Source organism: Ascaphus truei, chromosome 6 (genome assembly GCF_040206685.1).
Source record: "Ascaphus truei isolate aAscTru1 chromosome 6, aAscTru1.hap1, whole genome shotgun sequence".
Classification (NCBI taxonomy): Eukaryota; Metazoa; Chordata; class Amphibia; order Anura; family Ascaphidae; genus Ascaphus; species Ascaphus truei.
The window spans coordinates 16232716-16376894 of NC_134488.1; the positions used below are offsets into that span (position 1 = coordinate 16232716).

General features: G+C 45.9%; 1 protein-coding gene across 2 annotated transcripts; it reads right to left on the reverse strand.

Annotated features, from left to right (window-relative positions):
• Window positions 1-3261: 3261 nt before the first annotated feature.
• On the reverse strand, window positions 3262-69909 carry LOC142496677 (uncharacterized). Of its 2 annotated transcripts, none has more exons than XM_075603425.1 (2): window positions 69275-69909; window positions 3262-3624 (listed from the first exon to the last, which is right to left on the reverse strand). In XM_075603425.1, exons 1-2 carry the CDS (start codon window positions 69652-69654, stop codon window positions 3384-3386), a joined length of 621 nt encoding a protein of 206 aa, XP_075459540.1. In that variant the 5' UTR covers window positions 69655-69909; the 3' UTR covers window positions 3262-3383. The 2 variants fall into 2 exon arrangements, with proteins under 2 accessions (XP_075459540.1, XP_075459541.1); XM_075603426.1 differs by lacking the exon at window positions 3262-3624 and adding an exon at window positions 65245-66339 and having other exon boundaries at window positions 69275-69908.
• Window positions 69910-144179: the final 74270 nt, after the last annotated feature.

Below are 144179 nucleotides of genomic sequence, written 5' to 3' on the forward strand. Positions count from 1 at the left end.
AACAAATTACATCACGTGACGCACCCCGTTGCCATGACAACGAGACACTAACGTCAGGCGGTGACATGTTGCTATGACAATGTGGCATCACGTGATGCCTCGGCACCATAATGCGTCCCGTTGGTGGGGGCTGCAGTGTGTGTCTGTGTGTATATAAATAATGAAGACATTAATTAAAATTAAAATAATTAACAAATTAGAATTAAATAAATATCTAATTGACAAATTAAAATTAAATAAAAAAATGTAGGCATTAATTAAAATTAAGACTTTTAAAAATGTGACCTTCCTGACCTTACACTTTGCAAAATAGGGTCTCTTGCTCTCCTCGTTGCAGTCAGTAACATCACTGCCATGCAGGGCTGCAGACAGCTTTCCAGGGGCCCAGGAAGAACGTTTTCCCCATACCTTCCCCTCGGCTCCTCATATCTCCCCCTCATACCTTCCCCTCCCCTCCTCATACCTTCCCCTCCCCTCCTCATACCTTCCCCTCCCCTCCTCATACCTTCCCCTCCCCTTCTCATACCTTCCCCATCCCTCCTCATACCTTCCCCTCCCCTCCTCATACCTTCCCCTCCCCTCCTCATACCTTCCCCTCCCCTTCTCATACCTCCCCATACCTTCCCCTCAGCTCCTCATATCTCCCCCTCCTCATACCTTCCCCTCAGCTCCTCATATCTCCCCCTCCTCATACCTTCCCCTCAGCTCCTCCTATGACACACACAGACAGACAGGACACACACATAGACAGACAGACAGCACACACACACACAGACAGACAGAACACACACAGACAGGATACAGACGGTACAGGATACAGACAGGACACACACAGACAGAGTGCAAACACACACACCTTTCTCTCTCACTGAGAAGCAGCTCACTGAGAAGCAGCGCACTCCATCCGGCCCGGTAATAAGCCCCGCCCGAGATCCTCTGACCTCCAACCAATCCCCTGATTCTACTCTCTAAGCCCAGCCCCCCCGGCATTCTAACATGAAAAAAATACTACCCGGCTGCCGCATCCTCCTCCTCGGCGCCGCCGCTCGCTCCCCCCGTGCACCCCCTCGCGCATCGTCACCGACTCCCCGCGAACCAGGGAGAAAAACCGGGACATTCCCAGGACGGACGAGCAACCGGGACAGCCCAGCAAAAACCGGGACTGTCCCGGCAAAAATGGGACGAATGGTCACCCTACTTATAGTGTAAGAGACGGCGACCAGAGGGTGTGGCACTGACGACACGCGGAGGTCGTCGGAAAAAAATCCATTTCCATTGACTTCAGCGATTTTAGTCGCTGTGTTGCCCCTTCGCGGTTTCGCACACTATAGGCACACGGGAAGAATTAAAACAACTTGTTTTGACGCGACGTGCCGTCACCAGGACTATAAGTGCGGCCTTATATGTATGTGCACAACAGAGTAACGTTTCAAGGCCTCCTGGACCCTTCGTCAGGATTTTCCAAATTGTTATAGCCCGCAAACTTAGGCCAGACAGTTGCTCACTATTGGAGTTAACCTGAACGCTTAAGTGTTCGATGTTGCTGCCAATTTTTCTAAAAGCAACTTACTGCTACCGCAGAAGTAAATCATTTTCTTGCTTTGCTTTCATTGATTTTCTACACAGAATAGATTCCGGTTTGAATTTGAGATGCTTTTTAAAACTTTCTTCCATGTTAGCTTTCGTGCGCAAACTCCCACTGTTGTCCAGTGAAGTTATGTCCTAGTGTAGGATGGTCAGCTTACTCATGAGAGAAACGGATGTGTCTGTGTGGTTGTGATGCTGGAATTGATTCTCTGGGTTGTGTGTCCATATGTGGTGACGGTGATCGCGCACAGGAAGATGGGCTCAGTGGCCTAGTTATGCGCCGTGTTGGACGCCACAATAGACCTAAAATAAGGTAACATACAGTACGATGTATCACTGAAAGCTTCACCAGACAATGTTATGTGCGATGCTTTGACGTATTCACATGTGCTGTCTTATAAAGACATTTATAGACATTTATAGACATTTATAGACAAGTAAGGTGTTATTCTGTTATCTCAAAAAGAATTAAACGTGTGAATGGACCTGTATGAATTTAAGGATCCCAATTAGTGTTGTCATGCTGTCATATATTGATATTGACTTATAAATACAGTGATACAGGTGAGCTGCTATTGCTGTTTCGGATAATTAAATCCATGTTATTTTTATGGAAAGTAACATGTACTTCAGCGTGACATAACATTTACTGATAATTTATATATTGCGTCATCCCAGTGTATTATAAATATTTGCGTATAAGTCTGACTTGGGTATTGAGCACTATTTACAGTTGTGAATCATTTTCTCCCCAAAAAATTGCTGGCCCCAAAAAAATATGTTGCTCGAGACTATGGCCTACTCAGCTAATGGGAAATCACTGGTTCCAAGTATGTGACTATAGAACAATAGACTTTATGGTTTTTTTAACTGTTACATATTATTACGGTAGCTTACCTGGTGGAGACGGCCTCTGAAAGCTAATCGGAGGACATAGGGTACGCTGGATTGTTCCTCTGGATGGATAACTGTCTTTACACCCTGTTTGTAGGAGGTGTATAGGGCGTTCAGCGCTGGTCCTCTAACAATTCCTCTGGCAGGCTTTAGTTCCAGTGCCATTTTTGCTTTGATTGTGCATTTCATGTCCGCTAATCTTTTCTTGCTGTTTTGCATAATATGTTATCTGCGCTAACACTGTTAACAGCATCATTGATAGCTTTCCATTTCGCATTATTAATGGCAGTGGGTGTTTGTGCTGACATGTGACCAAGCATTATGTCATAGCCGGCTGCTAGGCCTACTTCTATTTTTGATCTGCCTGTGGCTCCTCATCTAGCGGGACCATTGCTGTTGTGCAACCGTGGCGATTTGCAATAAAAATGAGTGACAATAGCGCTAAAGCTTATAAACTAATTAGTGTTTGCCAATATACAGTGATATGTGACACAAAATAAACCCATAAATGTGGGTCAGGGTGCCAGGAAACACTGACTAATCCCAGCCAGACAGCACATAAAACAAATATACCCGGCGCCAAAGACAATAAATAACAGCGATACTCTGACCATATATAATATCCAGTTAGATAGTCCAGTAGTCTTCAATTAAGCCACATGGACATGTAAAAGAAAAAGAGAGATATAACATATACCTGTTGGATACTAGAGGCAAAAGACATAACCAACACTAACACACTGACATACTAACGCTAACAACACATATGAACAACACCTATTGGAAAGCTGGGAAATTATTTATTAAAATATATATAAAAAATGACCATGTGGATAATGAACAGGACAGCTGGTCATCCAATGTTTGGAAAAATTGAAATCCTACTTACAGAAAGCAGGATTTTAGCAGGTATGTAGGATTGTCTCTATCCAAGTGGCAACAAAGGAACACTCCGCCAGAGAAGATGTGCTTGGCGCCGTTGGCGCACACAACTGAGTTCTCCTCGCATCCGTCACGTGGTTTGCTGCGGTAGTAGGAAGAGTCTCACCGGAGTACGGAGTACTGACAATATCAGCTGTCAGGTTATGTAGGGACTTCATTTTTATTAAACTGCTTTGAATTGGCACTGAGCGGCATTTCCCTCTGGGGTAAAGGAAAACAGTAACATTTCAGGCACCTCAAAAATGAACAGTAAATATTCTATGATCTTGGTTCATCTTCTATCTAGAAAGAGGGACAATTATAAAGAAGTAAATCGCATTGACCCCAAGTCACCCCCAAAATTAGGACAAACAGAGCATTGATCCCCATGATGTTGCAAAAAGCTTTTAATAGTGTCATTCAATTGCTGTTCCCACGCTACCCAGCGTATGTATGTATATATATTAAAAAAACACGTGTGCTGCTTGGGCGGCCATAAGGATTATGGAGGTCGCCACGAGGTCAAATCCACCACTCGCTGGGCCGTGTGGGGGAATAGCTTTGTCGAACACTGTATATATATATATATATATATATATATTGGTAGCATTCTTTTAGCAGCTTTTTAACCATTTGCACATTCAGCAATTAATCACTATCACATTGTGTGTAACTTTATTAGTGTGAGTCAATCAGCCATTTTTATTGATATATTAGCCACTGCCAAATCCATATTGTTCACTTAAATATAATACATCCATTTTTGTATGTAAGTGTTAGATACACCTAAGGAGCGCAGTCTTTTTCTTTTGTGTATATATATATATACTGTATATATATATATATATATATAATGCAAAGCAACAACCAGCACCCTTTAGTAATGAAGAATCCAGATGCTAATCCCATAGGTAAGAATAGTGTAGATATTACCAGATTGAAGTCCAGTAATGAGGAGACAGCACACCAGGAATGATGTTCAAAATGATTCTGTATTGTAGAAAAATACAGGCACCCCAGCCAACGTTTCGGTCTGCAGAGAGCGACCTTCTTCAGGGATGCAATGGTCAAATGTGTGTATATATATATAAACCATAATACTGAGTTAAGTTATGGTGAGTAAAAAAAGTGACAAAAACCCTCCACAGGAAAGCAAATATGCAAATATAGCTGTATGCTCATCTGCATGTCTTAGGCAGGTCTGCAACCCCGCCTTTACCCATCATCGCCCTGCAGACAGCACTACCACTGCAGCAAGGGATTCTGGGCGGGGTTGCAGACCTGCCTAAGACATGCAGATGAACATACAGCTATATTTGCATATTTGCTTTCCTGTGGAGGGTTTTTGTCACTTTTTTTACTCACCATAACTTAACTCAGTATTATGGTTTAGCCTATCCCATAGCCTCTCTTGCATTCCCAGTAAAATCAACCCCACACTGATGAGACCCATCAAGGTCGAAACAGCTGTCTGTGGGTAGTTTTCTGGGTATGCACCTTAACCCTGGCTGTGCTCAAAGCTGTGACCATGCAGCAAGCTTAAGCCTATAGGGAACCATGTTAAAAATGGTTATTGAGGCAAAAAGTGACACTGTGTGCTCATTTGCATGTCATTTCCCAGAATCCCTTGCTGCAGTGGAAGTGCTGTATGCTGGGTGATGATGGGGAAAGGCGGGGTTGCAGACCTGCCTAAGACATGCAGATGAGCATACAGCTATATTTGCATATATATGTGTGTGTGTGTGTGTGTGTGTGTGTGTGTGTGTGTGTGTGTGTGTGTGTGTGTGTGTGTGTGTGTGTGTGTGTGTGTGTGTGTGTGTGTGTGTGTGTGTGTGTGTGTGTGTATTGAGAAAATGTAAAAGACAGCGCCTTTCTCAGACAACACCCAAATTGCTGCAACCCTGATCCAGCAAAGCAAGATGACACACCCAGCACAGATGCTTAATAAAAATAAAAAGTATAAAAATACTGGTGATTAGGAACAGGTGATTGTATAACACCTCATGTATTGAGTAAAAAATGTGCCAAAAAGAATGTTAAAAATGGTGAAAAAGTGTGTGTGTGACAAAAAATATATATTAAAAATGAAAAAAGAAGAAAGAAGAATCTGGGGGCTGGCCTGGTGTTCTATGGCCGTTACATAGACAACATTATTCTAATTTGGGATGGACATTTGGAACATTTGGAGAGTAAATTAAATTCTTTCAACGATAATGATATGGATCTAAAATTCACATTCAATCTCAACAAAAAAAGTATAGTGTTTCTGGATTTAGATTTGGAGGCTAGTGACAATGGTGAGATCATCACCAAAACTCATTTCAAAACGGTCGCAACAAACAGTTATTTGCACAAAAGAAGTAACCATTACAAAAGATGGCTGGACAATATCCCCAGGGGCCAATTTCTCAGAATCAGGAGAAATTGTTCTCTTGATTCTGACTTTTTGGCCCAGGGGGAATTATTGGTCAAACGGTTTTTAGCCAAAGGTTATAACATTCATATCATTTTGGAGACATTCAGACAAGTGAGTGCTTTGGATCGTGTGGCTTTGCTCAACAAATCTAAGAAAAACTATTTGAAAGATAGACCAGCCAATGTTGACACAATAGGCAGATCTGTCAATTCACCCTTATTCATTACTACATATAACAACTCAGCGAAGGGTATTGCATCCATTTTAAACAAACATTGGAGCATTATGTTAAGGGATCCTATTATTGGTCAGAAGTTACCACCTAATATTCCTATCATCTACAAGAAAGCTAGAAATCTAAAAACTCTGTTGGCCCCCAGTCGCCTAAAGCAGACTATTGGTTTTCCCACAACTAGGATAACAGAAAAGGGCAATTCTACCTGTGGACGCAATAGTTGCCTAACATGTAGACATATAAGTAAGGGTGACCAAGTTATCTCATACCATAACAAATCCATTCATACAATAAAAGGTCAGATCAATTGTTTATCTACATTTGTCATCTATATCATCACATGTCCATGTGGTTATCAGTATGTGGGGAGAACTACACGGACTTTGAGCACAAGGTTTTTGGAGCACAGACGAAATATCATTCATGGAATCACTACTCATAACCTGTCTCGACACTTTTTGGAAAAGCACAACAAGGATCCATCTTCCCTGGTGGTGATGGGTCTAGAAATAGTACCTTCAACATTACTCAGTGGTGATAGAGTCAAGAGACTGAATTTAAGAGAGACCTACTGGATATACATGTTGGATACATTGAGTCCGGGTGGTCTCAATGACTGTATCAATACTAGTACTATTGTGTAGCATTCTCTTTCTAGCACACCGGTGGGATCTCAGAGGTCTGGGTTAAACGTGTGTAGCATGTTCCCTCTGTTTCCCAGGTGGTGGACTTAGTGAGGGACCCCTGGTCGGGATTGCATTTAAATTATTTGAGTATTTCATAAAAATTATAATACACACTTCATGCATATGCAATACATATGTATTTACACAACATTTATTTTGATTTATAACATCACATATTTATATTCACAACATATTTGTTTGATTGACACACAGTGTCAACATACACACTAGTCATCCTTTCACATAACATTTAATTTACATTTTTACATTTAGTTAAACATAATTTTTGCACAACCAAACAATCACTTTAATTATAACACACATTTTGTGATATACACACTAGCACATCATTATTAATAATAATCTCACAATCATGGATTGCTGGCTCTCTGACATTACGTCTCAAGATACAAACCCTTTCTCTTTAGGGTTGCTCGCTGTATTTATCTCTCCCTTCACTGTGGAGTTTGTATCTATCATTTACCCTCAATATGTATACTATATACATTATTCTATCCTATCTTTTTGGGATATGTCCTCACATGGTATTCTCATTATTTTTTGAGATAGGTCCTCACATGGTACTTTCATTCATTCATTTTTTCCTCACGCAATTTTTTCCTCATATAATTTTGATCATTTTTGTATTTCTTATTCATTTCAACTTTTTTTGTTATAAACATTTAGGTGTTTATGGTACACTTAATACATATCATCAATTCATGATGAGTAGTATGATGTTTTTCATCTGTCTCTACATCATTTCCATCTTGAAGAAAAGGTACTATTTATCTGTGTAATTTATTCAAGATGGTATATACAAGTAATTATAATTATATTGTATCATTTTATATCCCTATTCAGCATTGTCAGCCTATTTAGGATTTGATTCTCCAAACACACTATGATGGATCATAGTCTCATCCCTTCCTTTTAATCACACAGAGCGCAATTCAATTTTGGACTCTGTGTGATTACTTCAAGCTTGTTATATTCATAATTTATTTTTAATTCCATATATTTGATATTTGATTTATTGGTGTAATTGTAATATCTAGTTAGATCCATTGCATTCATTATCATAGATACATTGATATAGTTAATTGTTAACATTGATGATTTTTAAAATATGAAGCATTGATATTGAATAGAGGTACTGTATCATGTTAACTTATGTTCAAAATCTATTTTATTTTACTAGCCACAGGTGGTACAGCTTTGTAATTATCTGTATGTGATCAAGCATCTACAAATGCAATGAAATTCCATTTATTTACCATTTATTTATAGTGCTAATTATGTATTTATTGTTTTCTGTTTATTTATTTGTTTTAAAAAAAATTTACATTTATTTCAAATGTTCATTACACAATTACTGCTAATCCCAATACTGTTCTTTTATTCTTAATTATTTATTTATTCATTAAATCAATCAATCACATCTAGCACAGATGACCTTTAGGACTCTAATTGAATTGAACCCATTTTTGTATCGCATGATCTATTCGACTATGGGACTATAAATTACAAGTCAATCCAATTGGAGTACATCCCCTGATGAAATCCGCTGAGACAGATGAAACGCGTAGGGTCACGTGGCATAGGAACTACGGTGGTCGAGCAGTCCAGACACCAGAGTGAGGACGTCAGTGAAGGATTTCCCTGGTCCATGAGTTGTGAGAGGCTAATGGCGGCCGCACTGAACAGAGGTGTTCGGGTTTGAAAGGGAAAAGCCCTTTTCGGTGACTACAGCAGCAGCAACATCTATTTGCAGTTACTTCCACCGCATTCAAACGGAGGACGGCTGTGAATTCTCACGTCCATCTGGTGGATGGGCTGGTCCCATAACATGCCTTTAATTTATTGACAAAGTGTGAGTGTACATTTCTCTGTCCATGGAATATTAAACCTTTTATATCTGATTTTATACAAGGATCGGGCGCTTTTTCTTTATCTTTTCTATATGTGTGTATATGTATATATTATACATATTGGTGTGTGTGTGTGTGTGTGTGTGTGTGTGTGTGTGTGTGTGTGTGTGTGTGTGTGTGTGTGTGTGTGTGTGTGTGTGTGTGTGTGTGTGTGTGTGTGTGTATATATATATATATATATATATATAACTGAAATAATGTTTGTGTGTGTATTTGTGCCCCCTGTGATTGGCCGGCGGACAGCCACAGCTAATTGGCCTGCGGGGTGGTCTGACGTCACAGCAGGGCATGACAGTCGCACCACCCACACCCGGACGCAGCGCTTAACCTCAACCCGCCGCCGCTCATACCCTCTAGCATGAGCGGCACGCCACCTCACCTCAATCCGCAGCCCCTCACACCCTACACCCTCCCGCCTCACATCACCCGCTGCCTCCCGCCTCACCCGCGGGAGGACCGGGGTAGGGGGGAGAACAATCGCCGGGGTTGGGAGGGGGAGGGGTAAAGAGTGTCGGCTCCCGCATCACCCACCGCCGCACTGCCTCCCGACTCACCGCCTCACGCGTGGGAGCGCCGGGGACCGGGTATGGGGGGGGAGCATAAGCGCCGGGAGGGGGGGGGGGAACGAGCGCCGGCTCCCGCATCACCCATCGCCTCACACATAGCCGCTGCACTGCCTACCGACTAACCTTACCCACGGGAGCGCTGGGGAGAAGGGGGGGAGAACGAGCGCCGGGGACAGGGGGGGGGGGGGAATGAACACCGTGGGGAACGAACACCGGGGAATGGAGGAGATGGAGATGAGCGCCAGGAACAGGAATGAGGACCGGGGGGTTATGCAGGGGGGGGACTGTGATGTCAGGTACAGGTAGGCCCGCCGCCGGCCCCCCGCATCACCGCCACTCCCCCGCCTCCCCTCCAGCCGCACCGCACTCAGTCCCTCACCCCGCCACCTCAGGGGCAGGGGGGGAAGCGTCTGGTGGCAGGAAGCAACACCCACCCGGTGAAGGTAAGTCACCCATGTAGAGGGAGAAAGGGGGTGGCCTGGGATTAAAGGGGTTACACCCCATTTGGCCATCCCCTGACCTCCCCCGGGAGTCAAAGGGTTAACTGGGCTAAGACCCAGAACGGTGATTTAACCCCTGTAATGACATGTACATGTGTATTCCCCTGTTTTTTCCTGTTTTATTGTAACATCTGGTCTGCAGCACACACACTGGCACCATTTTGCAGGTTCCCATAGGCCGCCATTAGGGCTCAATGCTTCTTAATGGTGAATCTTGCTGGGGAGTCCGATTCCTGAGAAGACAAGCAGATGGCGTCCGAGAGGGAGAGCGGCGATTTCCCATTGAAAGTCAATGGGCTCATTGACTTCAATGGAGAAACCCTCGAGACAGCTTCCAGGAACAAGTTGGCTGCCGTCCAAACCGCTTAACCGCAAAGCGGATACAATTTCAATAGAAGAGCTTTGATCACTTACAAGTCAAGTTCAACGACAAGTGGCGTGGGAATAAACAATTCTATGGCCCCTAGGAATAAAATTCGTTCTGTCCTTAGTTCCTAGACTTCCCCCCACTCGACCACAACCGGGTCCCCGTATCCTGGATTTTTCCCATAGACTTCAATGGCGGCAAAACCCCATTGACCGGCTACGGTGGAAAACCCCCATTGACTTCAACGGCGGCATCGCCCCGTTGAAAGTCTATGGCGGGGATTCCCGTAGCCGCCAATGGCAGCGGTTTGCCATTGAGAGTCTATGGTGGCGGAACCCGTTGTTTTCAATGGGGATTTAGTGAAAAACCGTGATTTCTTTTAGTGGAGACTTTTGTATTAAAATGTAAAACGGTTTTAAGTGTATTTGTGTATCTCCGGTTTTCCAGGTCGTAGCAGGTCGCAAATTGGACCATAGGGTGTCCCAGTTCCGGCATTGAGAACTGGGAAGTTTGGACCTGCTGGACCCAAAGGAACCGGATATTTTAATATGTTCATGTTTTATCCAACATACTGTATTCCAAGATGTGGGTAAAACTCAGAGGAAATTCCTTTGCATACCAGAGTCGCATATGGCCAGAAAGGCGACCCCATGTCTAGGACCTGAGTATGTTTCAAAGGATTTTGTCACCTCCACTGTTTGCATGAGGGTGGAGACTCCTCAAACCAGAGTAGTCTTCAAGTGCTCCATTTCACACCTCACAACAAAGGATTTCCTGCCCTGTACTCCATTTGGTAGACTAGCTAGCATTCCTGATATAGAGGAGGGGTTATAGAAATGGGACCCCAGAGCTCTACTGCGCATATCCCAACTAGCCAGGGGGCATGGGTCAAAAAGTGTTCCCACGTTAACCACTGGCTGGAGTTAATTGAAAACCAATCCCCGGTACTCAAGGTTAAGGATAGGGCACAAAAGGTTTATAAACTGATGTTCACCCTGTATCCTTGGTCTTCAATTTATCATCTGATGGCTACCTGATTGCGAGAGAATTGCTATGCTATATACTTCTCATTCCCCAACCCCATAGTAAGTGTACTTCTTGTCTGTTACTGTATTATTCGTGTGTTCACCTATCCAAAGGAATAAATATACTTTATTATATCTAAGACTCGTTTCAGTTCAGACCCAGTGATAAATATATATCATCTGTTATATATATTTATGTGACCTTATACAGCCTGCCATACTCTCACCGTGACAGGCTTATAAATTAACTGGTGGCAGCGGCGGGATTGAACTGGACCTAGATTACAGTATTGTGCGGGGTACTGTGATCTAGTGGGGACTCGATGGTAATTGCGAGTTCCTGGGTCTAAAGATATTGAACACACGTTAGTGCAACAAGTAACGCAAGTTGTCACACCACCTCACCTGCTGCGATCCAGAACCATGAGTTACGCGGAGAATGACTAATACCTGAAAACTAGAAATCAGCTAAAAGACAAGTGCCGTGCCTATGGACTGGAATATGTGGACCAGGATGTCGAGGACATGGTTGCGGCAATAACAGCGCATGAAGCCGAGCTTGCAGAGTCTCAGGATACGACTCAGCTCGCCCTTTTACAGCCGCCCGGAGATCAGGGACTGAACCCTGTGCCGGAGCGGCAGGATCCCGGGGAGGGAACAAGTGGACCTCCCGGGCCAAGTGCGACAAGAGGGGCACTGTTGGCTGCAGCCACCAGTCCGTTTATCCCTGAAAAGATGGCACTGATCACCAAGTGGGGAGACCGAGGGACAGCGGAGGAGCGGCTGACGTTTCTCTCAATGGCCGTGAACAGACCCGCTTATTGCCCCCCGGTCCAACCCCGCAAAGATGAACTCCAACTGGACAAGCACAGTCTAACCAAGTACGTGGAAGGCACTGATCGGATTGACATGTTTCTAAGGAACTTTGATATGCAGTGCCGGCGGTACAAGGTGCTTCCCGAGCATAGGGTTACACGCCTGGACCCGCTACACTCCGGCTTGGCCAAACAGACTTTGATGGCACTTACAGATGAGTTTGCTGATGACTATGACCACCTGAAAGAACTTTTGCTATTCCAGCACGGTTTTACCCCCGAAGCTTACCGGGGTAAGTTCCGGCTTGAGGAGAGGCACCCTCAGGAGACCTATGTCACTTATGTGACCCGCATGGCTTTGTACGGGTTACACTGGGTGGAGGGCTCTGAGGCCAGGACTTACCAACGCCTGCTGGACCTCATCTTTCAGGCGCAGCTCATGCAGCAGTGCCCGCCGGCGGTGAGGGCTTTTGTGTATGATAAAAAGCCCAAGACCTACACCGAGGCGGCGAGGATGGCCGATGACTATGTGGTCAGCCGGTCCCAGATGACCGCCAAGGTACCAGCCAAAGCGGTAACCCCCCCGGCGCCGGCCAAGAAAGCTGTGAGTACCCCCCAGTGGACCCAAAAGCCGCCTGCGGGCAGCGGGTCACAGAAGGCGGGAGAGCTCCAGCATGAGCGCCGGTGCTACAATTGCAACAGCACTGGTCACCTCAGACCAGATTGCCCAGAACCCCTGCGTTCCAACAGACCCTATCCCGGTCATGGAAACAACTCCCAGCGAGGCGTCCCATGTCACCCTTATCCCGGGTTCATCGGTGCCTACAGCCAGGAGTGGAGGACATCTCAGCGCAGACCTGCAGCGGACGGACGGCCGTAGCAAATATCTTACCCCGGTCACAGTCGGTGACCGGCAAGCAGTCGGCTTGCTTGATTCAGGAGCTGCAGTGACCCTGGTCCGACCTGATATGGTCCGGCCAGAGGAATTGCTCCCAGGCCCTGGGATGCAGATCACTGTGGCCGACGGAGAACCACGTTTCCTGCAGGTGGCCCGCATCTTTTTGGATTGGGGGGTGGGCAAGGGTGTGCGGGAGGTGGGGGTTTTACCCGGTTTGGATGCCGACATTCTTTTAGGCAACGACCTGAGACCGATGACCTGCACCTACGACCGTGTGCCCCAGCCCGCTGCAGTAGCGGCGGTTACCAGGAGCCAGACTGCGGCAATGCCGGCGGCGGCCACTCCAGTCCCCCAGCCTTTGGGACCAACGTTAGTGGAGGGCACAGAGGAGCCCGGGGAGGTAAGCCAGGATCAGTTGCAACCACAGGCTGACTTACTGTTTCCCCTTACCTTGTCCCCTTCCCCTGACAATGACATGACTGGGGGGTGGCCAGACTTAGGAGCCCAGTTTAGGGAGGCAGTGAAGGCAGACCCTACCCTGGCTGGCGTGAGACTTTGGGCGTCCGAATCTCAGGCAGGGTAGGGCACTGAACGCTGCCTATGGTATAAGGGACTCCTATACAGAGAAGAAGGGAACCCGGGGATAGAGGAGGGATTGACCGGTAAGCGACAGCTAGTAGTGCCCCAGGGGTACAGACAGCAATTGTTACGGGTAGCTCACTCTATTCCGTTAGCGGGACATCAGGGGGTCACTAGGACGCGAGCCCGGATATTGCAGCGTTACTACTGGCCGGGGGCATCCCGAGATGTGAGCAATTTCTGCCGCTCTTGTGATGCCTGTCAGCGAGTAGGTAAGGCGGGCGACCATGTGAAGGCACCCCTGAAACCCCTACCGATAATAGGGGAACCCTTCCAGAAGGTAGCGATGGACCTGATAGGACCCCTCATGATTCCTAGCAGGTCAGGGAAGCGCTACATCCTCACGGTGGTGGATTTTGCCACCCGGTACCCTGAGGCGGTAGCGCTTGGTACGATAAGTGCCAAGACAGTGGCAGCAGCTTTGCTGAACATTTTTGCTAGGGTAGGTTTCCCTAGTGAGATCCTAACCGATCAGGGGTCGCAGTTCATGAGTGAACTGTTACATTGTCTCTGGGATGCCTGCGGTGTACAGCACCGGCGCACTACCCCGTACCATCCCCAGACCAACGGATTATGTGTGAGGTTTAACAGGACCCTGAAGCAGATGCTTCTGACCTTTATAGAGGCGGAGGGGAAGGACTGGGAGATTCACCTGCAGCACTTGCTGTTTGCATACCGAGAGGTACCGCAAGAATCTACAGGCTTCTCCCCCTTCGAGCTACTATATGGCCGCAGGGTACGTGGACCTCTGGACCTATTCCGTGAGGGATGGGAAGGGGAGACTACCGCTACTGATGCTTCAGTGATCCAGTATGTGGTAGATCTCAGAGACCGGTTACAGATGCTCATGGGGGTGGCCCAGGACCACCTCAGGGCTGCTCAGACCAAGCAAAAGCAATGGTATGACCAGCAGGCCCGTAGCAGAGAATTCATCCCCGGACAGCAGGTACTTGTTCTCAAACCCACTCGGAAGAACAAGCTGATGGCTGCCTGGTCGGGACCGTACTCGGTTATCCAAAAGGTGAATGAGTGCAACTATGTTGTACAGGTGGCGCCTGAGAGGCACAAAACATACCACCTCAACATGTTGAAAGAGTACAGAGCACCGAGTATGGGAGCAGTGCTGGCCATTTGTAGCCTGATCTCCTAGGGGAGGCAAGGCAAGGAAACACTGTAGAGCAGGTAGAGACAGGGGCACAGTTGAGTGCTAGGCAGAAGGGAGAAGCCAGGGACATGCTAGCTCAGTATAGCGCCCTCTTCACTGACATGCCAGGGACCACACATCTCACCAAACACCCAGTACACACCGGGGACCTGCAGCCTCTGCATAAGCACGCTTATAGAGTGTCAGCAGAGGTCAAGACCAGTATGGAAAGAGAGATTGAGGAGATGCTGACCCTATGGGTAATTACTCCGTCCCAGAGCCCTTGGGCAAGTCCAGTAGTCCTAGTTCCTAAAAAGGACAAGACCACCAGGTTTTGTGTGGACTACCGGTTGCTCAACGCTGGTACGGTGTCCGATGCTTACCCCATGCCCCGCATGGATGAGTTACTAGATGAACTCGCGGGGGCAAAGTATCTGACCACCATGGATTTGAGCAAAGGCTATTGGCAAATCCCACTGACCCTGGAGGCTAGGGAGAAGTCAGCATTCATCACTCCAAGTGGCCTCTATGAGTTCTTAGTGATGCCATTTGGGATGAAGAATGCCCCGGCTACCTTTCAACGCCTGGTCAATAGGTTACTGGAAGGGATGCAGAGCTATGCCAGGGCTTACTTAGATGACATTGCTGTCTTTAGTAATTCCTGGGAATCCCACATAGGACATGTGGCTGCGGTGCTGGGTAGGATCAGGGAGGCTGGGCTTACCTTAAAACCCACTAAGTGTATGGTAGGGATGGCAGAAGTCCTGTACTTAGGGCACAGGGTGGGTGGAGGGCATCTCAAGCCAGAGCCAGCCAAGGTAGAAGCCATAGTTGAGTGGCCTGTTCCAAAAACCAAGAAACAGGTCATGGCATTTTTGGGCACCACAGGATACTATAGGAAATTTGTCCCACAGTACAGCGCCCTGGCCAAACCCCTGACTGATCTGACCAAGAAGCAACTGCCTGTGCTTATTACTTGGACTCCTGCCTGTGAAACTGCGTTCCAGGCCCTGAAAACTGCGCTTGCTGGAGCCCCTATACTGGCTGCCCCAGACTATACCAAGCATTTTCTTATATAAACTGATGCCTCAGACTTTGGTGTGGGGGCTGTGTTAAGCCAGGTGGGGGACGACGGCAAAGAGCACCCTGTGGTGTATCTAAGTCGCAAACTGCTCCCCAGGGAAGTGGCTTATGACACCATTGAGAAGGAGTGCTTGGCCATTGTGTGGGCACTCAAAAAGCTTCAACCATATGTATATGGGAGGGCTTTCACGGTCCTCACAGACCACAATCCCCTGAGTTGGCTACAGAGGGTATCAGGGGAGAATGCCAAGTTGCTGAGATGGAGCTTGGCTTTGCAAGAATTTGAATTTACCATTCAACACAAAAAGGGCAGTGAAAACAGCAATGCTGATGGACTTTCACGCCAGGACTATCCCTCTGAGACTGAGTTCTATAATGGTGCCAGCAGTGCCCCACTCCCCGTTAGGGCCAGTGGGCCACAGGACACTCATTAAGGGGAGGTGTAGAGGGAGAAAGGGGGTGGCCCGGGATTAAAGGGGTTACACCCCATTTGGCCATCCCCTGACCTCCCCCGGGAGTCAAAGGGTTAACTGGGCTAAGACCCAGAACGGTGATTTAACCCCTGTAATGACATGTACATATGTATTCCCCTGTTTTTTCCTGTTTTATTGTAACATCTGGTCTGCAGCACACACACTGGGATCCATCCGGGAGCACAGGGGTTAATAGTGGTATAGTGATTATAGCCCTTTGTGTAATTTTCCCGCCTTTTCAGGCACCATTTTGCAGGTTCCCATAGGCCGCCATTAGGGCTCAATGCTTCTTATTGGTGAATCTTGCTGGGGAGTCCGATTCCTGAGAAGACCAGCAGATGGCGTCCGAGAGGGAGAGCGGCGATTTCCCATTGAAAGTCAATGGGCTCATTGACTTCAATGGAGAAACCCTCGAGAGAGTTTTCCAGGAACAAGTTGGCTGCTGTCCAAACAGCTTAACCGCAAAGCGGATACAATTTCAATAGAAGAGCTTTGATCACTTACAAGTCAAGTTCAACGACAAGTGGCGTGGGAATAAACAATTCTAGGGCCCCTAGGAATAAAATTCGTTCTGTCCTTAGTTCCTAGACTTCCCCCCACTCGACCACAACCGGGTCCCCGTATCCTGGACCCCCGATAAGGGTCGAACCGAGGAGAGCGGGCCGCGCCATAGGTTCCAATGGCGGCGGCAGAAACAGCTCAGGAAAACGGCTAAGTGTCAAATGCAGAAATGTGGTATTCCATAGCTCCAGTTCCGGAGGGTCCAGAGAGTCAGAATTTGGGGTGTCTGTAGCCACTGCTCCAGCATCACTGCAGAACCATCCTTGACCCTCTGGGACCAACCCGACGGAGTATGGACCCCCTTGAAAGTTCGGGATTTTTCCCATAGAATTCAATGGCGGCCAAACCCCATTGACCGGCTACGGCGGAAAACCCCCATTGACTTCAACGGCGGCATCGCCCCGTTGAAAGTCTATGGCGGGGATTCCCATAGCCGCCAATGGTGGCGGTTTGCCATTGAGAGTCTATGGCGGCGGAACCCGTTGTTTTCAATGGGGATTTAGTGAAAAACCGTGATTTCTTTTAGCGGAGACATTTGTATTAAAATGTAAAACTGTTTTAAGTGTATTTGTGTATCTACGGTTTCCCAGGTCGTAGCAGGTCGCAAATTGGACCATAGGGTGTCCCAGTTCCGGCATTGAGAACTGGGAAGTTTGGACCTGCTGGACCCAAAGGAACCGGATATTTTAATATGTTCATGTTTTATCCAACATACTGTATTCCAAGATGTGGGTAAAACTCAGAGGAAATTCCTTTGCATACCAGAGTCGCATATGGCCAGAAAGGCGACCCCATGTCTAGGACCTGAGTATGTTTCAAAGGATTTTGTCACCTCCACTGTTTGCATGAGGGTGGAGACTCCTCAAACCAGAGTAGTCTTCAAGTGTTCCATTTCACACCTCACAACAAAGGATTTCCTGCCCTGTACTCCATTTGGTAGACTAGCTGGCATTCCTGATATAGAGGAGGGGTTATAGAATATGGGACCCCAGAGCTCTACTGCGCATATCCCAACTAGCCAGGGGGCATGGGTCAAAAAGTGTTCCCACGTTAACCACTGGCTGGAGTTAATTGAAAACCAATCCCCGGTACTCAAGGTTAAGGATAGGGCACAAAAGGTTTATAAACTGATGTTCACCCTGTATCCTTGGTCTTCAATTTATCATCTGATGGCTACCTGATTGCGAGAGAATTGCTATGCTATATACTTCTCATTCCCCAACCCCAAAGTAAGTGTACTTTTTGTCTGTTACTGTATTATTTGTGTGTTCACCTATCCAAAGGAATAAATATACTTTATTATATCTAAGACTCGTTTCAGTTCAGACCCAGTGACAAATATATATCATCTGTTATATATATTTATGTGACCTTATACAGCCTGCCATACTCTCACCGTGACAACCCACCCCACCCAGTCACTGCCTCCCAAAGTCACTGCCAATCCCACTGCCTCCAACCCACTACTTCCCAAACTGCCTCCCACCCACCCAGTCACTGCCTCCCTAACACACCCACCCAGTCACTAAGTCACTGCCTCGCAACCCAGTCACTGCCTCGCACCCACCCACCCAGTCACTGCACCCACCCAGTCACTGCCTCGCAACCCAGTCACTGCCTCGCACCCACCCAGTCACTGCTTCGCTCCCACCCACCCAGTCACTGGCTCCCACCAACCGCCTCCCACCCACCCACTAAACAGTCACTGCCCAACACCCACCCACTGCCTAACACTCACCCAGTCACTGCCACCCACCCAATCACTGCCTCGCACCCACCCACCCAGTCACGGCCCGTGACCAGGGTGGTGAAATTGGACCTGTGAAGGGGGGAGGGGCGAGCTGTAAAAGAGGGGGGGGGAATCGGACATGTGAACGAGGGGGGGGGGTAGGAGCTGTGAAGGGGAGGGAGCAGAGAGAGAGTGGGAGCAGCAAAATTAAATCCCAGGCAACGCCGTGTATATCAACTAGTATATATATATATTTATATAAAATAAAAAACAAATACTCGATACCGTTCTGTCGCTAACTAAATGCTTTTATTTGTGTGAGCTTTCAAGATACTCGGATCTCTTCTTTGGGCAATGTTTTGCTTTGATGAATGCTTTGGTCAAAGGGTTTAACTAAATTACCCTTTTTCAAGAGCTATATAGGTATTTCACTGTGTATTTTTGTCATATTGGATGCAGCTTTGGGCTTCTCTGTTTTTTTGTTATATACATTTAGGCTCGCCCAGTAGCACTCCACCCTTCTCTATCCTGCTCCTGACTGACTTGTGGTGCTCCAACGCGCCAAATGTATTAACCCAGTCATCCGTGCTTCTAGCAGCCCTATTAGCTGTGCTGCGCCATGTGATAGTAGCTCCAGAGGCTCATGGGACATGTAGTCCCTGCGCGGAGCCAGTCTCTCTAAGGCCTCGTCCATGGTTGCTGCTTGCTGGCGGAGGCGCACTGAGGCTCCCGCTCAGCACTGAGCCCCTGAAGCCGCAATTAGAGCGGCTTTAGTAGGGGCTCGCCTACGCTTCCGCGCGCTTGCGGAAGCGTAGGTCTTACCAGAATTTTAGATTTCCCCGCTTGCCGGCACGCAGGGCCGGTCACGTGAGCGGTTCGACCAATGAGGGGCGAACCAGCTCCGTGACATCACTGGCCCGCCCCCGACACACCCCCTGATGGCACGCTGACTAAGGCTAGGGAAAGCACCCGCTTTCCCTGAGCCTCAGCACGCCTCAGCACGCAAGCAGGTAACATGGCCGAGGCCTAATGGCCGCCGCTAGCGACCGTACTGCGCATGCGCGAGTAATCTATGTGCATGCGCAGCAGATCCAAGATGGCAGCGCCCATACCGGCGTCCTGGTCGCCGGAGCTCCGCGGCGGATCGCCAGCCCTCATGCCACAACGTCCCTGCATGTGCCGCTGTAGCCTCCCCCTGCTCCGCTCCCACATCAGAGGTAAGGGAGAGACTGGGGAACCTGGCTACACGTAGATAAGGTGGGGTGAGAAAGGGATGTCTGAAGACATTGGAAGGGTAATAAAACAGTGACAAGGAACAGCATGGAGGGGGAAGGGGATTCTGTGGAGGGGGGGGAAGGTATGGATAAGAATATTGGAGAGGGCAGGCATGATAATTAGAAACAATTGTTAGTGTGTGAGAAACCCCATATCCGCATTAAGTCCTCTTGTTTTGGTGTCAGAGTTATCATTCTGAGTTCAAATGTTTTCTGTTCTCGGTGCATTTAAACATTCCATTGAGGATTTAGATTTTTAAATAATTTATGGAATGATCTGGTTGTGAGAACTGATGTTCCACTGGTGAGCAGTATCTTCCTTCTTCATGGTGTTGTATAGAGTTTTTTTAATTTAATTGTTTTATTTTCTGCCTTCCTAACCTCTGTTTTAGCCATAGATTCCTTTGTAAACCAGTATTGCTGACCTGTGGAAGAGGAGAACTCTCGAAAGCTTGTCCTATGTGTGACAAACGGCTTACTCCGGGGCTCCGTCGTTTGTCCGGGACTGTTTAGAACACGGTCTTTTAGGGTAGGTTAAATGATGAGGCGTCACGTACTGTTCCTTTAAACAGGCTATGCCTGGTTTATTCAGTCCCAGGCACTGAGACTGCCACAGTGCATACAACAGAAAACAGATCAAAACAAAAGCTGCTCACCTGAGCGATAACTTAACTTAGATATCCCTGACTCAGGGTTGGAAGTGGCTTTTCCACTTCCAACATCAAAACACGGTACTTTTGCAGTCTTACACAAATGAACAGAAAGATTGAACCTGTTTGGGGAAGAGGCTTCTCCCCTCTGTAGTTCAGCAGCCTTCCAGCCTCCTGGCTCTTGTGGGGAGACCAGAGCAAACAGGAAATCAGTCTTTCATACCTGATTCTTAATTAGCATGACAGGTGACAGAAATCAGGCAGCAGACAAACTCTGGTCTGGATCTCTCATCCCTCAGTTCCAGCGCTTGCCAAACTGTGGGATGGAGTGTATGTATTATAAGGCTGCACTCCCAGGCCAAACAGGATAGAAACTGTCTAGTATCCTGGGAGCCCTATATACGGAATTTATTACCATCCCCTGGTTTCTGTCACATATCCTCCCCCCCAGCTCAGACCTCGAGGGATGAGCGACCATGGATATTAGGGAGTGCATCCTTGACAACCCGTCAGCATTGCCATGTTTGTGCCCTGACCTGTGTTCCACAGAAAATTTAAAGGGTTGTAGGCTTAGGAACCACCTGGTCACTCTAGCATTCTTTTCCCTGTTTTGACACATCCAGGTAAGGGGTGCATGATCTGTGACCAACCGGAATTTTCTCCCCAACAGGTAGTATTTGAGCGTCTCTACAGCCCACTTTATTGCGAGACACTCTTTCTCTACTATGGAGTAATTTTTCTCCTGGGGATTTAGTTTCCTACTTAAATAAAGGATGGGGTGCTCCTCACCTTGAGACTCCTGGGAGAGTACCGCCCCCAGCCCTACCTCAGATGCGTCGGTTTGGACTACGAACTCTTTGGAGAAGTCAGGTGTGACCAACACTGGTTGGGCACAGAGAGCTTCTTTCAGGCTTCTAAAGGCCTGTTCGGTTTCGGGGGACCACTTTACCATTAGCGGTCCTCTTGCTTTTGTGAGGTCAGTTAGTGGGGTTGCCTTAGTTGCAAAATTGGGAATAAACCTTCTATAGTACCCAATTAACCCCAAAAAGGTCCTTACTTGTTTTTTTGTAACTGGCCTTGGCCAATTTTGTATCGCCTCCACTTTGAGTGTTTGGGGTTTGAGTAAACCTCTGCCAATAGAATATCCCAGATACTTGGCCTCCTCCAGACCAATAGTGCATTTAGCGGGGTTAGCAGTTAGTCCAGCTTACCGGACTGCGTCAAGCACAGCTTGGACCTTTGGAAGGTGGGATTGCCAATCTTCACTATGGATTACCACATCATCCAGGTAGGCGGCAGCATACCGAGCATGTGGTTTTAAAATTTTATCCATCATTCTTTGGAATGTGGCGGGAGCTCCATGTAAGCCAAAAGGCAACACCTTATACTGAAAGAGGCCGTCTGGGGTTGAGAAGGCTGTCTTTTCTTTTGCCCTTTCTGTGAGGGGAACCTGCCAGTACCCTTTTGTTAGGTCTAGGGTTGTGAGATATCGGGCTTTGCCCAGTCTCTCTACAAGTTCATCTACCCTGGGCATAGGATAAGTATCAAATTTTGACACCGCGTTTAGTTTCCGGTAGTCATTACAAAACCTTGTTGTACCATCTGGCTTTGGGACTAAGACTATAGGGCTGTTCCACCCACTTTGGGATTCCTCAATTACACCTAGTTTTAGCATTTTTTTAACCTCTAAACTTATAGCCTTTCTTTTGGCCTCTGGGATTCGGTACGGTTTAAGGTTAACTCGGACCCCCGGTTCAGAGACTAGGTCATGTTCAATTACGCTAGTTCTACCTGGCCGTATAGAGAAGATTTCTTTGTTTCTTCTCACTAAATTCTGAACCTCTCGTTTCTGATGAACAGACAGGGTTTCAGCTATGCTAACCTCTGGGTCAGTTTCTTGATTCTCTGACGGACCTGGGGGTACTAGGGTTAACAAGACTTCTCTATCTTTCCAGGGCTTGAGTAGGTTTATATGGTAAATTTGCTCAGGTTTCCTCCTACCTGGCTGTCTTACCTTATAATTTACTTCTCCCACTCTTTCCAAGACCTCATATGGCCCATGCCATTTAGCAAGGAATTTACTCTCCACGGTGGGAACCAGAACTAGTACCCTATCACCTGGGAAAAAAATTCTGACCCTAGCACCCTTATTATACGTATTCCTCTGTGCTTCTTGAGCTTTCTCCATGTGTTCCCTCACTATGGGTAGGACTGCAGCAATGCGGTCCTGCATCTGGGCAACATGCTCTATTACACTTCTGTAAGGGGTAACCTCGTGTTCCCAAGTCTCTTTGGCTATATCCAGTAAGCCCCTTGGGTGTCGGCCATACAATAGTTCAAACGGGGAGAAGCCTGTGGATGATTGGGGAACTTCCCTAATGGCAAATAACAGGTACGGTAACAAACAATCCCAGTTTTTCCCATCTTTATCAACCGCCCGCCGTAAAATGCTCTTTAAGGTTTTATTGAACCTTTCCACTAAACCATCTGTTTGTGTATGATAGACTGAGGTTCTGAAAAGCTTGATTTTTAGGAGTTTACATAGCTCTTTTGTTACTTGGGACATAAATGGTGTTCCCTGGTCAGATAGAATCTCTTTAGGAATCCCGACCCGGGAAAACAGAACTACTAACTCTTTTGCTATGTTTTTAGCTGAGGTGCTACGTAGGGGAACTGCCTCCGGATATCGGGTGGCATAATCTAATATTACCAATATATGCTGATGTCCCCTAGCAGACTTTATTAGGGGTCCTACTAGATCCATAGCAATCCGGTCAAATGGTACCTCTATTATGGGAAGGGGTACCAATGGGCTGCGGTACGCCTTGAACGGGGCGGTGATCTGACATTCTGGGCATGAGGAACAATAATTCGTAATTTCTGCCAGAACCCCAGGCCAATAGAAGCTTCGGAGAACCTTTTCTTTTGTCTTTTCCACCCCTAGGTGTCCCCCCAATGGATGACTATGTGCGAGGTGTAATACTACGTTACGGAATGTCCGTGGTACCAACAATTGTTTAGTTGTAACTGATTTCCTTTTATCAACCCGATATACTAGGTCGTTCTCTACCTCGAAGTAGGGGTAAGCAAGTGACCTATCTGGTTGGCCAGGAGTACTATTCTGGTCCCGTATATTTCCCCTTGCTACCGCTAATGTGGGGTCCTCCCACTGGGCTTTCTTAAAACTCCCAGGACTGACCTCTAGGTCAGCGAGGGTCTTATCCGGTTCTGGGGTGGTAAGTGTCTGCTCAACATCTTGATTTGGGGTATTCCCTACCAAAGTAGTGATGGGGAAGGGAATTTTACAGCACTCCTCCTTTTCCCCCTTCTTATTTGGGCCCTCGTCAACCTCCATTTCTGAAAAAGGGAAAGGATTTGTTTCTTCTAATACTTCGTTATGGTCCGCTATTGAACTCTGGGCGCTATTCTGAGCGGGGGACCACATTTTTAGAAAATGGGGAAAGTCGGTCCCTATTAACACATCATGTGCCAGTTTGGGTACAATACCCACCTTGAAATCTAAAGAACCAAACTCTGTTTCAAAAAAAACATCAACAGTGGAATATTCATGATTATCCCCATGTATACAACAAATTGCCACTCTTTGTGAACTGTTTCTCTGTTTCTTCTTAATGGGCAAGAGGTATTCGGACACTAGTGTGACCATGCTCCCAGAGTCAAGAAGTGCCCGAACCCTCTTACCATTAACCTTTACAAATGCCCACAGATGGTTATTCAAGGGGTCCTCTGGGCTAGGGCCCATACATTGGGACAACAGCGAATAAGGTTCCACGCTGTTGCATTGCATGGGCTCATCATTTAGTGGGCAGATTTTTGCTGTGTGGCCCCTCTCATGACAATTTACACATTTAGGTACATAGTCTGTGTCCCACTTAGAGCCTTTTCCCGGCTCCCCATGTTGGCTATTGCCCTTATTGTGCGAACCACTGTTGCTTGTGCTGCGTGAAGGGGGTCGCCGCTCTTCAGCGCCCCTTAACCCCGGTACCCTTTTACCGTCTCTGGAAGAGTCCTGGAACCTCGGGTAGTGGGGTTGCTCCACGACTGTGGGTTGCGGGTGCCCTTCTGCTGCATTGTACCTTTCTACGAGGGCCACAAGCTCATCCGCATTGTGGGGGTCACTCCGACTGACCCAACGGCGTAAGGCAGAGGGAAGTTTCCTCAAGAACTGGTCCATGACCAACCGTTCCACGATGTGGCTGGCTGAGTTGATCTCGGGTTGTAGCCACTTCCGGGCGAGGTGGATGAGGTCATACATCTGGCTTCGGGTGGCTTTATCCATCGTGAAGGACCATGCGTGAAACCTTTGGGCGCGAACAGCCGTGGTTACGCCGAGGCGGGCGAGGATCTCGAACTTCAATTTTGCATAGACGTTTGCTTCGGCTGGCTCTAGATCAAAGTAAGCCTTCTGGGGTTCGCCGCTTAGGAAGGGTGCGATTAGACCAGCCCACTCAGCTTCTGGCCATCCCTCTCTCTGTGCCGTGCGTTCAAACGTGAGAAGATAGGCTTCCACATCATCCGAGGGTCCCATCTTCTGAAGGTAGTGGCTTGCCCTGGTCATTTTCGGAACTGGGGCTGCCGCTGCCAGTGGAAGGTTACTGATAGTCCCCCTCAGGATCTCGAGTTCCTGCTGTAAGCCCTGAGCGAACCGCTGTTGCTCCTCTCTCAGCAAGCGGTTTGTCTCTTGCTGGTTTGCATTCGCGTTTTGCAGGGCTTCATTCGTCTGTTGCTGGTTTGCATTCGCCTGTTGCTGGTTGGCATTCGCCTGTTGCTGGTTTGCATTAATCTCTTGCTGGGCTATTAGCAGCTGTTGCTGGGCTGCATTCGTCTGCTGCTGGTTTGCATTATTTCTTGCTGGGCTATTAACAGCTGTTGCTGGGTTTCATTCGCGTCTTTCTGGGCAGCGACATTGCGTACCAGCGCACCCACCACGTCTTCCATCTTGTTTGCAGAGGATGAAAAAAAAACTTTTTTTTTTTTTTTTTTTTCTTTCAAAGTTCTTTAACCCGCAGACCCCCTAGTGCTCTGCCCGCATTCTCCACCATATGTGACAAACGGCTTACTCCGGGGCTCCGTCGTTTGTCCGGGACTGTTTAGAACACGGTCTTTTAGGGTAGGTTAAATGATGAGGCGTCACGTACTGTTCCTTTAAACAGGCTATGCCTGGTTTATTCAGTCCCAGGCACTGAGACTGCCACAGTGCATACAACAGAAAACAGATCAAAACAAAAGCTGCTCACCTGAGCGATAACTTAACTTAGATATCCCTGACTCAGGGTTGGAAGTGGCTTTTCCACTTCCAACATCAAAACACGGTACTTTTGCAGTCTTACACAAATGAACAGAAAGATTGAACCTGTTTGGGGAAGAGGCTTCTCCCCTCTGTAGTTCAGCAGCCTTCCAGCCTCCTGGCTCTTGTGGGGAGACCAGAGCAAACAGGAAATCAGTCTTTCATACCTGATTCTTAATTAGCATGACAGGTGACAGAAATCAGGCAGCAGACAAACTCTGGTCTGGATCTCTCATCCCTCAGTTCCAGCGCTTGCCAAACTGTGGGATGGAGTGTATGTATTATAAGGCTGCACTCCCAGGCCAAACAGGATAGAAACTGTCTAGTATCCTGGGAGCCCTATATACGGAATTTATTACCATCCCCTGGTTTCTGTCACATACAGTATGACATAAATTGTTAGTCCAAATAAAAAAGATATCACCTAATACTGAAGAACTCATTGATTCTGCACTATTGCAACTGGACTAACCCGGATATATATATATATATATTGGTGATGTATTGGACTTTTTTGGACTATACATTCCATGTACAGGGTTTGCAGGCTGTTGGAAGAGCTCGTGTATTTTTTCAGCATTAATTGAACTTACCATTACCATCTTGCATTTGGAATTAGCTTCTCCATTGTATATTCTACTGCTGCTTTTTCTGCATGTTTGATTGTGTTGCATGTTCTTTTTATATTGGCATCCAGGCATTTTGGTATGAACTACGTACTCTGCATGTGCACATATATTTATGTAGTTACCTTTCCCTTCTGTAAGGGAGCGGGGGACACGTTCCTCATGGCGTGTCCCCCCGCCGGCTCTGAGCGCCGCCGCACATGCCGTGCACCCTGCCGCCGGGTCCCTACCTCCTCCGGTCGGGCACCGCTCCGCTCCTCTGCGGCACACGCCATCTCTGCCTGCACGCTGCCGGGTCGCGCGCACAGGAGCCTTACAGGGCGCGCGCGCATCCGATCCTTTCTGCCTGCCCCCCGCACGGCTGGCCCCGCCCCCCGCCTGCCGCAGAAACTAAGGTCACTCCACCACTCACCTAGCTTCTCCCTCCTCTAGGTCCCTGAGCCTATCTCAGGGCCTGCCTGGGCACACCTCCGCTCCACCTCTACCCCCTATTGGTCCACCAAGATATATTACCCCAGTCTGCCCTCTCCTTCCTCGCTCTGCATAGTTTCTTGTGGCTCTAGCTGTTCGGAGTTCTATGCCTGGCTCTCTTCTGTGTTTCAGCTCTCACTCCTGTACCAACCCTCCCCTATACTACCTTTGGACTTGATCTCTGCTTCCATTTTGACTACGTGTACCTCTCTACCCCCGGACCTGGCTTTGGACTATGACTACGCTGTTTTCTCCTATCCTCGACCCACGGCTTCTGGACTTCACTACTCGGACCTCTGGCGCCCCGGACTCGGCAAGTATCTGGCTAACCCTCTCTCACCAGACCCGGCAACACACCCTACCAACCTCTGGGCATGCCCTCACTGCTGTGGGTGCGTGTTATACCCTTACCCACCTCAGTACTGGGGACTGGTCTGGTCTGCGGGCAGTACAGCGTTACATTATGCAGAGCCCACCAAATGCAGACCCCCCAAGGTGTGACCATGGAGCGCTGGCAATTCTTGAGCGACCAATATCCTCCGTGGCACAGCAGCTTTCTAACCTCTCCCTTCGGGAACCACCGGCGGCGCCTCCTCCCCCCGCTCAGGTAGCTGTGGGCGCTTCGGAACCACGTATCCCTCCGCCTAACCGGTATGCCAGAGATCCGCTCACTTGCCGGGGATTCTTAAATCAATGCGAGATCCAGTTTGAGATGTTTCCTTCCCGGTTTCCCACGGACCGCTCTGAGGTAGCCTATATCTACGCCCTGCTGACGGGTGACGCTCTAGCTTGGGCCGCGCCTCTCTGGGAACTCAGACCTGAAGTAACCCAAGATTTTCCTAGATTCCGGCGAGAATTCCAGCAGGAATTTGATACTCCGGCCAGTAAGGAGACCGCCGCTTCATCCCTGTTTTATCTTTCCCAGGGTCGCAGGTCGGCAGCGAGATACGCATTGGAGTTCCGCACGATCGCCGCAGAGACTCGTTGGAATGATGAAGCTCTTTCAGCAGCGTACTGGCAGGGCTTGGCCGAACCGCTCAAGGACGATCTGGCAGCTCAATCTCGTCCCTCTTCGCTAGAGAATCTCATCGCCCTTAGCATTCGAGTGGACCAACGCCTCCAGGAGAGACGCCAGGAGCATCAGCGTCCCCGGTTCATGTTGCCCACTGCAGCCTCTCCTAGACCTCCTCCCCGGGCCCTTCCGGCATTGGATGCCCCAGAACCGATGCAAATTGGCAGTCAACAGCTCCGGTTTACCAAAAGAACTCACCGCAGGAACGAAGGTCTCTGTTTTTACTGCGGCTCCCCGGATCATCAAGTACGTCACTGCCGCTTGAGACCGGGAGACGAGAACGCCCAGTGAGGTTTGTGGGGCTCTCCCTGGGTACCATCTCTTCTTGCCCCTCTCCCCCTGAAGAACCTCCTAAGACAATTCTGTTGCCTATAATCCTCGAGTGTCCCAACGTCCGGGTGTCAGCCTCAGCATTCATCGACTCCGGGTCTGGTGGTAACTTTCTGGATCACGATTACGCACTCAACAACCAGATTCCTTTAATCAAGAAGAGGGTACCAATCGGTCTCGAAGCAATACTGTAGATGGCCGTCCCCTCCAGCCAGCGTTCATCACCTTGGAGTCTGTTCCCCTCACACTTTCCACCGCGGATGGTCACACTGAGGTTATGATCTTTGACGTCTTTCACTCGCCCACAGTCCAGGTCATTCTGGGATTACCCTGGCTCCAGCTGCACAATCTGTGTGTAGATTGGACGGGCAAATCGCCGATTCAGTGGGGTTCTTCAGTGAAGAATTCTGGAAAATCCTCCGTAACCACGCTCGCCGGCCTTGAGACATCCGTACCGACTCCCTCCACGCTTCCTGATGTTTACCGTGATTTCAAGGATGTCTTCAACAAGACCCAGGCTGAGGTTCTACCACCACATCGCTCGTTTGACTGCCCCATACAATTAAGCCACACTCCCCAAGTCTAAATCGTACCCCCTTTCTGTGCCTGAGACCGAGGCTATGTCTACCTACATCCAGGAAAACCTCAAGAGAGGTTTTATCCGGAATTCCACCTCTCCAGCCGGGGCTGGATTCTTTTTCGTGAAAAAAAAGATGGCTCAACAAACTTTCTGTTAAAAACCGGTATCCCCTTCCTTTAATCTCCGAACTTTTTGATCGGCTCCAAGGAGCCTCTATATTCTCCAAACTCGACCTCAGAAGGGCGTACAATCTGATTCATATAAGGGAGGGCAACGAGTGGAAAACCGCTTTCAATACACGCAGCGGCCATTATGAATACCTCGTGATGCCGTTTGGCCTCTGCAACGCCCCAGCCGTATTCCAAGAATTCATTAACTAAATCTTTCAGGACATTCTGGATATCTTCGTCATAGTGTACTTAGATGACATTCTCATTTTCTCCAAAAAACCTAGAGGAGCATATCCACCACACCAGGGTGATTCTTTCTCGTCTCCGCGCAAACAAGCTCTACGCTAAGATGGAGAAATGTCTCTTCCACTAATCTTCCACAGCCTTTCTGGGTTATATCATTTTCGACAAAGGCTTCACTATGGATCCGGAGAAATTGAGGGCTATTCTGGACTGGCCGTTACCTAATTCCCTAAAAGCAATCCAGCGCTTCCTCGGTTTTTCAAATTACTATCGGAAATTAATCCGCAACTTTTCTAATACAGTCCTCCCCATTACCGCCCTTACCAAAAAAGGGGCCGACCCTTTGTTATGGTCCCCTGAAGCCACCAAGGCGTTTGAATTCCTCAAGAGAGCCTTCGTCTCCGCTCCCAACCTTCGTCACCTGGACACGTCTCTTCCCTTTACTCTTGAGGTTGATGCCTCTGATATTGGAGCAGGGGCAGTACTATCACAAAGGTCCACTCCTCAAGACAAACTCCACCCTTGTGGCTTCTTTTCTAGGAAATTTTCTTCGGCCGAGAGAAATTACGACTCGGGAACAGGGAACTCTTGGCGATCAAGCTAGCCTTACAAAAATGGAGACACCTCCTCCAGGGTACCAAGGAGCCGGTAGCCATCCTCACCGACCATAAAAATGTATTGTATATCGAGGGGGCCCGTAGTCTGGGTTCTCACCAAACTCGCTGGGCACTTTTTTTTCCCGTTTCAACAATACGATCTCGTACATTCCAGGCACCAAGAATGTCAAGGCCGACGCACTTTCATGTCAGTTCTCTACAGAAGAGAAATCCGACAAGGTTACGGAAACTATCCTGCCTTCAAATTGCATAATTTCCGCCAATACGTTTGACATCCTGGATAAAATCCCGGAAGCCCAGGCCCATATTCCCAGGAGATTAAAAGTGCCAGAAGGACGCCTGTACGCCGCTCCACATTTTCGCCACAAAATCCTGGATTGGGGGCGTTCATCCAGATCGGCTGGTCACCCTGGTTTTAAAAGGACGCTAGACTTAATTAAACGTACCTTTTGGTGGCCAAAGATGAGCAAGGATATTGAGGACTTCACGAAAGCTTGTCCAGTATGCGCACAGAGTAAGTCCGTCCGACATAAGCCATCGGGTCTCCTTCTGCCTCTTCCCATCCATGAATGCCCTTGGACGCATGTATCCATGGATTTCATAGTGGAACTTCCACCCTCCAAAGGGATGAATACGATCCTTGTAGTAGTGGATATATTTTCCAAGCAGGCACATTTTGTAGTTCAACAAGACTAAAGACAGATGTCAACAGAGCCAGTGCTACAGCAAAAATACTTATTCCACCCTATCAGATGTCCCCCTTTTTAACTCATGTGTGCCTTTATTTAATTAATCAGGTATGCAATCTTATACCTGCCCTGATTATTCCTCCCATGAGGGAGGAGTTAAGAAGTTTTGCTATTTCCAGCTGACTCACTGATCTGATGATGCATACGTCACATTAACAGCGACTACATATACAGCCTCAATTAGTCATCACATCAAGCCCCCGGACGAAGCAGGTGGCGAAACGTGCGCGTCGGGGCTCTCTTGTCTGTCCAGGTTCCAGCGGTGTCCCCAGCTGTTCTACTCCTTCCTTACTGCAGTTTCAAGTTTGGCACCATCACTACTTATGGAGCGTGCACACTATGGCGGCTGAAATCATTTGAATCTACTATCATCCTTGCAGTCACAGACGTTCAGTTACTTCAAACCCCCTTGAACTTGTGCTAAGTATTTTTGTTGTAGCACTGGCTCTGTTGACATCTGTCTTTAGTCTTGTTGCCCTACTGTGTGTGCAAATCTAATGCGCACTGCCACTGTGTTATGCCATTTCATTCATTGTTACATGCACTTTATTCTTAGGACATAAATCAATAGTACTGCTGACCGGCCGGTCCAAGTGTTAGGAAGCATATCATTTGCTTCCACACTACTAGGTTAGGATGTCTGTTTCTCCATTTGGGATTTATCATTGATGCTCATACTGTATGGCTACCCTTTTACATTTTTTTTCCATCTTCCTGTGTCTCTACATGTGATATTTGCTATTATGCTAGTTAGATCAGGTTTTGTATGGTTATTTTGTAGTACTAGTGTAGCCCTTTTGATCTCAAATTTTTTCATTGTTCAGTAATTACAATATTAGCTTTGTAGACACTGCGGACATTTTTATTATTTGTGTAATGTGTTTAAATACGTTTTTATATATTTTTGTATGCTAGAGTGCTATTTTGGGATTCTTTTTGTTCTTTGTTTCTGTTGCCATATATTTGTGTGTGTGTGTGTGTGTGTAGCACTTCACAAAGAAAAGCTGTAACTAGAAGTGGGTATAGGCAAACAGATAACAGGCACACCGGGTCTTTATAGAAAAAATGAAAAATGAACTGACTCATATCCACATTTGGCTAATAGTAGTCTTGAGAAAGGCTTTATTAATTACTTGAACCGTCGATATGAGTTGTGCGTGTGTGGTGTGGGGGAGTCACTATCTATCTATCTATCTATCTATCTATCTATCTATCTATCTATCTATCTATATATAAATCATCTTTCTTTATATACCTATATAGGTATATATATATATATATATATAGCTCAAGCCCGTTATAGCGTGATCCGCTACAACGCAGAACCGCATATAACGTGGTTTGAGCGTGGCTCCGGATTTAGAACATCTCCAAGGGTTTTTTTCTTTTAACATATCTATTCAATGCTTTATTGCTGATGGTCACACACACACACACACACACACACACACACACCTCCTGTGACCTTATCTCCTATTAACGTATTTTGGTCAGAAGTGGAACTGCATCTTTAATATCAGGTTAGCCTGACTCTTGGAAGTTCATCGAGCTCCTCCCCCTTTCCCCCCTTGCCATCCAGCACCACGGCTGTTGGAAGTGAGATTTGTGGTGCGTTTTTTCCATTTGTAAGTTCACTGTGAGTGCTGGGCTGGAGTACGTCCGCTGCTCATGATAGATCTAACCTGTCAGGGCCGAGGCCCTACGAGACTTCTTCTGCTCTGGCAGCGCAAGAGTTCCTGAGGCACACAGCCATTAGTGACAAACAGCCGGGCACTCAGACAGGTATGGGGAGGGAAGGGAGCTGGGGCGAGGGAGTTTGAGAAGGGAGAGAGGTGCACTTGGAGTGGGGAAAAGAGATCAAAGGGGGGCTAGAGAGGGGCAGGAGCCGGCTTTCTAATAGAAACGCTCCTGCTCCGGTCCCATGGCTCCCCGACTCCCACTGGTATCAGCTGTGTGTTGTATTCCTGCTGCACCCTCCGGCTGAACATGGACTTCTGTGGCTGCCACCACCAGGACCTCTGCTGCTGCTCCCAGATGTCGCTGCGGTCTTCCTCACTAATCTTCTTCACCTTCCGTCGCCGGCTGCAGGTAAGTTATGAACTATTTTCATTTACAGTGACATTACCCGGTGCCAGTTCCTACCTAGTCCCGGGCCCAGCCCCTTGCTGCCAGGTCCGGTTAATGTCCGGGTAGCTGAAAAACCCCGGGTAGCGGGTAATTACCCGGTGCTCAGTACATCACTACTTGATAGTAGAAAAAGACATGTGTTTGCCAATTTTCAGGTGCCTATTAAAATGTCATATTTTTCTATGTTAGATGGTGTTTCCATGAATCAGTCTACCATATCTACTTCTTCCTCATCATTATCATCCTGCACTTCCGCTCTCCACTGTGACTTAAAAAGTCAAAGCACAAAAGGAATAGCACATATATTTCCAAGTAATGTCATCAAGATATCCGGTTATGAATCAGTATTTAACTTCAGCAAGTTACAGACAAAGGGTGATATGTCCCGTATCAAGTGTCGCAAAGTGGAACATTCGTCCAAAACAGGTGCAAATTGCATTTTGACAGTGTGTGCTACTTTGTACCAAAGGGTTTTGCAACAATTTTAATCCCCTTGCCAGACAGTATTTTTTTTAAGTCGATATAGGAGTGAGAGCAGTGGTTTCCAACCTTTTTTTGGTTAAGGAACCCTAAGTGAAATTCTGAGGAACACAATTCCCATGTCTAATAGAAACTCTGATCAGATACATTGTCAATTCTTCCATATTTGATACAATTTTCAATTGACCAAAAAATTGCAGGGAACCCTTTAGGGATGCACGGGGGGAACCCAAGATGGCCACGACCAAATGTTCCATTACGGGTTTGAGGTGACGTTAATCTCTGCTCCTAAATGATCAGCCTAATGTAAGAAGCAACGTTAACTAGCTTCATACATATGCTAATGATTCCCACTGAAAAGCTGCCCTCCATTGTTTTGGAGAAAATTGCTTCTTTTGATACCTATCCTCCAAAGTGTACTGAATATAGAAAGAGCACTGCTTAATGACATACACTGGCGACACACTTTATTCGAGCTCGGCTAGTCCCACGAATTCGGGTATACCCGGGTGTATTGAGGTTTGTGACTGTTTTCTGCCCGAGTGCATTGAGGTATTTTCCAAGCAGGGATTGAAGCATTTTATTCCCGCTGGCTGCAATACTGCACAGTATATATATATATACTGCATTACAATTCATGAATTAATGCCATCTGGTAGACACGCGAAGCATTGCAGCCTATTAAATCCTAATCATTATCATTTAACAGATCAGCCGCCCGTCAGCCAGGCATGAACCCAGGCTAGGAAGGCAAATGCAACGGGGCTTGTCAGAGGTGAGGAGTGGCGCATTCCAGGTATCTGCCAGGTACATACCGGGTATTTGCTCGAATAAAGTGTGTCGGTGCAGTAGTCTCTATTTTCCTTCAACGCCACTTCTGACTCATTACATTGGATAGAGCTAATGCTGGAAATAGAGACAAAGGATTATGCAAAGTGAAAGAAAACTGGGAATAGCAGCAGCAAAGTACATATAATGGGATGTTTACTATGAGGAATCACATGAGAATCCACCACAAAAGCCCAATGTGCTAAATATTATACATAAACACACAGTTTCTTCTGCATTGTCTACTATTAGTCCTTTTGTTCTCTGGGGGCAACAGGACAAAAGCAGTGAAATGAGTCGAGTTCCCATGAAATTAGAGCAACAAGAAAATATTTGTTAGAAGTAAGCAAACTCGCCTGATGGTGGTGGGTGTGGTGACAAATAGCAGAATAAGGTCTATGAATACAAAATGACTAGTATAGCATACAAAGTGAAATCCATATGGACAGAGATATACTGTGTGGGATTTGGGGAAACCCAGTTTCAAAACCAACACATCTCCTCTGAAAGCTGCCCCAGGATGAGAGCAGCAGAGGGAGTGGGACCATCAGGGAGTAAAATGGAACAGAAGCCAGAGGAGAGGTTCTGGGTTCCTGGAGATGGTGAGTAAGCTATTGGTGAGGGAGATGAAACGGCTGGAATATCAGTCCAAGTGGAGAGAAAGAAGGAGCAGTAAATGACTGAAAATAAATCACTAGCAGGTGACTCAGTGCGGCAGAGGAATGACATTACGGGAACTAATCTCCCAGTAATCACGTCACAGTAACCATTTGTATTCATGTGCTATATATTAAAGGACTACGTGAATCAAAACGTTTATAAACAGGTATAGCCCTGGTAGGTTTGGGCTATTATTCTGTCCTCCTTCTGTGCAATAATACCTGGTAAGGGCAGGTTTGCCAGGAGTTAAGGTGGGTTCTCCCCACTCACTGCAGATCAGTGAGGCAGAGAATGCAGTGCAGTCAGGCCTGTGTCCAATAAGGGACGGGGGCAGGCTCTTGTTGTATCTGTCTTAATGATCTGCATTTCCTGTATTGAGTCAGTTGCTCCTACCCTGAGAGGAGCTGAGTCTTACATAACCGAGCTGTCAGGGACCTGGCAGACTTGAGGCCCTCCCCCTGGGAGAGGCTGGTAGACTGTTCCCACTACTCTGATAGGGGGTAGTGGAAGAGCTAGGCCTGCTTCCAGGGCCCTGACTGGGAGTGAAAGGCCAGGGTCATTCTGAGAAGTACTGCTGTGTTACTGTGTTCCTGTACTGCTGTGTATGCTGTTCCAGTGAATGCTGTTGGTGCAATAAAGTGTTCCTGATTTATAAAGAAGCGGTTGTGAGACTGGAATCTCTCATCCCTGAGTGGGACGTTCTATTCCAGGGATTCCACCCCATATCCTGGGGCCTGCAATAGATGGAGGCACTGTCACCGTGAGTACGTACTAGGTATGTCCCCAGAAGCCTGTCCTGACCTTCCCCATAATACCATCAAGCGGGAGACTCAGGAGTCCTGTAAGCCAGCAGGTGCGCCACACTATTATGCCTTGTAACCAGAGCAGCATTTCCCCTAGGAGACCCTATTTGCGATTGGGTGGGGGAATACCCGTTACACAGGGTTGTGTGGTTTAATGTTATTGCTTCTGGTTGAACAGTTCAGTTTAAACCTATGCAGGATCATTGCAGGCTGGTGGGAGCACTGCTGAATTTTCATATAAAGGATTAGACAACTGTATGTGGGAATCAGTATTTGTGGTACTTTATTTGGAATATTTCTCCTCTAACTGTTGACCAGCTTTGTCAATTAATAACAATTGCTCTACTCTTTCTTTGACATACAGTACACTGTGGTTGAATCCGTGTTTAAACATACAAGCAAAGGACACACGGTATAAACCTTTCTCAATGTTTTCATTATCAAGTTGTCCTGAAGGATATCATTCAATTGCAGAAATCTAGGAGTTTAGCTGATACATTATCCTATTATATATATATATATATAATCAGGGGGAGTCACGTGATAGTGACATAACTAGTTATGACAAGGTGCTGACGTCAGCACGCATGGCGGTATAGAGGAGGTCTCTGTATCTGACGGATAGCCTGGTTGCAAACGCTGCACATGCGGTCTGTATCCAGAGCATTCAGCTGACCGGAGGACTGGCATTAATGTGCTGAGAGACTGGCTGATCGAGTGTAGCATTGCGGAAGTGCGACAGGAGTTTCCAGCAGCTGTACCATGCCAAGGCAGAGTATTACATTGGACCCCTCCAACCCAGCTGACGTACCCCTTAGAGATTTCTCTCAAATGTTCAGTGTTTTTTTAAATCTTGTAAGTGTGATTCCTAGGGACTGCGTGTCATATTAAATGGACTTTATTTTTATACCGTTAAACACTATGGAGCCTGCACTTCTCTTTGTTTTTTTTTTCTGTAGATTTTATTGTGGGTGGCTATACCACATCAAAGGAGCTGCAACGAGCCAATAGTTATATGGTGGTCTGAATCCTTTCAATTGCATTACATTCTCAGTGGATCCGGATGGACTCTAATGGTGAACTCTAAGGTCCTCATTCAGAGAGGGTTGATCAAAATTATAGCCAGGGCATTTAAAATGATGGTTTTTTGGGTGTTGCTATCACGGTATTCAGAAAGGCTCGATTACCTGTGATAGCAAAATTCCCAAAATGGAAAAGTTGCTGCCAGCGAGAGCATCGAGCCTCTGAAAAGGCCTGCACCAGCGATTCATTTCTGCTGCAGAGAGAGCGGCTCTGAGAGAGCCGCCTCTGCCAGCGAAAATCTCGCCCGCAAATTATTTATTTAAATATACATTTCTTTCATAGTGTATATGTGCAGGGGGTCTCCGGAGCTGAACCACGTTGGTTTTATGTCCGGGGACCCCCTGCTTCCCGAGATACAGGCCTGTTTATGGGGTGCCGGTATCTCCTATGCAAGGAAATGTCCCGGTCACGTGACGCGGGACATTTCAATGCAGAGGGATACCGGCACCCCATAAACAGGCCTGTATCTCGGGAAGCAGGGGGTCCCCGGACATAAAACCAACGTGGTTCAGCTCCGGAGACCCCCTGCACATCTACACTATGAAAGAAATGTATATTAATAAATATTTTAAGAAACATCAATACACGCCCCCCCCCCCCCTCCGCCCAAACCCATACAGTACAGTAATGGGCAAAATAACTATTATCCAGATATGGATAATAGATTATTTGGCCATTATTAAACACTGCATTAGCATACAAAAATAAAGTAAATAAATACAGTTATACTTACCACAACAGCAGGTCCCTCTGTCCTCCATAGCAAGAAAGCATATACAATATACTGTACAGTACATAATAAAGACATTCTAATGGCCCCTAACTTCTTAATCACCTTAGCGGTTACTAACCGCTATAGTCATTAAGGGGTTAACCCACCCTGACCCGAAACAAACCCGGGAGGCCTAAGCACCCACCCCTGACTGACTATACCCACCCTGTACCCATTGAGTAGTATAGTGGTACATCATACCCATATAATAATAATATGGGCATGATAAGCCTCTATAGCACTCAATGGGCACCCTAATTACAATACATTAATACACAAGACACACAATAATAAAACATAACTAAACTCCAAAAAAACACACTTCACTAAATAAAAACAGTAGCCAGCTAATCCAATCAATACAAGCAATAACAACATCAACAATGAATTAATTAAACCATGAACAAATCAAACCAATTCATTCCTAAACCAACTCAAAATGAATAGTAACACTAACCAATCCAAACAATTAATTACTACAACATTAATGAATTTAAACAGTAAAATAGAAAGAAAGAAATTCTAACAATATCTGAAATAACCATAAAACGCATTAGCTAACATAATACAACATTAACTACAAACGAACACCAATCGCAAACATTTTATTACCATTAAGCATGGAAAAACAAACAATCACATCCACATAATAAACTGAAATGAAAAAAAGCAACAGCAATACCAAGCCAGAAATGCCCCCCAAATATTGTCATAATAATGTACTAATCTGTACCCTAAAGTGGTACAGATTAATATATTATCAGTCAATGTGCCTCCCCCAAAAAATCAAAAAACACATCCAATGAATAAACCTGTAAAAAGAGACATTTACAAACATTCAATATATTACTTACCATTAGAAGCGGTGGCCCTCCGACTCCTGGGGTAACAGGAAGCTCACGTACCTTGAAGCCCTCCAACAGCATCCGATGCCATCCGCCATGAAGATCCGGATCAGGTACCCAAATCTTCTTTTTTCTTTCTTTAATCACCTTCTTCTATCTTCATCTGTCACCATTTCTTGACCTTCTTTATCTTCTATCTTTATCTGTCAATCCAAAAAGCCCCATGGTAAATCCCAACCGATGTTGTCTCGTCGTCTTCTTGGGCTCAAATGAGGCGTCAAGGCCTTAAATAGGGCTTGTGACATCACATTTAGCCTCCAAATGGTTAACAGCCACCTGATAGGCTGTTAAAACCATGTTCCGACTTTAAAAAAAAGTTTTTTTACATGTCGTCACTTAAAGGGAATGATTGATGCCAGCCAATCAGAATGGCTGTGCTTCGTTTGCCTTTAAGATGATGTCACGAAGCCGGCGTCACATGGTATTTCAGCCAATCAGATCGTGGGAACCAATTCCACACTAGTGGAATTATTATGCCAGCCAATCAGAATGGCTGTGCTTAATTTGCTTTTTTTCATTTCAGTTTATTATGTGGATGTGATTGCTTGTTTTTTCATGCTTAATGGTAATAAAATGTTTGCGATTGGTGTTCGTTTGTAGTGAATGTTGTATTATGTTAGCTAATGCGTTTTATGGTTATTTCAGATATTGTTAGAATTTCTTTCTTTCTATTTTACTGTTTAAATTCATTAATGTTGGAGTAATTAATTGTTTGGATTGGTTAGTGTTACTATTCATTTTGAGTTGGTTTAGGAATTAATTGGTTTGATTGGTTCATGGTTTAATTAATTCATTGTTGATGTTGTTATTGCTTGTATTGATTGGATTAGCTGGCTACTGTTTTTATTTAGTGAAGTGTGTTTTTTTGGAGTTTAGTTATGTTTTATTATTGTGTGTCTTGTGTATTAATGTATTGTAATTAGGGTGCCCATTGAGTGTTATAGAGGCTTATCATGCCCATATTATTATTATATGGGTATGATGTACCACTATACTACTCAATGGGTACAGGGTGGGTATAGTCAGTCCGGGGTGGGTGCTTAGGCTTCACGGATGGGTGAAGTGAATATTAGCCCTAAGGATGGGTGTCTAAACCTTGCGGGTGGGTAGCGGTTGGGTTAACCCCTTTATTACCTTAGCGGTATTAACCGCTAAGGTAATGAAGGGCGTAAGTCCCCCCGCAAGGCCTAAATAGCCACTAAGGGCCAAATTCCCCCTCACCCACCCTCGCTAGCCACAGAAAGCCTGGCATGGGTGTTTAACCCCTTCATTGCCTTAGCGGTTAGCCGCTAAGGTAATGTAGTTGCTGTAAATGCATTTTTCCTGCATCGGATGCATGCCGGGGGGGTCCTGTGCTGCTATTAATGGCTATCAGCTCCGGAGACCCCCGGCATCAATCCGAGGCAGGAAAAGGGCCTGATTTGTTCTAAGTCCCGACACATAGCAGCTCATCGAGGCATCTCCCCACCAATTTACCTAAATTTTGAGGTGAATTGGATTTGGGGAGTAGATCGCCTTTCAGGGCTACGATAGGCCGCGACAGCCGACTCGCGGGTATCTGAATCGCGCGAGTTTATGATCCTTCCGAAAATGGTCGAAAAGCGGCTGTTCGCCGCTCAATTGGCGATTTTCTTTTGGTGATAAAATTTTGCGGCGATACAGGCCATTATCGAGCACTTATCGAGGCTTACTGAATACGAGTAGCCATTTTGGTTGATAAGTGCTCGATAAGGGCCTTATCGAGGCTTTCTGAAAGAGGCCCTAAGTGTTCTATATATTCATTGGTTTACTAACACTGTATTTTTATATTGGATATATCACATATACAGTCATGTGAAAAAGAAAGTACACCCTCTTTGAATTCCATGGTTTTACATATCAGGACATAATAACAATCATCTGTTCCTTAGCAGGTCTAAAAATTAGGTAAATACAACCTCAGATGAACAACAACACATGACATATTACACTGTGTCATGATTTATTTAACAAAAATAAAGCCAAAATGGAGAAGCCATGTGTGAAAAACTAAGTACACCCTTACTGCTTCCATAGGAATTAAGATGCTAAGTAGCAGACAGGTGCTGCTAATCAAATGCCCTTGATTAACTGATCATCAGCAAGTGTGACCACCTCTATAAAAGCCGGAGTTTTAGCAGTTTGCTGGTCTGGAGCATTCAGGTGTGTGTTAACACAATGCCAAGGAGGAAAGACATCAGCAATGATCTTAGAGAAGCAATTGTTGCTGCCCATCAATCTGGGAAGGGTTATAAGGCCATTTCAAAACAATTTAAAGTCCATCATTCTACAGTGAGAAAGATTATTCAAAAGTGGAAAACATTTAAGACAGTTGCCAATCTTCCCAGGAGTGGACGTCCCAGCAAATTCACCCCAAGGTCAGACCGTGCAATGCTCAGAGAAATTGCAAAAAACCCAAGAGTTACATCTCAGACTCTACAGGCCTCAGTTAGCATGTAAATGTTAAAGTTCATGACAGTACAATTAGAAAAAGACTGAACAAGTATGGTTTGTTTGGAAGGGTTGCCAGGAAAAAGCCTCTTCTCTCTAAAAAGAACATGGCAGCACAGCTTAGGTTTGCAAAGTTGCATCTGAACAAACCACGAGACTTCTGGAACAATGTCCTTTGGACAGGCGAGACCAAAGTGGAGATGTTTGGCCATAATGCACAGCGCCACATTTGGCGAAAACCAAACACAGCATATCAGCACAAATACCTCATAGAAACTGTTAAGCACGGTGGTGGAGGGGTGATGATTTGGGCTTGTTTTTACAGCCACAGGACCTGGGAACCTTGCAGTCATTGAGTCGACCATGAACTCCTCTATATACCAAAGTATTCTAGAGTCAAATGTGAGGCCATCTGTCCGACAGCTAAAGCTTGGCCGAAATTGGGTCATGCAACATGACAATGATCCCAAGCACACCAGCAAATCTACAACAGAATGGCTGAAAAAGAAAAGAATCAAGGTGTTGCAATGGCCCAGTCAATGTCCAGACCTCAACCGGATTGAAATGCTGTGGCTGGACCGTAAGAGAGCTGTGCATAAACAAATGCCCACAAACCTCAATGAACTGAAGCAACATTGTAAAGAAGAGTGGGCCAAAATGCCTCCACAACGATGTGAGAGACTGATAAAGTCATACAGAAAACGATTACTTCACGTTATTGCTGCTAAAGGTGGTTCTACAAGCTATTGAATCATAAGGTGTACTTAGTTTTTCACACATGGCTTCTCCATTTTGGCTTTATTTTTGTTAAATAAATCATGACACAGTGTAATATGTCATGTGTTGTTGTTCATCTGAGGTTGTATTTACCTAATTTTAAGACCTGCTAAGGAACAGATGATTGTTATTATGTCCTGATATGTAAAACCATGGAATTCAAAGAGGGTGTACTTTCTTTTTCACATGACTGTAGATTTAGTACTCAGTTTATGTATCACAATATTATATTTAATTAATATTTCACTTATATTCACTTTAGCCTAACGTTTTTTATTAGTTTCATAGCGCTACTTTGTGTGTGTATATATATATATAAGAAAAAGAAAACAGAGAGCGCACGCCCCATAGTGTAACACTGTAACATTTAATGTGGGGAAGAATAGGTGGGGGGATTAAAAACACTCACAATGTGCAAGTTAAAATATAGCAGTATGTGATATATAATCACCACCAAGGCAGGTACAATCCGCGACACGTAGAGAGTCCAAGAACAGCTGGAATCAGGCTCCCAAACAGCGCTGTCTCTCCGATTTCACTTGAAATCTTCCATTCAGTAAGGTATCAGAGTAAGCCTCACTATAACACCATGTGCTCCCCGGCCGTAAAGGATGCACAACGTGATGACGTAGTGTCGTAAGGTACGTCCCTGACGCGTTTCGTCGCAACAAATGCAACTTTATCAACTTTATTATTCCCTTTGATAAAGTTGCATTTGTTGCGACGAAACGCGTCAGGGACGTACCTTACGACACTACGTCATCACGTTGTGTGCATCCTTTACGGCCGGGGAGCACATGGTGTTATAGTGAAGCTTACTCTGATACCTTACTGAATGGAGGATTTCAAGTGAAATCGGAGAGACAGCGCTGTTTGGGAGCCTGATTCCAGCTGTTCTTGGACTCTCTACGTGTCGCGGATTGTACCTGCCTTGGTGGTGATTATATATCACATACTGCTATATTTTAACTTGCACATTGTGAGTGTTTTTAATCCCCCCACCTATTCTTCCCCACATTAAATGTTACAGTGTTACACTATGGGGCGTGCGCTCTCTGTTTTCTTTTTCTTATAGATTCTGCTGTGGAATTGGTTTTCGATTTGAGAGCTGCCGTGGACCCCTGGATCCTGTACATTGTCCTGTTGTTACCTTTCAGGACTCACCTTAGGGTTTGGACATTGGACTTTGAATTTGTTATGTCAATTATTGTTCATTTGATTGCTTATTCTAGTATGTTACTAATATTATATTATTAATGGTTTAATTATTTTAGGGTATTTTGTATCACTTTTTGCTATTCATATATACTTTTGTTAATATTTTGGCGCTACTATTTCCCTTTTTCTGTCAATATATATATATATATCTCCAAAAAATCACCAAAAAATCACCAAAAAATCTACTCGCCACACAAAAAAATCTACTCGCCACCTAGTACCAAACGTGTGCTGCTTGGGCCAATATTTACTCGCCCGGGGGTTAAATCCACTCGCCGGGGTGAGCAAATGTATAGGTTTGTCGAACACTATATATATATATATATATATATATATATATATATATATATATATATATATATATATATATATATATATATATATATATATATATGTGTGTGTGTCAACACTTCTACCTGTGACAATAGATACTAAAATATTTTAAGCAATGCTACTTTAGATGAGAGCCTCTTTCTCTGGCACTTAATCATAGGGTTGCAAGATATCCGGTATTGTTGGACTGTCCTGTATGTGGACACTGTCCAGTAAAAAATTAGCAGTAATACCTTTCTGGACTTGCTGAGCTGACTGGCTTGGGGGTGTGGGTTTCTCCAAGAAGGGCTATTGCTATCCAAGTGTCGGGAACTATGGGGTGGGGCCAAGGTGGAGGAAATAGCGCAGAGTGGAGAGAGGTGAGGCTGTGAGTCTCTGTGTGTCTTTGTGTCTGTGAGTATGTGTATTTGTTCTGGTGTGTGTGTGTGTGTGTGTTTGTGTGTGTTTTCTGTGGTTCTTTGTTTGTGGTTGTTCTGGGGGAGGAAAGAAAATGAGAGGGATGGGGAGAGATAAAATGAGAGGGGATGGATGGAGAGAGATAAAATGAGAGGGGATGGATGGAGAGAGATAAAATGAGAGGGGATGGATGGGGAGAGAGGATGAGAGGGAGGGTGGGGTTTAGAGGGAGGGAGGGTATGAGAGGGAGGGTGGGGGTGAGAGGATGAGAGGGAGGGTGGGGTGAGAGGGAAGGTGGGTGTGAGAGGATGAGAGGGAGGGGATGAGAGGGAGGGTGGGGGTGAGAGGATGAGAGGGAGGGTGGGGTGAGAGGATGAGAGGGAGGGTGGGGGTGAGAGGATGAGAGAGATGGTGGGGGTGAGAGGGAGGGTGGGGGTGAGAGGGAGGGTGGGGGTGAGAGGGAGGGTGGGGTGAGAGGATGAGAGGGAGGGTGGGGGTGAGAGGATGAGCGGGAGGGTGGGGATGAGTGGGAGGGTGGGGGTGAGAGGGAGGATGGGGGTGAGAGGGAGGGTGGGGTGAGAGGATGAGAGGGAGGGTGGGGTGAGAGGACGAGAGGGAGGGTGGGGGTGAGAGGATGAGGGGGAGGGAGGGTGAGGTGAGAGGATGAGAGGGAGGGTGGGGGTGAGAGGATGAGAGAGAGGGTGGGGGTGAGAGGGAGGGTGGGGGTGAGAGGATGAGAGTGAGGGTGGTGATGAGCAGGAGGGTGGGGGTGAGAGGGAGGGAGGGTGGGGGTGAGAGGGAGGGAGGGTGGGGGTGAGAGGGAGGGAGGGTGGGGGTGAGTGGGAGGGAGTGTGGGTGTGAGAGGGAGGGAGGGTGGGTGTGAGAGGGAGGGAGGGTGGATGGGGGTGAGAGGGAGGGTGGGGGTGAGAGGATGAGAGGGAGGGTGAGAGGATGAGAGGGAGGGTGGGGGTGAGAGGATGAGAGGGAGTGTGGGAGTGAGAGGATGAGAGGGAGGGTGGGTGTGGGGGTGAGAGGGAGGGTGGGGGTGAGAGGATGAGAGGGGGGGGTGAGAGGATGAGAGGGTTGGGGGTGAGAGGATGAGAGGGTGGGGGGTGAGATGATGAGAGGGAGGGTGGGGGATGAGAGGGAGGGAGGGTGGATGGGGGTGAGAGTCAGGGTGGGGTGAGAGGATGAGAGGGAGGGTGGGGGTGAGATGATGAGAGGGAGGGTGGGGGTGAGAGGATGAGAGGGAGTGTGGGGGTGAGAGGATGAGAGGGAGGGTGGGGGTGAGAGGATGAGAGGGAGGGTGGGGGTGAGAGGATGAGAGGGAGTGTGGGGGTGAGAGGATGAGTGGGAGGGTGGGGGTGAGAGGATGAGAGGAGGGTGGGGGTGAGCGGATGAGAGGGAGGGTGGGGGTGAGAGGATGAGAGGGGGTGGGGGTGGGAGGATGAGAGGGGGGTGGGGGTGGGAGGATGAGAGGGAGGGTGGGGTGAGAGAATGAGAGGGAGGGTGGGGTGAGAGGATGAGAGTGAGGGTGGGGATGAGCAGGAGGGTGGGGGTGAGAGGGAGGGTGGGGGTGAGAGGGAGGGAGGGTGGATGGGGGTGAGAGGGAGGGTGAGGGTGAGAGGATGAGAGGGAGGGTGAGAGGATGAGAGGGAGGGTGGGGGTGAGAGGATGAGAGGGAGGATGGGGGTGAGAGGATGAGAGGGAGTGTAGGGGTGAGAGGATGAGAGGGAGTGTGGGGGTGAGAGGATGAGAGGGAGGGTGGGTGTGGGGGTGAGAGGGAGGGTGGGGGTGAGAGGATGAGAGGGGGGGGTGAGAGGATGAGAGGGTTGGGGGTGAGAGGATGAGAGGGTGGGGGGTGAGATGATGAGAGGGAGGGTGGGGGATGAGAGGGAGGGAGGGTGGATGGGGGTGAGAGTCAGGGTGGGGTGAGAGGATGAGAGGGAGGGTGGGGGTGAGATGATGAGAGGGAGGGTGGGGGTGAGAGGATGAGAGGGAGTGTGGGGGTGAGAGGATGAGAGGGAGGGTGGGGGTGAGAGGATGAGAGGGAGGGTGGGGGTGAGAGGATGAGAGGGAGTGTGGGGGTGAGAGGATGAGTGGGAGGGTGGGGGTGAGAGGATGAGAGGAGGGTGGGGGTGAGCGGATGAGAGGGAGGGTGGGGGTGAGAGGATGAGAGGGGGTGGGGGTGGGAGGATGAGAGGGGGGTGGGGGTGGGAGGATGAGAGGGAGGGTGGGGTGAGAGAATGAGAGGGAGGGTGGGGTGAGAGGATGAGAGTGAGGGTGGGGATGAGCAGGAGGGTGGGGGTGAGAGGGAGGGTGGGGGTGAGAGGGAGGGAGGGTGGATGGGGGTGAGAGGGAGGGTGAGGGTGAGAGGATGAGAGGGAGGGTGAGAGGATGAGAGGGAGGGTGGGGGTGAGAGGATGAGAGGGAGGATGGGGGTGAGAGGATGAGAGGGAGTGTAGGGGTGAGAGGATGAGAGGGAGTGTGGGGGTGAGAGGAAGAGAGGGAGGGTGGGGGTGAGAGGGAGGGTGGGGGATGAGAGGGAGGTTGGGGGGTGAGAGGATGAGAGGGTGGGGGGTGAGAGGATGAGAGGGAGGGTGGGGGATGAGAGGGAGGGTGGATGGGGGTGAGAGGGAGGGTGGGGTGAGAGGATGAGAGGGAGGGTGGGGGTGAGATGATGAGAGGGAGGGTGGGGGTGAGAGGATGAGAGGGAGTGTGGGGGTGAGAGGATGAGAGGGAGTGTGGGGGTGAGAGGATGAGAGGGAGTGTAGGGGTGAGAGGATGAGAGGGAGGGTGGGGGTGAGAGGATGAGAGGAGGGTGGGGGTGAGAGGATGAGAGGGGGGTGGGGGTGGGAGGATAAGAGGGAGGGTGGGGGTGAGAGGATGAGAGGGGGGTGGGGGTGAGAGGATGAGAGGGGGATGGGAGGATGTGAAGGGGTGGGGGTGAGAGGATGAGAGGGGGATGGGGGTGGGAGGATGAGAGGGGGGTGGGGTGGGAGGATGAGAGGGAGGGTGGGGGTGAGAGGATGAGAGGGAGGGTGGGGTGAGAAGATGAGAGGGGGGTGGGGGTGAGAGGATGAGAGGGGGGTGGGGGTGAGAGGATGTGAAGGGGTGGGGGTGAGAGGATGAGAGAGGGGTGGGGGTGAGAGGATGAGAGGGGGGTGGGAGTGGGAGGATGAGAGGGGGGTGTGGGTGAGAGGATGACTGCAGGTATATTTAATTAGGATATGGCGTGATAATAAATGCAGATGTTTGCCTCGCATGTCTTCAATACATGGTTTGTTGTGATTCTTTTTACGCTGCTTCTTTGGGAAAGTCCCCAGGTTACTGTTAAGTTTCCACTGCAGGTCTTTCATTTCCAAAAACCCTACATGACAATGGTAAGACATGATCAACTGTATAAAAAGACCGAATGGTTAATGTTCGAGGTACAATGTTCTGTTCTCACAGTACGCTTATACTTGTTCTGTGAGCCTCTTTGATACAGAATTGATATGGATCAAGGTGTCTATATCAGTGTAAGTGTGGCATGGGTATTTGTGACTGTAAGGGAACTGCTCTACAAATTAATGATGTAAATTCCTGCATGAGAATGGAAACTCTGACTGGAAAATGGGCTTTACTGAAATTCTACAATTTGACACTGTAGTCATTATTTTTCACACAAATGTATCATCATTAACTGTTTCCTCCGCGTCTCTTTTTGCCAAATAGTGCAGAACTGGACTGATAGCTACTAGACAGAGCTGAATAATTTCCATATCGGTAGTGTCAAAGAAACCTCTGCTATAATTCATCATACAACACCTCTTTGCTATCACTATAGTCTTCCATGCTGCCAGTAGCAATGAAATACAGATATGTCTAGCTTGAATCCTTCTATCTAATTTTGCCTTTAGCCTCCATAGATTGTAAGCTCTTTGGGGCAGGGACTCCTTTCCTAATGTTACTTTTATGTCTCAAGCGCTTATTCCCATTACGTGTTATATTATTGTGTTTTATTATTATGTCACTGCTGTGAAGCGCTATGCACATTGATGGAGCTATATAAATAAAGATATACATACATATATATACACACATACATACATAAAGGCCCTCCCTGCTACATCAGTGTAATGTGTCATTTATTTTGTGTGGTTACAATAAATGATGGCAAATTAAATAAAATAAAAGCACAGCTTTTGGAGGTTTGACACACTGTACATAATGATACAGCATTCAATGGTGCACTTCATCCCACTGTAGGTTACAACTGAACTAGTGACAGTGATATGTTTAAAAGTAATGTCTTTTTACTACCATTATCTGATTCCTTATTCCATTGCCTTAAACTTTTGGTGTTCAGACAGCTATTAGCGTGAAGAAATGATTATCTCCCTGCCTGTACCCCAGGTGTCAAATCAGTACATTTCAAAAATGATTTCAAATGACTTAATTTTCTCATTTAATATAATAAATGAATGTACCTTAGTTGTGACCTATGAAACAAACCATTGTGATTAGTTCCATTTAATTATATGCAAAGTTGCACCTTTCAATATATTTGCCAACAGTAAGAGGGGGGGTCCGGTAACTGTGAGCAAACATACCACTGAGAGTAATGTAATATATACATTGTGTGGCTGGGTGACATTGGCAATCTCCATGGAGAGCTGGTGCCTACGCCATGCAAATAATGAGTTCTGAGATCCAGTGATAAGTGTCATCACCTCGTATTATTAGAAAGTGGACGCAGCAAAGCAGGAGATGACATGTATCTATGGTAAGGTTCTTGCTTATTATAATGGGCCGGCGTCCTCTCGATCAGCCTGCCATGGTGACTGGAAACAGTGTTGCTCGACCCGGGGAGACTTAACCACACCCTGGGCTGTGGGATCTCGATCTGATGACGTACAAGCACTCAGGAGATGAGGAGTCAGAACTACCCTGTGTGTGCGTCTGTCTCTCCGTCTACCGAGCGCTCGTACGTCATCAGATCGAGATCCAAAAGCATAGGGCGTGGTTAAGTCTCCTCGGGTAGAGCAGCATTGTTTCCAATCACGGCCGGCTGACCGAGGAGGTTCCCGGCCCGTTTTAAGTTTAGGAACCTTTCATTTATCTAGAGCAGCAATGTCAGGTTCAAAAATGTGAGTCAACAATCTCAAAACATGTCACCTCTAACACCCACAGAAAGGAAGACAATCATACCAGTACTTCTTATACACGTACAGTATCTCAGATGTGTTAAAAACTTGATGCACAAAAGCTCACGTGTTGAGTATTGCTCAGGGCTGCTCCTTTGGGCTTATATGGGTGAATTGACCACAGGGTATCATCCGACATCAGACGGTGTACTGTAACTACGGCATAACCCTGCTTAGTAAAATAGGCCTAATTCTACTTACAGTATGCTCCTCCCACTCTGTGAACAGTCACCTGCCACAATATGGCTACATTTACTCACACTGTACCTGTATGTTGTATGACCGCCGTATTAATGAGATACAGTATAGTATCGTGTGTGGAATTGTGATCCCGATATCATATCCGCATTCCTGTGATATATTGCTGTATGTGTTTATTGGAAGCAGGTGCACACATGGTTGCACAATTTGGTTTGTGAAACAATTGTTCCACGCTTACTTTTTTCTTCTTTGTTTTCGTTTCTGATTGAATAGAAAACCCGACTTTGTATTTGATAACTTTACATAACCACTTTTACCACTGGCTGAGATTAAAGGGAAGATCAAGTAATGATTGAAGTAATGGACTACACGTTTTGGTAAATGTAGAAGTCGTTTAGACTGAAGGCTGTGTTGTTTAAAAATGGTATAAAGAAGCCAAATCGCATAGCTGCTAGTAAATGAGCTTAAAATTAAAGGGGTAGTGGGCCAACAATTGTTTTTAAAACAACTTACTGGAGCAGTGATTTATTTTAACCTTTTTTTGGTTAAGGATCCCTATAATTATATTGTGAAATTAAGGAACCCCAACCCTCTCTAATAGCGTCTCTGAGATCAGATGCATTTTAAGGAACCCCAACCCTCTCTAAGAACGCAATTATACACCGTGCTGGCGCGTGTCTGCACGCTGTCATCGCATCGCGGGCGCCTCTCGTCTGAGCGATGTGTGAATTGTGATGGAAGCGATTAGGGAGGCGTGGCGAACGCGTCACGAGGCTGGTGATTGGCTAAACCGCCCACGTGACTCGGTGGTGACGCGGCCGTCGCTTGAAAAGACTAAAAAATTTGTCTTTTCAAAACGTGCTTGCGCCATTGTGCTCCGTCAGGCGTGCGCAGGCACTAGGGGCAGCATCATAGGCATTCAGCAATTTGGGGTTGCCGTGCACGCGCGAGCACAATCATGTGGTGTATAATCGCAGCCTACTACCGTGTCTGAGATCAGATGCATTGTAAGGAACCCCAACCCTCTCTAATAGCGCATCTGAGATCAGATGCATTGTAAGGAACCCCAACCCTCTCTATTAGCGCGTCTGAGATCAGATGCATTGTAAGGAACCCCAACCTTCTCTAATAGCGCGTCTGAGATCAGACGCATTGTAAGGAACCCCATCCCTCTCTAATAGCGCGTCCGAGATCAGATGCATTGTAAGGAACCCCAACCCTCTCTATTAGCGCGTCTGAGATCAGATGCATTGTAAGGAACCCCAACCTTCTCTAATAGCGCGTCTGAGATCAGATGCATTGTAAGGAACCCCCAACCTTCTCTAATAGCGCGTCTGAGATCAGATGCATTGTAAGGAACCCCCAACCCTCTCTAATAGCGTGTCTGAGATCAGCTGCATTGTAAGGAACCCCAACCCTCTCTAATAGCGCGTCTGAGATCAGATGCATTGTAAGGAACCCCAACCCTCTCTAATAGCGTGTCTGAGATCAGATGCATTGTAAGGAACCCCAAACCTCTCTAATAGCGCGTCTGAGATCAGATGCATTATAAGGAACCCCGACCCTCTCTAATAGCGCGTCTGAGATCAGATGCATTGTAAGGAACCCCGACCCTCTCTAATAGCGCGTCTGAGATCAGATGCATTGTAAGGAGCCCCAACCCTCTCTAATAGCGCGTCTGAGATCAGATGCATTGTAAGGAACCCCAACCCTCTCTAATAGTGTGTCTGAGATCGGATGCATTGTAAGGAACCCCAACCCTCTCTAATAGCGCGTCTGAGATCAGATGCATTATAAGGAACCCCAACCCTCTCTAATAGCGCGTCTGAGATCAGATGCATTGTAAGGAACCCCGACCCTCTCTAATAGCGCGTCTGAGATCAGATGCATTGTAAGGAGCCCCAACCCTCTCTAATAGCGTGTCTGAGATCAGATGCATTGTAAAGTCTTCGGTATTTGGGACAATTTTCAAATAACCTGAAAATTGCCGGAAACCCTTTAGGAATGGCCCGGGGAACCCAAGTCTTCCTAGGAACCCAAGTTGAAAAACACTGCTCTAGATAAATATATACGTCTTACCTCAGTGGTTCCCAACTTGTTTTTACATTGCGCACCCACTCCTAGAATTTGTATTTGTTTACGCCAGCCACTAATAGCCTATTATTGCTAACAAAATGGTTAGGCCAATTCCAGGCAGTATAGTGCCCTGAGCTTGCTGGGGGGGAAAGCTTGAAAGTGCCCCAAACTGAACCTCAGGGTGCACAGATAGCATGGGTAGTACAGCTGTGAATTACTGCGGGAGCTTCCATGCCCCACAATGCCTTGCTGCTGATGCAAAATATTGTGGGGAGTGACTTTTGAAGCTCCTGCTGTAACTGACAGCTGTACCACCCACGCTAAGGTACAGTTTGGGGCTTTGTAAGTGTGCAGTCCCCCTTAGGCACCCAATATACTGCCTGGGATCTCTTAATTTAAATGCCTTGGGGGAAGAGCGTGGGACCCCTGCAACCGCCCAAGCCCCCAGTTTGCGCAACGCTGCTCTATTTTCTAAATATAGTGTTTACTCTCTTTCGCCTTCTCGCCTCTCTTTGATGGCTGCAGTTGTCCTTTTCTTTATGTAGTAGGATTCACTGAAATATGTGCTTATAAATGTAAGGTTTGTGGGGGGGTTTATATAATGACCCTCATTTTCTTCAGCACAACATGAATGTGTGATCTTCTCAATAAACATATGTTACCCGATTTCCCAAAAGAAATCAAAGCGGCTAAAAAGAAGTGCTAAATATAATTTTTAAAATGCTCTTGTTTTCAGAGCCTTTTTGATTTTTTTTTTGGGGGGGGGACTGAACCTTTAAAAAGGATATTCTGTGAAGGTGTCTTCCCACGAGCTGGAAAAAACTTCAGCTGCAATTCAATGAATAGGACTAACATCTCCTCCAGCATTAAGCAGACACCTTCTCACCATAATGAATAAGGTAAACAATATTACAGGTTAATGAATTAATTAAAACACGGGTCACTGTTGCCTTAAAATCCCAGGAGTATTCTCTGACTTCGCAGTCTCAGTGTCTCCCACTGCAAGTACCCCTTCTCCCGAATGGTAGCGTAGCTGCCCGTGTCTCTATGTCATCATTATTAAATAGCGGTGGGCAAATTCCTTCTGTATTAGGCTTTATATGGACACTGATGCCAGTCAGGCGTTCTCGCTGGCAGAAGCAAAGATGTATCGTGTTCTATCTATTTTATGATGTTTGTAATGTATAATGAATGTGACTGTAGATGTAGAAGTTCAACCAGTAAAAAAACAAGGACCCTGCTATGTAAATAAAGTATTAAATAGACTGAATATGTAATGTAATGCATTTTTTTTACGTGTTTCTACAATGTGGAAAGGATTCTTATGCCTACAGTATCTGTCGTATACTGTAGGCAGGTTCCAAAGTAGAGGAGGACTCCACAGTGTGCTTGCCTGGTCCCCCACAAAGTCATTGGATCCAACAGAGACTGACACTTTCATCCATTAAACATACTGTAGTTACATAATTACATACAGTAGATGACATTGAAAAAAAGACATGCATCCATCAAGTTCAATTTATGCTAAATTTAGATGACAGATACTTTATCCTATATCGGTACTTACAGTATATTGATCCAGAGGAAGGCAAACAAAAAGCCCCAGTGACATATCATCCAATGATATCTCATAAGGAGAAAAATAAATTCCTTCCTGAATCTAAATATTGGCAATGAGATTACTTCCTGGATCAACATCCTTCCCATGTATATCCCTGTATACCTTTCCTATCAAAGATGTCCAACCTTTTTTTGAATATATCTATTGTATCTGCCATCACAGTGTAACGCGTAGCTCACCACAAACTAAGCGCGACTGCGGTGCTGAGGTAAGGAATTGAGTAACGCCAACCCACAGCCACGCGGGCGCGCCTAGAATGTAGATTGGTCGTGCAAGCCAGGTCAGGAGTACAGATGTGAGAGTAGTAGAGGGTACTTGCTGGATCAGGATTGGAGAGTAGCGGGTCGTCGAGGTACGTAGCCAAGTTCAGGATTGGAGAGTAGCGGATCTTCGGGGTGCGTAGCCAGGTTCAGGAGTAGACAGGAGCGGAGTCCAAGGAATGTAGCAGGGTCAGGCAGTGGCAGGATCAACAGACAAGGCAAGACAGGAGAGACAGGAACCAAATGCAGCAAGGCACGGCGTCACACAAGACTATGCTCAGCAATGAGTGTCTGGAGCAAGAGGGTATATAAAGGAGGATCCTCCAATGGGGAGCCAGGGCGGAACCAGGAAACCGAATCCTAGGGCCTGCTGGTGCAGTCGAATGATGCAGTCGAATCAGGAACGAAAGCGGGACCGAGCGCGCGCCTACCCGCGCGCGTCACAGAGGTTAGGGGGCGGAGACCGGAGAGCACGTCACTCCCACGCCGGTCCTGTCCGTCACCAGGGCGGGGGCGGAGACTGGGGCGTGAGTCAGAGGGGAGGCTGGCTGAGCGCACCCGTCGCGCGCCGGAGCAGGGGGCAGAGATGGAGTCCGCGGACGGGCAGACAGGCCGCACACGCGTAACGGTGCCATGAGACTGCGCCTGCTGAGTGTCCATTGCGGCAGGAGTTTTGGGGTGAGGACACAGTCTCTAGCCGCCAGGATGGAGAATCCTCACACACAGTCTCTATGGGTAATGAATTCCACATTTTAACTGCCCTTACTGTAAAGAACCCTTTCCTATGTTGCTGGTGAAATCTCCTTTCCTCCAACCTTAAGGGATGGCCCAGAGTCCTTTGTGCTGCCCGTGGGATGAATAGTTCTTTTGAAAGCTCCCTGTATTTACCCTGAATATATTTGTATATAGTTATCATATCTCCTCTTAGTTGGCTCTTTTCTAATATAGACAAATCTATTTTAGCTAGCCTCTCCTCATAAATCAGATTATCCATCCTTTTATTAATTTGGTGGCTCTTCTCTTCCCTTTCTCTAGTTCCATAACATCTTTTCTAAGGAGTGGTGCCCAAAATTGTCCTCCATATCAAGGTGTAGTCTTAATAAGGCTTTAATAAAGGGGAATAATTATGTTTACCTCCCTTCCATCCATTGCCCGTTTAATGCAAGTGTAAACAGGGACTTATCACAGAGCGACTGAGGAGTGCTGATCTTAAGCACCTTCTGGAGGAGACACTAATAACATGGAGAAAGGGCTCCAATTCCAGCGGGACTGAGGGTTTTCAAACTCCATCCAACCACATTCGAGCCGCAGAGATATCTCAAGTGAGATTGGAAGGATGGGCTCTGGCCGTGGGAAGCCCGAGCTTCCCACAAGTAGGGGAGGTATGTAACAGAGACTTATCACTGTTGAGAAAAACTGTCTCTAAATCCAGCAGTGGGCTGGTTAATTGCACAGGCAATCAACCAGACTCCACCTGGCTGATTAAGACTGTGTTAGAAAAAGCCTGTTCAGAGAAACAGGAAGAAGATTTTCCTTAGCCCACAACTATGGCTGACCAGAAGAACAGATGCCTTGACCTGCAGGAGGACTGTATGCTGATAGCAAGATAAGGTGACCAGACCTATACCTGGACACAGACATTGCCATAGCACACAAGCGTGCTGACCCAAGAGAGCAGAGAGGCCTTCCCCTACAGCTACAACAAACAGATAAGAGACTTTCTTCTTGGACTGTTGTATATCTATATTATATATGTTTGGGTGTGGTAACTAGATTAGCTACCCACCCAGTTAGAAAGGAACAGAGTAAAGGTGTAGATATTCTCCAAAGCGGAGTAGGCCTTTATTTTGTTTATTTTGAGTGTTTTGCCGTGTTAAAGGAACAGGCGCAAAAAAGGCTCATTTTAGTTTCACCTTAAAACGGTCTCCATTGCGTACCTCTGCACACATCTCCTACAGCAAGATAAGATCTTGTTTGCCTTTGTAGCTACTGCATGACATTGGGCACTATTGCTAAGCCTGCTGTCTACAAGCACTCCTAAATCCTTCCCCATCAAGAATTCTCCTAATTTATCCCCATTTAATTTGTAAGTCGCCTGTTTATTCTTGTTTCCCAAATGCATAACCTTACATTTATCTGTATTAAACATCACCTGCCATTTAACTGCCCAAGTTTCCAGTCTCTCCAAGTCCTTCTGGAGAGAAATTACATCCTGCTCTGATTCTACTACATGCATACCCCGGTTTAAGGACACTCACGTTAAGTACACTCGCGAGTATGGACATATTTTTAATAGACTCATACTCCTGTGTCCGTATGCTCGCTTCGCAAGTACGGACACTTATTCTGTGCTACAGACCGTAGTAGTGTGACGCGCTGATTCCCCTTGCCCAATAGGCAAACGGTAGCTCGTGCATGCACCTGTCAGCATGTCCTGAACAGCAATACCGGCTCCCTAATTGTACCTGTGCTTCACTTTAAGTACATTTTCGCTTTACATACATGCTCTGGACCCATTGCGTACGTTAATGTGGGGTATGCCTGTAGTACCGTACACAATTTAGTGTCATCAGCAAAGATAGAGATGTTGCTCTCTATGCCAACCTCAAGGTCATTAATAAAAAAGTTTAAAAAAACAGTACCGATCCCTGAGGTAGTCTACTTACAACTTTAGCCCAATTGAAAAAGTTCAATTTATGACAACTCTCTATTGTATATGCTTCAATCAGGTTTCAATCCAGTTGCAACTATTTTTACTTTACTTTTACCAATTTGCTTTATTTTGAACACTTACATCTTGTGTGGAATCGTATCAAAAGCCTTTGCAAAATTTAAGTAGACCACATTAACTGCATTACCCTGGTCTAGATTCCTACTTACCTCCTCAAAGAAACAAATAAGGTTAGTTTGGCATGATCTATCCTTCATAAATCCATACTGACTATTACTAATAATTTTGTTTTCCATTGGGTATTCCTGAATATTATCCCGTATTAAACCTTCAAGTAGTTTCCCTACTATTGAAGTCAGGCTTACAGGTCTGTAATTCCCTGGTTGTGATCTAGCTCCCTTTTTAAATATAGGCACCACATCTGCTTTACGCCAATCTTGTGGTACTGAGCCTGTGGAAATGGAGTCCTTGAATATTAAATGTAATGGTTTGGCTATTACTGAACTTAACTCCTTAAAAACTCTTGGATGTATGCCATCGGGCTATGTGCCTTATTTATTTTAATTTTATCAAGCCACCTATCAGCTTCTTCCTCAATTAACCAATTGTTTGTTAATATAGAGGTTGTGGCTTCCTCCTGTGGCACTACTATTGAACTTGATTCTTCCCTGGTAAACACAGAGGCAAAGAATTTGTTTAATACCTCTTCTTTTTCCTTATCTCCAACGCACACTGAAAGGGTCCTATATTTTCTTTTCTCATTTTTTTTGTTATTAAGGTACTTAAAGAACTTTTTAGGGTTGATCTTACTTTCTATTGCAATCCTTTTTTCATTATCCATTATTGCTAATTTGATTGCCCTTTTGCAACTTTTGTTACATTCCTTATCATTCTGATACGATGCCTCCGTCCCTTCTGACTTTAAGAATCTAAACGCCTTCCTCTTCTTGTCCATTTCCTCCCCTACCTGTTTATTTAGCCACATTGGTTTTGACTTATTTCTTTTATATTTATTAGCCAAGTGTATACACTGATAAGTGTGCTTTTCTAACAATGTTTTAAAGACTGCCCATTTATCTTCCACATTTTTCCCTGCAAAAACATCGTCCCAATTTATACTTTGTAGATTAGTCCTCAGTTTATTAAAAGTCTTTGGTGAACCCAAGTAATCTTTTTTTTGATAATTTATTTAAAATGAGACGATGTTATGATCACTGTTACCCAAATGTTCCAGGACTTGAATATTTGTTATTACTTTTACATTGTTTGATATTAACAAATCCAGTACTGCCCCTCTCCTGGTTGCTTCCTCAATAATTTGGGCCATGTAATTGTCTTTAAGTATCCCCAATAACCTATTTCCTTTTGTTGTAATGCTAACCTCATTGCCCCAGTCTATGTCTGGATAATTAAAATCCCCCATTATGCAAACATGACCCAGTTTTGATGCCTTTTCCATTTGCAAAAGTATTTTAGCTTCCTCAATCTCACAGATATTTGGTGGTTTATAGCATATCCCTACAATCATTTTCTTTATACTTTTACCTCCACTGCTAATTTCTATCCACAAGGTCTCTACATTTTCATCATTCCCTTCATAAACATCTTCCCTTATTATAGGCTTTAGATCCAGATTAACATATAAACATACTCCACTTCCTCTTCTATTTGCTCGATCCTTCCAAAAAAGGGAGTAACCCTCCACATTAACTGTCCAGTTATGAGTTTCATCCCACCATGTTTCAGTAATGCCTGTGATATCATACTGCTCCCTTGCAGCTATTAATTCAAGCTCTCCCATTTTATCTGGCAGGTGTCTTGCATTAGCAAGCATGCATTTAAGTTTTTTCTCAGTCTATTCTATTATCTTATTTGCTTCTGCCTTTCTGCTCTAATTGGGTTTAGTCTTGAGAAGTTTTCTAGTATTATCTGTATTTAATATGGGTGTCTCCCTGCTTGCCAAACTCCCACTTGCCCCCATTCTACAGACGTAGCCACCAGTATTAGAACACTTGTACCTGGGAAATTCTGGGGCAGTATCACAGTATTTGCCTCAACATTTCTGTGAGATTCTTAATGGCCCATCGGATTAACACAGCGGGGGGTCCATGCAGTCCCATTCAAACTGAGCAAAGGCCTGCTCAGTGAGCATTAAACTCCTCTCAAGATTGTCAATGTCCCTCAATATTGCAAGTTTCCTCTTAGATCAGCAATCTCTGACTCTAAAGAGACCACCCGCTCCCACTTCCCACAGCGGTACGCTCCTTGGAACAGCTGCACCAAGTGCACATGCATGTGGCAAGATGTGCATTGAGTGGCATTCTCAATCCTGCTCATTCCTGCAACTATGGAGTTATAAGTACTAACAACTGACTGTACTTCAATATACTATACCTTGTTTAACCCTTTCCTTGTTCCAACTCCTTTTAGTTCTAACTCCACACTTAATACAACCAGCACTTAAAATCCACCAGTAATTCAGTCACACAGGCTGACACGCATATCATTTTCATTACATCCCTTTGGTCTTATGTGGACTGACCCTTTAACCCATTAAACAGTTTTCTTAATTAACAAGTGGAGCAGAGGAGCATAATAGGACTGGTGGTGGTGCTTGGAAGAGAATAAGGGCCCAAAGTACTCAAATTGCTGGAGCCAGCCCCGACATAATAGGCCACTTTCCCACATGATGAACAGTTAAGTGACACTGCTGCTGTCATAAACTTGTTCATAGCTAATGTACAATCATCTCAAAGTGAGCTTTAAATGAAAGGACTGAAATATAATGAAAAAAGAACATTATGCCAGGCGACGCTCACTCGAGAGAGTGGGTGGGCAAATCACTAATTGTATTCATCACACCTTTCATAGAGCTGAAATCATAAGAAACATTACTCTCTCACACTTTATACCTGTTATTAAAGAACAGATACACATAATTCATGCTATAGAAATCTTACAGTAACATGTGTCAGGGTGTGACAGAGTAGACAGCTCTTACTTTGGGGCGTATGATATGCTTGTGAAGGCTGGGATTAATAGCGTAAAGGGAACAGAGATAACAGCTTTCATGGAGTACTGTATAGTGTTAAAGCAGCAATCTCCCCTAGAAGTCTATATGAGTTTATCTCATTTACTTTATGTACGTATGAATTTATGTATATAGTGCCAACTGTGTATATAGTGCTTTAAAAAAATTACAATATAAGGTAAATAAAGTACAAACAATTGGGTTGAACAGCAAGTAAAAGGCAACACAAGGCAAAGGGAGGCCCTGCCCTGAAGAGCTTACAATCTAAGCAGCATACTTACAAACACTGTAAGAGTAAAAGTGCAACTCTATCGAAAGGTCAAGGTCATGAAGAATCAGAAGGGAGTCGTTTCCTTGACCTTGCAAACATGGAGGTCATTAGTTAACTTTTTCAGCCGTCAAAATAAGATAGCTGGGTGAGCGGCGATACGCCATTTATCGGCAGGTTCTGAAACTCTATTTTCTCAATTCTAGTAGTCGCAATTAGGTTATCGAGGCCAGTTGCGGCTCTAGAATGGCGAGTTTCTGCCAAAATCCTCACACCAGGAAAAGTTGGCGTGAGGCTGGCGAGAAGCTGCTGCGAGGCGGCTATACAGGATTAAGGGGAAAAAATGCATTTTTTTTCTGCATCGGATTGATGCCGGGAGTCTCCGGTGCTGATATCCATTAATATCAGCACAGGAGACCCCCGGCATGGATCCCATGCAATAAAAATGCATTTACAGGCAACTTCGGACGACCCTATGTCACTTCCGCATCACATAAACCTACATGGTCAGTTCTGTGTTCCCGGCTCCCCTTCAGTGTACTGTAGTATGCCATCCGTGCCCTGATTGCGAACAGCCCATAAAAAAACAAGAAATGAAGGCCAATGATACGTACAGTATACGTCATATGGGCCCCTGGGCTGGCACTTTACTTAACGCACACCGCACGTCATTAGCACCCTGAAGGGGTTAAGTATTGAGTTAAGCAATACGACAGAGGTGAACACCGGACAATGAATAAAGCAAAGAAAAAAAGGAGTGGGGTTTTTTTTTCTTATTTTCTTTTTTTTATGAAAAAGGTTATTCTTTTTAAAGCAGCAACTTGTTTTTTTCATTTTATTATATATTTTTTATCATAGGTTGGAAGCCGGGGGGGTCTCCGGAGCTAAACCCCATTCATTTCAGCTCCAGGGACCCCCTGTTTCCCGAGATACAGACCTCCGAAGGGGGTCTGGTGTCTCAGCAAAGTGTAAAGCTCTCACATCACGTGGGCCAATAGGAAGCCGCACCTGATGATGTCACGGCTTCCTATTGGCCCGTAGGCTTGCGGGAGCTTTTTAGCTCCGCCATTACTTAACCCTGGTAACAGAGTGGGCACCCACTACGGAGGTAAGTCTCTCAGGAAGCAGGGGGGTCCCCAGAGCTGAAATATATGGGGTTCAGCTCTGGAGACCCCCTGCATCAATCCCATGTTTAAAAAAAAAAAAAACCTAATTAAATAATTGCCAGCTTTAAAGCTGCAGTTCAAGCTGTCGTTAAAAAAAAACAATATTCAATATGTGCATCAATACAATCTGCACACTGACAAGTGACTAGCTAAGTTGCTGATCGATCTGTTCTCCGGTAATCGATCGCTGAAGATTCGGCTCGGGGGTTCACTAAATGCCTCCTGGGCCCTCTCCTGCTGCACTGGCAGCCAAAGTTCTGTGAGGAAGATCATGTGACCAGCCAGGCACTAGATTCAAATGGTTCACTGCTAGAGTGGGCAGGGCTCAAAAGGGGGATGCTGTTTCAGAAGGGGAAGGGGGTGTGACTTTGTAAATGGTTGCTATAGGAACAGAAATGCTTGTTACATTAGAATACATTACAAATGTGTTTCAAATTTATTTTTTATTTATTTTAAATGCTACACGTATTTTCTCATAGTACAGAACTGATTTATGTAAAAAAAACAAAAAAAAACCACACGTAGGCTATTGCTTGGTCTGCAGCTTTAAGAGACCGCTCATTTTTCTTGCTGTAAAAAATATACTTTTAACCTTTAAAAATGGTGCCAGTTCCAAAATATTGTGTGCTTTTGCAATCAGTACCAGTGTTTTTTTAATAGCATTTCCTTCATTCCACTGCACTTCAAGCTTACACTTTAACCTCATCCCTTCTGGAGAAGCTTGTAGTGTCCCAGTCTCGTGTGTTCCTGTCCATCTGCCAGCCACGGGGAAAAGATAATCTCCCACAGTATGTGCTGACCACAGCTGCCTCGTACCCCCCCTGTCCTGTACGTTCTGTTCCCTTTCATCGTTAGCATCTAATACCATGACGTCCTGGATGCTCTTACAAGGAAACATAACCAGTGATGTATGTACTTTTAATGCAAGGTTTGTTTTTAGATTCTGGTCTGTCCATAGGAGATCAGCACCGTGGAAGCAGGGTACAGAGGTAACAAAATCTACAGCAAGCAGGGCCTGAGTAACCCGAGAGTAGCAGCCTGGGTAAGAGAGGAGGATATGCGCCATAACTTTATGAACATTGTTGTTATTTTAAAGCAGCAACCTTGCTTGAATTTTTTTCTTTATTTAGGTAATAGATTTGAAGCAGGAACCCGAGCAGAACTGTGTTGATTTCAGCTGCAGGGACCCCCTGCTTTCCGTGGCACTTACCTCGGAATGGGGTGCCGGTAGCAGCTCCGGCTGGCCGGATTTAAAGCTCCCGTGTCACACGGCCAATAGAAAGCCGTGACATCATCCCTTGCAGCTTCCTATTGGCCCGCGTGACCGGAAGCTTTAAACCTGCGGAGCTGCTAACGGCGCTCACTACGCAGGGAAGTATTTCTGAAAGCAGCGGGTCCCCCCTGGAGGGGTTCAGCTCCAGAGAGCCCCGGCTTCAAAGCTGTATTTAAAAAAAACAACAAAAAAAACATGTTCTGCTGATTAAGACTCATAAGTAACACTTGGCAACTAAGCGGAGTGGAACATTTACTATGGTTTGTAATGCTTTGACTACAGTGATTCCCTCATCCCACCATTATAATTTGCATACGAGAGGTGCCATTTTTTTAACTGATGTTGCCAGGTCCCACTTGCCCCCCCTCCCCGCCCCCCTTAACTCCGATGCAGGCGCGGGGAATGGGGACGCTACTTCTATATGCGGCTGGCTGTATGGAGACGCTCCGGCCGCTGGAGTTCCTCAGCGCACCCGGCAAGCGGGGGCCGCCATCTTGGGTATTGCACATGCGCGATGGTTGCCGGCGCATACGCAGAGAGCCCCGAGGTGGCAGCAGCCATCTTTTATGTCAGTGCGCATGCGCAAGACTTAGCGCATGCACAGAAGGGTAACAGATGCGGCGGCCATCGTGGCCAAGGCTCTGCAAGGGACTACATGTCCCAAGGACCCTCGGGGGCACCAGGAGAGAAAGATATATTTGGCGCGGTTGGGACGACATTTCAGCCGGGAGCAGGATGCAGAGGAGAGAGATAATGTCCCAGGTGCCAGTAGCCCCCTGAGACTAGGCCAGCTTTCCCCTGTAGGCCCCAGCTAATCCCCGACTCACAGTAGGTACCAGTGCATGTGTAGGGAAGGCCCTTTCAGTTAAGGACACCCCCTTTAGATGCTGGAAGTGCTGCTATAGCATTGATAGAGCCACACAGCGGTCTGCGGCCTGTGGTCTGGGACTAGACCACAAGGTCACTTAAAGAAACACTTAAAAGGGACACACTCCAACGGGAGCTCCCCCTGAGGCGGACGCCTTTGTGGAAGGAGCAGCAAGATCACGTCACAGGATCACATTGCGGGTCAACAGATTCACGCTGAAGTCTGGCCTGGTCTGGCCTAAGATTAGGAAGGTATTCCATGTGCACCAACGGCCCACAGGGATTGCGCTACTCCCTACACTTTTGGGTGGGGACTGACATTGGGGGAAAGGACACTAGTGGTACTGGTGCCACCGCACCACAAGTACTGTGGGGACGCCCCTCTGTGTAATATTGTGTGTACGTGTATTCAGTAAGTTGAGTGTTCAGTAAATACGCCTTTATCATACCCTGTGTGTATTTACTGTATTGTCTTGGGAGGGGCTATCCTACTGTGTAGGATCCTTCTCAGGTGGAGGCGCTGCGTGCCAACGAACGTGATCACCCCAGGTTCCCTGCAGCGGAGGATCAGGCCTCCTGTAAGCCACTCGGGTAACAACAGCACAGGTAGTTTCCCTTGTATACACGGGGAAAGGGGGCTACATTAACAAACTAACATTTCCCCTTCTATTTTTAAAGAGCTAAAGTGTAGTCATTTCTAAAAGGACAAAATAGCTTTAACCCAATGTTTCATAGAATTGGTATTTGTTGAAACCGGTCACTGTAGAACTACTTTTTCTTTTTAAGACACTTCACTGAATTCACCCAGTTCAAAAACAAAAACATCTCCACATTCATCTAAATAATAAACCTTATCTATCAAACACAGTCTGATACTGTTCTCCCTTCTAGTCAGGGAGAGGAGCAGATACTGAGAGACGCTTAATTGGACAGAAGCATATTGAGTGCAGCTCGGGTACCAGCTGCTGGTAATTGTCCCCTCAAAGCCCATTCTGACACTAGAATCACCCACACTCCCAATCTATTCAGATTAAGCACCCAGGCACATACACACAAACTCAGATACAAGAACACACACTCACTAGGGATATCACCCGGAAGCAAGGGGTGGAAGTGACGCAGAAAAAGTTGCGGTACTGCGACCGATTGAGAAGTTCCTTATTGGATTTAACATATTTTCATGTAATTTTATGCTATATATATATATATATATATATATCAGAACAAAACAAAAATACAAAGGAGCGCCTACTATAAACAACCTGCCTAACTGTGAGTATGTATGCTACTGTGTTGATACAACCAATGGGGTGGCCAGGGGTGGTAATATAAAAAAGGATCCTATGTTATAAAGATGATGCATATAATAAAAAACTTTAATAAAAATGCTATATAAAAAATATGAAAAATACTAAAAATATAAAAATAAAAGATATTGAATGATATTAACAACTTAGGTGAATACCAAAAAAAGAACCTTAAAAAACATAGAGTCCCGTTCCAATAAAGTGCATCCAGGTAATGGCAGCCCGTTTGAAAGGGATCACAACTCCCTTGAAAATACCTATGAGAGAAAAAGAGAAAAAAAACAGGCGCACACCTAGTGCATTAAAGTAAAACAAACATTTTATGGAACATTAAAAAGACAAATGCCCACTCACAAATCAGAAGATAATAAAGAGCATTTATGAGATTGGCCCTCATAAGCCACTGGCAGCGTCTCAATCAGCAATGGAGTCTTCTCCTACACACGTGTTGCGCAGTCTCCTTCGCCGGAAATGACGTCCTCCCGGCGTGTGTCCCGCAACAGGAAATCCCTCCAGGAAACAAGGACTGTGTCTGCTTCGTTCTTGCTGTTGTACCACCAGAGATAGTGGAAATCTGCCAGCTCCTTCTTGTATGGCTTGCCGCTCTCAATGCTGCATCCACAATATACTGTGTTCAGTGGGAAAGTGCCTCCTCCGTCTCAGCCACGCCCTACGCGTTTCGTCATCAAGGATGACTTCATCAGATCCCCTGATGAAGTCATCCTTGATGACGAAACGCGTAGGGCGTGGCTGAGACGGAGGAGGCACTTTCCCACTGAACACAGTATATTGTGGATGCAGCATTGAGAGCGGCAAGCCATACAAGAAGGAGCTGGCAGATTTCCACTATCTCTGGTGGTACAACAGCAAGAACGAAGCAGACACAGTCCTTGTTTCCTGGAGGGATTTCCTGTTGCGGGACACACGCCGGGAGGACGTCATTTCCGGCGAAGGAGACTGCGCAACACGTGTGTAGGAGAAGACTCCATTGCTGATTGAGACGCTGCCAGTGGCTTATGAGGGCCAATCTCATAAATGCTCTTTATTATCTTCTGATTTGTGAGTGGGCATTTGTCTTTTTAATGTTCCATAAAATGTTTGTTTTACTTTAATGCACTAGGTGTGCGCCTGTTTTTTTTCTCTTTTTCTCTCATATATATATATATATATATATATACTTTAAAAACTTATCAAAGTGTCTCAGCTGCCAACTTGTGGCAAAATAAGCACCAGATTTACCAAGGGAAAAACCTCTGCTTCAGTAAGATTTTTTTTCCTTTGATAAATCTGCTGCTATTTTTTGCACCGGTTTCGCTGCATTAACTCAACTTGAGCATGTGTAGACATATATTAGCTTTGTATTAATAAATGCTAAGTTTTAAATAGCTTTAAACACCAAGTGTGCTTCTTGTTAGAGAATAACTGGGTACACCAGCTGCCCCTCTATTTTTGAAAATACTTCAATTCAGCACACAGGTAGCACCCATTGCCATCTCAGGCAATTTGGCACAATCATTTTCATTTCAACTTCACTGTATATTTTGCTAGTGAGCGGAGAATTCTGTTTATTTAAAAATGTTGGCGGACCTGAGAATGACGCACCCTACACGGCAGAGGCCTTTGTGTCATACCAGGTAAATCATTGCAAAAAATGCTAGTTTTCTAGTGACTGATTTCCCTACCTGGAGCGTCGGCTCGATCAAAACGGAAGTGGTGCCCGTTTCTGTTGTGGGCTGGCAGTCATGGCCAATCCATGTGATCGCTCGGGTGCTGCTGGACTCCCGGCAGTGAAAAGGTTATTAATTCGTTTGCAAACCAACAAGAAAATGTGACAAGTTATTTGGCCGCGAGGACTGACAAACAGTCTTATAACCAAAGCACATTAAATAAAGATTGACACCTCTTTATGCTTTTGATGGTTTTGGCAACGAGCTACATTAGACATACAGTATTAAACATGCCCCTGTCCTTAGTTCACTTTGGTCCTAGGTGAGACTTCCACTTTAAGCAGCTGGAGCCTCTGCCTGTTATGATTTAAAATAAATAGTCTTAACATTTTTCATTTGGGATCCTCCAGAATAATCACTCTGGGATAAAACATAACATTTGGGATCCTCCAGAATAATCACTGTGGGATAAAACATAACATTTGGGATCCTCCAGAATAATCACTGTGGGATAAAACATAACATTTGGGATCCTCCAGAATAATCACTGTGGGATAAAACATAACATTTGGGATCCTCCAGAATAATCACTGTGGGATAAAACATAACATTTGGGATCCTCCAGAATAATCACTGTGGGATAAAACATAACATTTGGGATCCTCCAGAATAATCACTGTGGGATAAAACATAACCTAAAACCAACATTCTGTAGTGGAAGAATACAGTTCAGGTGCCAATGCCCACTTCTTGTTAGCTGTGATGAGCCACTTTCTGATACTTTCTGATACCTTCTGCACCAAACTGTGTGCAGAGTTTGGGAGAGGATATTTTAGCCTATTCATTGTGGTGAATAATTTCAACTAGATAAAGCCATTATTTGCAAAAGGTTTACTTGTAAACAAAGTACAATATTAATGTACAAATATGCATCATCCTTTCTGGCTACAATATAACAAAAAGCCGCTACAATCTCGTGTGTTCAGATATCTTAAAGGATCCTTCAGATATAAACCCTTTATTGCCTTCCCATCTCCACTGTATAATGCAGCAGAATCAGCATGTGCAGTATGTGCGTTGGATATGAAACTGCAGCACCTCCAGCAGGTGGGCCATTACTCACAAGGACAGCCAGAGCCATGCAAATAACAACCCAATCTGTTTGTAAAAGCCTCCACTGTTGGTTTCCCAGTTCTTTCACAAGCCGAGCAGCAGGAGCAGCAACTGGACAGGAAGACAAAGGGCAGTTGCCCGTGGAGCTGGTTCACTCTGATCCTGATGAAGCTTTTCTCTCCACCTCCTATGTGCAAGGCCATGCTGGCTCTTTTACCCTTTGGGGACAATGGAAAAGTGAACAGGAAAGTAGAGACAGTGGGGAGGCTCAGAGGGAAACGGGGAGGAATGCTGCTAGCAACACTTTAACACTAAAGGGAAAGGGGGAGGGTGGCAAGATACTGTATTGAAGCCTTGGTTCTCCAGAATTTGCCAATATAAACCCTGAAAGTTTAACATTCCAGAAATCTGATGGTACCTGGGTGATGTGTATAATCCTGAAAGGTAAGTCAGTTTGGGGGGAATTAAATTCACGAATCAAATAAAGACCCAAAACACCACAACACTAGAGAATGTTATAATACTTGCCAGGATCCTTGTTTTCATTTAATAATTTTTTTCATGTGTGGCATATGTTATCAAAGGCAAATCCAGATAGGAATACAATAAACAAACTAACACATTCCAGTGGTTTGTGGCTATAGTGCTTTCCACCCTCATTGTATGAAGAGGTCAAACTAAGGTGCTTAATCTACACAAACACAACATAGACAAGACAGCCCATCACTTTGTATGCTGCTAATAACAGTTTCCAATGGGAAACAATTTTGGAATAGTACAAGGAATGTTGTCACTTGGCACACATTTTACTGGACTGCCTTAAATGTGCCCTGTGTCCCTGCTTAATGTGATTGAGACTGTCCCTGCTTCATCTGAGCGCCCTATCAAATTAGAGTCAAGTAATAAGCTGTTGAGGAGGTGGCGGAGTCTACGATGGGAAAAGGAAAATACAGAAAGACCAGGTGCCCTTTCTACAAAGGAATTGTGTAATGCTGAGAAAACATGAGCAACCGCACCACCTCAACCACCTAGTTTTTCACTAATAGGTGAAATGGTTAATCCCAAGTGCGCCTATCTCATCTGATTAAAAAAATTGGTAACCTGGGTTCATGCCTATTTGGGATTGGTTGCCACACTACGTTTTAAATGTAGAATAAAAAGACATGGTATAATACCATGGACTGAGAGATGTCCCACACAGAAGAGTGTAGATGAACAAAGAATACGTATCTGTGGCGCCTAACATATAGATATATGTAAAAAAGGATATGTACAGCCAAGACTGGTGGATGTGCAGATCTCAGGATGTCTCCAAATGGTGATATTCGTGCTTAAAAAGAACAAATAAAGTGCATAGCATAATACTGTGTGATAAACAGGACAAACATAACATATAACAAACAGCTGAGATAATCAACATGTGAACAGATTAATTAGGCATTTAATAAAAAGACATAAAAAATTACATATAAAAATAACATGAATTGTACATGAATTCATGTAAAATGAGATAGGTCAAACTGATATATCTGCCTCAATGGTAGAATTGCCCACTCACCAGACAGATTATATATATATGTTATGTTTGTCCTGTTTATCACACAGTATTTTGCTATGCACTTTATTTGTTCTTTTTAAGCACAAATATCACCATTTGGAGACATCCTGAGATCTGCACATCCATCAGTCTTGGCTGTACATATCCTTTTTTACATATATATATGTGTTAGGCGCCACAGATACAGTACGTATTCTTTGTTCATCTAGTGTCTCTCTGATCAGGGGGTCAGAGTTGTATCAGAGGCAGCCACTTATATCTTTGTATTACAATATATACGGTTCATTGTTCTAGTATCACACTCGTGTATTTATTATTTCATTTTTAACCAGTCACATACCCACTCATTATAGTCTAGTTAGCGCTACCTATCCTGTTTTTTTTGTTACACAGAAGAGTGTACTACTTGAAGCTGAAAGTTCTCCATGACATGTTCTCCTTTTGGTCAGTATTCTCTTGCAAGGTGGTACAGTTTCCCATTGTGAGACAATCCATCCAATCTGTAGTTAGTTCATGGCACCACATCAGTTTGTGTACGACAGAAAGCACATGAATAGAGACTGGCCGACATAATTAGTAATGTGCTTCAGAAATCCAATTATGTCACTGCCCATAATAAAAAGGACATTTGCTACACCATACCCATTCATGGGATCAAGCTATAGATGGTACCAAAATTACATATGATATACAGTATACAGTATATTTAATACCTTTGGAGAAGTTTGATTGGATGGCAATAAGTTAGATGATTTAAAATACAAATGCATATCACCTACGCCATCTCTACTGTAGTATTTACCAAGACATATACTTATATACTCTCCCACATATGCACCGCATGAACAATAAATATACACAGACTGCAGAGCATTGTTCAATGTTCAAAACTTTTAAGATGTTATGTGCAGCCGGTTTGTAGCAGTGAGGTCTGTGCCCCGTTGCTATGGAAACAAAAATCCCTAAATTAGCAGCCTCAGTAGGAGGGTTATTTCCCTGCGATCTCCTCAAGGGAATCCACAGAATGGCAAGCGAAGCACAGCTGGACCGCGCTCATAACACGGCATGGGAAAGAGAGCTAAGAATAACTCTCACACCAATCATTCCCCTACATCTAGCACTGAATGTGTGTCTGATACACGCAGGTTACCACACACACCAATCACTCCCCTACATCTAGCACTGAATGTGTGTCTGATACACGCAGGTTACCACACACGCCAATCACTCCCCTACATCTAGCACTGAATGTGTGTCTGATACACGCATGTTACCACACACGCCAATCATTCCCCTACATCTAGCACTGAATGTGTGTCTGATACACGCAGGTTACCACACACGCCAAGCCTTTCTCTACATCCAGTTGTATAGGTGTACCGGGCGCATCCCCTGCATGTGCAGTACTATACTAATTCCCCTATATCCATATCACAATTTGCCTCTGTATGAAATATTACAATCTTTCCTCTGTATCCCCACACAGTTTCTAAATATAAATACATTAGTATGCACACGCAATCATAACAAGCATCAGGAGGCGCAAGAGAAGGCAGGAGTAGATTGGGAACACCGGTGAGAAGACATTTCCTTACCTGCTTTCACTGTGCACTTGAAGTTCTACCTCTGTCCCATCGGTCACCTGCTTGCTCCCCCAATGTTTCAGCCTGAGGCCTTTTCGCCTTGGGGATGTGCTAGGAGTGGAGGAGTTGGACTGCGCGCTGTCTTCGTCGCTGGATGGAGTTATCTCTATGGATGGTAGTTGCAGGTAGTCCGGATTCCTGGCACAGCTTAAGCTTTCTCCTGTTTCCCTGCTCCGTGAAGACTTTGGACGTCTCATCTTAAAGCGTCTGCGACGGTGGGTTGGGGTGTAGCAGCTGGACGAGCCGGAGGCACTGTCCGATGGGTTTGGCACCTGCAGCTCTGGTATCTGACGGGTCGCACTTATATCCCCAGCCAGCATGGTCAAACTCATGATCAAACCAGAAGCAACACTTAAAAAGCAATCAGGCAACTTCCTGAGCTGCAGTATGAAGTAGAGTGACAGGAAGTATCTCTACGCACCACTGTGAGGTTCCTCTGCTTGTCAGTTACTTGTATTGTAACTGGCCTTGCTGGTCTTCTCTTGCCCGTCGCTCACCCCCTCGTGTGATACTGTAAAAAAAAAAAAAAGAAGGGTAAAAAATATGGAACAGATCCTGGAACCAAACGGAAATAATGTGAAGCTGTGACTAGGCTGAGAGAGATACACACATTAAAGGCACAGAAGTGGTGACAGAGATAAGGGGAAGGAGGGGGAGTTTGTGTTTGTCTGGAACGGATACCAAACGCAGAATCAGCAGCTGCTAGTGTAACCCAAGCTCTTCTGAAGCTGGGGACGGTCTGTGACACAGGAAAACTCTGTGCATATCATGAATGAAACGTAGATAGTCAGCGACTTTAAACACCTATCCATCAAGCACTATGCCTGGGTGCTTCTGTATGTATTTACTATGTGTATGTGTTTATATGTTCAATATTTGCTATGCTTGTGTTTGGGTGCCTGGAATAGATAGAAATGCAGAAGGCGTTTCAGGTAAAAAAAATATGACAAAGGAGGGTAGTTGAGGTGATGCACGATGAAATGACAGGGGTGAAATGAAGAGAGAAATTAGAAGTGGGAGGTAGCGGGCATTCCTTCATTTATCACCTTGGTCTCTACCTGGCTGGTGGTGGCACTCTCCGCGTCAAATATCATCACTTCAGAAGGTATGCGAATCGCTACAGTATTAAAGGTGATAGTGTAACAATGGTTCCCTCTAGTGATAAATCAGATGTCTGCAGTCTAAAGAATCCATGTGAGCAACTTGTTCCACTGACCAGCCCCAGCTACTGTATAGGAGTCCCCCTCCCCCAGTTATATGCTCACCACGGTATATGTCCTTCAGCTACATGCAGCTCCATCTTTTTATAAGTCCTCCAATAAATATCTGCTCATCCATTGACCTTTCCGTCCAGGTGTTCCTGCATATTCCTGTATCAAGAAGCAAGGAATCGTTAGAGTTACCTGCAACTCCCTCTGTGCAACCTCGAATGTTAATCCTGGGACAGTGGCAATTATTAGCGGGATAAACATTCCAGGGATAAGCTAACACCCGCTGGAAAAAAATGTTCATTAGGGTTGGAATTTAAATATGAAGCTTAAAGCAACACTGTCTCCATAGAAACAACGCTGTGTACGTAACCTGGGCAGCTGCTGGACAACTGGAAACCCCAGCTTGGTTTCAAGCTCCCATTAATTTATATACGACTATTTTGGGTCTGTCAGTGTAAGGTACACAGATATACTGATCCTACACACGTTTGCAGCTGAGCTCTAATATATAGTATAGGAACACTCATATAGCTGCACTGCAATCGCCTTTAGATATATAAGTACCACAGGACCACTCTTTATTTATAGCATTATTAAGCCTCCACTTTTATTAAACTGTTCTGAGCACATCTGTGTATAAAGCTATAGTGAGTACTCAATTATGTAGCTATAGTGAGTACTCAATTATGTACAATTACAGAAAGACCCTGCTGTAAAAAGCTCTACGGAGCACTTCTTTGCACAAAACTAAACCAAAGTCCTCCATTTACCTTGATATAGAGTACATATGTAGCAGGCTTCTCTATCTCCCTCCCCCCACCGCCCCCAAAGCACAACATATCCCAGGATATAACGCAGTATCTCACCGAGTTTCCACAGCACACAATGGCTGTGTTGGTGAAAATTATCAGCTCTACAGAATGGAACAACGGTGCCTGCTACATCTGTACTATGTATCTATTTATGTGCAGCTGTATAGAGCTTATTATGGACATCTATACTAAAGTGAGTCATTACTCATATACAACTATGATGTGCTTTCCCCATTCACAGACGTAGAATAATGTATTATATTATGTCAACAAGTACCAGATACACCGCGGGAGGTTCATGGTCATTAAACGAGAAATATGGAGTTTTTCCTTTGTAGCTCGTAAATGTGTTAAACTGTTGTAATCTAATCTGAAACACGACCATCGCTATAAACTTTGCGTTCTAAGTATGGCTCAAAGTGGGTATTCAAAATGTCCTCGTGCTGAAACGTGCGCCCGAAGACGAGGACGTCACTGTCTGATTGCATAATCGATAACGCATTGATCCAGCTCCTCCCATTTCTGAATGATAACATTGTTTTATGAATTCGTTTTCTCAGTCCTTCTAGCGACCATCCTTTATATTAGGAAACATTGTCTGTAAGCGTTTTGCTCTGTCTCAATCACTTTATAACATGCTTATCTTCCTCACTAAACACCATTTTAGAACTCTGCTCTTGGTCATCATTCTGTCACTAACTCCAAAGAACATATATTAGATTATCAAATAATTCTTAAATGTAAAAATATACTGTGACAGACCTAAGATTGTTCAAATTTTCATGAAAACTTTGTGTTTATTCTGCACGAGATGACGAAAAATAAAGGAGACCCATTTTTGTCTGAGCAGTGTGTATACAGTATATAAATCTTATTATAAAAAGATGCTTACTAAATTCAGCATATACAGTATCTAGCTATACTATACCGTATGTAACCTACCAACCACACCTCCTATCTCTGCTTAAAGCAGCAATCCACCCCAGAATCCTACAAGTTTAACTCATTTGGTGCTTGTATCATGCCCGCTGAGCATTTGTCAGTGTTACAAATAATGTTCTTAATCTCTAGCATCTCAGGTTACCATGGTAACCTGGGCTCTAGGGAGAACTGAACTTTGACCTCTCAGACACGGAATATTCCCACTGCTCATTATCTCCTGAACAAAGCATCGGATTTTACAAATAAACAACACCCTGCTGAAAATGCAATATATCTTTTACAGGAAATATGCAAAAAAAATAAAATAATAGACAGACAAATAACAGAGCATCAGCTGTCTCTCTGAACACTGTACACTTCGAAGGGTCAGATCCACGGAGCTTCGATAAATATGGGCTGGTAACGTCCGTTAGTTATCCTCAGTTTAATACAGGGGTATCAAACTCATATCATATAAGGGGCCCGGTTAGATTTCACTGTACTTAATTCGGACACTACGTACCATACATTATGAAAAATACTCATATAAAACATAGCTCTATGCCACGTGTCAGAGGTAAACTCAGTCTTCCCTCTATCTTTCTCCCTCGTGTCCTCACCTCTTCTCTATTTCATTCCCTACCTTCCTCACGCTTATCCCCCCTCCACACTCTTCATACCTCCCCTCCCCCTCACACATTTCATATCTCCCCTCCCTCTCACATACTTCACACCCCTCCCCCTCACACATTTCATATCTCCCCTCCCTCTCACATACTTCACACCCCTCCCCCTCACACTTCATATCTTCCCTCCACCTCACACACTTCATATGTCCCCTTATATGTCCCCTCCCCCTCACACTTCATATGTCCCCTGCCCCTCACACACTTTATATCTCCCCCCTTACATACTTCATATCTCCCCCCCCTAAACTAGTGGCATAACTACTGGTCCCCCCTGGGATGCATAACCCCCCAAGCGGATACCGAGGCCCTGTGCTCTTCCATACAATGAAACCGATTACCGGGGAGAGCATGGAGCCTCTGTAAGCCTGCAGCACTGCTTCTGCGACGTTGTGTCATCATAGCGACATATCACGTGACGCAGCGACATCACAGGTGATGCATTGCCATAACAACCCATCATCACATGACGCAGCTATGTCATGATGTCACGGGACGAGGGCAGGCAGGTAAGTGAACTGCCCGGGGGCCCCTTACACTGAAGTTATGCTTCACACTTCATATCTTACCCCACAACCCCCCCCCCCCCACACACACACACACACACACTTAATATTCCCCCCCACTCTATTCACACTCTTACGGATGAGGAGGGATCCAGACCGGAGTCAGAACCAGTGAGGCAGCATGAGGAGAGAGCTGGCGTGGGGGAGGGGCCCAGGCTGCCTCTTCCATGCTGCTACGACACCTGACTGCTGCAGGATCGCACACGATGGCTAAATGGGCACTCCTATTGGCCCGGCAAGCCACGCGAGAGTTCCTGCTGCAGTCAAGTGTGGGAGCTGCACTGAAGAGGCAGTACAGGCCCCTCCCCCATACCAGCACAGGACCCTCACCCACACCCGCACAGGCCCCTCACCCACCAGCTCTCCCCTCATGTCCTTTTACCATCAATCCTGGCCGGCAGGCCGGACAGAAGAACCCGCCAGGCTGCACTGTATTTTGGACAGCCCTGGTTTAACAGGTATCCACAAAGCTAAATATATGCAACTACTATGTAACTATATAAATCTATGCAAAAACAACGTCTGTTACTTATCTCATTAATGCCATGTTAAGTTAGCACTGCCATGTTAAGTTAGCACTGCCATGTTAAGTTAGCACTGGTATGTTAAGTTAGCACTGCCATGTTAAGTTAGCACTGACATGTTAAGTTAGCACTGCCATGTTAAGTTAGCACTGCCATGTTAAGTTAGCACTGGTATGTTAAGTTAGCACTGCCATGTTAAGTTAGCACTGCCATGTTAAGTTAGCACTGCCATGTTAAGTTAGCACTGCCATGTTAAGTTAGCACTGCCATGTTAAGTTAGCACTGCCATGTTAAGTTAGCACTGCCATGTTAAGTTAGCACTGCCTTGCGTTAGCTTCAAACAACATGACGTTAAGCCTTTCTTACCGAAAGGCAGCGTTACTCTCATGCAGGCCCTAAATTGGGGTTTAATTAAAGTTAAAGAAAAGAGAAGACAGGCGAGGAAAAGAACCCCCTAAAGAACAATATGATGGTTACATCATACCTAACTGTGGTCTGACACTTATCCAGACCTATGTCAGGGTCTGGACGTGAGTAACACCAGGTTTAGCTCGGACCTAACTTACGTAACGTTAAATCCCTGTGTTACCTATACCTGAGCTCCGTGGATCTGCGTTGTTAGAGGGAACACCTCTTTTGCATATCATCATCACCAACATCGGATATAGTAACGCAAAGGGCTCGTTACGGCTGAAAACAGCACTTAACGCTGCGTTAGTGAGCGTATAAGATCCCCGTTAGCACTTAATACGTTAACATCTCATTAAAACAGTAACTCAGCTCTGTGGATCTATCCCTAAGTGTTCTTCATCCATAGCAATACATTTCAGACCAGTACCTCATCTATCTATCTATATATATAAAACTGAAATCTAGTTTGTCTGTGGGTCTGCCACGCCTCTCACTCTCAGCCTCTCACTCTCATTGGCCAGGGCTACGCAGGTCGTGAGACTCACACCACCCTCACACCGCGTGCGCCTCTGAGAAGTGGCGACCCACACGCCTGCACTGCCGCACAATCCAACCGCCTGGCCTCACACCCTCCACCCCTCCACCCACCCGCCTCTTCTCCTCACCCCGCGGGACCTCCGGGGACCGAGATGAGGGATGTGAGGGGGGGGGAACAACCTCTTCTCCTCACCTCCTGGAACCGGGGGGGGGGGGGGCGGAACGACCGCCGGGGACAGAGGTGAGGGGGGGGCCGAGGTGAGCACGACTACACCCCCTCCCCCCACCCGCAGTGAGCTGCCGCGGACACACCCTTCCGCACATCCTCCCACACTCACCTCAGTGAGCCCTCGCACAGCTACCCGGCCGCCGCAACACCCTCCTGCACTCCCTCCCGCACGCACCTCCATTGAGCCGGCGCACAGCTACCCGCCCGCCACAGGCCCTTTGTGTCGGGGACAGAGGTGAGGGGGGGGAACAAGCGCCCACATCACTTACCACTGTTCTCCTCCACACCCCACGGGACCGGGTTGGGGGGGGGACAACCGCCGCTGACCGGGGTGAGGTGGCTGAACGGCCACGCGTGCCGCCGGGAACATTTTCGGGACCGAGGTGAGGTGGGGGGGTGGCACACGCGCCGGGAATGGAGCACCCAACCCCTCACACCCAGCCACACACTGCCTCCCAAACAGCCACTGCCACCCACCCACTGCCTCCCACCCACTAACTCCCACCCACCCAGTCACTGCCCCTCACCCACCCAGTCACTGCCTCTCACCCACCCACCCACTCACTGCCTAACCCAGTCACTGCCTCCTGAAACCCAGTCACTGCCTTTCACCCAAGGTCACTGCCAGTCACTGCCTCCCACCCACCCAGTCACTGCCATCCACCCAGTCACTGCCTCGCTCCCACCCACCCAGTCACGGCCCGTGACCAAGTGGGGAAATTGGAGCTGTGAAGGGGGGAGGGGCGAGCTGTGAAAGGGGGGGGGGAATCGGACATCTGAACACGAGGGGGAGAGGAATGCAGCTATGAAGGGGTGGTAGCAAAGAGAGAGAGGGAGTGTGAAAATTAAATCTCGGGCAACGCGGGGTATATCAGCTAGTTACTTAAAAGAACAGTCCTACAGTACATAGAGGGTGAAAGGATTGGAGGGGGGAGGGGGGTGTGGGGGGTTAGGCAACATTTTAGCATAACTGTCTTTTTTCGAAAGACTACATTTTTTACTTATTTGCATCCTAAGGACGGCTGTGGCCCCAGTCACTGCGTGCACTGCCTGGCGGCGCGTGTACCATTTCAGCCGCGATCTGAGGTCATGGGGTGGCGATGGGATGCACGTCTTGGTAAAAAGATAAGAACGGGGAGGCGTGGCAGGGCGTGGCCATGACATCACGCTGCTGGTTTGCCCTGATTGGCTGAACCGCTGCCGTGATGTGGCCATTGCTTGGTCGCAGCGCCAAAAGACAAATTCCGTGTCCATTTGGAAAGGTGGTCGCGCCATCGCACTTTGTGCGCACACGCCCCATAGAGAGTAGTACTTAGTGTGCGCCGCACGCGCAGCTGTGGCAAGCGGGAACAAAATCCATCCATCTAATCCTAACCTTATCTGGTAATATTTGTGTTTGCCCCCTTATCTTGGTGGCTAGTGATACTAGCATAATTACATTAAACAAAAATGAAGAAAGGCTAGATCAACAACACACAAACACACATACACACTGATCACAAAAGAGATTAGGTAAAAGAATGTAAAACACCCCAAAGCATGTTGTTACTAAGAGAGCAAGTAAGGCACACAAGGAGTTTTTCACTTAAATAACTTGTGCATACAAATCTGGACCAACTTTTTGTTCCCCTTATGGGACTATCATTGGATCAGAACGTTGGTTCCAGATTTCTGTGAACAATATATTCATTTGAAAAACTCCTTCTGTGCCGTGGTTGCTCAATTTCCAGAATTATTATTATTAACATTATCGTTCATTTGGGAAGCGCCAACATATTTCGCAGCGCGGTAGATTTGGAGTACAGAGTAAATTACATAAACAGTTACATACAGTACAAGCGAGGACAAACATGTACAAATAGATACAAAGGGGCAGTGAGGGCCCTGCTCGTGAGAGCTTACACTCTAGAGGGAATGAGGGACAAAGTTGAAACAAGAAGGTAAGGTGGCTGCTCATTGTGGGACACGTGTGGCTCAGGTTAGAATATGGCCAGTCTGACAGTTGAAGCAATTAAGGTTTTTTGGTGGATGTTACATAGGGTGGAGATTGGTTCAGCCACACATCTGGTCCCAATACGGTTGGAGGGGGAGTGGAGTTGGATGTTAGAGGTATGGCAAGTAGGCTTCCTTGAAAAGGTGAGTTTTCCAGGTGGTTTTAAACATCTGAAGGCTGGGGGAGAGTCTGATGGTACGTGTATGGAATTCCAGAGAGAGGGTAGCATGGGAGAAGTCTTAGGCCTCGGCCAGGCTCCCTGCTGGCGTGCTGAGGCGCGCTGAGGCGCAGGGAAAGCGGGTTGCTTACCGCACGCGCTGTCAGCGGGCCGTCAGAGGGTGGGCCGGGGGCGGGCACGTCACTGGCCGGGGGCGGGCAAGTGACGTCACGGAGCTGGTTCGCCCTCATTGGGCGAACCGCTCACGTGACCGGCCTGTCGCGCCGGCAAGCGGGGGAATTTTAAATTCCCCTAAGACCTACGCTTCCGCGCGCTTGCGGAAGCATAGGTGAGCCCCTACTAAAGCCGCTCTAATTGCGGCTGTAGAGGCTCAGTGCTGAGCGGGAGCACGCGTCAGTGCGCTTCCGCCAGCAAGCAGGGAACATGGCTGAGGCCTTACAGGCGGGAGTGAGAGGAGTTATTTGAGGATGAGGGCTGAGATGTAAGGGGGGGCAGCATGTAAGTCATTACTAGGGTTTTAAATGTAAGTCTAGAGGAAGCCAGTGTAAGGATATGTGTAGTGGAGCAGTAGAAGTGGAAGTGGAGCGGTAAGTGAGGCAGATGAGTCTGGTAACAAGCATTTTGGATAGATCAGAGTTGGAATAGGAAGACAAGGGGAATAGCAACTAAAAAGAGGTTGCAGGACATGAAGAGTTAGAAAATTGTGTATTTTTGGTGATAGGTGGAGACTTTGTGTGGGACTGAATGTGAGAAATGAATGAGAGATCAGAGTTAAAGATGACGCCTAGACAGCGGGCTTGGGGTGTTGAGGCGATTGTGGTGGTGTTGACAGTGAGAGTGAGGGTTGGTGTAGCGGCGGAAGTGGGAGAGGGAAAAAATATTAATTCTGTTTTGTACAAGTAATGGGGAGACATCCAGGAGGAGTATGCCGGGAGACAGTTGGAGACATGGGACAGGTGAGAGGGGGAGAGGTCAGGGGAGCAGAGATAGATGTGGGTGTCATCGGCATAAAGATGATACTGAAAGCCAAAATACTGTATTAGTTGTCCAAGAAATGAGATTTAGAGTGAGAAGAGCAGAGGGCCAAGGACAGTCTTGTTGGATCCCAACAGAAAGAGGGAGTGAAGAGGAGAAGACACCAGAGAAGGAAACACGGTTGGAAGGTAGGATGTGAGCCAGGAGAAGGATGCGTCACGGAGGCCAATGGAATGCAGGGTGTGCAGAAGAAGGGGGTAATCAACCGTGTCAAAGGCAACAGAGAGATCCAGGAGAATTAGTAAGGGGAAGTGACCCTTAGATTTAGCTGTGAGTATGTAATTGGCCACTTTTGTCAGTGTTGTCTCAGTGGAGTGTAAAAGTGTTATTTCCAGTAACATATAGTATATCCAAACTGAATGGTGTTTATACTATTTTTTTAAACCATTAATTAACTATTTACTTATACTATAACCAATTTTAAAAAATACTTATACTTGTCTGATTTTTTAAAAAATGGTGTAAATTATCTATAATTAACCTAATACATGTGACACTTCCATTTGTTCACTTTGGTCCTTGGAGGAACAGCAAATTTCATTCTTAGGGCTGGACCCCGCTGGCTACTGCAGGGACGAGAGCCCTCCCCTCAATGGCGGGTGGCCCGCTGTGAGTGGGGGCCGCAGCACTGTGGCGCGAGTTGCTCCTGCTCTCAATAGAATTGAGAGCAAGACTCGCTACGGAGCGCTAAGCCACGCCCCCCGGCGGTTCAGCCAATGAGGGCGAACCTGCCGGGTGACGTCATGGCCGCGCCCCCGTCACTCCCTCGCCACGCCCCCCCGCCCCCCCGCCCCCCCAGGTCTTTTGGTCTGCAGACCGGGGAATCGGCTGCACGCGCCGCCAGTCTCGCTGACGCGCATGCAGCGCAGGTACTGTGGCCGCAGCCTTATACAGCACTTCTCATGAACACAAATCTGTACATAATGTAGGAAAACAATTGTCACGCGAAACCCCTGTATGAGTAGAGCAAGAGTTTATGCTCTGAAAATGAAAGGTTAAAGACTGAGGAGACATGTTAAGTTAGTATTCTTTCACAGAGAGTGTGGTGGATTCATGGAATACCCTCCCAACAGCAGTGCTAAAGAATAATGTAGTAAGGGAATTCAAAACTGCTTGGGACAGTCACAGGACTATTCAATATATAATAACTATTTCATATAGCGCTTTTCTCCCAATGGCACTCAGTGCGTCACAATGACAGTACAGCGCGCGGTACGCAGCACGTAGGAATGTTACAGGCACAGTCCCTGCCCAGATGAGCTTACAATCTGGTTTTGGTGCCTGAGGCACAGGGAGATAAAGTGACTTGCCCAAGGTCACAAGGAGCCGACACCGGGAATTGAAACAGGTTCCCCTTCTACAAACTCAGTGTCGTTGTTAACAGAGTCAGTGTCTTTACTCAATGAGCATCTCCTTCCCTATGAAAAAAATAAAAATCGAGGATTTAATTAGATCTGGGGTTACATAACAGATATAACAGTGGGCAGACTGTGTCTCTTACCATCCTTCAATTTCTACAGTATGTTTCTATGGGCAGGACGGAAAAATCCACATGTCCAATTGTCCAAGATACTGTAAGTTGAAATTCAGGGGAGGCAAGGTTCACATCAGGTTTGATCGATCCCAGACAGTGGGCTGCACAGCTTGTTAGGCGCCAAGCCGTCTGCAGCTGCAAGGCATTGTGGGGCGCGATTGCAGTGAGTTACGCTTATACCCCCCACACTTCCCCTGCCGGGGAATAGTCAAACCTGATTAAACAATATAATAGCAAGCAATATTTTCCCTCCCGGCTGGTTGAGTTTGAACTTTCTTGCCTGATTGACAGGGATAAAGGTCTTTATCATTTGTGGTGGAGGCGTCTTTTCTGGCATAGGGGTGTGTGCTTAAGGGGGGGCGTGTGTGGTCAAGTGGGGAGTCATTTGTATATACAGATATAAAAAAACAGGGGATTAAAGGGCATCCTTTCCTTCACCTGTTTTTCCTAGTTCTAATTCAGGTTGGTTTCCCGTACGGAAGTAGCCAGAGACTCCAGGTCTGTTCTTGTGATGCTCATACAGTACGTTTATAGATACTGTCATCCCCTCGCCTGCACCCACTTTATAATTGCTTTTTTTAGGGTCCTCTCAATATTATTACACTGGTGGACACGTTTTAATATTTTGCACTTTGTCGCACACTGTTTGATATACCGTTTGATATACCGGTATTAACTGTTTCACCCATTGGTGATTCACACACTGCTACACTTGTACACAATGGTTACATTAATATTTTTTATTATTCATATCACTGCATTCTAGTCACTTGGCACTATCAGGTGTGTGTGTGTGTGTGTGTGTGTGTGTGTGTGTGTGTGTGTGTGTGTGTGTGTGTGTGTGTGTGTGTGTGTGTGTGTGTGTGTGTGTGTGTGTGTGTGTGTGTGTGTGTGTGTGTGTGTGTGTTTGTGTTACTGTGTGTGTATCCCATAATTCATACTGTGTTATGTATAGCGTATAGTTGGCAAATTACTTTTTTTCTTAACCTGTCCATATTAGTGGTATTTGTATATCGTACTTAAGCCCTGTCTATGAGCTTAACCTACTAACCTGTTATTCACGATGAGTTATCCCAATTGATCACTTATTTTTTTTACAATAAATCATAGTCTGATCATACATTAAGAAGATAACATGTATTGATCCACTTTCATTCCTTCTACAGTACCTTGTGTATACATGTAAAGAAGGAATATAGAAATCCTGTGATGTATTTAATATTTGCATAATCAAAATAGTGAGTTTTGTATCTATGTAACACATTAAAAAATATATATATAACTTGAATTTAATAGCACATAGACAAAAGAAAATATAGCATTACAGTACACTGCAAAGAGTAAGCGTAACGTCTGCCAGAAGTTTGCATGCTAATAAAAAAATAAAAACTTTTGAGACAGGGCGAGAGAAAGAAGATAAGAGGAAGAATAAGGGCGATAAAAAGGTGATAACAATAACATGTAGTTTATAATCTTTTTCAGCATGTAAAGGAACACTTCATGCCCTTTTATTTATTTATTATGTTTTAACATGAGATTGAAGCAGGGGGTCTCCGGAGCAGGAACCCCGTTAATTTCAGCTCCGGGGCCACCCCGCTTCCCCAGATACCTACCCACATAGGGGGAATCTCGCCAAAGTGTAAAGCTTGCCCGTCACGCAGGCCAATAAGAAGCCGCACCTGATGACGTCACAGCTTGCTATTGGCCCGCAGGACACGGAACTTTGAAACTCCGCCATTACATGAACCAAGCTAGCCGAGCGGCAACCGGCTATCTCGGGAAGCAGGGGGTCTAAAGGGATGAGGTTCAGCTCCGGAGAGGCCCTTCTTCAATGCTATGTTACAAATAAAAACAATTTGCCATGGCAAGAATGGCCGCTTGGATTGCCTTTTTTTCCAAAGTCACGAGTATATTGTTATAATCAGTTTACATAAGAGAGATTTGTTTCCTTTAGATGCTCTTCTAATACACATGGTATGTGGCAATGATGCTTGAAGATACCCAAACACTAAATAGCAACAGCCTGCAGCCTTATATATATGGCACGGGTCATTCGATGCTATTCTGCATCTTTCACATACATTACAGTTATTTATTCAGATTAACTCATTTATAGTTACAATATTGGAGCAATAAATAGGGTGTAATCGAGCGATGGCAGTATACCTGGTGTGGGGTGTATTACATCTGGGGGGCTCAACTCCAGTCCTCAAGACCCCCCAGCAGGTCAGGTTTTCAGGGTATCCCAGCTTCAGCACACACACGTGGCTCAATCAGAGGCTCAGTTGAAGAGCCTCCTGTGCTGAATAGGGTTGCCAGGTGGCTTGTCAAAAAATACAGGACACAATGGTGAAAGGTGCGACGCGCGAGAATCGTTGGTGGGGAAGAATGTTATTTATAAATGACCTGACTGTTATGTCATTTGTTCTAAATTTCACTCCAAGTATTCACCAATTTGCACCAATTTATATTCTATTTCGTAAAAAATCTGGGGAGGAGTCTTGGGAGGGAGCGCTATTCCGAGGATTGTTTTAGGAAATGGAATATGAAATAGTGCAAATTGGTGCGCGCTTGGAGTGAAATTTAGAACAAATGACGTAATGGTCAGATCATTTATAAATAACTGACTGGCAGTCATACTGTACATGGCGAGCAATACTGATCTTACTGCTCCTCCCACAAATTCCAAGATTGTTGCACCCACTCCTCATCCTCTCTCTCTCTCCCCTCATCCTCTCACCCCCTCTTGTCCTCTCACCCCCTCTTGTCCTCACACCCCCTCTTGTCCTCTCACCCCCCCTTGTCCTCTCACCCCCTCCCTTCATCCTCTGTTAACCCCCATCCGTTCATCCTCTCATTCCCCCTCCCTTCATCCTCTGTTACCCCCATCCCTTCATCCTCTCACACCCCCCCTCCCCTGTCATTATCAGTACAGTAGCTTTCAAATTTAGACTTTAAAATCCAGCTTTAAATTGCATATTAAATCATGCCATTGAATAAGTAACCTGCTCTGCCTTCTTGGGGATGATCAGTAAGTAAGAAGGCGCTGCAGAGATTGCAATGCTGCTGTGATGAGAGCTGAGTTATGGAGCCTTTCTGAGAATTTACAATGGTGGTTATTTTTAATAGATCTTGAAAATGGGAAGACTGTTAGTATAGTAAAAGAAAAGTGAGGGCGAGTGAGCAATTAAACAGTTGTCAGTACTGTATGTACTGTCTGTCACCACACACACTGAGACATTCACTCACTCAAACACACACACACACTGAGACATTCACTCACTCACTCAAACACACACACACTGAGACATATACATACACACACACTGAAACATATATATACACACACACTGAAACATATACACACACACACACACACACACACACACACACACACACACACACACACACTGAGACATAGACACACACACACTGAGACATACACAATACACACACACATACCGAGACATACACACACTGAGATACACACACTGAGACATTCACACACTCACACACTGACACACACACAGATAGACAGACACACACATATACAAGGGAAAAGGAAGTGGACTGGGCGCTTCTAAAGTGATTATAATGACAGTGTATTTCCACCCCCTTGAGAAAGGTTCCGTTCCGGAGCCGAAACGTCGGGATCGGCTGTCTGTCTTCACATGTCTAATACACAATTTATACTTTGAAGTGAGTGCTGCCTCTTTTTTTGCCTGACGCAAGAAGGGTAAGATCTTTTGTTTATATATAATATATATATATACTGTATATGCAAATATAACTGTATGCTCATCTGCATGTCTTAGGCAGGTCTGCAACCCCGCCTTTCCCCATTATCACCCAGCATACAGCACTTCCACTGCAGCAAGGGATTCTGGGAAATGACATGCAAATGAGCACACAGTGTCACTTTTTGCCTCAATAACCATTTTTAACATGGTTCCCTATAGGCTTAAGCTTGCTGCATGGTCACAGCTTTGAGCACAGCCAGGGTTAAGGTGCATACCCAGAAAACCCACCCACAGACAGCTGTTTCATATATATATAAAATATATATATATATATATATATATATATATATATATATACAGTGTTCGACAATCCTGTACATTTACACGCCCGGGACGTGTGGATTTAACCCCCGGGCGAGTAAATATTGGCACAAGCAGCACACGTGTTTGTTTTTAAATTTCCCCCGTTCGCGCCAATTTTTTTTTTTTTAATAAATAAGTAATCTCCCTCCTTGATTGGAGGAAGAGGGCCGGCTGGCAGCTCTGGGTCAGCCCCCCCCCCCTGCACCCGATGCCAGCTTGCTGCTCGGGGTGGGATGTAGGCTGGGAGGGGGGGTCCCCGGATGTAGGCTGGGAGGGGGGGTCCCCGGATGTAGGCTGGGAGGGGGGGTCCCCGGATGTAGGCTGGGGGGGGGTCCCCGGATGTAGGCTAGGGGGGTCCCCGAATGTAGGCTGGGGGGGGGTCCCCGTGGCTGCTGCTGCCCAGGGCTGGAAGACCAGGTAGGCACTTCCCCTCCGTCCCACGCTCCTTTGGCACCCGCGCGGGCAGGGTAATAGGAGCGGGGAAGAAGGGAAGCAGCCTGGCGGGAGGTAGAGGGAGGGGGGTGCGCGTGCGCACGCGCTGGAGGGGGGGGGGGGTTGGCAATGTTCCCGGCCACGTTTCCCATCGGGGAGGTTGGTGTGGCCCGTGCGGCTGTTCCCAGCATGGCTGCCTGACCCCCCTCCTGGCTGCAGCCTGGGCGCACGCGCAGCTTGCCACGTTTCCCATCGGGGAGGATGGTGGCCGTGCGCATGTCCGGCTGTCCCCCCGCTGGTCCCCGATACTCCCGCTAGCCCCCCGACCCTCGCGCTGGCCCCCCCATCCTCGCGCTGACCCCCCATCCTCGCGCTGACCCCCCGATCCTCCCGCTGGCCCCCCGATCCTCCCGCTGGCCCCCCGATCCTCCCGTTGGCCCCCCATCCTCACGCTGACCCCCCCGATCCTCCCGCTGGCCCCCCGATCCTCGCGCTGACCCCCCGATCCTCCCGCTGGCCCCCCCATCCCCCCGCTGGCCCCCCCATCCTCCCGCAACTCCTGCCCGATCCCCTGGCATGTGGAGCAGCAAGTGGAGGACAAGCAGGCCCTGGAGGAACAGGTAGGCCCCCTCCCTTCCAATGAATACCAACCCAGTCACCCACCCAGTGGGTGTGTGTCTGAGTGTGTGTCTGAGTGTGTGTCTGAGTGTCTGTGAGTGTGGGTGTGTGAGTGTTTGTGTGTGGGTGTCTGTGTGTGTGTGTGTGTGTGTGTGTGTGTGTGTGTGTGTGTGTGTGTGTGTGTGTGTGTGTGTGTGTGTGTGTGTGTGTGTGTGTGTGTGTGTGTGTGTGTGTGTGTGTGTGTGTGTGTGTGTGTGTGTCTGTGTGTCTGTGAGTGTGGGTATCTGTGAGTGTGGGTGTCTGTGAGTGTGGGTGTCTGTGAGTGTGTCTGAGTGTGGGTGGGAGTGAGAGTGTGTATTTGTGTGTGTATTTGTGTGTCTGTGAGTGTGGGTGTCTGTGAGTGTGTGTCTGTGTGTGTCTGTGAGTGTGTGTGTGTGTGTGTGTGTGTGTTTGTTTGTGTGTTTGTGTCTGTGTCTTTGTGTCTGTGAGTGGGTGTGTGAGTGGGTGTGTGTGTGAGTGGGTGTGTGTGTGTGAGTGTGTGTGAGTGAGTGTGAGTGTGTGTCTGTGAGTGTCTGTGTGTGGTGTGTGTGTGTGTCTGTGTGTGTATCTGTGTGTGAGTGTATGTGTCTGTGAGTGTTTATGTCTGTGAGTGAGTGTATGTGTCTGTGAGTGTTTATGTCTGTGAGGGTTTGTGTCTGTGAGTGTTTGTGTGAGTGTGTGTGTGTGTCTGTGAGTGTATGTGTCTGTGAGTGTATGTGTCTGTGAGTGTATGTGTCTGTGAGTGTATGTGTCTGTGAGTGTATGTGTCTGTGAGTGTTTGTGTCTGTGAGTGTATGTGTCTGAGTGTTTGTCTGTGAGTGTTTGTGTCTGTGAGTGTTTGAGTGAGTGAGTGTTTGAGTGAGTGAGTGAGTGTTTGAGTGAGTGTGTGTGTCTGTGAGTGTTTGTGTGTGTCTGTGAGTGTTTGTGTGTGTCTGTGAGTGTTTGTGTGTGTCTGTGAGTGTTTGTGTGTGTCTGTGAGTGTGTGTCACCCTCTCCCTGTGTCACCCTCTCCCTGTGTCACCCTCTCCCTGTGTCACCCTCTCCCTGTGTAACCCTCTCCCTGTGTTACCCTCTCCCTGTGTCACCCTCACCCTTTCCCTGTCGCCCTCTCCCTGTGTCACCCTTTCCCTGTCGCCCTCACCCTTTCCCTGCCGCACTCTCTCTGTCTTTGTCTCTCATTCTCTCTGTGTGTGTTCTCTCGTTCTCTCTCGTTCTCTCTCGTTCTGTGTCTCTTTCTCTGTGTGTCTCTTTCTCTGTGTGTCTTTCTTTCTCTGTGTCTCTCTTTCTCTGTGTGTCTCATATCTCTCTCTTTCTCTCATATCTCTCTCTTTCTCTCATATCTCTCTCTGTGTGTGTGTGTGTGTGTGTGTGTGTGTGTGTGTGTGTGTGTGTGTGTGTGTGTGTGTGTGTGTGTGTGTGTGTGTGTGTGTGTGTGTCTGTGTGTGTGTCTGTGTGTGTGTGTGTGTGTGTGTCTGTGTGTGTGTCTCTCTCCGTGTGTGTGTGTGTGTCTCTCTGTGTCTCTCTCTCTCTCTCTCTCTCTCTCTCTCTCTGTGTGTGTCTCTCTCTGTGTGTGTGTCTCTCTGTGTGTGTCTCTCTCTCTGTGTGTGTGTGTGTGTGTGTGTGTGTCTCTCTCTCTCTGTGTGTCTCTCTGTGTGTGTGTGTGTGTCTCTCTCTCCCCCTCTCTCTACCCCTCCCTCTCTACCCCTCCCTCTCTCCCCCTCCCTCTCTACCCCTCCCTCTCTACCCCTCCCTCTCTACCCCTCCCCCTCCCTCTCCCCCTCCCTCTCCCCCTCCCTCTCCCCCTCCCTCTCCCCTCCTCTCTCTCCTCTCTCTCTCTGTCTCTCTGTGTCTCTGTCTCTTTCTCTGTGTCTCTCTCTGTGTCTCTCTCTGTGTCTCTCTTTGTGTCTCTCTCTGTGTCTCTCTCTCTCACACTCTGGATCTCTTATTTACCCTATTTATCTTAACAGCCCTATACTACACCGCAATAACCTATACTGCTTTCTTCCAGATCTGACTCAAGCTTCACACGGAAGACATCGGAACCCCCCCTAACCCAGAAGACTTGTAGGGAACACCCCCCCTCCAATGTAAAACATTGCGGGAATGAGGTACCTGGACATTGAGGGACTGCGGATCAGGTAAGATCCCAGGCGGGATTGCTGCTTTAGATATTGTGAAGCGGGGACGTCCAGACACTGGTTAAGGGGTTCAGGAAACTAGTCATTCACCTGGCTTTTATTTCTAGATCCAACATTTACACACACACACACACACACACACACACACACACACACACACACACACACACACACACACACACACACACACACACACACACACACACACACACACACACACACACACACACATATAACAAGGACTAATTGTAGTATAATGTAATACAATAAATACATTTATGTCAAAAACGAATGTTGTTCTGGCTAGGAATTTATTAAATGTATTTTATTTATATATTTTATTTTAAAGCGGGGTTGGGGGCGGGACTAGGGCGGGGTTTAGGGTGGGGTTAGGGGCGGGGTTGGGGGCGGGACTAGGTGGCGAGTAGATTTTTTGGTTGGGCGAGTAGATTTTTGGGTGATTTGTCAAACACTGTATATATATATATATATATATATATATATATATATATACACACACGTTGGGCCTAATAACACATATGCATGAAATAACATTAGCGAACATAGAAACTTATATGGCAGTTATAACCTTCAATGACATATACACATATAAGAATGATTTAGCTGTATACCAGTAGTTCAGAGGGCACCCACTGTGCAAGTATACCTTCCCCACCACCGTGTGCACCCCACACCGTGTCCAATGTACTGGAACAGTCCCTTGGTCACTTAACCTTTAGTGTCCCCAAGAAAACCACCCCCCAAGGCGGGATCAGCGCCTGTAGGTACCGGTGTTGGTGCATTTTATAATAATACCTGCCGAGCGCTCCAGCACCTGGTCGCTGATACTTCGAAAAGGATCCGCAGATCCAGTGTCGTCTCTCACGAGTAGTTCCTCACTGTCAGAGAGGTCTCTCACGAGACTTGACTCCGCAATACAGTCTGATTCCAAACTACAGATTACAGGCATACCCCGCTTTAAGGACACTCACTTTAAGTACACTCGCGAGTAAGTACATATCGCCCAATAGGCAAACGGCAGCTCACGCATGCGCCTATCATTACGTCCTGAACAGCAATACCTGTACCGAAGCTGTGCGCAAGCAGGGAGACTATAGAGCCTGTTACAAATGCGTTATTTACATCAGTTAAGCATGTACAGTACATGCATCGATAAGTGGGAAAAGGAAGTGCTTCACTTTAAGTACATTTTCGCTTTACATACATGCTCCGGTCCCATTGCGTACGTTAATGCGGGGTATGCCTGTACCTTGTAGCTCAGGAAGATGCTGTGTCCCTGACTGCTACTATCAGTAAATGGTACAGTCCCTATCTAGGGCTGTTCCCTGCAGTACCAGAAGCTGGTGGTGACTCAGGGCCTGCGCTGGGGCCTAGGAGAATATTCTGGCCTGTGGGTCACTGACCCCCTTCACTATGCACTTCCTCTCCCCTTTCCACCCAGCACCAATTGTCACCAACTGCCTGTTTTCTCCAGTGCGCGGAATGTTTCAGAATCAGAGAGCAGAGAGTTCTGAACACCCCATTGGCTGCTGTGACCACCTGGTATCCCAACTCCCTGAGGCTCATGAGACTTGTAGTCCCACACAGAGCATTCCCTGGTAATGGCTGCCGCTAGGGATGCTCCTATCTAAAATGGCCGCCTCTCCTGTATCACTGCGCATGCGCAACTCTATCTGTAGGGGCCGCCGCAACTATCGTGCTACTGCGCATGCGTGTATCGCGCATAACATGGCGGCGCCTTGAGCCAATACTTCCGGGAGTCCCCGGCGCCGCAGCCGCCCTGGCAGCTCCCACTAGCACCAGGGTAAGAAGGGGTGGTACCGGAGGACCTGGCTACATCCTCCCCCTGGTGGAATGCAATGACCCCGCTTGGGAACGTATACCAATGTCACTCATATTTACACAATAAAAATGCATATATATTAATAAAATTTATCACTTGTACTGCTGCGGCCAGCTTTAATCTAACAAATGCCCGTCATTTTCCGGGGCTTTTTTCGGCTGCTCCCACTAGCACCAGGGTAAGAAGGGGTGGTACCGGAGGACATGGCTACATCCTCCCCCTGGTGGAATCCAACGAACCCGCTTGGGAACGTATACCAATGTCACTCATATTTACACAATAAAAATGCATATATATTAATAAAACTTATCACTTGTACTGCTGCGGCCAGCTTTAATCTAACAAATGCCCGTAATTTTCCGGGGCTTTTTTCGGCTGGCGCCGAACTTGGTCGCGCGCCAGCCGCATCTTCCCTTCCTCCTTTCCTCCGGTCCGCGACCCTTGGCTGCTCCGCCTCTGCTTCCCCTGATCCCCCACATCCCCCACACATACAGCATGATCCTCAGCATCACGGATGCCTTCGGGATGCCGGTGGAACCGTGGCACGCGTGACCGGCTCACCAACGGAGGCACCAGTGACGCGCGGCCGCGCGGCACTCATTGGGAAAAAAACGCGCCTGCACGCGGTTTTAAATTACCCGCGGTGGCGGCCGCTTTAGACTCAGGGTGGCCGCCCTGTATACTCTACATGAGATTATACATTTAATTGAACATTACAATCACAGATCTCACTCTACTGCGAGCCCACTGCTGAGCCTCATAATGGTGTGCCCTAAATTGATCATAAGTCATTCTCATTGGAGGTTGACCAACTCTTTGACTTCAGCAGAGCTGTCCTTCAGTCACTCCCTCTGGAGAGTAACTAACCTCACTTTGTAACTCAATCTCTTCCCTTGAAGGGCTCAATGGTTTAACACAGTCTCTTTGAGGCACAAAGCATGGGCTCTGTGGATCTAAGGGATGACTCACTGGAGCCACCTTATCTGACTTTTGACCATGAGGCCCTTTACCCATAGCTCCTTCGGGAGTTGCCCCTGCAGTCGGAAGGCCCCTTTGAGAGGTTCCCTCTATAGAATCCACAGGGTTGGTATTATTTACAGTCTCTGAACCAACCTCTGTTAAGTTTGGCTCCCCATCTAGGGAAGCAGCGGCTATTTCCGGCTCTTCATCTCCTACTTGATGTATAGGAAGTAGATGATTTCTATGCTATACCTTTACCCGGCCTTCTGAGTCATTGATACGTTACACCGGGAGGCCAGGCATCTGTGACTCCACCTCATATACTCCATCTCTCCAACGGTCGGCCAGTTTATGCTTCCTGGGAACGCCCATATTGCAAAGAAGGACAGCATCCCCCGGACAAATTTCCTTATGGCGCACTTTATGATCGTAGCGTTTCTTATCACTCGCATTTAATTTAGCCGAAGCTTTCTCTGCCAACTTATATGCCTGCTGCAAACTGTCTTGTAACCTTTGCACATACTTGAAATGCGTCCTATTGGATACCCCATCGATAGATATCCACAGACGTACATCCACTGGTACACTGGCGACACACTTTATTGCAGTGTGGCCAGTACCGCAAGCCGGGAGATTTCCCGGCTTGCAAGTGGCAGCCCCTCGGCGTGCCGCGCGTCTCCGATGCGCGGTCACGCGTCATCGGGTGCCTGCGCCCCCTGCACGCACGTCCAGGGCTCCCCGAGGGAGCCCTGGTGTCCCGCGATGTGGGGGACGGCGGCAGGGGGTTCCGGGGGACCCGGCGGACCCGGAGAGGAGAGGGGGAAGCCGCGATCGGCGGGCCTCTCCTCCGCTGCTTCGGCGCGCGCCCGGCACCCTCCGGCGCGCGCCAGGTAACTGCTGCGGCCGAGAACGGGCAAATGCTCGAATAAACTCGGCCGCAGCAGTAGCCGAGCTTCTCGTCCAAACATCAGAAAGAAAGGCGTATATCCAGTGGACTCATGGCGGGTGCAATTATAAGCATGTACGAAGGACTCTACATGCTTACTCCATTCAGTCTTCTGTGAGCCCTTCAGGGTACCAAGCATGTCGAGCAGCGTTCGGTTGAACCGTTCAGGCATAGCGTCCCCTTCTGGGTGGTAAGGTGTCGTCCGGGACTTGGTGATACTCAGCAACTTAAGCAGCTCTCGTATAAGATTACTTTCAAAGTCCCGGCCTTGATCCGAATGCAATCGATTTGGTAGTCCATAATGAATTAAATACTTCTCCCATAAGAATTTAGCTACAGTCACCGCCCATTGGTCTTTAGTAGGGAAGGCTTGGGCATATCTGGTGTAGTGATCTGTGATCACCAGTACATTTCCGATGCCTCGAGTGTCGGGTTCGATACAAAGAAAGTCCATACACACCAGATCCATGGGTCCCGAGCTTTTCAAATGAGCCATAGGCGCCGCCCAGGTGGGTAGAGTTTTTTGTTGTATACAGCGTGTACACCGCCTACAGTGTAGTTTCACAGACTCCCTCATTTTGGGCCAAAAGAATCGGTCACGAAACCAAAGGTTTTATCGATACCCAGATGACCGTGATCATCATGTAACGCTCGAAGGACCATTGGTTGTAGGATCTTAGGTAGGAATAACTGTCGTCTATCTGGGTGGTTGTGGTACAGCACTACCCTATACAGTAGACAGTTATCGAGTTCGAACTTGTTCATTTCTTTCATCAACAAGGCTACCATTTCTTTAGGGGCCCGTTTAAGCAACGATGGATTATTTTGTTGGAGAGCTTGACGGACTATCCCTGCCACTGGGTCGTGAATTTGATATTGTACCAGATCCTTCCAGGCAATAATTTTATCCGGAGTGATATCCATCCCGTCCGGGTGACGGTACGCTTCTGGGATAGCCTTTGATTGACACCCTAAAGAATCCACTATCCTCAATTCAGAGAAGGCAACTCGGTCTTGCACAACCGCTGCTATGGAGCACAATGCCCGTACTCCTGGTCCCGGAATTTCTTCCCAAACACCCTCATCAGGAAAGGGATTTAATCCTGGTCGTCGAGATAGGGCGTCAACACAAATGTTCATAGGCCCAGGCTTGTACTTAAGGGTGAATTGATAATTTGAGAGCGCTGCTAACCAGCGGTGGCCGGTAGCATCCCACTTGGCAGAGGTGTTGATGTATGTCAAAGGGTTGTTATCAGTCCTAACTTCAAATGTGACCCCATACAAGTAGTCATGCAGCTTGTCCATAATAGCCATTTGAGGGCTAGAAACTCCAAATTTGTGTACAGGATAGTTCTGTTCACTGGGCGTTAAACTCCGACTGACATAGGCCACTGGTCAAAGTCCAGTATCGTATTTCTGATGCAACACTGCTCCTAAACCGTTAAAACTGGCATCCACATGTAGAATATATGGCCTCTCAGAGTCTGCATAGGCCAGCACAGGGGCCTGTGTTAAGTTTTTCTTTAACCCCAGAAACGCCTTTTCGCAAGCTGGAGTCCACTTATCCCCAAAGAGTGCTTGAGCGGAAGCTGCTTTCCGGCCCGTGTCTTCAGGGTAGATTTTGAGAAGGTTGTTGAGAACCTTCGCCTAGCTGGAATAGCCTTCCACAAACCTTCAATAATAACTGCAAAATCCTAGGAAGGATCGCAATTCCATAACGTTAGCGGGTCACGGCTGTAGAGGGAGAAGGGGGTTGGCCCGGTATAAAAGGTGTTGCACCCCATATGGCCACCCCCTGACCTCACCAGGGAGGCAAGGGGTTAACTGGACTGCGATCCAGGAATGTGGCTTACAACTTGTCATGTCAGGAAAATGTATGTTCCCCTGTTCCCATGTTTCATTATAATCCTGTATTTTAATGTTTTAAAGTGCATTTCTGTATCTCCAGTTCTGGAGGTCGCAGAGAGTTGATATTTGGCCAATATGTGGAGTCACTGTAGGCATTAAAAACTAGCAAATTTCGACCCACTGAGCCCACCAGAATGGAACTTATTAATATGTGTAGATATTAAAGAGTATATGTATGGTATTTTGGATCTGCTCTGAAAAATGCAGACTCCATCTGCTATGCTAAATAGGTCAGGAAGGGCAGCCGGATGATTGAGCTTAAGTACTAATCAACAGATCAAGTACTAATCAACAAGACTCTGCCACTCTAATTGTTACCTGAGGGCGGAGAATCATCAAACTGGAGTGGTTTGTAAGTGTTATGTCTACACTTACAAACAATGCAGATACTTCATTTGGTAAACTGGTCGTCGCCCCTGATTTAATTATGGGGCTACCCATAGAGTCCCAGTACACATGGGCTAATTAGCTGGGGGGCATGGGTTAATCTGTGTCTCCACGTTAGGGATTGGATACAGATAATTGTTCACCAATAGTCTGTATTCAATGTTAAGAATAGGGTTACACAGGTATATAAACTGTGTCAACCCTACAGTTTTTAGTTGTTCTTCTGATTCCACCTGGGATGTCACCGGATTGCTGGAGAATTGCTAGCTGATACTTCTCCATCCCCCAACCCTAAGCAAGTGTTACCTTCTTGCCTGTTAATTGTACTATATTGCTGTGTTCACCTTTTTTAAGGAATAAATATATTTTATTATATCTAAGCCTCGTTCAGTTCAACCCAGATATTTGGTGTTCATTATATCTTGTCATAAGCTACCGTGACAGCGGCCAGTTCACCACAGCTTCTATTTTCCTCGGGTCAGTAGAAATTCCTTCCGCAGAGACAATGTGACCCACATAGGTCACCGAGGTGTGGCAAAACCGACACATATCCATCGACAGCTTGAGTCCTTCCGCGCTTAGTCGATCCAACACTTTTATCAGCCACTCTTCAAGTTCCTCCAGCGTCTTCCCGAACACTATAATGTCATCCAGATACACTAAGCATTCTCTGGGGTTCATATCCCCAATCGTCTTTCCCATTAGACGCTGGAAAGTGGCTGGAGCACCGCATATACTTTGGGGCATATGCGTGAATTGATAAAACTCTAGCGGGCAGACAAAAGCTATTTTGTCCTGATTTTCGGAGTTCATCGGCACTTGGTAATACCCGGAACTCAGATCTAACACACTGAACCACTTATTTCCCGACAGTGCGTTTAAGAGTTCTTCGATCCGAGGGAGGCTATACTGATCTGGTACAGTACGATTATTCAAGGTTTTATAGTCCACACATAGCCGTACTGACCCGTTCTTCTTCCGCACCATCATGATAGGCGAAGCATATGGACTGCGAGATCCCATGACGATGCCGGCCGCCTACATTTCTTGTAGTAGATTTCTCACATCTTCCACATCCCTAGGAGCAATGTGACGGGACCTTTCTCAAAACATATCATTTAACCGAATGGTATGTTGAGCGCTGCGGCTACAGCCCACGTCCATATCACTGGTGGAGAATACTGCTCGTCTTGCTTCCAATTTGGTCAGCAACCTCTCTCTCCATTCTTCCGTCAATTTAGAGTCCCCGAAGTCAAACGCCAGTGGGGAAGCTGCTACAGATACGGCTGTTCGAGTCTCCATCTTCTCCACAGGAGTGACAGGGTATATTCTCCCCAACTGCTGTCCGTAGTCGATTTGCATGGGGTAGAGAGAAATGTTCTGTACAAACACCTGCACTCTATTTGGTAGTTTAGATGGCCATTCCCTCACTTTGGCAAGCAGTTTGGTCGTCTTCAGGAGTACTTTCCAGCGAGAATAGTCGATCTGTCTTGTGCCTTTCTGGATAGCAGCAGGTAGCAGTCATCACTTTCCCTCCTCCTGGTGGGATCTCAGTTAACCCGTACTCAATATTGTAGAGGACTCCGTGCTCTTCTTGTGCCGCTATCCTACAACACTCCTCTCACAATACAGGGTATTCTGCTAGCGCCGCTAGCGGTAGTTCACCCGCCTCCTGTAGGTACATACGAATCACGGCCTGTACTATCTCAGTATTGGTTCCCAAGATTATCGGAGCACTAGGGTGTTCTTGTGGCTCCGGGCATACCAACGCTTCCACCTCCATAGGGTGATGCTTGCCAGTATTCAGCTGTGGGATATCCAGATGAACCCGTACCACTCCATCAAAAGGGTAGTCTTCATGGCTTAACCCCCGCAATCTCATTGCATCTGCAGACTGCAGGGGCAACCGGTGAAGATGTTGATCGTAGAACGGTCGGTATATTATTGTTACTTGGGAGCCAGTATCTAGCAACGCTGAAGCATAGATGCCTTCAATAACGACCTTCACAATGGCAGCGGGTCCTATGCGGCAGCTTTCCTTTGGCGGTACCGACTCTTCATTTGAACTTGATGGCGGGGTCTCTTCTGGTGTAGTGGTATCTTCAGATTTCCGGGTGGTACACAGCATAGATTTCGCGTTTTCCGCAGCAACCTTCATCTTCTGCGAACAGAACGGGGCAATGGTTCTCAGGCCGTCCAGAGATCCAGGTGAACTCGTCGAAGGAATGCGGACACCATTTCTCCTTCAGTCTGGACCAGGGCGTGGAATTTGGCCATCAAGGAGAAGCCGTCCACTTAAGGTATCATTTGCTATTAATTCATTTACACATTGTTCTCTGTAGATGGGTTTTTAAGCCCTGATGTATTCTATGAAGTCTCTATTTATTTTGTTTGTTTTGTTTATTGTGTCATTTTGTTCTCTTACATGTTTTCGTTTTCTTTTTCTTTATCTTGTATTTATTTGAGCATATTCATTCATTATTAAGAATGGCTTTTATTGTTTTTTTATTTGATAACATGCAATTATCTTATTATTGGTTGTAATCAGCGATGAGTGTATATATATATGTCCTCATGTTTCATTACCCATCATGCCCCTTATGAAGTGACCCCGTCACGAAACGCGTAGGGTGGTTCTATCTAGCTTGTGGACTCGAACTCTTTCCCTCCCCTAGAGCTGTACTAGCTTAGACTCTTTGCCTCCGAGCGCCAGGAGCCTAATCAGTTTCCAGGACCTTTTCGTGCATCGGCGCTGCCGGTGACATAATCAGCGCGCCGCGTGACCAGCGGGTCTGCGATCACGGCGGCGGTGTTTGTCCCAGTGGCACAGAGCTCCAGAGGTCTAGTGTGGCGTTCCCTGTGGAAGTTCCCCATCTGGAGTTGCAAGAGATCTGTTCTACGGGCTTTCATGTATCAGCATTGCTGTAAGTAGGATTTTAATTTTACCCCTACTGGATGTTCCTGTTCCAAGCTTCACGGACAATTGTTTGTCATTTTATATAATTTTTTACTATTTTATTAAATGCATTAACCTTTTAGCCATTCTTTTTATGTGTCTGTATTTTTATGTTATATTTTAGGGTTACACTATGATCTTCTTTCTTGTTTTTCTTGTCGTTTTTGTTTGTTTGTCTTTTGTGTGAGACTTCAATCAAGAGCTCCCTCAGGACTGTTTGATTCCAATGACTGGACTCTGTACTTGGTCACATATTCACCAGGTTATTTCATTAGAGGCAACGGTAGTGTTTATTTGTCAGACACACACATCGAGACACACACACACAGCCTCACCTCTCTGCTGCATGCTATTCCTCATCTCTTTGGCCCCACCCCCCAGGCTCCTGCCGCCTCCTGATTGGTTGCTGCTATGTAATTCAGCCAATCAGAAGCTGCCCAGCCCCCTAGCAGCAGCAGCCCTGCTCTCTCCCATGTCCGGTATTATCTCTCATATTTTACCGGACTGGGTAACCAAATACCGGCCTGTCCGGTTCAATACCGGACACCTGGCAACCCTAGTGCTGAAGCAGGGACTGATTGAGCCATCTGTGCTGAAGCAGGGATATCCTGAAAACCTGGCCTGTTTGGGGGTACTTGAGGACAAGAGTTTTACCACTTAATTTGGAAGCTTGCATGCCCTTTCTATCTATGACTGAATGTATGTATATCTTTATTTATATAGCGCCATCAATGTACAAAAGGCTGCGGCCAGGGTGAGGACACGCGCGTTCACGCTCACAAGGCGTGACATCGCTGTCTGCCCAAGCAGGAGCGATTGGGTGTCCTGCTCACTGCGTGCTCGTGTGGGGGTGGGGAGGAGGCGTGCCACAGACGGGAGGGGGGCGTGTCACTGCTGGAGTGGGGAGTGACATCACAGCCTCTGCTCCATCTGATTGGTGTTTGTGGCTGCTGTTCTGTCATTGGCTCTTACCTGGTCATGCGATGCGCCATCGCACAGAAAAAAACACATTTCTCTGTCTCCTCAAGCACAGTGTCGGTCCATGCATGCACGCAACAGCACTTTGGACGCGTGCATCAGGTAAAATGTATTTAAACGCTCCGAGCACGAGCGCGTGCGTCTCTACACCCTGGCCGCAGCCTACGCTTCACAGCAGTGATACACGTGACATAATAATATAACACACAACGGGAATAAGCGCTTGAGACATAAAAGTAAACAATAGGAAATGGAGTCCCTGCCCCGAAGAGCTTACAATCTAAGTGGTAGGTAGGAGGAACGTACAGACAGTAGGAGGGTGTTCTGGTAAATGCATCTGCAAGGGGTCAAGGTGGATGTATGAGGTGTATAGTGTCAGCCACGGAGCTACAGTACCCACATACTTTGTTAAAGATGTGTGTTTTAAGAAAGGTCCTAAAGGTGGGTAGAGAGGGTGCTAGTCGGATATTGAGGGGAAGGGCATTCCAGGGGTGTGGGGGGGGGGGGCAGTGAATGACAAGGGCCTTAGGCGGGAGAGGGCTTTAGATACAAAAGGGGTAGATGCAAGACATCCTTGAGCAGAACGCAAGAGTCGGGACAGTGTATAGCGAGAAATTAGAGCTGAGAGGCAAGGAGGGGCAGAGGAGTGTATAACATTAGGGCTGGGACCCGCTGAGCCAGGCGGCGCGGGCGGCCGCACGAGCATTCCCCACCAGCAGGGGAATCCTTCCAATCCGGTCCCAGTCCCCCTCGCTGCACGGCTCACTATGCGCTGTGACGCGTCAGCCGCCAGGGGATGCAAGAAAATTGTGATCCCGAGTGGTGACGCGTCACGTGGTGCGCTGATGAGCCAATCAGCAGTGGGGGTGGGAGCGGGAGCTGTCAGACAGCTTCCTACACAAGGTAGGGGTGTGTGTGTGTGTGTGTGTGTGTGTGTGTGTGTGTGTGTGCGCGCGCGCGCGCATGTGTGAGGAGGGCATTTGTGGAGGAAGGGGGAGGGAGCTGCTTACCTTCCAGCCGCAGCAGCTCCCTCCTGTCCGGCAGCCTGAGCCCGTGGAGGGAGGGGGGGGAGTAGCGGGTCCCTCCGCTCAAACCACGCCCCCACTCCCGCCCTACTTCCGCCCCCCTCCCGCTCCCTACAGACCGCATATCGCGGTCTGTGTCTGTCAGCGCGCATAAGATTTTACTCTGTTTATTTTAGCAAAATTTGTTTCCAATTGGTCTAAATAGAATGTATTTGAGGCATTTGAAGAAAACTTATATTGCCTCAATTTATTTATGATAAACTGAAGCCACGCTTAATAATATGCTCTCATCTATCCAACCACGATATAGAAATATCAATTAAGAAGTTTTTTTTCTATATATAAATTTATAAGTCTTCCATACGGCACTTCACATTATATGAATGTAGAAATGAATTGTATGTTAATATAATATGACCTCCACTTCATCAATAGGGGCACGCATTTTGCTGTTGTCTATATACAGGTATAAGACATATTTACACGTTTTTAATTATGTTTTAGTATTGCTCTTTCAGCATTATTAATCAATAAATCTTTTTTGGTTTAATATTTTTTTTAATCCATAAATTGTCTTGATATATGTACTTTTTCTTATATTTAATTATGTAATTTTTCTTATATTTACTTATATTTTTTTCTCTTATATATTTTGTCTTATACTTGATTGTACTTATTTATGTATTACATATTGTAGCTGACTGCCTAGTGATTCCCCAGCTTAGTATATGTATGTAGATTTTCCTCATATACATATTTGTATTATTATTATAATATTAGAATCTTTTATCCAAGACATAAACCTCCCTTATGGTCGCTGTGTAGAACAGGGGAGTTTATTCAGTGGTTTACCTGCGCATGCGCCGAGCGGAAAGGAGGTGTTCCCCTGCAATTGCCAGAGGCGTACTCTCATCGATGGCGCGGCGCGGCTGGTATGAGCAGGGAGTCCCTGAGTACTCTGGCGCGGGGCGCATGCGCGGAGATCACATCTTTCATTGGTTAGTGACGCTTAGTGACGTCACCATTTGGCGCGAAATCAAGGCAGTCAGCTGTATTTAAATTGTTGCTCTCACTATGTACAGCACTTCTTGATAAAGTTCTTTTGAACGAAACGCGTAGGTTTGCTGCTGTCCGACACCTATATGACCCACTAATAAAGGACTGTTTTTGCAAGACCTGCTCTTTCCATCTTTGCTGTGCGCTGCACACCGTGGCTTTTGGAATCAGTTTAAATAGAAGACATGAGGCTGTAATCAGTGTAATGGCAGGAACTTGCATTCATCTTTACCTCAGGGGTGGCAAACTCCAGTTCAAGGGCCGCCAACAGGTCAGGTTTTCAGGATGTTGCTGTTTCAGCACAGGTGGCTCAATCAGTGGCTTAGCCATTATGACTATTGGTGGCCCTTGAGGACTGGAGTTGACCACCCCTGCCTTACCATGAAGCTCATTCCAGGAAATGTGTTTAAGTGCTAAGACTTGGCACCATTTAGTAAATATGGGCCACAGTGAAGACCTCAACGTGACACCAGTTTCATGAGAAATAGTTTTGCTCCATCTGTGCCAGGAGAACCAGCTGTAACGCACTGCCGAGCAAAGTATTACAGATCCCCCGCCACTGAGTCAAGGTTTATTGTAGAGACTGGAATGTTTTCCTAGAAACAGCTTATTGCCAGAATAAAAAAACAACTCTGACCTCAAATAGCAACAGACCTGCAGTAAGTGACTAACCATGGCCAGAGACCAGTAACCATATGGCATAAATGACATGCTGAGGAGTGAGGACCCCTTGCACAAAGCATTTTGCCCCAGCTTAGATATGTGGGACCTCTTACACAGCTGTCTGGGAGAGAATACTTACTGCCAAAGCCATAGAGAGAGCAGAAGCCGTTTTGCTTTGCAAACTCAAATTATGTTACATAATCACATTCCTAGTGTTTCCCAACTACATGTACACGACATGCTTCAGATGCTAAAGGACTTTGGGGAGTTATTACTTAAAGTGTTTTAGTTACAATCAGGGCACTCCCACACCAGTTGTAGTCAATTAAATTGTAGTCAAATGGAGTTGGCATGAAATAGTACTCCCATCCACACCCTGAAATATGGGATTTGAAAGGAGAGAAGAAGAGGGAGGCGGGGGAGAAAGGGATAGACGGGGAGAGAGAGTTCAGATTTTGTGAAGTCCCAAGTTACTTATATTCCTCCCCAAACACTTTCTCCTTTATACAATACATGGAGAGATGTGTGCAACAAACAGCACACCTAAGATACATGAGACTTTACAAATTTAGGACTCTATTTCTCTCTCTCAACCCATATTTCAGAGTCTGGATGGGAGTGACGCCACCTTTAGGTATGACCTAATGAACGTCAGAATAAAAAATATGTGCGCCAACTATAACGTATCGCGGTGCATATTTGTTTTAAGACGGAACCCCTTCTTTGCATATATTACTAGCACTAGCTGCTGTTATAGTTCACGCAATGCCCTTTTCGGACAAAAATAGCACTTAACACTGCGTTAGTGCACTCTGTGAAGATGCCCATTAGCACTTAATGAAGTGTTAACCTAAGCTATGGTGGGGGATGCAATACTAAGCGGTTTGTTACATTTTCATCCGGTTTTCAGGGTGCTGGGATTCGTGCAGGGCTGGTATGGTGAGCAATACACAGATAGAGGTCACCAGAAACTTTTCTTTAACTTTGTTTGAACAGCCCAATAATACTTATTTTTTTAGGGGTGCGCAGGCAGCATTCCCCAAAGAGGCGCCATTATTTCCCTTGTTGTCACTTTCAGGCATGCACTTGCCTTTGCGACTGTGGCCGCTCCCACCTCCACTGGGACCCAGTGGCAGGGTGCCCTCAAATTTGAGGAATCACACCCTATCTCCCTAACATAGCTTTTGCTCCCCTCGTTTGGAGGACAGCTGGGAACCTATCCCTTCTGGCAACTATGGGGTGATACTGTAAGGAACCTATCACTAAGGAACTGTGAGGATGCGGGGATCGCGGCGCTCACAGCGTGACCCCTCCTCACCTCCGAATGCCCCCGCTGCCGTGAGACAGCTTCCTCTCCTCACCCGACCTGCTCCCGCCGTGCGGGGGCGCCCCCGTCGTTCCCGGCGGGCCGGCGCTGCCCTGCGGCCTCTCAGGGCACTGGCGGTTTCCTCTGGTCCCGGGCGCGCGCTCTCCGACCTTACAGAGCGCCCGCCGGGCAAGGATAATTTATTCACTGCACTAGCAGTGAAACAACGCCCCCAAATCTCACAAAGGCTGCCACTTAACCCTAATGCTCCCCACCTGGCTGCATATTATAGGAACCAATCCAGGACAGCTCCTCATGTTCCTACAGGACTGCCTCCATTCCCTATTGGTCAGCCGCAATATATAGTACCTGTCTTACCTCTCTCACATCGCTCGACATAGTCTCTGCTTACGGACATCTATTCTGGCTTTCCCTTTGCTCTTCGTTATTCAGGTTGCGACCCGGCTTGGCGGACGTTCCTCTCTGGCTCTGGACCCTGGCTCCTACCTGACCTTGCAGCTTCTCTCATCCCTCAACTACAGTTTGGACCTCGACCTCCTGGATTTCTATATCCCTGACCTTTGCTAACGGCAACGACTTCATCTCTTCTGTACCGGTACCGGTAAGTATTGCTACACCTATTCATACCTGGCCTGGCAACGCCAAAACACCACACTCCGGACACGCTCCTTCTGCTGCATGCACATATACGTCCCCACCTCAGTATAAGGGACGAGTCTAGTCTGCGGGCAGCACCGTCGTAACAGGAACCTATGATGGAGTGCCTTACCTCTTGTGTGTAGGACATGCCTAAGGGCCATATAGGGGGACCCTGTAATACTGTAGATAGTGACTTTTCCCTCACTGGAAAATAATAAAGGGCTTCTTTCCTAGTTACTTACTATGAAGATATTTACAGGTGAGATTGCCTCCTCTGGTTCCTACTGGGATCTGAAGACGGAGAGTTAGGTCCCTTATATTTATAGATTTCCCCCCTACTCCTGTAGCTGGGCAGAATAAGGCTGCGTCCATAGAGGGTACAGCCGTGCGGAGGTGCGCCGAGGCTGAGGGAAAGCGGGTGCTTTCCCTGGCCTTAGTATGCACGGTGTCTGGGGGCGTGTCTATGGGCGGGCTAGTGACGTCACGGAGCTGGTTCACCCTCATTGGGCGAACCGATCACGTGACCGCCCTATCGTGCGAGAAATCCGTTTTGACAGATTTCACATGCATCGCGCGCCCCCTCCAGCTTCCGCGCGTACGCACATTGTATAGACACGATCACACCCTTTAGGTAGTCTGATCGCTCAGTATGTGGACGCGTCCGCGCGGTCTCCCCTGTATGGACGCAGCCTAAGAGAGGACTTAGCCTAAAAGAGCAGAACTCAAAAAAGGTACGTCTATTTCAAAAGAGGAAGTAGAATTGACTTTTTAAATGGCTGCTAAGAAGCCAAAGAATGCTCAGTACATTATTAAACTAATTTAAAAAGGCATTAGTTGGAAAAAATATATTTAAAAAATGCAGTACATATTATTTAATACCGGAAGTACTTCATGTGGGGGAAGATTTAGGCCGTGCACTGCGTCAAAGTCTTTTTGAGGCAGTGCACCGTCTAAATCTTCCCCCACGGGAAGTACTTCCGGTATCCGACTTCAACGAAGGCTGGAAGCACGCCAACTCGGGACACATGGACACACGGATCGGAGGGTCGTAAGTAAATATTTGTGTGATCCAATCACATTATACTCCACAAAGGATCCGTTTCATTCAACTGTATTTATTTAGTCTCATTCCAAGAGGTTTTCTTCCCATAAGCATTGAGGGGGTCTGGGGTTTCCATTATGTGGTCTTTCAGACATCCCATCTGAATACATCTTGGAGTATAGTTTTTGACTATTTTTATTTGATTATGTCTCTACAATAGACAATATGTGTCCTGGATACATGAGAGAGAGAGATTTTATTTTTCATGTGAAAACAATCTTTTGCCCATCTCGTGTTAAATGCACATTTACTTGTCTATAATCTGCAATGCCTTTTGATATATTATTGGCTGCCCAAATTATTCATGTATGACACAATATTACCAATATCACAAGATAACTAGGATCTAAAAGTATCCTCGGGCACACACAAACTAAATTAGAATAAAGTGGAGCAATAGTATGGTTAATAGAAATGAGCTTTTCCTTTGTCCTTAAATAATGAGCCGTTTTAAACCCCAGAGCCATTATTTCATGTGAAAGAGATAATAGGTCCTATTTAGCTCGTTGCAATACTTGGTAAATAACCTGTCTTGTAACACCAACGCGATCTGCGTTTTCCAAGCACTGAACAATGAGTGTAATCAGTAATTAAAACCCTGCCAGCACAATCATTTCTTCATGACCTTTATCTGATGCTCTCGGTAGTTGTTAGTTCTGCATCTCACTGTTGCCTAGTTATATTCTCTTTTCATTACCACTGAAATTGCTAGTTCTGCTAATCTAATAATCAGCGTTTGTTTGAAACATTTTAGATTTGTATATCTAATCCGCTGACTGTATATGTACTATAATGAATAATAATTGTTTTTTTCTTCTATAGCGCTCACACTGTACACAGAATGTTTGCAGGCATGAGCCCCTGTAGAGCTTACAATCTATTTGGGGGGTTTTTTTTGTGCCAGGCAGATAATGTGATTTACCCAAGGACAGGAGAAGCTGAGACTGGAATTTGAACCAGGCTCTCCTGCTTGAAACCCAGGTCAGGGTTTTCAGAGTTAGTGGCTTTTCCCATTGAGCCGCTCCTTCAGCCAGTATGTGTACCTGTTTTTAACTTAAACAACAAAATACAAACAAAGATGCCCAAAGCTACTTCCAATGTGACAAAAGTACACAGTGCAATACCTATATATCCTCTTGAAAAAGGGTCATTTAGTTTAACCCTTTGGCCAAAGCGTCTTAAGCCTGCTGCCACTTCAAGGCATGACCGTTAGCAGGTCCTAAACAATCAGCATAGTAAATAATGGCAAGAAAAGTTTGGTTGACAACAGTGCAAATGCCGAGGAATAAACACGCACACACGCACACACACACGCACATACACACACACAGCATACAGTAAAGCTCAATTATTGATGCACTATAAATTTATATGATTAATGTTTACCCAGCCATCCAATGCTATACTATTATTAAGAGCCTCCTATTTAAATGTTCACAAACCTGTTATGTAGGAGAAATTTCTGCCTCACCGCCTGGATATCATTGTTAACCTACATCACCTTAACAGCAAGCTACTCAAAGCCAAGGTCGTTATAAGAAAGTAATCAGTAAAATCTGCCCTGGAGAGGTGGAACTAAACTGCATTAACGAGAAACCAAATTGCAGTTAGTATCGCTCGCCAGCAGGAGGCAGTCATATAACACAGTACTCTCAGAATCCTATCACTGCACAGAGAAAATGTGTATCTAGGGCAGTGATTCCCAACCTTTTTCGTTTGGAGGAACCCTTGAAGTACAGCAGGGCCCCGCTTCTCGGCGCTTTGCTTTTCGGCGATCCGATACGGCGGCACCGAGAAGGGGGCCGCCATCTTTGATCCTTAGTCGCGCGTGTGCAGAACGGGCGGTTGCGCCCGGCGCGCATGCGCAGACCGTTGTCTGCGCACGCATACCGTAGTTTGCCCGCGCAGACCATAGGCCGCGCATGCGCAGAACGGCAAAAACGCCGTTTTGTGCATGCACAGAACTGAAAATCGCCGGATCCGCTTTCTGGCGATTTTCACTATACGGCGGGCCCCTGGAACGGAACCCGCCGTATACCCGGGGCCCTGCTCTATTTCGAAAAATCTCGGGGAACCCCTATCTGGCTGACACATATTAGGTTCGACAGGGGTAAATCACAAAAAGTCACACCTCACGGGCCTCCTCTATTTCCCACCCTCTCTACTCATGTATTTCTCTCCCTTCCGTCTCACTAATTCTCCCCCCTCCCGACTTGCATGTATTTATCCCCTGCGTCTCACTCTTACTCCCTCTTTTCCTCACTCACTCTCTCCCCACCCTCTCTCCTCTCACTAGCCCCTACCTTCCATCAATTAACCCACTCTCACTCAATCCCCCTACAAAATATATACCAAAATACCCCACACCCCTAAATACATATAACCCCCACCCCGCAATACATAATAAAAATACCCCGCATCTGCAATACATATTAAAAATCCCCTGCCAATACATATTAAACTTGTAAAGTGAGAAGGGAACTGCTCCAAGGAAAGCAGATTCGGGCCGCATGGGTAAAATCATCATCATCATCATCATCATCATCATATCTCCCCCAGCACCCCTCATCATCATCATCCTCATATATCTCCCCAGAACCCCTCACCATCATCATCCTCATATATCTCCCCCAGCACCCCTCCTCATCATCATATATCTCCCCCAGCACCCTCAGTATCATCTTCATATCTCCCCCAGCATCTCTCATCATTATCATCCTCCTATATCTCCCCCAGCACTCCTCATCTCTCCCAGCACCCCTCATCATAATCCTCATATACCCACCCCCTGCATCTCACATTACTCTCCCCCGTGCATCTCACATCACCCACCCTCTCCGCATTTCACAACACCCTCCACCACCCTGGATCTCACATCATCTCCACTCACCCCTCCCCCCCCCCATATGGCGGAAAGCAGAATGGCAGGGCAGGCAGGACTGCACGCGCTCGCTCTAGCTAGCAGCAGGCACCAGAAGTTCCGAGTCACACTGCTAGGGCGCGCTCCTACCCTGCAGTCCTGAGAGCGAGCGGGCTCTGGGGGTGCCATGGTCTGTAGGAAATACCCCGGAGACTGCTTCAAGGAGCCCCAGTGTTCCACGGAGCTGCCTGTTGGGAATCACTGATCTAGGGGAACTGTATTTTAAGCAGCCGACAAAATGTACTATATACACAAAGCCGGCCCGTCCATTAGGCGAACCTAGACGGTCGTCTAGGGCGCAAAGGTCCTAGGGGCGCATTAATAATTATGAATTTTTTTCCTCTTATTATTTTTTATTTATTTCTTTTTTTAATTTTGTTCTTTTTTTGTCCGGTATTTTGGTGGCCAACTATTTTTATTTTGCGTCGCTCTGGGTTGCGGTTGCACCTTCTGCAGCCCCGATAGGTACGCCACTGTTTATTTTATTTTTTGGGCGCAAATTGTAAGTTTCGCCTAGGGCGCATGAAGACCTTGCGCTGGCCCTGACTATATTTTACTTTTTTAAGCTCTGTGTTTATGTGTCAACCTATGTCTTCCAATCACAGTTTTGCAGCCTTGGTATGGCAGCACTCAGTATATTCATGAGCAGGTGCGGGGGAGGGGGAGAAACTCATTCTATATAACAAGTAAGGGAGGACACCAGTCTCTAAAAAAATGTATTTCATTGTACATGCACAGAAAAAGTGACAATTGCAATAGATTAAATAGACATGCTTTATACAAAAATAGAATAAAAACTTACATACAGTAGCTGACACACTCACCTGAAGAGACGCCATGTTTTGGGCTCTGGCCCTTTATTTATAAAATATTTTACCAGGAAGTAATACATTGAGAGTTACCTCTCGTTTTCAAGTATGTCCTGGGCACAGAGTTAAGACAAATAATACATGGTTACAAATACAGTTACATAAATGAACAGGGTATAAATTATATACAGGACATTGCATGCACAGTTAAAGAAAATATATGTTATGGGCGTATGAAACAGTTACAGACCAGATTAAAATGTGAGACAGCTTTAGATTTGAACGAACTAAAACTGGTGGTGGATGTGAGAGTCTCTGGTAGGTTGTTCCAGTTTTGGGGTGCACGGTTAGAGAAGGAGGAGCGGCCGGATACTTTGTTGAGCCTTGGGACCATGAACAGTCTTTTGGAGTCTGATCTCAGGTGATAGGTGCTGCATGTGGTAGGGGTGAGGAGCTTGTTCAGATAGCTGGGTAGCTTGCCCATAAAGAATTTAAAGGCAAGACATGAAAGGTGAACTTTGCGCCTAGACTCTAGTGATGACCAATCTAGTTCTTTGAGCATTTCGCAGTGATGTGTGTTGTAGTTGCATTGGAGAACAAAACGACAAATTAAATTGTAGAGGGTGTCAAGTTTGCTAAGGAGGGTTTGAGGTGCCGTGCCATATACTATGTCTCCATAGTCAATAATTGGCATTAGCAGCTGCTGTGCGGTACGCTTTCTGACCAGGAGACTTAGGGAGGATTTGTTCCTGTAAAGTACCCCTAGTTTGGCATAGGTCTTGGTTGTCAGGATATCAATGTGCATTCCGAATGTTAAGTGGGAGTCAAACCATAAGCCCAGGTATTTAAAACTAGTGACAGGGGTTAGGGTAGTGTTAGTGTTGGTCCTAATATGGAGCTCAGTCGCTGGAAGCTTTAAGAATTTAGTCTTGGTCCCAAATACCATTGTTACAGTCTTGTCAGTGTTTAAAAACAGTTTGTTTTGGGAAATGCAGTTTTCGAGTCTCAAAAAGTCAGACTGAAGTATGTGTTGAAGGCCAGAGAGGCTATGGCTGTGTGCATATAGGATTGTGTCATCTGCATACATGTGTATTGAGGCTTCCTTACAAGCTGTGGGAAGATCATTAATGAACACCGAGAAGAGTAGGGGCCCCAGAACAGAGCCTTGCGGGACACCACAGGTGATATCCAGGGGGTTGGAGTTAGAGCCTGAGATGGACACATGTTGGGATCTTCCTGATAGGTAGGACTGAAACCAGTTTAAAGCATGCTTTCCTATTCCAGAGCTCTGGAGTTTGTTAAGCAGGATAGCATGATCAACAGTATCAAAAGCCTTTGCAAAATCTAGGAATACTGCACCAGTGAGTTGCCCCCGTTCCATTCCATACTGGATTTCATTGCAAACTTTTAGCAGGGTAGTTACTGTGGAGTGTTTGGGATGAAAGCCAGATTGGAATTGGCTAGGGAAATTTGTCTTGGTGTAGTAGTCGCTTAATTGGGAGTGGACACATTTTTCCATGACTTTGGATAGAATTGGGAGAAGTGAGATTGGTCTGTAGTTTGAGACAGTGTTTTTGTCCCCACTTTTGAAGATTGGGACAACTCTGGCAGTTTTCCAGGTCTTAGGGATATGGCCTGCAGACAGGATAGAGTTGACTATGGAAGTAATTGGTTTGGCAATGGCTGGGGCACCAAGTCGTAGGAACCTAGAGTGTAGTAAGTCAGGTCCGCATTGGCTGCTTAGTTTAATTTGAGGAGCGCTTCTGTAATCTCCTCTTCAGATACTGGGCCAAATTGAAAATTGTGGGCAGTGTTGGGAAGGGGTGGGGCTATGTGGGCACTCCCAGGATGAGATTCTGGGCTGCGTTTCGCTAATAAGTTAGTGGCACACCCCACAAAGTAATCATTGAATGCATTCGCAATGTCAGTGGGGTTTGTCAGAGTAATATCTGTTGATATTACTGTTGTTAATATCTAGTGATATTACTTGGTTGTTGATGGTTAGGAGGCTGGAATATATTGTTGATAACCTTCCAGAAGTTAGCTGGGTTTGATTATTTTGGTGGAGATTGTCAGTGTAATATTGTGCTTTTGCATGCCTTGTTTGCCTTGTGCACACGTTCCGCATGCATCTATAGTGATTGAGATCCTTGGTAGTGCCAGTTACTTTGTAGCTTTTCCACAAGGTATCCCTGAGCTGGTAGAGTGCAATAAGGTCAGTTGTAACCCATGGAAGATGGGCCCCCCGTACCCTTATTTTGCGTAGTGGAGCATGGGTATCGCAGAGTTTTAAGAACTCGGATTGGAAATAGTTGAGCGCAGAATCAGGGTCAGGAATTAAATCAATTCTGTGCCATGGGCAGTTAGTAAGGTCACACAGAAACTGTTGTGGGTTAAAGATTTTAAATGTTCTAGTGAGGAGAACTTTAGGGCTTGAATGGGGCGTTTTAATTTTCCTTACACAGTACACTATTGCATGGTCACTGAAAATGTCATGAAGGATGCCAGAGGATTGGATTCTGCTGGGGTTTGAGGAGAGAATCCAGTCTAGCAAGGAATGGTTATGCGATTTCAGGTTTGTCCGTGTGGGTTGGGAAATGAGTTGTGATAGGTTAAGTGACTTGAGTTGTATCTGGATTTTATGGTTTTTAGGGTCAAGCCAGTTGAAGTTGAAATCCCCAAGAACTAGCAGCTCACTCTTCTCGTTCAGAGAGAAAATGGAGCCAAGAAACTGGGTGATTGTAGAGGGGCTTTAGGGGGGCGGTAGATGCCAGCGAGCAAGATAGGCTTAGAAAAGGGGAGGCAGATTTTGCCAACTAGAATTTCAAAGGAGCGTGGGCTTGGGGGGCAATTTAACAGTGTAAATTGTAATGTGTCTGCAATATAAAATAACACCCCTCCTCCTCTCTTTGACCTATCTCTCCTAAAAATGGAGTATCCCTGAATGGCGATATTTGCCTCAGGGGTTTTATGGGTTAGCCATGTTTCTGTAAGAACGATGGCTTTGGGTTTATGCATAAGGCACCATGCCCTTAGTTCGTCCAGTTTGGGCAGCAGGCTCCGAATATTTATATGGGAGACAGATAGCCCTTTTTGGAAATTAAAGGTGGAATTCTCAGGGGCATGGGACAGATTTGAAATGGGAGGACCTGGGTTAGGTTCAATATCACCTGCTAAAGAGAGTAATAGTATGACCAGAAATTTGGGTAGTTGTTTGCAAGTTGTAAATTTGTGGTGTTTGCCATTAGAGTGAGCAGTGGTTGGTGTGCTGGTTTTTAGAGTTCTCCACCAACATTCCATAGATAGTGAAAGGCTTTTGAGTAGTCCAGGGTGTATGGTGATGTTGGGTGTGGGCCAGGACGGAGGAGTTTGTAGTGTATAGAGGGAGTAACATCTCTATGAGGCCAGGAGAAAGAAAAAAGTTAAGATACATTGCAGGTTCATGATGCCAGAGGTAGGCAGTGCTGCATGGAGCTGTTGTGAGTGTGTGCAGACTAAACAGCAGGGGTGTGCCTGTTCCTTGTCAAATGTTTTGCTGCATTGCAATGCTAGTCAGTTCTGGGTTTCAGTGGGCTGAGTTGGTGTAGGAGTTATTTTTGTGCAGTCAGTTTTGGGAGAGGCTGCAGTGAAATAAGTTGTAAAGGGGTGTGGGGTTAAAATATGCAGGTTAACAAGCATGGGATCAAAGTGTGGTCATATAAGCTCACCGTTTGTTGCCTTGAGTAGAAGAGTTTGCAGAAAGATGCAGTCCCCAGTCACCTCTAGTCAAACTATAGTCTAACTATTATTGTCACTTAAAATGATCACTCTTAAGATGCCAATGCTACCTTGCCAATGCAAGGGGGATATGTGTTTTATACATCTAAAGCAGTCACATGACCCTCCCCCCACCCCAATAAATCAGCTTGTTCCAGTTAGTCAATTAACAGCACAGAGTTAAGAGGGGGAAAAACATACCAAACTTATCAATGCTTAAGGCCGCTGAGTAAATCTTTTAAACAGGACTTGCACATCAGGAACATACCAAACTTATCAATGCTTAAGGCCACAGGACTTGCACATCCTTGTCAAGAGTCTGCTACCCATGCATGTACAATGAGACCCCCATTCTTGTTATATGGATTGAATGCTTCCTCCCCGCACCTTTTTATATTTGTACCCTGGATTCTTTGAAGGAAGTTTCCATAGAGGAAGTTGGGACTTAACCAGTCCTCAGTGCACATAGTTGGTATTTGATCTTGTCTTGCACATACATGCACCGTAGTACTGTATGCTTTAATACATACCTGGGAGCAGGCACGAAGATTTGAACCAGGCTCCCTCGCTTTAAACCACATATTCCCAGGTAGCTCAAACTCCTACATCCACCACATCATGAATATATATTTATGCCAAAATGAGTGCTACTGAGCGTGGCAAATGTATACAACAGAAGACAGGGTTGCCCAATGCTACATCAAATTGACAAAACATATATGGTAATGAGTATAAAGTTTAAATATTGAATAATAATAGTAATTACTTGCTTTAAAGTCAGTGTGGAAAGATGGAAATCTCATTTTAAATTGGACTTATGTGCGCCTATTTACTGACCTGATATTTCTTAGTCTGCATCATCAGCGTCAAAAATCTGTTTTTATTGTTTTTATTGAGCTCAGAAATGGGCTGCGCTTGGGTACAGACAAGGGTACATGGTAGGTACCAAAAAGGGATTTTTCTGCATGCCAACAATAAAAGTAGAAAGTACATCAAAATTGGCCACCAAGTTCAACTTGACTTAGCCCCGGTTCCTGCACATGTGTGCTACACTCCGCACCACGCTACCACACGTGGAGGACAGGAGAGTGAACAGAGACAGCCCCAGCGCGCGGGTCTGATCTCTCAGAACTGAGATTACCCTTCATACTTCCTATGTGATGCCCTACTCCTGTGATAGACACCAGAATCGGGGATTATTAAAGAAATTTTATATGTAAGTTACTAATTTTATTATTTGTTGCTAATACATTATCTATCTCTCATCTTGGTGCGCTTTTGTGTTTTTTCTTGTTTTGCTATTATAAATAATATTACATTAATGAGTGATATTTACTGACACTAGTTAAACAAAAATACACATCATTCTGTTTTCATTTAAATTGTTTCAATCGGGTATTCAACATTCATTTCAAACAAATGATGTATCATACTGTATATACTGTACGCAGCCTTTATATATGCAACCCACATTCTAGGAAGGTTTGCACATACAGCTAATCCAGTGGCAAGCTTTTATACAATATGCTCTTATGATCTTTATATTTGTTAATGCAACTATACTGTAAATACGAATATAGGATAAAGTATCTGTCGTCTTAATTTAACATAGGTTTAACTTGATGGACATGTGTATTTTTTCAACCTCAACAGGCTCTCCTTGCACGGGCCAACAGGCTCTCCTTGCACGGGCCAACAGGCTCTCCTTGCACGGGCCAACAGGCTCTCCTTGCACGGGCCAACAGGCTCTCCTTGCACGGGCCAACAGGCTCTCCTTGCACGGGCCAACAGGCTCTCCTTGCACGGGCCAACAGGCTCTCCTTGCACGGGCCAACAGGCTCTCCTTGCACGAGCCAGTAAGCTCTCCTTGCACGGGCCAACAGGCACCCCTTGCACGGGCCAACAGGCTCTCCTTGCACGGGCCAACAGGCTCTCCTTGCACGGGCCAACAGGCTCTCCTTGCATGGGCCAACAGGCTCTCCTTGCACGGGCCAACAGGCTCTCCTTGCACGGGCAAACAGTCTCTCCTTGCACGGGCCAACAAGCTCTCCTTGCACGGGCCAACAGGCTCTCCTTGCACGGGCCAACAGGCTCTCCTTGTACGGGCCAACAAGCTCTCCTTGCACGGGCCAACAAGCTCTCTTTGCACGGGCCAACAGTCTCTCCTTGCACGGGCCAACAGGCTCTCCTTGCACGGGCCAACAGTCTCTCCTTGCATGGGCCAACAAGCTCTCCTTGCACGGGCCAACAGTCTCTCCTTGCACGGGCCAACAGTCTCTCCTTGCACGGGCCAACAGGCTCTCCTTGCACGGGCCAACAGACTCTCCTTGCACGGGCCAACAGACTCTCCTTGCAAAAACTGTTTATGATCGAAATGTTGATATCTGCTTCATATCAGAGCCACGAATACCAAACTCTGGAAATTCTATATTATCTATCCGCATACGCGGGGAACTGTTCAACTATTCTACAGAGGTCCAACAAACGGTTCTGGGCTTGCTGAGGTCGGCTTTGCGCTAAGTGGAAAAGCAGCTAAAGCAGTAATCGCCTGGAAACCGATAAATGCCAGACTGGCTTATCTTCGTGTAGAAAGCCGTCTGATGAACCTATCATAATATCAGTCTATGCGCCTACAAATGCTAATGATCAGGAAACGATAGATGAATTCTACCACCAGCTGGAGGACGAAATCTCATTGATCCCTAGGAAAGATTTCCTAATCATAGCCGAAGATTTTAATGCCCAAGTTGGTGGTAATAAAAAGCAAGGCAAAATAACAGTTTGCTTTACCCCACATACGAACACTTGTGAAAATGGGGAACGTCTTCTCGAGCTGGCAAGTTACCATGGCCTTATGCTCACAAACACGTTCTTTTGTCACAAAAATGGAACAAATCAATCATTGATTGTAGGTCCTTTTGGGGACTTGATGTTACCGACCATGATATAGTTTGTGCGAAAATTCACCTTAAGTTCCAAAACAGGACAAAGAAACCAATTCAAAGACACCCCAACATTATCAGTCTTCAAAATCCAACAAGAGACCAATTTCAAGAATCTCTTAGGGATAAAACAACAAAATTATATTAAAGCAGCTTCATTACCATATCGGCTATCCGCTACTGTAATGAATGATTTTTTATTGATTTGTGTGTTTTTATACTAGTGTAGATGTGTAGGGGGTCTCCTCAGCTGAACCGCATTGGTTTCAGCCTCGGGGACTCCCTACTTCATGAGATACAGACCCCGTTATGGGGTGCCGGTATCCCCCTGCAGGATTTAAATCCCCCGGTCACGTGATGTGGGAGCTTTAAAAGCACAGGGGAAACCGGCACCCCATAACCCTTTTGAAAGGGTAGCCACGGCCCAGGGATGGACAGTTGATCGCTGGGTAACGACTCTGGCTCTACTCCTCATAGGAGAAGCTCAGACAGCCTACCATGCTTTTCCGGCAGACGAGGACATGGACTATCAGTGACTAAAGGCTGCCATTCTGGATCACCTAGGCCTCACCCCAGAGACCTACCAGCATCATTTCCGGATGGTCAAATACACAAACAGAGACAGACCTCAGGTCATAGCCCACCTGTCATGATCGGGATATGAGGGGTTAATGGGATCTGTGTATATGTTGATCTGCATCCCCCTGCTTCAGCAGAATTGTCCCAGGTCTCAGATGTATTTCCCCAGCAGTCTGTGTTATATTCCTGTATGTGTATAAATAATGTCGGGAGGGAAAGGGTTAACCATATTGTGTATATGTTGATATGCATTTTCCCGCTTCAGCAGAATTAATTGCTATGTGATGTATTAACATGGAGAGAGGGGGAAAATGGTATTGTATTCCTGACAATGAATAAAGTGGAAAAATTATAACTTTCGTTGTATACATGCTATAACGGTGATATTTGGACACAAGTTAAATCCCACCTATAGCAGGCGGCCCAGGGATTGTTAACCCCTTCTTACCAATAGAAAGTATAATTTCCCCATGTAATAGTTTATGCCATATTTTTATTCAGAAAGGCAGTGTGAGTTACTGTACATGAGTCCTCTGTGTTAATGAGGCCATATGCTGATCAAAGGGGCTAAGACTCACCCCCCTGAATGTGCAAACCAGGTCTCACAACTAGGTGATAACCACTTCACCTGTCAAAAGTGACACCCTGAGACAAAGCTTCGCTGGTCCAATGTCACTTCAGCCAGACCTGCTGGTGCCAAGGATTTGGGCCCCTGTTTCCTAAGTGGGGCTACTCAAATGTCCAATACTCATGTCTGGAGCTGTCAGGGGAGGGTGATATCAGCTCTCCCACGTTATGTGGCACTGTTTAATAGGTGTAAGTTAATTCATTGCCAATCGGATGAGGCTAATGTTAAAAACAGGTCCCTTAGCTTTAAAAGGTGCCTGCAGCCTCATTTCTGTGCTTGTCGTGATTGTAACAACTTAATGAGCTGCTATTCGGCTGAATACCTCATTATCTAACCCCAGCAAGTGTAAATATTTCTGTAATGTTATTTGCTTGATGTATTGTCTGTTCTGCTCATAGGAAATAAACTCATTCAGTATACTATATCCTCATCTTGTTCAATCTGGCCCGGTTATTCTATATATTGTCTGTTCTCTCGTGACAGGCGTATATATTAATTTCTGTTCTCTCGTGACACCACCGCTTAGTGGACTTATGTATCAGATGAATACAGCCAGAGCAGCATACCAAGGCAGAGATCCTTGAACGGTTTGTGCTCGAGCAGTTCATACAGATACTGGCCCCCTCCTCCCACTCCTGGGTAAAAAGGCACGCTGTAACTTCCCTAGATTCAGCGATCCGCTTGGTGGAAAACTTTCTTGGGAACGACAGCCAAGAGGGTAGCTGGGATCGGTCCGTGCAAACACCAGCTGCTTTCGGTGATGCCAGAGGGAGGAAAGCAGACCATCAAAGGGTCTACCACCCGCCGGCTCAGGATGTCCAGTCAACCCAATCAGAAGACCTTTCCCATCTCGGAGGATCCTGGTACTAAAACTCACAGAAATGCCCATCCCGGATCTGAGGCCATTGGATCACCAAAGGGAGGACGCCACCCACAGTATCCCCCAAGATCCTGAGTTCCCATCACCCATCCTGTGGAGAGGAATCCACCACCAACCAGAAGGGAGGATCTCTTCCCACAACAGAGAGGTCCGAACGTTGATCCCCATCGAGAGGCCCGGCTAACGACCGAGTTTGCTGACTCAAGAGAGGATGAGATGGACTGTTCCTATGGCAGAACCACTGCCATGGCTTCTCTCCGTGATTGGTCCCAGCATCGGTGGAGGGGAAAATAGTAAAAGCCCTGGTGGACCCTGGATCTGAAAAAACACTGAACCTAGAGGGCCTGCTCCCAAACAACTGACTATACTATGACTCTCCATGGAATATCGAATGTATTCATGGGAAACAAAGAATTACCCGACGGTGAACATCCTCCTCCGCATCAATGATCGAGAGGCTAGATTGCTAGTAGGAGTTGCTCCCTGGCTACCTGCCCCTGTTCTACTTGGCCGAGACTGGCCCTACTTAAGAAAATTGTTGGCCCCTACTCACGAGGAGCCTACTTCTCCGGTACCAAAGAAGCCAGGGGAATAGTACCCCTTTTCCCCAGAGCTCTTTCTCCATAGACACAGCGTTCCAACAACGCGTAAACCGAGACGTGCGGAAAAAGAGGACTGGTTAAGAAAGGCTGGGTCAGCCCAACAGACTGCAAGTCAAGGCAGGAAATGACAAGGGTGGGGAACGGACAGATATGGGAATATTGCCAGACCTGGTTCTTCCTGACTTCTGTCAGAAGCAGGCTAGACAATATGAAAAGGTGGTACTAATCAATGATAACGTAGTGAATGAACAAGGTGTAAGGGTGTTCCCACATTTTTAACTACTTCATTACATCCTATATCGTGTGACTAAGGTTACACAAACCGGGGAGATCATTCGACAAATATTAGTCCCTCAAGTTTTTATTAAAACAGTTTTTACCCTAGCCCATACTCTCCCGCGGGCTGCTCATCTGGGCAAAGATAAGACCACAGACCGCACCTCATCCCATTTCTACTGGCCAGGCATACATGGTGATATCATGAAACGATGCGAGACATGTCCTGAATGCCAGTTGGGACAGAAGCCGGCCCCCTCTGCCCTTGGTCTCCGTCCCAATCGAGAGGATTGGTGTAGATCTGCTAGGACCTTTAGAACCATCTGCGAAGAGGCATAAATTCATACTAGTTGTCGCAGATTATGCCACCAGATATACTGAGGCCTTCCCTCTGAGATCAGCCACTGCTAAACAGATGGCTCACAGGCTGTTAGAGCTGTTCTCTTGGGTAGGACTGCCTCAGGTAAAGTTGACTGACCAGGGAACAAACTTCATGGCAAAGTTAATGCAGGATGTCCTGAAGTTAGAGGTTAAATCTGTCCGGACTTCGGTCTACCATCCTCAGACTGATGGATTGGTAGAGATGTTTAATCAAACTTTTAAAACCATGCTTCTGAAGTTTGTTGCCACTGCGAGCTTGAGATGAACTTCTCCCTTTCCTAGTGTTTGCGGTACGAGAAGTTCCCCAAGCCACCACAGGTTTCTCCCCCTTTGAGCTCCTATATGGACACCAACCCCGGGGTATTCTGGACCTTTTAAAGAAATCCTGGGAGGGGGAGCCCTCCCCCTCCAAGAATGCCTTTCAATATGTAATAGACCTTAGAAACCGCCTAGCATGTTTACAGTAGGTCGGTTTGCTAAGGTAAATCTTAAGTCTGCTCAAGAACGTCAAGAAAAGCAATATATATCGGTTTGATACACGGAATATTGGTGATCCTTAGCTACCAAGAGTCAGCAACAGGTTTTGGAGTATGTCTTAGGATCAGAGACACATCACAAAGCAGAGAGGGTATTGGGTTCCTATTCTGATTAAAGATCGGACGAGCTCTAAAGCTGAGCTAAAGCGTTTAGTTTCATGATATATCCAAATGACTTATTCAATAAGATTATCAGTCAAAATTTAGTAAATTTGTGTGGTTAATCTGAAAAATTGGAGGGCTCTGTGCTTTCTGGTAGGCGACGCTCAGTAATGTCTCCTAAAGGCACTAAGCCTGCTCCCTTCACCGTTAGGGTATTGAAGGGTTCCAAGGTAGGGCTTGTAGAAGGCCCACTCTTTTTCTATTTCCTCTATCCCGCCTCTCTTCTTCACCGTCCCCCAAACTCTCTGTCCCCTTCCCCAGACCCGACCGGCACCCCACCAGGTAAATATAGTGTAAATGTCTGGTGCGATGTGGCATGGGTCGTGGGGAAGAGATGGAGGGGGGGTATGAGCCCTCTCCTCCTTGCCCCACCCATCCCCTTCCCCTTTGAGGTTTCTCCCCTCCCCTCTCCCCCCCCTCCCTCTCTCCCTCTCCCCCCCCCCCTCCCTCTCTCCCTCTCCCCTTTCATCTTTGGCTTTCTATCCTTACACTACCGACACACTTTATTGAAGTGTGGTCGGTACCGCAAGCCGGGAAATCTCCCGGCTTGCTTGTGGCCGCCCCTCGGCGTGCCGCGCGTCATAGACGCGCGGTCACGCGTCATCGGGAGCGTGCGCCCCCTGCACGCGTGTCCAGGGGCTCCCCGAGGGAGCCCTGGTGTCCCGCGATCGCGGGACAGCGGCAGGGGGTTCCGGGGGACCCGGCGGGCCCGGCAGCGGTAGGGAGAGCGCCCCGATCGGAGGGCGCTCTTCCGCTGCTTCGGCGCGCGCCCGTCACACTCGGGCGCGCGCCAGGCTACTGCTGCGGCACAAAACGGGCAAATGCTCGAATAAACTGTGCCGCAGCAGTATCTCCAGCTTTCCCTTTCCTCATGGATTAAATGGGTTGAATAAGGAAAAGTCGAACCCCTAAGTTAAATTAAGGGAGTGCACTTGCATCTCAGCAACTTATATACACTTTGAAACCACATAGTTTACTGTATCATATTCTGGGTTTCTGACTCTTTGTATTGCAAAGGAAAAACACGATGTTTGGCACTCCTATGTGAATTGACTTGATATATCTTTGATGACCATGTCTTGAAAAATACAATAAAAAAGTTTGAAATAAAAAAAGAAAGGAATTATAACCAAAATGTCCGTATAAGGGTCTTCCAACCTGGGGACCAAGTACCAAGTGATGCTGCTATTACTGACTTCATAGAGTAAACTCCTAGCGAAGTGGTAGGGTCATTTCAAGTTCACCAGGGAGGTGAACTATGAAATCTCTCAACCAGGGTCCAGGAAGGGTAAACAAATCTACACGTAAACCTCCTGAAACCCTGGAAAATGATGAGATCGCTATTCATCCACCCTCTGGAAGTGGAGACAGATCTGGGTCCACAGCCTCCAAAGGGTAGTACTTATAATGACCATCAGGTCCTTATGGGAGGTCAGTTAACCACGGAACAAAGGGCAGACCTACTGGAATTATGTGACCAGTTTCCAGATGTTTTTTCTGAGCTGCCAGGGCAGACTGATTTAGTGTCCCCTAGGATTGAGATGGAACCTGGTGTAAAAGTACGGTCCCATCCCTACAGATTGCCAGAAGGCCGGAAAGCCCTTCTAGAAAGGGAGATAATAAACATGTTGGAATTGGGCCTGATTGAGGTGTCCCACAGCGAATGGTGTAGCCCTATAGTGTTGGTTCTTAAACCAGATGAGAAGGTGAGGTTTTGCGTGGACCTCCGTAAGTTAAATGCTGTATCCAAATTTGATGCATACCCAATGCCAATGGTGGACGATTTGCTTGACTCCCTTAGTCCTAGACCTCACGAAAGGATATTGGCAGATACCTTTAGCGGAGGAATCCAAATGCAAAATTGTCTTTGCCACCCCTCTCGGTTTATACCAATCCGTCACTATGCCGTTTGGGCTACATGGGGCTCCGGCCACGTTCCAAAGATTAATGGATAAGGTTCTACAACCCCATAGGGCATATGCCGCTGCCTACTTGGATCGTCATCTATAGTAGGCACTGGAAGTCCCTTATAAAAAGGTTAAGGGCAGTCCTAAGGTCCTTAAGTGCACCAGGGCTCACTGCCAATCCTTCAAAAAGTGCCCAGGGAAAAGCCACTACCAAATATTTGGGCTATGCCGTTGGGGGAGGGAAAGTAAGGCCACTCATCAGTAAGGTAGCCGCCATAAAGAAAGTCCCAATCCCACAGACAAAAATGCAGGTCCGCTCCCTTTTGGGGTTAGCAGGGTACTACAAATGGTTTGTACCAAATTTTTCAGAGATTACAGCACCTCTAACAGATTTAACAAAAAAGAGTGCCCGACCCAATTGAGGTGGTCTTGGGAATGCCAACAAGCCTTTGATAGATTAAAGAAGTGTCTATCAATGAACGCCGCTCTTAGGAACCCAAATGTTATTATTCAGACGGATGCCTCTGAGGTAGGAATGGGAGCAGTTCTGTCCCAATAATTTGAAGGCGTTAAACACCCCATATTGTTCATCAGTCGGAAACTGTTCCCAAAGGGAAGTGACGTATTCCATCATTGAGGAGTGTCTCACCGTAAAATGGTCAATTGAGGCATTTAAGCATTATGTCACGGGGATGCACTTCACCCTGGTCACTGACCACGCAACCTTGAAATGGTTAAATACCTTGAAGGACACAAAATTCTCCTCCAGCATTGTCTTTGCCCAACCGGCGGTCAGTAGTCCATATCCCTCACACCGGGTTACAATTAGTGGATGCTCCGAGGTCCGGTAATGACCTGACCGTTTGTCCATCTTCGCCTGGTGAAACTTAACTTAAGTGACAGAGAGAACCTGCGCTTTTCCTGCTTTATTTAATGTGTGTAAGTCACTACTTGTTTTGAGAGCTCGCAATCTACGAGTTGCTCTTTATGTTATAAGACCCCTCTGGATTTTAAAACAAAGCTCAATGATCCCACCTCTACCACCAGTAAATAAGCCTGTCACAGGAATTACAAGTGGATTGGTTAATCACACCCTAATAGTGATGCCCACTGGAAGCGTGCTGCTAGGGATTTGATTCGGACCAACAGAAAATTTGCAGAATCAAATCCTGTTGGGCCGGATCAAATTTCTAGCAGCACGCTCCCAGTACACTACGTTACGTAAGCTTATGCTAAGTTTATTAACCACTTCAGGGTATATTTCACAGAACATTTGTATATATTTAGCATAGGGACCTGCTATTGAGACTTACCTTGACGTTGGTTAGCAGGCTTGGCATTATTTGATTAAAGGAGGCAACCAAAAGTCTCCATGTCTTACAGACTTAGGTTTCCCTATTTATATTTATTTCCCCATTTATTGTTAGCCCAACAGGAGAAGCGCAGGGATTCACTTTCTGTTTTTTAAACAGTATTAAGTCTAACATTCCCCGTGGTATCACCAAGTGGGACAATGTGACTATTTGAAATGTTGGATTTGTGTATTTTTCTGCCATGTATAGTATGTAATATTTTATGTTTTTGTATAGTATACATGTTGCCTGTATTCTAACAACTAAAATTGCAGGAGAGTAATAGAAAGGGGAACATGACTTTGAAACAGGACCCTTACTGTAGCTCCAGTAAAAGGGACATCAGACATAGCAGGGGGATTGCAGAAAGGGAAACTAGACATTAAAGCAGGAGTCTTAGAGTTAGTCATAGGTATTTAAAACACTGAAAGGGTATCTTGCTTTTAAATCCAGGGCTTTAGAACCAGCAAGGTTACAGCACGTACTGCCGAGGAAACAGTTAGACGTGTACTTGACTTTGAAACAGGAGCCATGGAAAATTCATCTTTTGGCTCCTGGAAGGCAACATTAGCTTGGGGGCCCCAAGAAAAAGAACGGGGTACCCCAGGGGGATTAGGAGCAGGACTTGATGTGCTGAGTTGACTGCATGGTGGCGGTGATGGAGTTAATATTCTGTTCTAATGTAGCTAGGTGGTTGGAATCAGTCTCCAGGAGTCGGCCCTGGAGGGACAGCACCCTCCCTACCTTCCCTACCTCAGCAGGTCCATGTTTAGCCTGCGCATTATATAACAATGCTCGTCTCCAATGGGAAGTGAACCCGCAGCGCTGAGGTAAGGGTATTTGATAACCAACCAGAGTCAAGGGACAAAGTCCTGTTATAGTAAATCGTAGTAAGGATACAGGCAGAGGTCAAGGCAGGCAGCAGACATGCATTGTCGGGGTCACAGGCTGGGTCGGCAACAGGGAATCCACAGGAATAGACTGGGTCCGGGGAACAGGAACAAGAACTCGCGGGGACCAGGAACACATGGGATAGCATACCATGCCCAGCCTGGGGCTTGGAGTCACTGACTGCTAATTAAACCCCTGGAACAGGTGCAGCCGATTACCAAGTCCAGGAAGAGGTTTGCCAGGATCAAAGATGGCTGTAATGGCCACATAAGGGCACGTTCCAACAATACCCAGGACTGGAACCCTTACACATATACTAAAATGCTTTCATTGAAAACATCATATGTCCCCTCTTCTGGCGTGTTCTCAACCCAACTTTTCACCAATCATCAATCAATCATCCCCACAACAGATTTACGTAGGTAAAGAAAACTTGTTCTTCTAAGTTTAAACTTTGCCTCAATGTATAAAAGACTTAAACTTTGTTTCTACGATACTTAGACAAATTACATCTTCCCTGTTGTGTCTCTGTACTTGATATTCACGCCTGAATATGAAATATTACCACATAAAATCAATTTTTTAATAAGAAGCAGATATCAGAGAATATACAGAGAAAACCCTGTTATTTTTTTGTGTCATTTGATTCATGTAGTCTCAACGGTTACAAATATCAATTTATTATTCTTGAACCAGTATTTCATATTTACTAAGTTTACCCAAACCTTTGGCTGTAATCTTGGCCACATCCTCCTGATATTTCACACATCATCCAAAGAATGCCTTTCAAGGTATATTTAAAAGGTTTATCTTTAGTCTGGTGCCAGGACAGCCATATTTCAAGTACCTCACATACAGAACAACACCAAATATACTTATCTATAGATACCATCAGTCCTACAATCCACAGGCCTAATCAGGGGTTTAACAGGCCATAAAAACAATTCTTGTATTTTTAAGACAATTCGTAACCAACGTTGACCTCCCAAGTGCCAGATGGATTAAACGACTTAATCCTTTCTGCCATATTCATTTCACTTGGTATTACATTTGTCAAGGAAGCCGAGTCCATTTTAGAAAGAATGAAATCCACATCTGGAGAAATTATTAATTGTAATATTAACATTTATTTGTAAAGCTCCAACATATTCCACAGCGTGGTACAATGGGGGTACAGAGTTATGTATATTACATAACAGAATTACATACCAAATAAGGACAAACATGTAAACAGATGCAAAAAGGTAATAAGGGCCCTGCTTGTGAGAACTTACAATCTAATGTTGAGACGAAAGGTAAAATGGCTGCTCATTGTCTGATGGAGTATGGTCCAGGCGCACAGCTGACCCCATTAATGTTTGGGGGTGTGGATGTTAGGGGGTATAAGATAATGTGGAGTTTGGTACAGCCACACAGCTGGTCCCAATATGGTTGGAGGAGGGGGTGGGGGTGGATGTTAGGAGTATGCCAGATAGTCTTCCTTGAAAAGGTGAGCTTTCAGGGAGTTTTCAAATGTCTGAAAGCTGGGGGAAAGTCTGATGGTGCGTGGTAGGGAATTCCAAAGAGCGGGTGCAGCATGGGAGAAGTCTTGTAGGCAAGAGTGAGAGGAAGTAATAAAGCAGGAAGAAAGGCGAATGTCATGGGCCGATCTTAGGGGGCATTTAGGGATATATTTGATGAGGGCTGAGATTTAAGCGGTGGCAGTTGTTGAGATTTTAAATGTTATTATAGAGGATATTGGACGCCAGTGTAGGGATTTGCATAGTGAAGCAGCAGAAGTGGAGTAGTGGGTGAGGTAGATGAGTCTGCAGCAGCATTTTGGATGGATTGGAATTAGGATTGGTGCACAAGGGCAAGACCAGATAGGAGAAGGTTGCAGTAATCAAGGCGGAACGATACAGTATGAGTTAATTAGGTTTTTAGTTGAGTCATGAGTGGGAAAAGGGTGTATCCAGGTGATATTTCAAAGGTGGGGAGGGCAGGACTTACTGATGGATTGTATGTGATGAATGAAGGTGAGGGCAGGGTCAAAGATGACCCCTAGGCAGCGGGCTTGAGGTGTTGATGAGGTTGTGATATTATTGACAGTGAGGGAGAGTTTGGGTGTAGGAGTGGCAGTGGAAGGGGGAAAGATTAGTTCAGTTTTGGACATATTAAACTTCAGGTAATGGTGGGACATTCAGTAAGAGATTGCGGAGAGACCGTTTATGACACGGGACAAGAGAGAGGGGGAGTGGTCAGGAGAGGAAAGGTACATTTGTGTGTCATCAGCATAGAGATGATACTGAAAGCCAAAAGACTGTATTAGTTCACCAAGAGAAGAGGTGTGCAGTGATAATGGCAGAGGGCCAAGGACAGAGCCTCGTGGAACTCTGGCAGAAAGAGGGAGTGAAGAGGAGGAGACACCAGAGAAGGAAACACTGAAAGAGTGGTTGGATAGGTAGGATGTGAACCAGGGGGCTGCGTCATGGAAACCAATGGAGTGTAGAGTGTGCAGGAGAAGGGGGTGATCAACAGGCAGAGAGATCCAGGAGAATTAGTAAGGAGAAGTGACCCTTATACTTAGCTGTGAGTAGGTAATTGGCCACTTTTGTTAGTGCTGTCTCAGTGGAGTGTAGAGGATGGAAACCATATTGCAAAAAGTCAAGCAAGGAGTCGGAGGAGAGAAAGTGAGTCAAGCGGTTGTATCCAAGCCGTTCAAGTAGCTTGGAAGCAAATTGGAGAAGAGAGATAGGGCGGTAGTTAGAGAGGAAGGCTGGGTCAAGAGAAGGTTTCTTTAGAATGGGCATGATGGTTGCATGTTTAAAGGAAGATGGCAATGTGCCAGAGATGAGAGAGAGAGAGAGAGAGAGAGATTAAAAAGGTGAGTGCCAGAGAGGAGAGGAGGAAATGTGAGGGAATAGAATCAGGGGGCAGGATGGAGGATGAGTTGATGAGAGTAGTACGGAGACCTCATCTTCAGTCATAGGAGAAAATGAGCTGAGAGTGAAATTAGGTGTGCGAAGGGAGGTACTGTAGGTGTTGCGTATGGAGCCTGAAACGGGCAGAAAAGGAAGTTAAAGGTGGCAAACAGCCATTGAGGGTTAGAGTTAGTATTAATATGTAAGGTGTGTGTGTGTGTGTGTGTGTGTGTGTGTGTGTGTGTGTGTGTGTGTGTGTGTGTGTGTGTGTGTGTGTGTGTGTGTGTGTGTGTGTGTGTGTGTGTGTGTGTGTGTGTGTGTGTGTGTGTGTGTAACACACAGTAGGCCTACATGAAAAAGTCTTGAAAAGAAAGTGGAAATTAAGGGGGTGGGATTGAGATCAGATTAAATTCAATAAAGGCAAGCAGCAATACATATCCTCTATGGGTATCTTAAACAATAATTGAATTCAATAAAAATGAGCGGTATCTAAACAAGAGTACGATGGATCAATGATTTGGCTTTCACAAATAATACTCCCAGAAGCAGTATAGGAGATACAGGTGTAACCTGGGGCACTCAGTATCTGTTTATATATAGTGTAGCTTGATGTGGTCAACTACTCATACCAATGTATTATTAAAACAATTCTACTGAGTGACCAATGGTAGGATGATTGACCTGGCCATATAGAAAACATCACAGAACAGCATGACAACAGAGGCCACAAGACTCCAAGAACGCACACCAAAGCACAAAACTTTAGAAACAAAGTAATCTTGGTGTAGATTCACAGAGCATTAGAGCTAGCAATCAGCCAGGCAAGGGAGCTATTAAATTAAGGGGTTTAGTAGAAAGGGATACAATACACCAAAGAGTTTTACAATACAGAAAGAGGAGGTAAAACAAAAGGTTAAGGAAACCATAAAATCCTAACACTTACAAGGAGATTGCCACACTGAGCTTGATGCCTCCAGTGGTAAGTCTGTGGAGTCGCTGAGGAAAAGTCCTTGGAACCAGCAGATAAAAAGTCTTTGATTGCAGTGAGGGTACCAACGTACTGTACAGAGATTCTAGAGGTTACTGTGATTTATAGCGCCAAGGTGAGGCTTGAAATAACATGGAACCTACTAGCACTACCCCAGGCAAGACCTAAAAGGTGAATCCAAGCAGGGGCAGGTGTACCAGGTCTTCTACTGTGCAGGGAATAGGGTAGGGTCTGGAACTAGCTGAATCAGCCAATTCAGAAGCTGAATTGTAAATAGGTAAACCTTAGCCTACATATGAGTCTACATATTCAAAAGCATAAGGAATCGGGCTGAGACTGACAATGAGGGGAAGAAGGCGGGAGGCTTAAAATGTTATTGTCAAGCCCTGCTGCCCTAGTCCGTCACAACAACCGTTTTTTCAGTGAAAAGCTAACATTTTCTTTATTAAGGCTAGTATGATACAATATACCCAAAGTCTCTACCCAAAAATACTCTCTAGAAAGAATCAATAAATCTTCTTCCAAGAGAGTTTGGCACATTTATAGTCTGGGATATGGAGGGAGAAGCCTAAAAAAAAGGTTTTACGAGGTAAGTTTCATATTCTTTTAGTAGTTTTGTTGGATCCCTTAAAAGATGTGCACGGTCACGTTTATTTTACTTTTAGGTTCAGACAATCGATACGTTATTTTTTTTAGAGGTCTGGCCTACATTGGCCTTTCCATATGTGGGTTTTAATAAATAAATAACCCTCTGAGGAATTATAGGTGGAAATATTTCTACATTTGTTATTATGACTGTTATTACCCTTATGACTACGGTTTGATATATATTCTCTTTCAAGTATGGCATTCTCAAATTTAGGAGTAGCCATCTTTGCTTGCCTTTTACCTGTAACATAATCAGCTGAGTTGCCAATATGTTTACCTCTCCTAAATGAAAATATAGGCTTTTTAATAAATGATTGACTATGGGTAGGATCATTTCATATAATCTCACAATGCACATTATACATTAAAAAAAAATCTTTTTATTAGTTTTTGAATAACACGAAACAATATAAATACAATAATTAATGGAATTTTTTTAATCAATAACTACTATACCCCTACACACCCACAATCCACACACCCCCACACACACCCACACACACCCCCACACACACACACACACACACACACACACACACACACACACACACACACACACACACACACACACACACACACACACACACACACACACACCATAGCTCATATATTATCTAAGAACCTTGTAAGAACACCAGATACTGCCACAAAACAAAAAAAAGACACCATCCCGATATCCCGATAGCTGGATCACGTTGATAATTGTTAAGATGGAATTTAATGTTGTACTATATTTCATGACCAATGGGATTCTGCTTCATTATTTTGGGGGGTTTACATTTAATAATTGCTAATAAGGAGCGGCTTAGTGAGTAAAGACAATGACTGTAAGCAATGACACCGTGTTTGAATAAGGGGAACCTGGTTCAATTCCCAGTGTCAGGTTCTTGTGACCGTGGGCAAGTCACTTTATCTCCCTGTGCCTCAGGCACCAAAAACATAGATTGTAAGCTCCACGGGGCAGGGACTGTGTCTGTAACATTCCTATGTGCTGCGCACCGCACACTGTACTGTCATTGTGAAAAACTTTGAGCCCCATTGGGAGAAAAGCGCTATATGAAATAAAGTTATTATTTGTATCTATATTTAGGGCTTTAAGCTTCTGGCTAATTTAATAAATAACTGAATTATACCTTAATAAAAAAATATATGTAGCCAGGTCTCCCCAGACTGTCAGCACCCCCCTCACCTGGCTGCCGATCGCGGGTGCCGCCGAGTCCAATGGCGGCTCCGCCCGGCGATCGCGGAGGTGGGGGAGGTCAGGTCCCGGCTCGGGGGTTGCCGGGGACGTGTGCGGCCGGTTGCCAAGGCCGCACGCACGTCACAGGGATCCCGGCGCTCTCGGAGCCGGGCGGTGAGGGCGCCGCCATTAGATAGGGACTCGCGCATGCGCAGTGATCGCGCATGCGTAGGTAGGGCCCCAGATTCAGGGAGAAGTCGCGCGAGGGCAGGAATAGGAAGGGAGAGGTTGAGGCAGCCCCCAAAAGCTTGCGCAGGCGCACGAAAGCCCCTAGAAAGCCCGCGAAGCCCTAGCCTACCAGGGAAGGCTCTAGGTAGGGACTACGAGTCCCAGGAGCCTCAGCGCGCACCACGTGATGCCAGGGAGCCAATAGGGCTATAGGAGAACCAAGCAGCAGAAAGGATACATTTCCCGCTGGACCCATGCTTGTCAGTTGGAGCCAGGGAGCTGTGAGGGAAGAGGGAGACCAAAAAGCGCACCAGCACAAACGGAGCAGGAAGAAACCAGAACAAAAAAATGATTAAAAGGGCACTTTAATGTGGCAAAAGACCCATCCAATGCATTTCGAACGTCGCAGCGTTCTTTTTCAAGGATAAAACACAATGTGATAACATCCATTATATACCCTCTTACCTGTGGGCCATTTCGCGCCAAAAATCAGAACCTGATGACGTCATAACAGAGCGACTCAGTGCCGATCTAAGGGCAAAAGGAAGTACCAAAGGCAGTGTGGCCATTTTGGATGTGGGCAAACATAGGAACACAATAACAAAGCTTTATTGACCATTCCAGCAGAACAAAATACATTGCTGCTAACTGGACAAGCATATTTAAACGAAATAAAGCTATATTAAACTAAACTAATGCTTAATAAAGGGTACTATTATATCAAGGAAAAACATGAACAAGGTGGATTAAAAAACTAGCTGTGTTGCAACTAAGTTATATACAAAAAAAAGTTAAAAATAAAAACCTCTAGACATGATTAAAAAAATGTGCAGGAAAAGTACATTTAAAGACATATTACACATACATACTGCATAACACAGATTGTGTACCTAAATCATAGGAACCAGGGAAATACAACCATTATAAAATATGAAGTATTATCCACAAGATACATCAAAGAACAATTTAAGCTTACATATTAGCATAATATTTGCATGATAAGGCATAGGTTCAAAGGTTATAATGACAAGAATATAATGTCCAATATAATGACAATTGTCTTATTTAATCTGTATTACCAACTAATTACACCATAATACGTCTATCACAAAAATGTTTACAAAAAATGTGTTAGTTGCCAGTCAATGTTCAAGCCCATAGGGAAGCGCGTTTGGAGAGTGAAGATCCAATACGCCTCCCTACGGTCCAGAAGGTTGATATGATCACCTCCTCTAGATTTAGAAATAACTGATTCAATCCCCAAAAAGGAAAAATTATTAATTCCTCCCTGACCACATTCAGTGAAGTGTTTTGAGACTGGATGATTAGTGTCTCTCAATTTTATGAGCCTTAAATGCTCTAACATCCTGACCTTAAGGGCTCTAGTCGTCCTCCCCACATACCTCTTGCCACAACCACATGTTATTAGATAAATCACAAATTGACTTTTACAATTTATAAAACTGTTAATCTTAAATTCCTTATTTGGTAATATATTCACACCATGTGGCGGTGGCAAGGCAAACTGGAAAAAACTTTTGGCAGGCTTCATGTGTTTACATGCACTACAAGAGCCACATTTGAAGGAACCCCTAGTGATAAAAGTTTTTTTGAGACCAGAAGATTTGAGTTCACTTGGTGAAACATGAGATCCAATTGTTCTCGCTCTACGATATACAAAAGTAGGACCAGAATCCACATATTTTTTAAGGACAGGGTCCATGGATAAGACATTCCAATGTTTTGAAATTATAGAGTTTACTTTTCCACTTTGTTTACTAAATTGTGAAATAAAAAGAGGACATTTGTTTTTTAATTCTGTTAGTCCATGTGAGTCCTGTTTAATACCAATTGTCTTAACATTGTTAGCAAGGCGAGAATCTCCAATTGGATGTGTGGGCAACAATGATGCTCTCTCTGTATGTAATGCATTTTCAAATGCAATTGCTAAATGTGATTTGGGGTATCCCCTTTCCAAAAATCTCCTTGTAAGCTCCTCAGACTGAGAAAGGAAACCACTCATAGTGGAACAATTCCTTCTCAGTCTGAGGAACTGTCCCCTTGGTATGGCCTTTATGACATGGGATGGGTGGCAGCTGTCCGCCCTAAGAAAGGTGTTCCTGGCATTTTGCTTCCTATAAACATCCGTTTGGATTTTTTTGTCTATGTCTACAAATAATTGTAGATCCAGAAATTCAATGTGATGGAAATGAAAATTTAATGTAAATCTTAGATTATAAAGATTATTATTAAGATAAGATACAAAAGTGTGAAGTGTAGTGACATCCCCCCTCCAAATAATAATTAGGTCGTCCACAAATCTTTTATAAAAAACAATATTGTGACGAAATAAATTAGTGCTCGAATAAATAAAAAGTGCTTCCCACCATCCCATAAATAAGTTCGCAAAAGAAGGAGCAAAACTTGTACCCATAGCAGTGCCAATAAGTTGCAAATAAAACTTACCATTAAATGTGAAAAAGTTGTGCGTGAGTAAAAAGTGTATAGCGTCCAAAATAAAAGCCGATTGAAAAATTGATATTTCTGGTATCTCAATAAATTGGCGGACCGCTGCCAAACCATGGTCATGTTGTATAACAGAATACAGAGAGGTAACATCAAGTGTTACCCACAGGTAATCATTACCCCATTTAACATTTTTGATCTGATCAAGAAGATCACCAGAGTCCCGTATAAATGAGGGCAATTTCCTAACAAATGGCTGAAGAAAACCATTAACATATCTTGACAGACCATCTCCCAAAGATCCAATACTAGAGACAATGGGACGACCTGGAGGGTCGACCAATGTCTTGTGGATCTTTGGGAGATGGTGGAAGATAGGAATAATGGGATGAGATGGAATAATGAATTTAACCTCGTCCTTCGACAGAACTTCCATAATAACACCTGAGTCAACCAGTTCTACAAGGAACTCCAAGAATTGCGGTGTGGGGTCGGCGGATAGTACACGATAGGACCGGCCATCATCCAGTTGGCGTAATGCCTCCCTGATGTAACCGTCTCTGCCCTGCACCACCACCGCACCCCCCTTGTCCGCACTCTTAATGACTAATGCAGAATTATTTTTCAAAGATTTTAAAGCTAAACGTTCACTTTGATTCAAATTGTCATGATCTATATAGGATAAGGAAAATCCCTGAGCTAGAAGACGAAGGTCTCTTATAACCAGATTTTCAAACATAGTCAGAAATTGACCCTTGACATGAGTGGGGTAGAACACAGAACTCCTTTTTAGGCCTGAATTCCATTCAGAAAATGTAGGAATATTAACATCATCAACCGTCTGTTCAGATAAAAGATCATTCATATCTTGCAGGGTACAAAAATCATTAAATGTATGTAAAGCAATAGATACCGGAGGAACAGAGTCGGATGAGGGGACGTCACTCTCGATAGCGTGTGATGGCCCCCCATCTAAATCCTCATCTCCGGTCGACCTAGTAACATTTGGAATAAAATTGTCAAAAAACTTTTTCAAGGATAATTTCCGAACAAACTTATACACATCAATAGTGGTTTCGAACAAATTAAAGTTCATCGCAGGTGTAGGCCATCGCAGGTGTAGGCGCTGCACCGAGTAAGTGGTTACTCATAATATCATCATTGCCCCAGGTTCCCCGTGGCAGAAGCTCAGCCCTCCTGTGAGCCAACAGGTAACGCACCACACACCTGGTAACACTGTATGTTCCTTGCACCCACAATATATCTGCGATTGGGGGGGGGGGAATACCTGTTACATATATAAAGCTCTAAGCCCTCATGCCTTCTGTGGATTGCTCGCCCCTCATTATATTTGACTTCAATGAATATATAACACTGTGAGGACGCTCTCTGCTCGTGCAGCAGAAGACAACAGTGTGAGTGTGCTTGGCAACTTCTCCGTAGTGTATACCAACTGTTTATCTATCACATACCATCATACATAATTAACACATCACTTTTAAAAATGTGGACACAGATATTATGGGGAGTAAATGTCAAGAGACGGCGAACGTGTCTATTCCTTCAGCTTACTTGATAATGTTTTCATATTTCCCAGCGCTGTATATTCTTTCTGCGTTCATGTTTAACGCCGTACGAGTGGAGCTGTGCATGCAGTACACATAAGACACTGAGGTTTAAACGGCTGATGGCACAGACTGGGCTGTGGAGTCATGGGGTATAGCTAACTGTATGGTGTAGTATGGCAGAAGATGAACGCTCTGGACAGGTCTGCTGGGAAAACAGCTCCTCTGGCAGAGACCTGAGGGCCTGTCAGGTGTAATCAGTGAAAACATGAGGTAGGAAGCTTGATTACTTGGGGGGAGGAGGGGGGGGGGGCTCTATTCCAACTATTTCTAATGGATTTGCTGTACCGCTCTCCCTTAGGTCCTTCTGTTGTCTTTTTTCCCCCCACACCATCGTCAGTGCATTTTCTGTTCCCTGACACACCCATTTCTGTATATAGAAATCTGCACATTCTGAGGATACAGCTACCTTCTAACACTGATGTCCTACCTTTGCGGAAAGCCTAAATGTGTTGCATGTGTTAGGGCAGGAGTGGTCAACTCTAGTCCTCAAGGGCCACCAACAGGTCAGGTCGAGGATATGCCTGCTTCAGCACAGGTGGCTCAATCAGTGGCTCGGTCAAAGACAAAGCCACCTGTGTGGAAGCAGGGATATCCTCAAAACCTGACCTTTTGGTGGCCCTTCATGACTGGAGTTGACCACCTGACCTGCTGGTGGCCCTCAGGACTGGAGTTGGCCACGCTGTGTTAGGGGAATCCTTATCCTATCAATTCAATGGAAGTTGTTTGAATATTGAAAGGACACCTGTGTTAGAGAATATAATAGACACTGACATTCTCATAGCTGTGGGCACAAATCAGCCGTGCTGTCTGAGGTTTTACACAGCTTGGGTTTAACATTTTTTAAACTAGGGCATGCATGGTATGACAGTTTGTGTAGAGGGCAAAAACAAAGATTTTCATGAGATATCCAGGAGTTAATGTGCAGATGTATCACAAAAAAATCATTATGACCATCGGGGTCATCCTATACGTAACCGCGAAGTGGGGATGACCCTGATTGCCATATGTACTAAGTGATGCTATGACATAAGACACCTGGAAGACACCTTGTAGCCAATTCCCTTAAATGGGTGGTAAAGTGTCTTCCGATGCTGTGATGCTGTGAGGTGTCTTATGGAATAGGATTGCTTAGTAAATATGGTCCATTGTGCCCACCAGACAAGTATTTTTGTAAGGTGGCTGCAAGGGAACATGGGGGACCTAGAGGATGACGAATTTCAGCTCTGAGGAACGCCCTGGTTCAGATAGTGAACGACAAATAAATAAAAAGCACGAGCTTCATGGATTGCTGTGTTAATATAAATTCTCACAAGTAAAAGGAGGGGTATGTGGTGATATATGTGGAGTTTTCAGTCACCTTGTATGATGGATGCTCCAGGCATCCTGTTGAGCCTGTGCCTCATCGCCAACTGGCAGCTCTCAGGAAGTATAGCTGGGCAGTGGCAGGAAGGGCAAATACAAAAGCAACTGACAATGTGGTATTAACCATTTCATTGCCCTTGTGCTATTCATGTAAAAGGCACAGGAGCCGGCAATTTTTTTGCCTTCAGTGCAGAGGATTTGCTCTCAAGTTTGAGGCAGAGGGGGAAGGGCAGATTTCCTAAACTCTGTAATGACCCAGGAGCCAAAACATCTGTATCATCTTGTGCCATTAGACATTTTGGCACTGGTCTCACAAGCAGGCATGATGGAGTCGGGTACATACAGCACTGTCACTTTTTTGTCTCCCATCATGTTATGTCTTTGGAGACACAGAAATGCTATTAGCAATCTTCGAATTACCCCCTGGAGGCTGAAGAGAAACTAGCACAGGAAAGGTGACTATTTTTCAAAGCCATAAATGTGTTGAGTTTAGTGATAATTTGGTTTGCATTTTTAACAGACACACCGTAGGGGCCTATGAATTGGGATCATATTTACATTTTTATTCTTTCTTTGTCAATATTTTAGTGCTGGAAAGTAGAACAAATCTTCGAACAATTAATTGTTTAAAATGAAGGTTGACACGTTACATCATGTTGAATACCTGCTTCTTTTCGACGCCCTGTCTCCTTTTGGGGTGGGGGCGCACAGAAACATTATTTATTAGTACATACTAATAACATCTGTACACCTAGCACGGCCCATACTGTGAGCGGAAAAAATGAAAAACAGCTTTTTGGCGTTGATGTCACAGATTGAGAAAATTCAGGTTGCACACAGATGCAATTTAAAAGGATATTTATGTGCACCAAAAAAATGGTTCTTTGTGACGCTTAGTATATAGGCTCCATACAGTTAAAATCTTCTGTGCTGCAGGTGGATAGTATCCACAGCACTGTTTCCCTCTGCAGCAGGTTAGCGCACGGTTAATGAGGCACTAACTACATTCAAGTAAATAGAAGTTACTGCACTGTTAAATATTCCAGTCTTCCGTACTTGCTAACAAATCCTTTTAAAACCTCTTTTTTTTTTTTTTTTTTTTAAGTATTTTGCATTTATTTTCTAATTTCCCATTCGCCTAATGTTCTACACATCAACTCATTGGGTAGAAAAGGCCTTTTCTTCCAAATATTAAGAGTACCAGCATACATCTCTGGATTGCTACAGGATAAAAAGATTTACTTCAGTCACTGTGCAGGTCACAACACAAATATTTTACTGAAAGGTTACATTGGCAAAAAATGGTATATTTTAAAATAGAATATCACGAGTTTCATCTTTTATTAAAATCTTAAAGGCAGCCGGGCCCCCATACTACTCACCAAACTTACAAATATCCCCAAAATATTATGGAAACCTACAAAAATACAGATTGTGTAGATCTTCATAAAATATCACATAGGCATGCATAATAGCACTGTTTCCTTCCTATTTTGTCTTACCTTTCAAGGGGTTTGCTATGAGTCAGAGCAGGTTCCCTCCTGATATCAAACTGTTTCTATTCCTCCTAGACCTACATCATATTGTAGCTCCGCCCAGTCTTGAAATAGTCTTAGTGTAGTTACACCATTCATTACTCTCTTGCTATCAGATGTGGTGCAGGGAAGGTTTCTGCATATTTTATTTTTTTTTAAACCTCTAACATGTTTCTCTCCTTTTTCTGAGAGAATGAAAGGAATGACCCACTTTTTCTGTACTATAGCAACACGTGTATGTCTGCAATATGGAAATGAATATGCTGGATACTGTCAACGACCTACTGTAATGTTTGTGCTATTTTTACTTTGTAATATTTCTGTGGCATTATTCTGCCTTGTTTCCACCCCCTTTTTTTTCCCTTTCTTTGCTTCAGCATATAAATTCTCTCAAAATAATAAATAATAAATACACTATCGTTAATAAATACACTACAAGCATTCACAGCTGTTAAGCCTTTTTGGATCCGACAGATTTTAATATAATAATAAATCAATACCATTTATAATATGACCTGGGATTATGGTAAATTATAAACACTAGGGGACATGGTTATGGATAGAGAAAGAACCCTGACCAAAGGAATGAATTGCACATACATCCCTTTCTTTTTAGACACTTGCTCAAAAAAAAAGTAATGTTTTTGTACTGCTCAAATAATGCACATCAAGTGTAATCTTTAGATTTCCCCATTGAGTACTGTTTGTGTTTTCCCCCTTAGTTCTAAATGTCATCCCCACACACAGATCGGCAGGCATACGCTTGTCCAAAAACCTTACAAGAGCTATGATAGGTCTGTCACGAACGGCACACCTGTGAGCATGTGACATTGCCGGCCTTACCTTTGGTGGGGCCCAAAGCGGCATGCCGGAAGCGGGGCCCCTCCTCCTGCAGCGTCACGATGTCACGGCATAACGGGACATCGCCATGATAACAATGTGACGTTGCAAAAGGAAGGCCGCTCCGCATAAGGTAAGAACCCTCCTGCAAACACACACACTTGCACTCACCTCCCGCAGCCACACACACACACACACACACCCTCCCCCATTCCTAACTTGGGGTTAGCAGCGGTGTGATCTTGCGCCGGTTCGGGGACTCCCCAGCTTCTTCCTCCAGCTCTTCCATCTCCTGTTGGGTGGAATTTGGATCCTGGCGTCAACAGGAGGAGGGATTGCGGGGGCTTCCCAAAGGCCTCCCTTGTCCTAAGGCCGGCCCTGCTTTGTATATGTGACACAGCTATCCAGCTGACACATTTATCTCCACTCATCGAGTCACAAATATCAACTTAAAATGCTGCCACCACCTAGGATTAAGACTTGAGGACAAAATAAGCCAGATGTCTGGGTGTATCTTCATCCCCTCCCTTCGTCAATCTCCCTTGACACCTTTATAACTTGAGGAGAAAAAATAGCTTTTCATTTGAATAACAAAATGCCTCAGAGTATAACATTTGTATAACTTTTTCCCTTTAGGTCCTAGAATGATGCACCTTCACTGTTGCATTCATATAATTAATAGATACATGTAGAGACTGCTTTTGCTAATGCAACTTCTACTTATGCATGAGAAAATAGATATCAGAGATATACTGTAACATAGACCAACATGTCATTTTTGGTCTTAACTTAAATAGCGGAATCCACTGGTTAAAGGTTGTCAAGGACTCTTGGGATAACCGGTGCGGGGTGGGCCTCAGTGCCCTGAATAGTAGGCAGAAACGAAGATGTAACAGCGTCACAGGCCCCTGCCTGTGGGGCAGGCGGTGAAGTAGCGTGGTTGGGTCAAGGGCAGGTCGGAGGCAGGCTGCGATGTAGTGTTGTTGGTCAGAGGAATGCAGTGAATAGGCATCGTCAGGGTCACAGGCAGAAGTCGGTGGCCAGCAGCAAAGAGGCAGGAACAGGATGGGAACATAGGATTAGGGCTGGGACAAGGAAAGGAAGAAGAAGAGAAACGGCGCTACTGCGCATGTCTGAGGAAATGAAGCTCCCGGATGTTCTTCTGAAAAAACTTTATTCAACACAACACAAGGGCTACACCGCAATCTCCCCCTCTACGCGTTTCACCCTTACAGATAGGGCTTCGACTCCGAGACGAAGCCCTATCTGTAAGGGTGAAACGCGTAGAGGGGGAGATTGCGGTGTAGCCCTTGTGTTGTGTTGAATAAAGTTTTTTCAGAAGAACATCCGGGAGCTTCATTTCCTCAGACATGCGCAGTAGCGCTGTTTCTCTTCTTCCTGAACTTCACTGACGGCGGCACGCAGTAGCTGGGGAGGAGAGCGGGTCCCAGACCAACGGTGCAGGAGAGGTAAGAGGACATCCCCCTGCACAGGTCAATTCAGTGGCCACGCACAGCTCCCTCCCACATAGCTACATTGTCTGGAGACACCCTGAGGGTGCGTCTGCCCATTAACACGGAAGCGCATGACAGCGTCACTACATGTTGGGACAAGGAAAGGAACTGGACAAGACGAATACAGGTATGGGCCTTTAATTATAACTAAGACTCCACATGGTACAAAGAACAAGTCAGGAAACAATGCATGGCATAACAGAGTCAGAGTCACAAAACAAAGGCAAAGGGAAAACAAGACAGGAAACTATAAAGGCAGGGAAAAGACAGAAGACAGAACACTAAATAGAACCAAGAGGAAACAGCAGAAGGAAATCCCAGAGAATACAGGAGCAGCAGCACACTGTCACGGGAGACCAGGTTTATCAACACCTTTTTATACCGGGATCATAGATTGAGCAAAGCAAGAAGGTAAAATAAATTATAATTTATTTCAGGAAAAGACATACACACAATGTAACACAATTTACAGGGTTAACACACTTCTGGGAACGGGGCTAACGAATAAAACTATAATTTAAACGAAATTCACAAAGATGACCTCTGTAGGAGCCGTTTAAAATGACCGGTAGGTACTCACAGAATCATGGAACTATTTTCAGCATGCAATTCCAGACGCGACCGCTATGTTCTTCAGAAGTGGGACATAGAAGAATTCGTGAGTCAAAATATTTGAAGCCGGCTTGCGTCTATTCAGTACAGAGCATCTTTGAATTTGCCGCTGTTGGTTTTGCGCTTGGAATCTTGCGCTCCTGATTGGCTGCAAGGCTCCTTATGGGTTTCAGTGTCCTATTTACAAACCTCTACAGCCTATCAGAGTGTGGGAATTTCCCTGCCAGCCAATCACTGATTTGCCGGTATTGTAAAGCCGGGAGGGCACCTTTTCTCATTCTGCAAAGGGGCCTGCGCCAACCTGACACCTCTGACTCTTTGCATACTGAACCCACCTGCTGTCCAGGCTCCACAGAGTCTGGGCTCTGGCAAATGGTGGCCGGATAGCCCTGTGTTAGCCCAGGATGCGGGTACTCAAGGAGAACTGCAGTACCCCTCCTGTTCTAACACCTTGGCATCTCTGACTTTCAAGTCAGGACTCCGAACAGACCCATAGGCACCAAGCTTGGTAGCCATCTGATGTCTTAGAATCCATGACTTTGAAATCTCGCCATTCATTTACAGGTTATCAGTACATATAGCAAAAAACAAAAAGAGAAAACAGCGCAAAACTTCAAAGTGTAGTATATAAATAGTGTATTGATATATATCAGCAGGTGATTATTTCACGTACATCAATCAAATAAAATATTAGCATGACATGTTACCACATCAGCTACTGCATCCCGTCATCTCTATTCAAGCCAGAAGAGGAAATCAGACCCCTTCTCCCTCAAGTGGTTACTTCTAGGGTCCTGTCGCTTCAGTCAGTGCATGTCTAACTGTGTGGAGGAGTACTGCTGCTGTAGATGCGAGGCGACACAGGCTCTTCACTGGATCTGGATGTCGGAGCTCCAGGAGCACGCTGATGACGTCATCAAGACTCCGTCGCGGGTTATGCAAATTTCGCCGATGTGAAATGTCCACATAAAATCACTAATTGTGATGCAAGGATAAATTCTCAATCCTTTTGTGCATAGGCTGGAACGCGCCCTCTACCTAGGCGTCCCTGTGCGGACGAAACGCGTCAGAGCGCTGAGGGGGGGCTCCTTCTCCCCTTTTTTATCCATGTTTGCCGGGAACCAATAAAGGCTTTTATATATTTTTTGCACAGTCCAGCCTTCTTGCCATTTTTTGTCCAAGCAGTGCCCGCTGATTACTTTCCTATGGAGAGGATATCCTGAATACATGCCTTAAATGTGCCTTAAACTAGCCCCAGCATTTCTGCATTGATTAATGGCCCATCAGGTTAACAGCGGGGGTCCCTGGCAGTCCCATTCAAACTAGGGGAGGGTAGCTAGAGATAACAGAAAAAGAGGTCCTGTCACATGACAGGGAAGACCCCAAATTGCATGCACTCAAATTCTGTAACCAGTATTGGCTGAGTATGGAGACAAAAACTCATATTTAGTATGTGGAGGTTAACAGTGCCAATATAGCACAGATAGTTACATAGTTACATAGTAGATGAGGTTGAAAAAAGACTTCCGTCCATCAAGTTCAACCTATGCTATATTTAGACAACAGATACTTTATCCTATCTATACTTATTGATCCAGAGGAAGGCAAACAAAAAACCCCATTTAGGGGAAAAATTAATTCCTTCCTGACTCCAAGAATTGGCAATCGGATTATTCCCTGGATCAACATCCTTCCCATGTATACTTATTTGGTATATCCCTGTCCTGTCCTTTAACCAGTTTTCAATCCACGTGCATATATTATTACTGAGTCCAATTTTCTTTATTTTGTACACCAACCTCTTGTGTGAAACCGTATCAAAAGCCTTTGCAAAATCTAAGTAGACCACATCAACTGCATTACCCTGGTCTAAATTCCTACTTACCTCCTCAAAGAAACAAATAAGGTTAGTTTGGCAAGATCTATCCTTCATAAATCCATGCTGACTATTACTAATAATTTTATTTTCCATTAGGTATTCCTGAATATTATCCCGTATTACACCTTCAAGTAGTTTCCCTACTATTGAAGTCAGGCTTACAGGTCTGTAATTCCCCGGGTGTGATCTAGCTCCCTTTTTAAATATAGGCACCACATCTGCTTTACGCCAATCTTGTGGTACTGAGCCTGTGGAAATGGAGTCCTTGAATATTAAATATAATGGTTTTGCTATTACTGAGCTTAACTCCTTGAGAACTCTTGGATGTATGCCATCGGGGCCAGGTGCCTTATTTATTTTAATTTGTTCAAGTCGCTGATGAACTTCTTCCTCAGTTAACCAATTGGTCATTAATATGGAGGTTGTGGCTTCCTCCTGTGGCGCTACTATTGAACTTGATTCTTGCCTGGTAAACACAGAGGCAAAGAATGTGTTTAATACCTCTGCTTTTTCCTTATCTCCAATAATCTGCCTACCCATCTCACACTGAAAGGGTCCAGTATTTTCTTTTCTCATTTTTTTCTTATTAAGCTACTTAAAGAACTTTTTAGGGTTGACCTTACTTTCTATTGCAATACTTTTTTCATTATCCATTTTTGCTAATTTAATTGCCCTTTTGCAATTTTTGTTACATTCCTTATAATTCTGATACGATGTCTCTGTCCCTTCTGACTTAAAGAATCTAGACGCCTTTCCTCCCCTACCTGTTTATTTAGCCACATTGGTTTTGACTTATTTCTTTTATACTTATTACCCAAGGGTATACACTGATAAGTGTGCTTTTCTAACAATGTTTTAAAGACTGCCCATTTATCTTCTACATTTTTCCCTGCACAAACATCATCCCATTGTATTACTACTAGATTAGACCTCAGTTTATTAAAATCTGCCTTTCTAAAGTTTAAAGTCTTTGTTGAACCCAAGTAATCTGTTTTTTGATAATTTATTTCAAATGAGACCATGTTATGATCACTGTTACCCAAATGTTCCAGGACTTGAATATTTGTTATTACTTCTACATTGTTTGATATGACCAAATCCAGAACTGCCCCTCTCCTGGTTGGTTCCTCAATAATTTGGGTCATATAATTATCTTTAAGCACCCCCAAAGGTTCACTAGAAAGTGATCAGCTTTCCCCAAAGGGGTGCAATGAAAGTATTAGTAGAAGTAAGAACTTTAGATTTTATTCATAAATCACTTAAAATAAATGGAAAATCAGCTGATAATACAGTGTCTAATTAAAAAGTGTTCTATCAGCAAACAGTACGTATGGTGTCTGTGGCTAATAATCCACTAGGAGAGTGGGTGCACATACAGTCAAGTCTCTGAAGTCACACGTGATGAAGGTAATGCTAGGCCTCTGTTAAATGAGTCAGTTCCCTGTGCTAACATATGTAATGACTACTAGAGTTTGCAGGGTGGATAGCTATAAATGGCAATTCCGCTGAATCAGCGGCTATAGGAGAAAAGAGCATGAAAAGAAAAATCATTATTCCTAACATACGATATCCGCTGCCTAATCGTGGCTGGGGCAGGTCCACTATGTAGACAGCTGGTAACACAATTGAGTGTAGAAGGTTGTTGCTCCAAACAGACAATGTCTGCTGCTTGACAAAAGTTTACGGCTGTATGTGCTGGCAGTCAATGAATATAGGGTGATTTAAAAGGGAACGGACCAAATTGAATATAACTCTGACCCTAAATACATAACCCTAAAATAAAGGGTGGGGTAGAGGGTAGAGGAAAGGATAAACGGGAGTACTAGGCTATGACTGATCTTATGTAACGATGCTCGTCTCTGAATAGGAAGTGGACCTAGGTAGGGTATTGGATCACAGACCAGATCCAGGGGACAGAGTCATGTTAGAGTAGTCGTGATCCAGGCAGAGGTCAAGGCAGGAGGCAAAGCTGCAAGTCCGGGTACAGGCTGGGGTCAAGGCAGGCAGCACAGGAGCTGTGGTCGGGGTCGCAGGCTGAGGTCGGCAACAGGAAATCCAAAAGAACATGAAGGGATCAGGAACAGGGCAGGCACAGGAATCAGAACACAAGGGGGCAAGGAAATGCATACAATGCTCAGGCAGGGGCTTGGAGTCACTGACTGCTATTTTAAGCCCTGGAACAGGTGCAGCAATTCAGGAAGTTCATGTAAGGATCCATCATTCGCGCCTTCTCTGGCGCGCTTCCTACCTGCCTAGACCTGCGACCGGGTCTCCTGCTTCTTCTGCCTCTTGCAGCGCATCTCGCGGACCATCAAATGCCAGTGCTCCTTCTAGGGGCGCGCGCAGACCACACTTGGCACTAACTGCCGTTCCTGCTGGTCCCGCCTCCAGGCTTTAATCGCGCAGTGACGTCATCGCCGCGCAGCACGCACCCATTATGCGCGGCACGTGCAGAAGCTTCCTCGCTCCTCTGTCTAAAGGGATATACCTGTGCTGTCTCCCTCAGCCAACCACAGACAGTCATACTCTTGAGTATGCTCACAGCTCATTGGACATTTCTGCCTTATATGCTCAGCCTGCCCTCTGGCGCATTGGCTGATCAAAACCTTGTTTATGTGCGCTGTGTTCACTGCAGTCCTGCCACCAGTCTGCGCATTGTCTGTCTTGTCCTGTGTTGCCTGACCTTGCTTGTTTTTTGGATTCAGCACTTCTATGCTCCTGACCCGGCTAACCCACGACGACCGCCTGCAGCAAACGGTGCAGCAAACGGTGCAGCAAACAACCCTCCCAGACGCGCGTCCGCAATTGCACCAAAGAGCACAACCATGGCAGCGGCATGCTCACCGCGCGCCGCACACTCCCCGCACGTGCACGACGCTCGGCGGCTAATGCCGGGACCACCCTCAGCTGTGCCACACCTGAGCTGCAGGTAACTTCCTCCTATCGGTTCTCTACTTACATCTAGAGCACCCCCCCCTGCCTCCTTTTCAATGGTTCCTCTCCCTACATATACCCACTCAGCCCTCTTCTTTTTGCTGAGCATAACCCGTTGTTTATGCACCGTGCTCATTGCAGCCTGAGTTTGCCTGTATCCGGACCTTGTTTTGATCTCTGTTGTGATTCCTGCCTGTACCTGACACGTCTCTTCTATATCCCTGGACTTCGGCTCGTATTTGGATTCATGCACTCTCTGCTCCTCGACCACGGCTTACGGACTACTCTTCTCTCTCCAACCCCGGACCATGGCAAGTACCCCGACCTACTTACACTCTCCTACCCTGACCCGGCTTCACGTCCCTGACTCTGCTATCCGGACCTGGCCCCGTGGTTGTAGGGCGGCAGTAATATACATCCCCACCTCAGCCCTGCAGTCTAGTCCAAGTTGTAGTGAGCATCCGTGACACCAAGACGGCAACAACATCCAAGTAAGGGCAAGCTTCAGCAAAACCCTGGACCAGAACTCTTACAGTATCCCTCCTTCAGGAGAGACCTCTGGGCAATCAGGACCTGCCTTAATCAGAGATCTTGGTGACCTGGAATTATTGCGGTAATGTCTTAGATGGGTAGCAGGCCTGAGGCAAGACCGATTCTTAGTGAGTACTAGCATACAGTATATATATATATATTATATATAAACAAAAGATCTTACCCTTCTTGCGTCAGGCAAAAAAAGAGGCAGCACTCACTTCAAAGTATAAATTGTGTATTAGACATGTGAAGACAGACAGCCGATCCCGACGTTTCGGCTCCGGAACGGAACCTTTCTCAAGGGGGTGGAAATACACTGTCATTATAATCACTTTAGAAGCGCCCAGTCCACTTCCTTTTCCCTTGTATATGTGTGTGTCTGTCTATCTGTGTGTGTGTGTCAGTGTGTGAGTGTGTGAATGTCTCAGTGTGTGTATCTCAGTGTGTGTATGTCTCGGTATGTGTGTGTGTATTGTGTATGTCTCAGTGTGTGTGTGTCTATGTCTCAGTGTGTGTGTGTGTGTGTGTGTGTGTGTGTGTGTGTGTATATGTTTCAGTGTGTGTGTATATATATGTTTCAGTGTGTGTGTATGTATATGTCTCAGTGTGTGTGTGTTTGAGTGAGTGAATGAATGTCTCAGTGTGTGTGTGTGTTTGAGTGAGTGAATGTCTCAGTGTGTGTGGTGACAGACAGTACATACAGTACTGACAACTGTTTAATTGCTCACTCGCCCTCACTTTTCTTTTACTATACTAACAGTCTTCCCATTTTCAAGATCTATTAAAAATAACCACCATTGTAAATTCTCAGAAAGGCTCCATAACTCAGCTCTCATCACAGCAGCATTGCAATCTCTGCAGCGCCTTCTTACTTACTGATCATCCCCAAGAAGGCAGAGCAGGTTACTTATTCAATGGCATGATTTAATATGCAATTTAAAGCTGGATTTTAAAGTCTAAATTTGAAAGCTACTGTACTGATAATGACAGGGGAGGGGGGGGGGTGAGAGGATGAAGGGATGGGGGTAACAGAGGATGAAGGGAGGGGGGATGAGAGGATGAACGGATGGGGGTTAACAGAGGATGAAGGGAGGGGGTGAGAGGACAAGGGGGGGTGAGAGGACAAGAGGGGGTGAGAGGACAAGAGGGGGTGAGAGGACAAGAGGGGGTGAGAGGATGAGGGGAGAGAGAGAGAGGATGAGGAGTGGGT

Coding starts and splice junctions, on each gene's coding strand:
- LOC142496677 (XM_075603425.1), bottom strand. CDS start 69,654: ATGAGTTTGACCATGCTGGCTGGGGATATAAGTGCGACCCGTCAGATA. Junction 3,625..69,274: donor CAAGTGCACAGTGAAAGCAG/GTAAGGAAATGT, acceptor CCTTTACCCCAG/AGGGAAATGCCGCTCAGTGC.